At 41.8% G+C, this 144179-nt stretch overlaps 2 protein-coding genes across 10 annotated transcripts; one reads left to right on the top strand and one right to left on the bottom strand.

Annotated features, from left to right (window-relative positions):
- Positions 1 to 75423: 75423 nt before the first annotated feature.
- TRAPPC11 (trafficking protein particle complex subunit 11) lies at positions 75424 to 123213 on the bottom strand. Of its 3 annotated transcripts, none has more exons than XM_047855583.1 (30): positions 123127 to 123213; positions 119807 to 120031; positions 118096 to 118265; positions 117135 to 117205; positions 116183 to 116297; positions 112666 to 112765; positions 112255 to 112328; positions 110402 to 110498; positions 108205 to 108338; positions 107405 to 107552; positions 105553 to 105646; positions 104729 to 104808; positions 104548 to 104626; positions 104410 to 104464; positions 103936 to 104081; positions 103444 to 103505; positions 103201 to 103333; positions 101944 to 102074; positions 98106 to 98261; positions 96559 to 96746; positions 96281 to 96429; positions 95978 to 96099; positions 95328 to 95447; positions 91721 to 91786; positions 91454 to 91610; positions 86776 to 86887; positions 83797 to 83888; positions 82430 to 82563; positions 80177 to 80344; positions 75424 to 76431 (listed from the first exon to the last, which is right to left on the bottom strand). In XM_047855583.1, exons 2-30 carry the CDS (start codon positions 120008 to 120010, stop codon positions 76387 to 76389), a joined length of 3402 nt encoding a protein of 1133 aa, XP_047711539.1. In that variant the 5' UTR covers positions 120011 to 120031; positions 123127 to 123213; the 3' UTR covers positions 75424 to 76386. The 3 variants fall into 3 exon arrangements, with proteins under 3 accessions (XP_047711539.1, XP_047711538.1, XP_047711540.1); XM_047855582.1 differs by lacking the exon at positions 123127 to 123213 and adding an exon at positions 122940 to 123118; XM_047855584.1 differs by lacking the exons at positions 103201 to 103333; positions 103444 to 103505; positions 123127 to 123213 and adding an exon at positions 122940 to 123119.
- Positions 123214 to 123380: 167 nt separating this feature from the next.
- On the top strand, positions 123381 to 140374 carry RWDD4 (RWD domain containing 4). 7 transcript variants are annotated; one of them, XM_047856649.1, is made up of 9 exons: positions 123381 to 123584; positions 126006 to 126086; positions 130747 to 130856; positions 130940 to 131087; positions 133135 to 133252; positions 135738 to 135787; positions 135923 to 135925; positions 138487 to 138559; positions 140041 to 140374. In XM_047856649.1, exons 1-8 carry the CDS (start codon positions 123561 to 123563, stop codon positions 138517 to 138519), a joined length of 567 nt encoding a protein of 188 aa, XP_047712605.1. In that variant the 5' UTR covers positions 123381 to 123560; the 3' UTR covers positions 138520 to 138559; positions 140041 to 140374. The 7 variants fall into 7 exon arrangements, with proteins under 7 accessions (XP_047712605.1, XP_047712607.1, XP_047712606.1 ...); XM_047856655.1 differs by adding an exon at positions 129282 to 130651 and having other exon boundaries at positions 123384 to 123584; positions 130751 to 130856; positions 138487 to 140374; XM_047856652.1 differs by adding an exon at positions 129282 to 130651 and having other exon boundaries at positions 123384 to 123584; positions 138487 to 140374.
- Positions 140375 to 144179: the final 3805 nt, after the last annotated feature.

Below are 144179 nucleotides of genomic sequence, written 5' to 3'. Positions count from 1 at the left end.
TTTCAACCTCATTCTTAAGCAACAGTGGGGTCTGCCATCTCCACAAGGGCACAGGAATCCCCTCCAGGCTCACAGTGTACGGGGGTTGACCCTTCCGGGCCACGGGTGGAAAAGCCATTTCACTGCCAGCACGTGGGTGCCAAAGACACTCTCGTCCAGAGCCTGAAAGCCTGCCGGGGACAGAGACGGAAGGGAGTGTGAGGAGGACAAAGCTGAGAGCTCTGGACCTGGTTCTGGGACACCCTGGCTGCGAGACGCTACACAAATCAGATCTTCCCACACTTCTGTTTCCTGTTGAGTGAAGGGCGGGCTGTCACACGATGAATCCTAAGGTCCTGTCCCGATCTAACATCCTAGGCTCCACCTCTGTGACCTAGACCTCCAGCCTACTCAACAACAGACCCCTGAGACAAGGCTTCAGTCAAGCCTGACAGGGACAGCTGTGGAGGTGGGGGCTGCCTGAGAGAGCAGGGGGCCCCCTTCCCTCTAGTCACGGCCTGGACGGGCTCCACGAGGCGCCCCGGGGGTGGGAGGGGGACTGGTACTTTCCAGCAGCGAAACTGGTACTTCCTGGCAGTGCAGACCTCACCACCGTGACCTACCTGCCTAGCAGCCTCCCTGAGCAGCCCCAAGCCCAGCACCTGGGACATCAGAGCAAGGAACCTAGAAAGGGCTGAAGCTGGGACCTGTGACCTTGAAAGCAAGGAGCCGGGCCACCCTCAACGCTCTTCAGAGTCCTGCGTGAAATGTCCAGAAAGAAGAGAATCACCATTTCTGAACAGATGAAGTCTGCTGTGCTCCGGCATGAATAATACTGTGCAACGCTCTCGTGTGTACTTTGCATAAAAGCCCTTCTACCTGCCGGCACAGGTTTCTGCCTATTACAACACACAGGAAAATGGAGCCATTATCTGCATTCCGTGAAGCACCATATGGTTACACGTGGGCTTCCGGCCAAGGGAGGGTTCTAACCAAGCCTCTGTGTACGATTCAAAACCAAAATAAAGTTGTCACACTATACTGGATTAGTGTCAGAAAGGAGGGCCAGGAAGTCAACAGAGCCGTGAGCAGAAAAAAAAAAAAAAAAAAAAAAAAAAAAAAAAAAAACAACTCTCCTTGGCTTCATTTTTTTTTATATTTCTCATTTCAGGGCTACCTGGATCTTCTCAAAACCACCATTGGAATTAGCCCAATTTTACTCTACCAGCAGCCTGCTATTCAACCAGCCCACTTTGAAACCAGGTATGAAACATTCAACCCTTTGCAAGATACGGAACCCAAAAATACACTGTTGTGCATAAACATGCAAACAGATCAAAAAACAAATAAACCAACAAGAAAGAAAAAAAGAATAAACGGCTACATTTATATTTTTTACTTCCTTCAATCCTCCAGTAGAACAGTGACTCGTCACCCCAGATTACGCAGAGTTCTTGACTTCACATCCAGGTTTATCACCCGACAAAGGCTTACCTGCACCAAACCCAGAGAGCAAGGTGGCGGGCTTTCGGTATCCCAAAGCCTTCCCACACGGGGCAGGAAAGGGTGCTGGGATAAGGGACCGTGACCCTCCTCCTTACTAGATACGACCCTAATAATTGGGACTAATGGTTAAAAAAAAAAAAGTGAGGGACATGATAAACACAGTCAGGTGTCAGTCTCCTGGACAGAGAACATTGTTTTAGTAACAAAATAAAAATAACCTGGAGTTTTCAGATTTTATTCGCTGTGCAACTGGGAAACACCTCAAAAACAGATTAATGAGGGAAGTATGCAAATCATTTTTAACCGCTAATATGGAGTGGGGTATAACTTTAATTCTCATACGTACTAATGCCACAGGCTGCATTCTCTAAGCACTCCTAATCTCAACTACATTGTAAAACTATTTCTATTAAAAACTGAGAACAAACTGAGGGTTGATGGGGGGTGGGAGGGAGGGGAGGGTGGGTGATGGGTATTGAGGAGGGCACCTTTTGGGATGAGCACTGGGTGTTGAATGTAAACCAATTTGACAATAAACTTCATATACTGAAAAATAAAAAAAATAAAAAAAACTATTTCTAGAATATTTGCTCACTCTATTTAAGAGCATGAACTTCACACCTTCTCTTCCAGGGACAGTTCACCTGAGGGGCGGGGCGGGGGGGGGTGGAGGGGAAGAAAAACAAAACACAACGCAAAAACTAGCAAGTGCAACAGGGGTCAGAAGTTTATCTTCCCACTTGTGCTCTACCATGGCCAAGCTTTCTCAACCACGCCTCCTTTTGGTAAATGGAAAAAAAATCTCATGTTCTCTTTGAATTGTACTGGACGTTTCAAAATTAATTTGATCAATGAACAATGTCAAGGCAACGATATTTTTGAAGAAAAATATTTAGAGTAACCTTGAAATATACGTATTTTTCTCCATCCCACAATGTTTTTAAAGACCGAGGAGGATGCTTGCTCACCGAAAGGACAATGGGAGTCGCTGCATCATCAAAGCGTTCTGCTTGCCTTCAGACGCAGAAGTGAAAGAGAAAACCAGCCCAGCTAACGCATGCAAATGAAAGAAATAACATCATACCTGGAAAAGCTTGTTTTAGTACAAATAAGGAGATCACCGCAGCGATATGTAAACTATGTTGACACTTGTGTCAAATCCCTTTTCCAAAACTCCTCTTGGAATGTTCTTTTCAAGAACATCAGCGAGGAAAAGTTCTCCCCTCCAAAGAAAATTGACTTTCCACCAGTGATAAGAGTATGTTGTCTGGATTCACCCAGCAGACAGACTAAATGTGATGTCACTTCTTGAAAATCACTCCTGGGTGGCGGGGGGGGGGGGGGGGGGGGGGGCACCTGGGTGGCTCAGTGGCTCAGTCGGTTAAACGTCCGACTTTGGCTCAGGTCATGACCTCATGGTTTGTGAGTTCGAGCCCCACGTCAGGCTCCGTGCTGACAGCTCAGAGCCTGGAGCCTGCTTCGGATTCTGTGTCTCCCTCTCTCTCTGCCCCTCCTCCACTCATGCTCTCTCTCTCTCTCTCTTTCTCTCTCTCTCTCTCTCTCAAAAATAGATAACCACTTAAAAAAATTTTAATAAAAAAAAAAACTTTCAGTCTTCGTGGATTTCTGATTATCTACCTATTCCAGTTCCATCTAATCTCTTGTGCAGAAGAAAAGTCAATGCTCCGAGGAAGAAAAAACTTTGCCATTTTTCAAATAAGGTTTTCACAACTAAGGCTAAATGACATCATCACTCAGCTTTTAAAAATATAGACACTATGCAACTTATTCTTTACAATATGCACTCATGAATCCATACATGATTTATAGCTCCTGCAATTGTAATTCACCCAGAAATTCTGAAGACTGTTTGGCCAGGCCTTTAAAGGAAGATGTTGAACTTGCACACTGGAGCCTGAGGCTACGCCAGGCATCCAATCAAGTAAGCAAATTTTCTCATTTCATGTATCCTAATAAATACAAAAATATAATTTTGTGAACATTTCCTTTTTAGGATATGTACATATGATTTGTTCAATTCTGACATCTTTCTCTGTCCTCCTAAAAAACAGAAACTTGCCAGCATTGTTTCCATATTTTTTTTTTACAAATGTTTCTTTTTGAGAGAGAGAGACAGAGAGAGAGAGAGACAGAGCGTGAGCATGAGCAGAGGAAGGGGAGAGAGAGAGGGAGACCGAATATCCCACGCAGGCTTGAGCAATCACCACAGAGCCCAACACGGGGCTCGAACTCACGAACCGTGAGATTGGGACCTGAGCTGAAGTCTGACAGTTAATGGACTGAGCCACCAGGTGTCCTGGCATTGCTTTCATCTGATTTAAGGTGCCACATGGTTATTCCTTCCTTAAGGTGACCCAACATGGCAATGTGCAGTGTCACAGACACCCCATGAAAAAGGCCCTGTGTTAACCTCCCCGACACTAGGGTCACATGATTGCATGTTAACAATAAAGTCCATTATTTCCTGTAATTATGATCTCATTTCACACCCCTTCCTCCAAACTATGAGAAAAAGAACTCTTTTCCCTATGCTTGACAACAAAAATATTCCGTGATCATAGTCTCCCTTGCTCGTCAAAGAGCCAAACAGACCAGTTTCTCTGGGGCTTTGTCTAATCATCCAATTTATTTATTTTCTTTTTTTCGTTAAAATATAATTATTATACCACCTAAGTTATTTTTTAAATCTATAGTCTAAGTCATATTTCCTAAGGCACTGTTACAACACAAACAAATTTAACATATGCCGTTAACTGCAATCATCATTAGACTGATCTATTTTGTAATATCTCATGAAAATTATGTCTCTTTTGGACATCACTCCATTTTCATTTATGTACCCTCAGAATGGACTTTTAAAAAGAAGCAGCATATAATATCCTCCCCCAAAAGAAGAGACTCTTTAAATGAAGTATTTTATTCAATTCTCTTAAGTGTTTATATTCAAAGTAACATCATTTGGGGAGCCTGGGTGGCTCAGTCGGTTGAGCGTCCAACTTCAGCTCAGGTCATCATCTCGCGGATTGTGAGTTTGAGCCCCGCGTCAGGCTCTGTGCTGACAGCTCAGAGCCTGGAGCCTGCTTCAGATTCTGTGTCTCCCTCTCTCTCTGCCCCTAACCCACTCTCATTCTGTCTCTGTCCCTCTCAAGAATAAACATTAAAAAAAAAAAATTAAAAAAAAAAAACAAAGTAACATCATTTCTCACAAAAGAAAATCTGAAAAATGGAGGGAAAAAATAAAATCACCCTTAGTCCTGTTACCTAAATTCAACCACTATTAACATTCACAAATCAATAGTGTATTTTTATATACAAACAGTGGAATTTGCAGAGGGTCTTAAATGCTGGCCATCAACTGGCCACAGAACCCACCTTGTGTATTAGAAATACAGGCTCCTATGGGGCAGGGCGCCTGGGTGGCTCAGTTGGTTAAGCGTCCAACTTCAGCTCAGGTCATGATCTCACGGTTTGTGAGTTCCAGCCCCATGTTGGGCTCTGTGTTGACAGCTCAGAGCCTGGAGCCTGCTTCAGATTCTGTGTCTCCCCCTCTCTTTGTCCCTCCCATGTTCATGCTCTTTCTCTCTCTCTCAATAATAAATAAATGTTAAAAAAAAAATTTTTTTTAAAAGAAATATGGGCTTCTGGCAGTCTGACTGGTGGCCCAGGAGAGCTGGAGTAAGCCATTCAGGATTTATTCACTTATTAATTCATGTATTTATTTAAAGTCCCACGATGATCTTGATGCACAGTCAACTTTGTGAATCACCAGTTTCAAGCACACATTTTGATCCCACAGACCTGGGTCCAGACCCGGTCCCATCACTGAATAAGGCTGAGCAAAAGTATCCAACCTCTCAAAGCTCAGTTCCTCATCCACAAAATGGGTACACGAAGAGCCATTTATAAAAATTCAATGAAGGGGAGCCTGGGTGCCTCAGCCAGTTAAGTAACTGCCTCTTGATTTCAGCTCAGGTCATGATCTCACAGTCATGGGATCGAGCCCCTAGTTGGGCTCCACACTGGGCATGGAACCTGCTTGAGATTCTCTGTCTCTCCCTCTGTCCCCCACTCACACTCGCTCACTTTCTCTCTCAAAAAAAAAAAAAAATTCAATGAGAAAATATACTTGGCACAGTGCTCAAAACATAATCATTATTCAGTACATAATATTTATGGTTATTCTTTCCCATTTTTTCCTATGCATCTGGTTTGAGATTTTGTTCTGATTTGTATTGCTATGAAATAATACACATGCTTCAAGTAAACTATGTATCGTAAGAATTTTTCCATGTGGTTTCATAACCATCATAGTCACTTTAATGACTATACAGTATTTACCCAGTAGACAGAACTATAATTTACTCTGTACTCATGATATTTGGGTTACTTACAATCCTTCTTTCTTAAAAATTATATAATGAGGGGCACCTGGGTGGCTCAGTCGGTTAAGCATCCAACTTCAGCTCAGGTCATTATCTCAGTGTGAGTTCGAGCCCCACATCAGGTTTTATGCTGATGGTGCTAAGTTTGGTTGGGATTCTCTGCCTCTCCCGCACTCACACACATGCTCTCTCTCTCTCTCAAAATAAGTAAATAAATAAACTTCAAAAAAATTGTACAATGAATAGCTTCCTACATATAGCTCTCTATATTCTGGATTACTATCTTAGATGTAGTCCTAAATGTAGAATTACTACATCAAACTATATGAGTATTTAGATGGCTTTTCAATACATACTGAGAAGATGCTTTCCAAAAACATTTTTTTCAATTTACAACACCACTGTCAATATATTAAGGTATCAGACTTATCTTGCCTTTACCAGACCTGAGTTGTTTTTTTCCCAATGTTAATATGTATAAAAAGATGAACTGAGACACGTCACATTTTTAAAAATTTATCTGAGAAAACAATTCCAATTGGGCACTACCAAAACCAAAAAGTGATTGGGGGTCTCCCTGATGGGAGGCTAGAGCAGAAGTATTTATAAAGAAGACCTGGAAGCAAAGCCAAGAAATTATTTAATTGGCCACAATTTAAATGTTTGCCTTACTTGGGAAAACTGATTCAGCTGTTATGACAGTTGTTGAGTTCCGTTTTCTCAGATTCAAGAAAATCTAGTTGACGTGTCTCATGGTCCACGAGTTTGAGCCCCGGGTCAGGCTCTGGGCTGACAGCTCAGAGCCTGGAGCCTGCTTCAGATTCTATGTCTCTCTCTCTTTTTGCCTCTCTCTCTCTCTCTCTCTCAAAAATAAATAAACGTTGAAAAATTGTAAAAAAAAAAAGTTTCAAACAACAGCAAACATATAGTTACTACAGTACATTTAATGGTTCAATATATCTAAAATACTCTTCACATTGAGTTAAAATTCAAACTCTAACTACATCTTGCTTTATTATAAAACACACACTAAAACAGAAGGATACAAAAGATTAAAAAGAAAAAGGTGGCAGTGATATGCCAAGCAAAATAGAGACGTGGCAATATTAATTCTGGAAAAAGATTTCAAGGTAAAAAGGATGAGAGAGAAATTTGTGTTAAGTGCATATTTACACGAATTATAAATGTACAGGGGCACCTGGGTGGCTCAGTTGGTTAAGTATCTTACTTCAGCTCAGGTCATGATCTCACAGTTCATGAATCTGATCCCCACATGGGGCTCAGTCTTCTTCAAATTCTCTGTCTCTGTCCACACCCCCTCTCAAAAATAAATATTTAAAATATGTGTATATAAATTTTCATACACTTATATGCATGTGTATAAATATACGATTATATGTACATTTATATGTATATAAAAGAAAAAAATTAACAATAGAGATATGTATTGGATATTGAAATATCAAAATATATCAAGTTAAAACTGTTAGTAATAGAGTGAAAGAAATCACACAATTTTGAAGACTTGATAGTAGCACAGGTATCATAGTCTTTGACAAATAAGAGATACAAAAAAATGAGAATACAGAGGAGTTAAACAATATAATATAAATTTAGTAACAAAGTAAAACACACACACTTCCTATAAAAAATCCCTTATTTCAAGTTTCTATGGAGCATATAATCTTGAGCTATACGAGGTAACAATAAAAATGTCAGCAAACTTGAAAAAAAATACATATTACAGAATAAATATTCAGGCAACTATAAAATAATATGAGAACACAATCACAGCAGTTTAAAAAAAACTCACAATTTCTACAAGGGAAAAAGGAAAAAGAAACTTTTCCAAGATAGTTACTAGGTCAAAAAGAATGAAAATACTAATTACAGACTGCTGAAGTGATCACAATGAGAATATCATATATCAAAGCTTACGAGATGTAGCCAAAGCTGTACTCAAAAGCAATTTCACAGCCTTAAAGACTATATTTTAACAACCACACATGTACTATATAAATCATACTACCCAATATAGTCACTCACAGAATCTATATCTCTGTTGTTAATTTTTTTAAAAAAAGAAAAAGTGTTCTGGCACCATATCCAAAAGTAACTGAAATACACTTTATCATATCAAGTTAATTTCTAAGCTAGGAATATTCAAAAGGAATAATTCTTTCAGACCTAAAACTGTTAGTGTAACTTCTTATGCAGAGAATAAAAATACCTGACTAGGAAAATAGAAATAATTGACTATGAGAAGCGAGGTTTTCTTATTAGATTACGTAAAAGAGTTGATAATTTGCTTATAGAATCTGAAAACACGAATGCCTTTTCATTCTGGAACCTCAAAAAAAAAGAAGAAGAAAAATAAAACACTGTATACTCACCAGGATAAGCACTGAATAATGTACAGAATTGTAGAATCACTATATTGTACACCTGAAACTCATATGACACTGTATGGTAACTCTGCTGGAATTAAAATTTAAAATTCATAAAATGACAAATAAAATGATAAATAAATAAATAAATAAATAAATAAATAAATAAATACAGTGAAGAACGTGTGATAAATTCCGGCACGTATTCCATTTTATAACAATTTTCTCAAGACCTTTTACACACTGAACTTTTATTTTTCTAAAAAGGAATACCTCTCACCTGGTAGCAAAGTTTTATCATTAATTACTTCCTAAGGCTCCTGTTTGGTAACACTATGAATATACATTTAACACCTGCCACTATCCTGCCACCATCTCTTGATGCTGCATTTTATTTTATTTTTTATTTTTTTAACATTTATTTATTTTTGAGAGACAGAGAGAGACACACAGCATGAGTGGGGGAGGGGCAGAGAGAGAGTGGGAGACACAGAATCCGAGGTAGGGCTTGAACCCATGAACTTCGAGATCATGACCAGAGCTGAAGTCGGACGCTCAACTGACTGAGCCACCCAGATGCCCCTCTTGACCCTGCATTTTAAAGATTAAGACCACAGTACTGTTGTTAGGACTCTGCTTCACCTGTTTGGTGAGCTATCGTTGTATGTTTTAAGGACGTTTCGGGATTCATCATACAAATGAGTCTACTTTGTTTAACATTCATAAGAAATTACAGTCCAAGAGAAAACAATTATCAGTGATAGTGAACAAAACCAAAACCTTCGATCAGCAGAAATGACAATCAGTTTCGCTGTACTATTCCACTTCTATGAAGCTCAAAATAGGAGAGAACACGTACGTGGTAAACTTATGAAAGAAAATCAAGGGAGGGAGTAACAAATTTCAGGGCAGTTATTATCTCTTGCAGACAGAAGAGGATCCCATGGAAGGAAAGTACAAAAGATACTGCAGTGGTTCTTGTAATATTTTATTCTTAAATTGGATCATGGTTACATAGATTTTGTTTTAATATGATTATGTATGTGTGTGTACTTACGTACGTACGTATGTTGTATGTGGAAATTTTTTACGTATACCAGTTTGTGTTTGGAAACTTTCACAAATTCGATGTATTGATCAGTTGGGGATCACTGTGCTGATGGCTGTACTGATATGTTCTAAGACCACATCCAGATCTGGAACTATGACATTAGTCACTACTTCATTAAGCTTGCAATTCTCTCTCATTCTGCACCTGTCATGCTTCAGAGTTAAATGGGAATGAGATAGAAATTTCTATCCTGCATCTTTCAAATCTCTGATGTACTCTTAAATTCTGTGAGCCTCTCCAAAGACACAAGACATTTTATGACTCTTCTATTGGAAGTGGGGAAACCCGGGGCTGCCACGTGGCCCTCTCCATCAAAACCATCCCTACCGGATCAGGAAGTCAATCTGGATGGAGATTCTCTCAGTTGCTGAGAACGTCAATTCCAACTCCACTCTCATGAACTAGGAAGTAGTTGCAGAGTAATCTGACTTTCTACTAAGGTGGACTTGGTTAGGTGCTCCATTTATCCGACAAAGCCAAAGTTCAATAAATTAAAATGGTCTGATTAAAAAGAAAGAAAGAAAAATGGAAACGACAATTGGTTTTAAAAGGGTTGACAGCTCTGGGACATCTGGGTGGCTCAGTTGCTTAAGCATCCGACTCTTGGTATCTGCTCGGGTCATGATCCCGCGGTCATGGGATTGAGCCCCAAGTTGGGCTCTGTGCTGACGGCATGGAGCCTGCTTGGGATTCCCTCTCTCTCTTTCTCTCTCTCTCTCTCTCTCTCTCTCTCTCTCTCTCCCCCCCCCACCCCGCTCCTACCCCACTTGTGCACTCGCTCTCTTGCTCTCTCTCTCTCTCAAAATAAATAAATAAACATTTAAAAAAAATAAAAAGGTTAGGGCACCTCGGTGGCTCAGTTGGTTGAGCATCCAACTTGGGCTCGGGTCATGACTTCGAGGTTTGTGATTTAGAGCCCTGCTGGCCTCTCAGAGCCTAGAGTCTGCTTCAGATTCTGTGTCTCCTTGCCTCTCTGCCCCTTCCCTGCTCGTGCTCTGTCTCTCTCTCTCTCTCAAAAATAAATAAGCATTAAAAAAAAATTTTTTTTAAATAAACAGGTTGACAGACTCTGGAATCAGATTACTGGGTTGAAATTTGAGATTGCTTGCTCATGCAGAGTTACTCTCTGAACCTCAGTTTTCTCTTCTATAAAATGGAAATAATGTTACCACTACCTCTGTAAGAATTAAATGAGCCCGTGTATTAAAGTGCCTGGAACAATTCCTGACCCACATTATCAACTCTGGAGTAGAGTCAGTAAACATTTCATAAAATGAAGGAGCATGTGGCATATAGATTGTCTTCTAGAATGCTCCTTCTTCAAGCGTAAGACGAAATGTTGAAGATACACGAAAAAGGAAAAAGATGCCTGAGTAACCCCCAACTATGTGGGAGCATTCAGAGACATGGTTTCTAAAGTACTGATTTCTTTGTTCTATGTTAGTATTTCACAGTCTACTAACTTAAAGCCTCCTTTTTATTTTTTTAAACAAATTAATAACCAGACTCTGATGAAAAGAAAGTGATCAACCCAGACAAACTATGCCAGTCACAAAGTCCCCTGTAACAAAAAATCATTAATCTCTCCTGAGATTCCGTATTAACTCCAAAGTCAGCAGGCTTTCCAAGGCTTCCCGTGCTGGGCAAGACCAAAAGGGAATAGGCAGCAGGGAAGGGATGGGTCATCAGAGCCTAGAGGGCAAGAGGTCATCCTGGAGGAAGAAGGTTTGAGGATCTGGGTAAATACAGGACATATAAGGAGATTACAGCATACATAATCAACGAGATCAACAAAAGCTGGCATTTCTTCCCAGAAGGATGGCAGTGTTCATTGAGCTGTATCAGGCTTTCACTGCCTCAGGAAAAGTCTAGAAGCGCCTGGTTTGTTGACCAGAAGCAGAGGTTGAAGGAAAAAAATGGAGGTGGATTGTTCAGACTGCACAATTCCTTTCACACAGGAAGGGGGAAAGCTGTCCTCTGCAGGCCACACACTTGAGCCCATAGGCCTCCTCCAAGCCTGGGCAAGATGGCAGCCAGGATGCACAGAGCTCAGGGCCCCCCCACCCTGTCAGACAGGGAGAGAAGGCTTCTGAGAGGGGGACCTCGTTCGAAGCAACTCTTTCCAGCCCGAACCGTTCTGCAAGCCCACATAAACCAGACAGTTTCCAATGTTCCCCTGTGATCCCTGTGCCCCGGTTTCTCCTCGTCTTCTGCCTTCTCTCCCCCCTGCATTTTTCACATGTCGATCTTGGACCCCTATCCTCCTCTCAACACCAACTTCTCCCCTCACACACGCCCCATCCCATGTGGCTCTGGTACAGCTTCTCCAGCTCAAGCCACCCACCCAGGGCCATCACCGAACAGGCAGGAAGTGTTAGGAAACTGAGCTGGAAGGTTGGCGGGTGCGTGACTTTATGAAAAACACGCAGTTCGCACCAAGCTGAAGTCGAAGAGGGAAGGAACTGAGAAGGTGCGCAGGAGTGGCTCCAATCGCCCACAGCTCTCTGGGGCGGACTTGCAGGTGCCTGGGGCTGACAGGTCGGCTCAGAACTGCAGGACTGTGCCAGGAGCAGAACACAGGCTACCGGGGCAAGAGTCAAAGATTTGGGAATATCTGTAAACACATAAAATTTTGTCGCAAGAATCATATCGACCCTCTAAGGGGTTAAATGTGTAGACCCTTCTCCCCCTCTTTTCCAGCATGAAGCTGTCAGAAAACTATCTGGGACTTATGAAGGTCACTTTCAAGGGTGGCACAGCAGTGAGGGGAGGGAAGGGGTAGACTGGAATTTCTTAAGATAACATTCCTTAGAGGAGCAGGTGCTGAGCTCTATTGTCCTGTAAATGGATACCTAAGGCGGGGGGCGTGGAATCTTAGTCTCCAGAAAAAATCTGGGGGGGGAGAAACTACTTAGAAAGGCTGAGATGTAATCATCATCTTTTGTTGCAAAGGTGTGAAAGGAAAAACTGCCCAAACCCTGGGGGGGACATGGGAGGAGGGTGTCTGACACACCACTGGAGGAAGGCTGGCCTGGACAGAAGGAAAACGCTCAGGGACAGCAACTCTCCCCAGGGAGCAACAAAGCGGGAGACTGGCAGCCATCCTTGGAGCCAGCACCCCCTCAGCCCCAAGGCTGACTGTGAACGCACCTGCTGCAATGATCTCGGGTGGTACCAAAATGGAACCCCACCAGAGTGCACCGCACCCCTTAAAGGCACTGGTGATGCCAGGGACCTCCAGATTCATGAGAAGAAGGTTATTTTGGATGACCCACTAATCAGCCAGCATTCACGCACACTGAGGGACTTTATATGCTTCCCACATGTTTGGTCCTGGGGAAGGGGAAGGGGACATCCTGGTTTCAGGGACAAGTCCTTTTGCATCAACAACAGATGGGCTCTCGCTTTAGAAAATTGTATTTTAGGGGCGCCTGGGTGGCGCAGTCGGTTAAGCGTCCGACTTCAGCCAGGTCACGATCTCGCGGTCCGTGAGTTCGAGCCCCGCGTCGGGCTCTGGGCTGACGGCTCAGAGCCTGGAGCCTGTTTCCGATTCTGTGTCTCCCTCTCTCTCTGCCCCTCCCCCGTTCATGCTCTGTCTCTCTCTGTCCCAAAAATAAATAAACGTTGAAAAAAAATTTAAAAAAAAAAAAAAAAAAAAAAAAGAAAATTGTATTTTAGGGCCTTCACAAGAGATGGGAAAAAAAAACCCCAGAGGGATTGTATTGTGTTTATTTGTGTCTTAAGAGTCAAAGTGACAGCACAGACGTATGCTTTCATGCTGTTAACATCATAAGAACATCTTACGACCCGGTCTGTTCCACACGGTGCCCACTACCACCTTGTGGACTTTCTCATGAGCTGGGTCTGCCCTCCCAGGAGGGTTGACCTTCAACCCCACCCGCAAAGACTCTGATGGATCCTCTCTACCTAAGTCACCTATCAAATTCTTCAGAGTCCTCTAGTTCTGGTCCCTGACAGTGTCCCAGTTTACTGTTCTCTATCAAGAAACTGATTGATATCAAAATATCCAAAATATCCAAATATCAAACATCCTCTGAGACTAGTGTGATTAAAGTTTATTAAAAAGTTCTTGGCACAGAATCTTCTCAAAGATAAAGTTCCTTCTGTATACGCATATATATAATACTTATATATTAATGATATTCACAGCTTGGACCTTCCTTCACAATACATCTATTTAACCTCCTCATTCAAGTAAACCAGATCGTTAGTTTCCCCAAGCAAAAGAATGAATGTGATTATACTATTCCTACAGCTATAATACAGAATGGAAGGGTTCAAAACTTGTTTTACAAATGCACACACTGAGAAGAATAATGACAGAGGCACATCTCCAAACTTCCAGCAACTATCACAAAGCCCATCTCATACACGTGGTGACCACACATCCCTGTGTGAGATATTTTAAGCGGAATGAAACCTTTAAAATTATTTGTAGCAAGTAGTTTGTATACAACAAACCTCTCTGGGTTTTTTTTACCCCAAAGCATCTGAGTGCTCTCACTCCAGTACAAAAGACACAGACAGACACCTTTCAGTTTTATGCTCCTTTAGAGGCGCCTGGGTGGCTCAGACGGTTAAGCGTCCGACTTCGGCTCAGGTCATAATCTCACCGTTTGTGGGTTCCAGCCCTGCATCGGACTCTGTGCTGACAGCTCAGAACCTGGAGCCTGCTTTAGAGTCTGTGTCTCCCTCTCTCTCTGCCCCTCCCCTACTCACGCTCTCTCTCTCAAAAATAAACATTAAAAATTTTTAAAAAGAAAAGAAAAAGAACTTGGGGACACCTAGGTGGCTTAGTCAGTTAGGCGTTTGACTCTTGATTTCGGCTCAGGTCATGATCTCATGGTTCTTGAGATCAAGCCCCTCCTCTCTTGGGACTCTCCCTCTTTCCCTGTCTCTCTGTCCCTCCCCCTACCGCCCTTCCCCTGTTCACGCACTCTCTCTCTCAAAGTAAATACATAAACTTAAAAAAAAATTTTTTTAAAGAAAAAGAACTTGGTAATAAGGAGGTGGGTGGGGGATGGGCTAGATTGGTGACTGACACTAAGGAGGGTACTTGTGCTGAGCACTGGGTGTTGTATGTAAGTGATGAATCACTGGGTTCTACTCCCGAAACCAACATTACACTACATGTTAACTAACTAGAATTTAAATAAAATTTTGATAAAGAAAGAAAGAGAGAGAGAGGAAGGGAGGAAGGGAGGGAAGGAGGGAGGGAGGGAAGGGGAGGGGAGGAGAAAGAAAGAACTTGGTGATAACAGCAAATTTACCTCTTAATGCAAGAGTAAAAAAAAAACCACATGCTCAAGATCAGAATTAAGCCCTAAGAGGTGAAATCTATAAATCTCTGCCAAGCCTCTCAGTTATCACAGCAAGCCCGAGAGCCTCAGAAGTTCATTCTAAATGCTTTATTACAATGAAACTGACACACCTTCACTGAAAATGTCCTTGAGCCAGAGTGAGGTAATTCATAAAAATATTTTTTATGACTGGCCAGAAATTAATAAAACTTGAAATACATCATCGCTCACTGTTTAGACTTCATCCTGAGATTTTAACATGAGAGGTGAGGTTCTCTAAGAGAGAGGCCCAGGCATGAAACTTTTCTGTACATTCTACAGACCCCAACCCAGCGCTCCCCTCCGTATTTGCAGGATGGGGATGCCTTGTCACCACAGAATAAAATCCCAGGAGGCCCCACATGGCCTGGGACCCCTCTGACCTCATCTCCTGTCACACCTTCCCTTCTTTGGCCGCCTCCACAAGCCCCCCGCCCCACCTCCCTGGCTCTTTCCGTTCCGCCAACACGTCAAGCAGATTTCCATCTGCTCCTCCATTGTCGCTGGCAGACTGATCATCAGTCAAGCGGACGTGAAACAAGGTGTTTGACAGGCAGGCACTCAAGACACCGGTGGGGAGGGGCGCTAGCTTCGGGGCCCAAAGTGAAGAATGTGCCCTGCTTTGCATAAGCCCTGCGGAAAGAGTATTAGGCACACAAAGTAAGGAACCCACCTGTTGGGCCCAAAGGGAGCTCAAACATGATGCTCCGATGCAACATCCTGGACCCTGGCACTGATTTCTCTCTTCCGTTGTGTTTAAGAGAAAAGAACGTAGCCACTGCCAACCAAACCAGTTGCAACTAGGCCACCTGGCCCCTAAATTGTTGGGAGGTGTGTGTATTGGGGGCTGGGAAGGAAATTTTGGCCACGAAAACCTGACCGAAGGGAAGGGAGGGGAGGGGAGGAAAGAGAAGGAAACGAAAGGAAAGGAAAGAAAACCCACTGTCTAAGGGTGCCTGGGTGGCTCAGTCCGTTAAGCGTCCGACTTTGGCTCAGCTCATGATCTCACGGTTCGTGGGTTTGAGCCCCGTGTCGGGCTTTGTGCTGACAGCTCAGGGCCTGGAGCCTGCTTTGGAATCTGTGTCTCCCTCTCTCTCTCTCCCCCTCCCCCATTCACACTCGGTCCTCTCTCTCTCTCTCAAAAGTAAATAAACATTAAAAACAATTTTTTTTAAAGAAAACCCACTGTCTGGACCCAGATCCTAGCTAGCTCTTTTGCTTAGGAACTAGGTGTCCTTGGAGAAGTACTTGCCTTTCTGTCCCTCACTTCTTTCATTTGTAAAATGGGTAAAATAATGATACCTAAAGAGGATAATTATCTTAAAGATTAGTTAATAAAATGCTAAGTGAAATAAGACAGAAAAAGCAAAATACTATAGGATTTCACTTACATGTGGAACCTAAACAACAAAACAAACAAACAAACAAAAGGCAGAAGGGGGTCCATGAATACAGAGAACAAATAATGGTTGCCAGAGGGGAGGGGGTGGGGGATGAGCAAAAGGGATGGAGGGGAGAAAGAGACACAGGCTTGCAGGCGAGGAATGAGTAAGTGGAGGGGATGAAAAGTACGTCACAGGGAATACAGCCAATGGTATGGTGGGTGTTGTGTGGTGAGAGATCATAGCTACGTTTGTGATGCGCATAGCAAAGCGTATAGACTTGTCAAATCACCATGTTGTACACTCGAGACTAACATTGTGTGTTGACTATACTTCAATTAAAAAAAAAGATTAGTTAATAAAAATAAAGTACTGGGGTGCCTGGGTGGCTCAGTCAGTTAAGCGTTCGACTTCAGCTCAGGTCACGATCTCACAGTCCTTGAGTTCGAGCCCCGAATCGGGCTCTGTGCGGACAGCTCAGAGCCTGGAGCCTGCTTCGTAATCTGTGTCTCCCTCTCTCTCTGCCCCTCCCCTGCTCATGCTCTGTCTCTCTCTGTCTCAAAAATAAATAAAAACATTAAAAAATAAATAAAAATAAAGTACTTAGAAAATAATAAATGATCAATAGATGTCGATTATTATCCCATTTCTCCTCATCACCCTTTATCCTATCTCCTGCATAACTTTTACAGCACTTGCAACAATCTGAAATTCTTTTTTCTTTGTTTAATTTTTGAAATACCTGTTGCCTCACGAGAATGGAACCTCCACTTCAGCTCCCAGAACAAATCCTACAACACAGCAGGCTTCCGGTCATTGAATGAATCAGTATCTCTCATTCAGAAAGCTTCCTAACACTCATTAATCAATCCCAACCCTCCTTCTAGGAATGTTATTCGAAGTTGACTTAAATAAATCAACCTTTGGAGGAGCATATACAAATTGTTTTGGAGAGTATATTTTTCTGCTTTGGTTGGGTTTTTCCGTTTCTTTGGTTTTGTTTTTAAATAAACTCTACCCCCAACGTGGGGCTCAAACACGACTGCAAGATCAGAAGTCGCATGCTCTACCAATTGAGCCAGCCAGATACCCAGAAGACACTTTTTTTAAATACAATTTATTGTCAAGTTGGCTAACGTACAGTGGATACAGCGTGCTCTTGGCTTCAGGAGTAAATTCCCATGATTCATCGCTTACATACAACACCTGGTGTTCACCCCAACAAGCACTCTCACTGCCCTTCACCCATTTTCTCCTCCCCGCCCCCATCAACCCTCAGTTTGTTCTCTGTATTTAAGAGTCTCTTACGGGTTTGCCTCCCTCTCTGAAACTGTTTTTTCCCCTTCCCTTCTCCCACGGTCTTCTGTTAAGTTTCTCAAATTCCACACATGAGTGAAAGCATCTGATATCTGTCTTTCTCTGACTGACTTATTTCACTTAGCATAATACCCTCCAGTTCCATCCATGTTGTTGCAAATGGCAGGATTTCATTCTTTCTCATTGCCAAGTAGTATTCCATTGGATATATAAACCATATCTTTATCCATGCATCAGTTCATGGGCATTTGAGCTCTCTCCATAATTGGACTATTGTTGATAGTGCTGCTATAAACATTGGGGTACAAGTGCCCCTATGCATCAGCACTCCTGTATCCTTTGGATAAATTCCTAGTAGTGCTATTGCTGGGTCATAGGGTAATTATATTTTTAATTTTTTGAGGAACCTCCACACAGTTTTCCAGAGCAGCTGCACCAGTTTGTATTCCCACCAACAGTGTAAGAGGGTTCCCATTTTGCCCCAAGAGAAGGCATTAAAAAAAAAAAATTATGTCTTAAAATTTTACTCCTGGGAGAAACCACTTTAAGAAAGTAACTCCTTTTGGGAAAACCAATAAAGATACTGAAATAGAATAAAATCTCAATGCCCATTAACTTCTAAACCATTTTATAATTAAAATATAAGTTCTGGGGCGCCTGGGTGGCTCAGTCAGTTAAGCATCAGACTTCGGCTCAGGTCATCATCTCACGGTTCATGAGTTCAAGCCCCACGTCAGGCTCTGTGCTGACAGCTCAGAGCCTGAAGCCTGCTTCAGATTCTGTGTCTCCCCCTCTCTCTGGCCCTCCCATGCTCATGCTCTGTCTCTCTCTGTCTCTCAATAAATAAACGCTAAAAAAATAAAAAACAAATAAAATATAAGTTCTGATTTAAAGTCTAAAAAGTGTATTTGGTGCTAAGCATTTGAATACGGAAGGATAAACTGGGGAAACAGGAAGAACCACTGGCAGGGACAGAGTACCGCCCATGCCCCCTGAGATATGAAGTCAGGAGACCCTGTGGTGTGGACTGCTGGATCATGGCGGGTGGGAAAACCCCATGAGCCCCAGGAGAAGGAGCGTGTGGGCTCCACACAAGTCCTACAGGGTAAGAGCCGGGCTGGAAGACCCTCCAGACACAGCCCAGCTAAAATGGTATCTTCCTTAAGGAAACGACCCGTTGGCCATGGGATGTGCCTTCCAGACTGAACGCTCTGTTGCAGCTCCCATCACCTCTTGCCCACAACTGTGTCCGTGGACTCAAGCGGGGCTCCTGTGTCTAATCCCCTCCCCCATTCCCACTGGCCCCAGAATTCTCCTTATACCAAAAACCAAATCACGTCCCCCCCTCCCTGCTCAAAAGTCACCAGTGGCTTCTAAGTCTTCAGATCTCGGCCTAGCGTCCTTTTGCATTGCCGGAACACAACCCTCTCCCCACCTACCCAAACCAGCCAGTGTCCAAATGTGTCATGAGCTCCCCAACCCGGTGACTTTGCTCTTGCCTGGGTGGGAAAGCTGTCCTGTTCTGAACAAGCCCCTTGAGGCCCACATCTGCACAAGGTCTAGCTGGGGGGGGGGGGGGGGGGGGGGGGGGGGAGGGGGGTCCCATCTCTGGGAAACCTCTCCACCAGCTCACCAGGCAGAAGGCACTCCTTGCTCCTTTCAAAGAAGCACCTCCCGGTTTTGTGGGAGTCTCCCCCAAAATGACAGCATGCCTCACCAGTCTTTACAATCTCAGGAGAAACGCGGAGACTGGAACTAGTATGCACTCAATGAACGTGTATGGGATTTAACTTACTCAAAATATACAGCACCATTTTGAAACGTTCCTAGTTTCCTGAACACACATATCCCTTTTAAGGGTCCTGGAAATCCAAAGTCTGAACTTTTTTCTACATGCCCAGAGTAGGTAATTTCTAAGGAATGGATTTGAATATTCCCAATCAAAACTCTTCCTTTGAGTTCCTTAGTTCCCTGCTTCTTGTTGACTCCACAGTCATCTCCTCATTGTCCCATCCGCCCCTGAAATTTACATACTTTTGGAATTACAGGCAGAAGAAATCTGGAATCGCTTGCACCTTCAATAAAGCACATGGCAGCCTGCCACAGACACTGAGCTTCCCACAGAGAATTCTCACAGTAGATACACTCTCTCCAACTACTCTGCATTTTACTATCATTACTGAAACACAATTGGAATTCTAGTAGAAAGTATGAACCCCCAAAGTAGTTCAAAAGAAAGCTACCGCTTGGATCCCAGCAGGCATCACTCCCGCTCCCTTACCTGCTGCTTCTGTTCCAGGAGGCAGTCTCTTTACTTCCCATCCTGGTACAGAGTTAAGGGCTGAGCTGAGCAAAGCAACAGCTCCACCCACCAGTTACCAGTCAGCTTGAGACAGCTCCAGCTACCCAGCCAGACCAGGGCAACTGTCGGTCAAACTACAGCAGTTTGGAACCTTTCAAATTGCCAAAATAGCTCTCTTTGGTTAATATGACAGATCGTCAATTCCAATGAGTTTACAAATTCCGCTGAAATGAAAAAAAAAAAATGAACTGAAATATTTACAAATCAAATGATATTGATACCGTATCTGGGATTTCAAAATGGGGGTGGGGAGGGCAAGGGTAGAGATGAAATAAGATTGGCCACGTGCAGATAAATTTCAAAGCTGGATAACAGGTACACGGGGATTCAATATAAGGTTTTTGAAATATGCTACTTCTGCATGTTTGAGATTTTCAAAAATGAAAAGTAAAAAATAAGAATAAAGTCAAGTTCAAAAGAAAATTATTAAAGTGCTATAATCTATACAGGATATGAAAAATAACCACATATATCCCCGCTTCCTGATGTGCTGCAGTCCCACATACAAGAGCAGATCAAGTCTCAGAGGCATTAATCTTGGCCCCTTTACTAAGGCAGCTTAATTACAGGTAGTCCATTGAGGTTTTCGCTAAAGTAAAAAAAAAAAAAAAAAAAAATTAAAGGACCTTTTGAAATTTAGCACAGGTTACAAAACACACAAGATGCAAACCTTCCTGGTTTTTTGTCCACTGGATTCAAAGGAATCTTTGTAAAGATTTCTGCAGTGCGAAAACAGACAAAATACAAGTAAATGAAGAATGCTATAAATTTGCCATACGCATACAGGAAGACACGCTATATAAGCTTATCCTTCAGAGGAAGGCGGCATAGCAACTGGGTAACGAAAAGAGCGGCTTTACAGTCTTTTAGCGTTTGAACTTTTGACCTCCTCCCAAAAATGTCATGAAAGAATTTCGAAACCGTGGTACTAGAAAGAATGCCTTCTTTCTTGAAATCGTTTCATAAAACACTACTATTTACTATATACGTTTTTAACCACTGGGTCCAAGATACAAAACTAAGAAGTATATTCTAAAAAGAGATGCAATCTGGATTAAGAATACAGGAGTGCAATTTAAAAACCAATTTAAAAACAAACAAACAAGCAGCAGGTCAAGCAACACTGGAAGGGCGCAGCGAATGTCACCTATCGGCCTCTCTTCCCTGGCACCACTATCTTCTTTTGTTGAGGATCAGAGTTTCCCGTTTTCCTCGTGTCCCTTCCTCCCTTCAAACACACAAAATGACTTCGGAAAGATGTACGGGAGGCAAGATATTTAAAACGAAATCCACAGCTCTGTCTTGCACACAAACCTCGGCGCTTGGACCCCACCCTGCACCAGAACTGCGGGACGGGTCCCCGAGGCGAAAGCAGCCAGGAGCCGCGCGGAGGCGCAGAGTGGTCGCGGGCGGAAAGGACGTCGGGGGACGGAGGCCGGGGTTGGGGGGGACAACAGCGCACCTGAACCGCCCGCCGCCGCCTCCCGCCGTAGAGCCCGTGGCTACCCGATGCTACCTGACTCCTCTCTCGACTTCTCTCCCTCGATAGCACGCGTCCCCGGCCCGATCCCGGCAGCGCGGAGAAGGTGAGCCAGGCGGATCCGCGAGCGGCCGCCGACCGCCGAGCCTCCCGCGCCGAGCGCCGCCGCCTACCTGGCCGGCCCCAGGCACCGCCCCGCTGGAGCGCGCGGCCCGCGCCGGGGAGGCTCCGGCGGGCCGGCGGGGGGGCGTGTGGGGAAAGGTACGAATCCCCGTTTTAGGTGCCAGGAAGTTCCCCAATCCCGCGCTCGCGGAGGCCCGCCGGCCCCTCCCACGGCCGGGGCGCGGAGGCGGAGGGAGGCGCGGGGCGCCCGGGGGGAACCGGCCGTCCCCGTCGCGGTGCCGGGCGCGGGCTCTGGGCGGGACGGGGCGGGCGGCCGCCAGACTCACCGAGGCAGCGGATGTGGAAGCCCGAGGGCGGCCGCAGAGCCCGGCGCGTCCAGCCCTCGCGCAGCGCCTCCAGATGCTCCTCCTTGCCCTGGATCAGCAGGACCTGCTCGTCGATCCAGCCCAGGAAGAAGGTCTCGGCCACTGCGGCCGTGACCTTCTTGTTCCAGAAGTGCTGCATGTTCTCGGCTTTGAAGTCGGCGAAGATCTCGTAGCCGATGTGGTGCCGGGCGAGCTGGCGGGGCTGGGCCGGGGGCGCAGGCTGGGCGGCCCCGGACCTCTCCCCCGGTGGCCCCTCGGCCGGGCCCAGGACGATGGCCAGAGAGTGAGGCGCGATCTGCAGAAACTTCTCCATCTTCTGAAGTGGCGGGCGCCCGCCGCGCGGCCCCCGCTCACCGCCGCCGCCGCCTCCCGCCGCTCCCGGGAACAGCCGCCGGAACGTCGCTGTGCGACAGGCGGGGAGCGTTAGTGCCGCCCCCCACCCCGCGCCCCGGACGCCCCGGACGCCCCGGGACGCCCCGCGCAGCCCCAGGGTCTCCGCGCCGGGAAGGAGAGGGTGCGCAGAGCCCGCTCCGGCCCGAGCTCTGGCGCGCGTTACCTGCAGCTCCGGGCCACCCTCCGGGCACCGCTCATTTTCCAGCTGCTGCACCCTCGCCTCCCTCGGCGCCCGGCGGCCTCGGCAGGGGGCGGAGACGCGGGAGGAGGAGGGCAGATCTCGCAGAGTCCCGGGAGCGCTCTTGGCTGGACTCGGCCCATAGAAATCTCCAGGAGTCTGGGGTGGAGGTCTTAGAGGTGGCCCGGAAGGCCGGGGGGGGGGGGGGTGCGTTTAGGTGGCCGGGCTCAGAGGGGGGACGGCACGCAAGACTACACTTGGAAGGCAAGGATTCCCGAGCTGTGTCGCTCCTCCCCACGCTCCACCCCTCCCCCCCTCTCTGTAACAAGTGTATTAGCTGACTGGTTGATGGGCCCTTGGAAGTGGCTTTTTTAAAAAGTTAGTCAACCACGAAAACGTGTCATCAGTCCCTCCTCCAAAACTCTTCTGGAACTCTCCTGTCATATCTCCATCAAGTACTGTGGGCCTGCTACAGAAGAAACCCAGTAATTCCCGGTGTTACCTACACAAAAATCCATCTACGAAGAGGATACAGATATTACTAGAAAAGATAACAATTATGCTTAAAAAAAGAAAAAGAAAACTTTCATTAAGGTTGTTTTTGTGTAAAATTGTGTTTTGCTTATTTTCCATTGAGAAAAAATTATATTGTCATTTTTCTAGACAGATGACTATCAGAAGAAGCATTAGGAGTTAATGCTCTGAGTGAATGATTTTCCCAGAATAAAGAATGTTTCCTAGAATATACAAAGGAATAGCATATTCAAATAGCTAACTCTTGAAAGATTGTTTGAAGCTTTGAAATAACAGGCTTTCCATCTTCTGCTACTCTTATCTAGGCTCGAAGGTCTTAGGGCCATGTTTTAGTCAAGAGTAAGACAAAAAAAGTAACACTTTTTGCATCTGCAAGAAGAAAGCCCCTTTTCCCAAATGCAAGGCTTAGGAGTTCAGTGCTGAGATGTCTGGATAAGTTCTATGGACATATTCTTTTAACATGTAGTTCCAGGCAGGGGTAATGGTCTTCTGTGGGCAGCAGTCCCCCTTGGTAATAATAATAGAGTAAAATTAATTCAGTGCTTAGAGTATGCAAAGGTCTTCAATCCTTACAACAGCCCTTTGAGTTAGATATGACCATCCCCATTTTATAGATGAGGAAACTAAGGCAAAAAGAATGTAAGTCATTTGTCTAGGGTTCCCCAGTCATGAAGTGGTAGAACTGGAATCGACACCTAGACAATCTGTGTCCTATGCTTTTACATGTGTTCCATTAAACGGATCAGCCACCGGCAGGTAACATTTTCCAGAAAAGTCCTTCAATGATGCCTCTTGAATAAATGGCATTTGACATCTGTATTAGGTATCTATTGTGGCATAACAAAATACCCCCAAACTGAGTAGCTTAAAACAAGAAACACAGGGCGCCTGAGTGGCTCAGTCAGTTGAGCATCCGACTCTTGATTTCGGCTCAGGTCGTGATCTCACAGTTCGTGAGACTGAGCCCGCATCCAGTTCTGTGCTGCCAGTGCAGAGCCTGCTTGGGACTCTCTCCCTCTCTGTCCCTTCCCCCACATGCATGTTCTCTCTCTGTCTCTCTCTCTCTCTCTGTCTCTCTCTCAAAACAAATAAACATGTTTTTAAAAATCTAAAAGAAACACTTTCTGTGGGTCAGGAATCTAGGCACAGTCCAACTGAATGCCTCTAGCTCAAGGTGTCTGATAAAGTTACAGTCAAGCCAGGGCTATAGTCTCATCTGAAGGCCCAGCTGGGTGTGGATCACTGCCAAGCTCACTCACATAGTTGCTGGCAGGGTTCGGTTCCTTGAGCATGGTTGGACTGGCCTTAGTTCCTCACTCTCTGGAGACCCACTCCAGTATGAACATCTATATAAGGCTGCTTCCTTTAGATCACCCAAGTCTGAAATCCCAATCTGATCTCAGAGGTGACATCCCATCATGTCTGTTGCATTCTATTTGCTAGAAGTGATTCACTAAAGCCAAACTCCAACTCAAAGGCAGAGGATTACAAAAAGGTATGAAGACCAGCAGGTAGGGATCATTTGAGATCATCTTAGAGTCTGTCTACCATATTAAAATGAACCAATGAAAAGTTCCATGTTTACGTTTGTAATAATGTGACAAAAGAGCAACTTCTAATATAAATGCTCTCTCTCACATACAGATAGCAAGCTCTTTACATACATACACACACACACACACACACACACACACACACACACACACACTCACAGATAGTATTGATCCTCTGAACAGGTAAAGCCCATGTGAGAGTATATACCATCAGAACTCAGTGGAATTAATATGAGGAGCTACCTAATCAATTCTTACCACTATCACCTGAATATCAACCTCATTAAGGTCATTATTGCCATTTATGATTATTCACAAAATGCCAGGCAATGTGCTAGTAACTTTTTTATATGTGGTGATATTATTGTGATTTTTTTTCAGAAGATAGTTATAATAGCAATAATAGGTTTTAGATAAGTAATCAAACATATTTTCATTTTCAATAATCCTCAATTCCCAGTTATTCATGAACTCAATTGTTTTTGCTCCAGGACACTCTGCCAAAATCCATCCATGAATACAGCTTTCTTTTCTTCCTCACTCTTCCTCTCTCTTTGCCCCCCTCCCAAGCCCCAGTCTCTCTTCTTGTGGCCCCCAATCCCTAGCTGCTTCAGCAGCAGGGAGCTAAGACAGAGATGAAGTGAACATTCCTGCAAATGCTGTTCTGAAGATGAACTAAAAACCAATCGAGGGGAAAAAGACTGAGATAGGGGAAGCAATACCCAAGTAACAACCACAAGTATAATTACAGCATGAGATTAAGTCTTGAAAGTGTCACACAGGTGTAGTGATAGAAACAGGGAGCACTACACCAGACAGGACAGGTAGGGGAGGCCTCTCAGCAGAGGCAGGGATTACTCTGGCCCAAAAGCTGAGAAGGAGCCCGCCTTGCCAAGAGTGCCATGATCACATCTGTCATGTCTCCAGAAATGTCGTGCTGTGCTTTATATCCCCTGCAAAGGGGCACTTGTGTATGTCATCACAAAGGAAGGTGCAGCTGTTGCTAGGCAAGCAACTGTTTCCTTCCCTAGATTCAGTATTCAGGACCTTTGTATTGACCCAAATAGCATGAAGATTTCCTGGTTATTTTCCAAGGAAAGGTGCTCAACATTGATCAAATGCCTCGTTCTTACAAAATTCAATAAGGAGGAACAATGATTATTTCAGTGTTTCCAATGAGAAAAGTTCACAGATGTGAAGTCATTTGCCCAAAGTCAAACAACTAATAGCTGATGAACCCAAAATTCGAACCAGATCTATATGACTCCAGAACCCATGCTTCTTCAGCATTCACTGAGGCCTCCAAGGGAACTAAGAACCCATGAGAGAGACAGTGTTACTTCATTCAGAAGAAATTCTTGCACCAATTTACTTGAAAACACTCAAGAAAAACAATGAAGAATGCTTTGAGTACTAATCAAATAAAAACCCCAACTCCAATAACATGGGGGGAACACTTGTCTCAGTTGTCTCCATCCTAAAGTTCGAGATCGAGTGGCATTTGGGGCAGGATGAAAGAGCCCTGTGAATGAATTCTCTGTCAGCATTTCTTCTCATTGCCTACCATTCCTATGCGGAAAGTGGGCTTTGCTAAACGTTCTCTTGTCCAGGCTTATCAATTGCTGATTGTCCCCTGGGATTAACAGAAGCTCAGACAATCATCACTCAGGGAGGTGCATTCCAGTCTGAGGGCCTTTGCTTTGGAATTTCTGTTGGTGGCAGATAGTGTTGCCTAAAGATGGCTGCACAATAGTACCCGTGTATGTGCATTTCTGGAATATAACTTGGCCACTCCCTCATCACAAGATAGAGTCTTTCTCTCTCTCTCTCTCTCTACCTCCTGGACTCTGGCCAGGCCATGATTGCTTTGACCAATAGAACAGAGCTGAACTGACGCTGTGCCACTTCTGGTCCTAGGTGTTATTGGCCTCATAGTTCTCACTCCTGCCTCTTGGAAGCCAGGCACCATGTAACAGGTGCAACTCCCCTGAGGTCATCATATTGTGAGGACGTTCAAGCTAGCCACACGAAGAGAGTATGGAGAGAGAGAGAGAGAGAGAGAGAGAGAGAGAGAGAGAGAGAGAGCAGAGCCAACCAACTCCCTGCCATTCTTGCCAGCATAGGCACCAGACATGTGAGTAAAGGAGACATTCTATCCCCAGCAGACACCAAATCTAGAAGAACCGGGACCCCAATAGAGACATCTCTGGGTATTTAAGTTATCCCAACCGAAGCCTCCAACTTAGTGTAGCGGGCGGGGGGGGGGGGGGAGGAAGGGGCGGACATCCCCACTGAGCCCTGCCTGATGCCTGACCCACAGAATTGTGAGCATAATAAAATGGCAGCCACTTTTCATCACCAAGTTTTGAGGTAATTGGTTACAAAGCAATAGATAATTGGACCACTGTTGGCTCCTGCAGCATTTGCATACTTCTTATGGAATTAAAATGTATAAGATCCAGGCAGGAAATAATATTTCAATGACATCCTGAGTGTGGTATCTATGGAAAGTCAACTTGTATAAAGAAAAAGGAAGTCCTGCTATGTTATGTTTATGTCACAAGTGTTGTAGTTGGATTTAGACTAATAATTTAAGGCACCAATTAATGAATGTGTCAGAAACCATGGCATCTGCACAAAACACTTAATAAAATCTTGCTGCACTAGGAGTCCAGAATTTCCACAGAGCTTCTATAACCATGCAGTAATCACCTGTTCTAATAAAGCCTCATAAACAAACAAACAAACAAACAAACTTTTTAAAACGAGGGGCACCTGGATAGCTAGCATGTGACTCTTGATCTCAGAGTCATGCGTTCAAGCCCCACATTGGGTATTGAGATTACTAAAAAATAAATAAATAAATAAACTTAAAAAGAAAAAAAAGCTTCCTAAAAGTTCTTTCAAGGGTAATCAACCTACATCCTTAATTGTATCACACCATTTATGCAGTATTAATGATTTTGTTTGACCCTTATGACTACATGCTTACCTACTAGCTGGAAAGAAGAACATACGTTGATCATTGATGCCCTGAATTACATGTCTGTAACTGCTTATCCTAGATTAATAACAAAAATAACTAACATTTATATGGTGCTTCCTATGTATCACTTACCATGCTAAGCACTTTATGTATATTCATTCATTTAGTCCACACAATGACCCGGTGGGGTAAATACTGTTGTTACTCTATTTTTATAGATAAGAAACTGATCCACAGAGATGTTAAGCAACACAGTCAAGGGCTCAGTTGCCAAGTCATCAAGCCAGGATTCAAATCCAGGCAGTCTGGTTTCAGCATCTGTGCTCTTGACAACTATACTATAAGGTCCCCTCCACTCTTCTGCAAAGAGTTTAGCGATCATCTTGTTACTGTAGCCACACATGTGTGAATCACTTGCTTGAGGATATTGGCTATATTTGTGGTTTAGAATTAATTTGAGATTGAAAAGACTGCAAAAGTATCACAGATGCTTCACTTCTCCCAACAACCTACCAAAGATTCTTACCTGACCTATACCTTACTTCAAGACCTGTAATGATCTTCCTTATAGGGAATACTTTTTCATTGCCTGTGACACCTTTCAAAATGACTCAAAGTGCTCCTAGATGCTCCTCTGATTCCTCACTCAGTTTTCCCCCAAAGAATTAATCTGTTCTAGGACAAAATTTATTATTGCCACCATAACTGAGAGACTCATATGACCTAAAAGTTAAGATGGTCCATCTAGATGGTTCTTGAGATGCTTCCGAATAATGCTTTGTTGACAATCACCCAGCCATGACCCCTCTATACTGTGGCTTTCATATGACATCAGCCATGGCATCTCAATTACAGTGGCAGAAGCCCATCCTAATCAAAACCAATTTTCAAAGAGCAGTGTACAAAATATATTTTTCTCTGTCTTATGTTTCTATTAATTATTAATTCATGTTCAATTCCTATAGCTGTGCAGGGCAGCAATTAAGAGTAGAAACCAGTCTAGGGGCGCCTGGGTGGCTCAGTCAGTTGAGGGTCTGACTTCGGCTCAGGTCATGATCTCACAGTCTATGAGTTCAAGCCCCGCGTCAGGCTCTGTACTGACAGCTCAGAGCCTGGAGCCTGCTCCAGATTCTGTGTCTCCCTCTCTCTCTGACCCTCCCCTGTTCATGCTCTGTCTCTCTCTGTCTCAAAAATAAATAAACATTAAAAACAAAAAAGTAGAAACCAGTCTAGAGTAATATATTTCCCCCATTCAAGTATTTTACGATCTTCCTGCCTATTATTGTAAACCCAATTCAATATTCCCTAAATTTCATGCTAAAATCATTTTTATTTGAACAAAAATTCATCAGCAACACAAAATCAGTGTGTTTCCTTTTTTCATGAAGTGTTTTATAATACTAGATGTCCACATCATTACCATGCATGCCTCAGGCTTTAACTCTGAGTGATTGAGAGTTACTAAATCTTGTTCCCGTTCATTAACAATCATATAGCAAGCAACTATTGTATTCTAGGCAGTGTGCTGAGTACTAGATAAATATGACCTAGTCTTTATTTGGGGGAGGGGGGAGTTCTCATAGTTTATAAGAGGAAACAAATAATCTCCCTAAAATGAAATATGCCTTATTGGTGCAATGGTAGAAACATGTACATATCAATGTGAGCAGAAAAGAGGGAGGAAGATAAAATGAAGGGGAAGTTCATTAAGTGGGTGACATTGAGAATAAGATTTCATACATTAGGTATGAAGCTTGAAAATACTGAGCTAACACCTGGAAGGGAAGTATTTACTGTATGATGTTGATGTATTTACGCACACTCTTTCCAAACTAAGGGATATGATCTCCTAGTGAGTTTCTATCACTGGGAAATGTGTCCTAGAAAATGGTTATTAACAACAGAGTATCAGTTTGGGATTGATTCCTTTCTATTTGTTTTTAAGTTAGGGTAGATTCAAAGTTCCTCCAACAATAAGTTTACTCTCATCCCTTTGCAAATAACTAGGCTTCCTTACATAGGGAAAGAAAAGAGTGGAGTTACAAGTACTTTGCCAGAATTTGTGCATTTCACTAGCTTTCCCATGGGGCTGTCACCCTCATGTAAATGGCATTTCCCACAAAAGCTGTTGTGTGGGAGAAAAAAAAAACTTGGCAAAGTACTACTATAATACATATTATAGTGTCATTAATTTTATAAGTATATAGATGAACATATAGAACACTTTGCTGATATTTCATTAAATGACAAAAGCTAATATTAATAATAAAGCAACATGATAAAGCAAACACAATTTTTGTATATTTTCTCCTACTCCCTAGAATGCAGTAAGTTCCTTATCTGTTGATTTTTTTTTAATGTAATTGCCAAGTTCTACCCTTGACTATGTCTCCTCCAAATAAGGAAGTGCTCAGTGTCTGAGATCTCCAACAGTGGAAATTATAACCTGCCAGGACCCTGCCATGTCACCCAAAGTACGTACTCTCCAGTAAACAGGCCCTCCCTCCCTCCTCTGAGATCACTGCAGATGGCAGATCTCCAAAGGCAAGAGAAGGGCCAACTAAAAATAGACGGTTTTAGGAAAATTCTATAGTTAATCAGATAACTGCTATCTGAAACATGCAGATATCAAAACATTTTAAAAGGCAGAAACACAGGCATTCACAAGAGAAAGCTTAATGATCTAATTCATGTTGTAATTGTCAAAAAGTGGAACTTCAAAACATGTATCTTGGGCATTCAATTATAAATGGAATTAGGTTCTTAGGCTGTTTTTACACATAATTACTTCAGAAATGTGACTAACCAAAGGGTTTAGAAAAGATATTTAATGTAGTTGGTTACTCTTAATGATTCAAGATAAAGTTATTAACTTCTAAATATTTAACCCATGTATTGCAGATGAAAAACTATAAATACCTTCTCTTGCAAAAAATAGTAGTTTTATTTGCAATTTGTTCCCATTTCCTTTATACTCTTAATGGGGGTTGTTTTGATAATTTAGAAGCACAAGGTAAGTGGCAAATCAACGAGAACTGTCTACCACCTGCGACAGTTGGTGCAAACCCTGGTGTCTTTTCAGCTCACCACTTTCAATTCGTCCTATTTATCCTACTTAAATATTTTAAAAGGTATAAATATAATTTGGAAAAGCAACTACATAAACATTTCATGTCTAAATATTGTATTTCATATCATAATTAAATACATACAGGGGCGCCTGGGTGGCTCAGTTAAGTGTCTGACTCTTGATTTCAGCTCAGATCATGATCTCAAGGTTCATGAGATTGAGCCGCACGGCGGGCTCTGTGCTGACAGCGTGGAGCCTGTTTGGGATTCTCTCTCTGCCCCTTCCTCGCTCATGCATGCACACAATCTCTCTTTCAAAATAAATAAACATTTTTTTAAAAAGAATTAAATACATACATGCAACAAGACATATTTTAATAGAAAACATATTGATTAAAAAGGAAAAAGTGCATTTTAGACCTTCCATTTCTGGCAATGGAGCACACTACCTATCCTAAACCTTAGTGCAAGCATTTAAAGTGATGTGTATCAAAAATACCACCTCTAGCACTGACATTATGCTTCTAAGTAGGATGGAGTTGCTTACTTAGACCAGTGATTTTTCCAGGAACCTAGAAAAGCTATATAAAATACAAACACTGGGGGCACCTGGGTGGCTCAGTCAGTTACGCATCTGACTTTAGCTCAGATCATGACCTCATGGTTTGTGAGTTCGAGCGCCACGTTGGGCTCTGTGCTGACAGCTCATGGCCTGGAGCCTGCTTCAGATTCTGTGTCTCCCTCTCTCTCTCTCTGACCCTCCCCTGTTCATGCTCTGTCTCTCTCTCTCTCTCTCTCTCTCTCTCTCTGTCTCTCTCTCTCTCTCCCCTCTCAAAAATAAATAAACATTAAAAAAAAATTTTAGGGGCAACTGGGTGGCTCAGTAGGTTAAGCATCTGACTTTAGCTCAGATCATGACCTCACGGTTTGTGAGTTCGAGTGCCACATTGGGCTCTGTGCTGACAGCTCAGAGCCTGGAGCCTGTTTCAGATTCTGTGTCTCCCTCTCTCTCTCTGACCCTCCCCCATTCATGCTCTGTCTGTCTGTCTCTCTCTCTCTGTCTCTCTCCCCCTCTCTCAAAAATAAATAAACATTAAAAAACATTTTAGGGGCAACTGGGTGACTCAGTAGGTTAAGCATCTGACTTTGGCTCAGGTCATGATCTCACAGTTTGTGAGTTTGAGCCCCACGTCAGGTTCTGTGCTGATAGTGCAGAGAATGGAGCCTGCTCCAGATTCTGTGTCTCCCTCTCTCTCTGCTCCTCTCTCTCTCAAAAATAAACATTAAAAAAATTAAAAAAAAATTTTAATACAAACATTGCTTAAATGCATCACATAGTTGCTGAAGCAAGAAGGAAAGAAAGTAATAACATTTCGGAGGGGAAACCCATAAAGCAGGGAGCTGATCTTTTTGCAGCCACTTTCCCCAAAGGAAACTGGTTAATTCAATCCCTGGGTGCAAGCAATAAGCCGAAAACCCAGTCTTTGCCTGATGAAAGAGCTGCTTCTGGTTGATGGAGAAGCCAACAGACCTATGGCAGTTTTATGCAGCTTCAGTGACATAATTGAAAGACCTCAAATGAGGAAGTTTTCTCTTCAAGATAGCTGCAAAGGATGGGACAAAGAAAAGCTGGGCTGAAACCCTCAGAAAAGTAAAGTAAAGCTTTTGGCAACCTCACTGTAACGATGAGACAAAGACTGGAGTTCCTGATCTGCCAGGGGGAGGAGTCCCAGCACACACAACAAGCTGTCAGCCGAAAGCCTTAGGAGACATCAGGATGTGAAGAGGGTGAACCAAATGTAAACTGAGCTGTGCCCAAACTGCAACCCAGTACGGTCCACTTTATCCCTTATTGAACTAATGTGATCAGCCCCCAGTCTATCTACTTAGCAAGGAAAAAGGTGAACTCTCTCTGGAAGAAGATGATATTTGAAACACACACACACACATACACATGTGCACACACACACACACACACACACACACTCTATTTATTTAAAAATTACATGGCATGCCAAGGAAAACAACTTTACTGAGTCCTTACGGAAGAAATATATGTACTAGAAACAGACCCACAGTAGACAAGAATTTTTAAAATAACTAATATGTTCAAGAAAATAGAGGAAAAGATGGAGAAAAATAAACCATTAGAGGATTTTCCCCAGAACGGAAATCTTTTTTAAAAACATAAATGAAACTCTAAAATGGAAAGTACAATCACCAAAATTAAAACCGAATACATGGCTCTATGAACAATATATAGTACAAGAAAGAATTGGCGAACTGAAAAATAGGCCCACAGGAAATATCTGTTTTAAAGCACAAAGGAAAACAAGAATGAGGAGCACAGAAATATGCAGGATATACTGGAAAAGTTTAATATGTGTATAATTCGAATTCGATTAGAAAGTAAGAATGGGACGGAAGAAATATTTGAAGAGACAACAAAGAATTTTCCAAAACTAATGTGTAACATCATCTCACAGACTTCAGAAGCTAAAGCAAAATAAACACAAAGAAAATCACACACAGGCATATCAAAATAAAACTGCTGGAAACCAAAGACAAAAACAATACCCTAAAAGAAGCCAAAGGAAAAGAAAGCAAATTATCTTCAAAAACGTAATGAGATTAACAGCTGACTTCTCAGTAGAAATGATGGAATCTAGAAGACAATGGAGTGATTCCTCTTTAAATACAGAAGGAAAATAACTGTTGACCTACAATTTTATAGTCAGTGACAACACTCTTACAAAGTGAAGGTGAACTAAAAATATTTTCAGACCATCAAAACCATAGCAATAACTTAATAATTCTAACCCCCATGCGATAGACTGAATAATGGCCTTCCAAAGATGTCCACGTCCTAATTACCAGAAGCCATGAATATGTTACATTACATAGCAAAAGGGGCTTTGAGGATGTAATTAAGATTGCTAATCAGCTGACCTGAAAATAGGAAGATTACCCTAGTTTATCTGAGTGAACCATGCACAATCATATGAGCCCTTACAAGCAGAGTTTCCTTACAGCCAAAAGTGAAGAGAAAGGCAGGAGAAAGATATAGCAGAAAGGAAGGTCAGGGAGACTTCAGTGCATCATGGTGAGCTCTGAGATATAAGCAAGCCCATGTGCAAGAATGAGAGAGAGGCCTCTAGGAGCTGATGGTGTTCCACAACGGACAGGCAGCACAGAAACAGAACCTAGTACCACGTGTGAGGGTTGGGGCATCTGAACATGTGCACAGGAGACTTCTAGCACTATGAGACAGAGATGGGAGTGTAAAGAGAAGGGGGAAGGGAAGGCTGGGAGCAAGGGCCTGTCTCTGAATGTCCTCAGGTATAATGCCAAGGGATCAAAAGGTTCTACAGATCATAACTGTGTATTTATCAAAATAAAGAGATATACTATAGTAATCAAGACAGTATGGTACTAGCATATGGACAGGCATGTAGATCAATGAAAAAGAATTGAGAGCCCAGAAATAAATGCCTTACATTTATAGTTAACTGGCTTTCAGTAAGCATGCAAAAAAAAAAAAAAAAGCAATAAGAAAGAACTATCCTTGGGGCACCTGGGTGGCTCAGCCGGTTGAGTGTTTGACTCTTGATTTTGGCTCAGGTCATGATCCCAGGGCTCTGGGATTGAACCCCATGTCAGACTCCACATTGGGCATGGAGCCTGCTTAAGATAATCTCATTCTTGGGGCACCTGGGTGGCTTGGTCGGTTAAGCGGCCGACTTCGGCTCGGGTCGTGATCTCACAGTCTGTGAGTTCGAGCCCCGCGTTGGGCTCTGTGCGGACAGCTCAGAGCCTGGAGCCTGTTTCAGATTCTGTGTCTCCCTCTCTCTGACCCTCCCCGTTCATGCTCTCTCTCTGTCTCAAAAATAAATATTAAAAAAAAAAAATTAAAAAAAAATTATCACAGACTGAAATGTAAGAGCTAAAACTGTAAACATCCTACAAGGAATGGGAATGAATCTTCATGATCTTGGGTTAGGCCATGACTTCCTACCTACGACACCAGAAACACATGCAATTTTTTTTTTAATGAGAAATTGGACTTAATGAAAATTAAAAGCTTGTGTTCATCAAAAGATACTATCACGAAAATAAAAAGCAACCCATACACTGGGAGAAAATATTTGCAAATCATGCATCTGATAAGGAATGTGTATTCAGAGTACATAAATAACCTTCAAATTTCGATGGCAAAAAGATAAGCAGCTCAATTAGAAAACCAGCAAAAGACATAAAGAGATATTTCACCGGAGAGGACATACAGGTATCAAGGAAGCACATGAAAAGATGTTCAACATCATTAACCATCAGGAAAATGCAAACTAAAACCACAATAAGCTACCATTATACACCCATTGGAACGGCGAAAATTTAAAAGAGGGACAACATCAAGGCTGATGAGGATGCAGAGAAATTGTTATCACTCCTATGTTGCTGGTGGAAACACAAAATGGTACAGGCACCCTGGGAAACAGTGTGGCGGTTTCTTATAAATGTAAACACGGTTACCACACAGCCCGGCAACGGCACTCTTGGGCTTTTATGTCAGAGCAATGAAAACTCAAGTCACACGAACATTTGTACATAAACGCTTGCAGAGGCTTTCTTCACAATAGTGAAAAACACAACAGCTCAATGTCCTTCAACAGGAACCGCTGATCCACGCACCAGCTTGGATGAATTTCCAGAGAATTACGCGAAGTGAAAAACAGGCCAATCTCCAAAGGTCACATACTCTAGGATTCCATGATGTGACATTCTTGAAATAACAAATTGTACAAATGGAGAGCAGGTTAGCAGTTGCCATGGTTATAAAGAACCACACGAGACATCATGTTCTGATTCTGACGGTGGTGGTGGGCACTCAAACCTTTACCGATGACAAAAATGCATAGAACCAAGCACACGTGCACGCGCATGCACACACACGAGTACAAACAAAATGAGAAATCTGAGTAAGATTGGTAGATTATATCGATGTCAATATCCTGGTCGTGATATTCTACGATATGTTACCAGTGGGAGAAACTGGGCAAGTGTACAGAGTCTCTCTGAATTTTTTCTTACATAGGCCCATGAATCTACAGTTACCTCAATAAAAATTTCAGTTAAAAAAGGGTGTATATAGTACATCTGAAACTAATATAATGTTGCATGTCAATTATACCTCAATTTTTTAAAAAGGCAAATGATTTCAATCAATATTTTCCCAAAGAAGATGTAAAAATGACCAACAGACACATGAAAAGATGCTCGGGGACACCTGTGGCTCAGTGAGCTAAGCATCTGACTCTTCATTTTGGTTCAGGTCATGATCTCACAGTTTAGTGAGATAGAGCCCCACATGGGGCTCCACACTGTCAGTGTGGAGATTCTCTCTCTTCTTCTCTCTCTGCACCTCCCCCACTCTCGCTCTCGTTCCCGCTCTCTCTCTCTCTTTCCCTCTCAAAATAAATAAACTTTGTTTTGTTTTGTTTTTTTTTAAAAGAAAAGATGTGGGGCACCTGGCTCACTCAGTTAGTTAAGCGTCCAACTTCGGCTCAGGTCATGATCTCCCAGTCCGTGAGTTCGAGCCCCACGTCAGGCTCTGTGCTGACAGCTCAGAGCCTCGAGTCTGCTTTGGATTCTCCCTCTTTTTCTGCCTACCCCCTCACTGGTACTCTGTCCTGTTCTCCCTCAAAAATAAATAAACATTAAAACAATTTATTAAGAAAGTAAAGATGCTCAACGTGATTCGTCATTAGGAAAATGCACACTGTCAACATGACAAAACCACAGTGAGATACCATTTCTTACCTACTCGGTGGTTATGATGAAAAAGACAGGGAGGAACAAGTGTTGTCCAGGATGTGGATGAATTAGAGCCCTGACATAGTGCTGGGGGGAATGTCGAATGGAATGGTGTAGCCACTTTGGAAAACAGTTAAGCAGTGTTTCAAAAGATGAAATACAGACTTACGTGTGACTAGCAATTCCACTTCTCACTATCTACCCGAAAGAAATGAAATGAAAACATATATCTACACAAACACTTGTACACAACGGTCATACCAGCATTATTCATAATAGCCAAAGAGTGGAAACAACCCAAGTGTCCAAGAACAGCTAAACGGAAAACAAAATGTCATATATCCATACAATTGAATGGATTTGGCAATAAAAAGGAATGACGTACTAATACATGCTAAAAAGTGGGAGAACCTCAAAACCACAATTCTCAGTGAAGCAAGCCAGACACAAAATACCACAGGCTGTATGTTTTTATTTGCATGAAATCTCCAAAAAAGATAACTTTGTAGAGAAAAAAAGTAGATTAGTGGTTCCCTAGGGCTGGGGTAGAAACGGGGAGTGATTGTTAATGGGCAGTAGGTTTCTCTTTAGGGGTGATAGAAATGTTCTCAATTCAGATTGTGGTAGTAAATGTACATCCCTAAGTATGCTAAAACTCTTGATAGAGGTGAATGTCATGCTATGTAAATTATATCTCAATAAAGCAGTTAAAATTAAAAATAAAGTAAAAATAATCAATTAGGCAAATGAAGTACGTTCTCAGAACATAGTTTTTAAATTTTATTTTAGAGAAAGAGAGAGAATGTGCACAGGCAGGGGAGAGGGGCAGAGAGAGACTCTTAAGCAGGCTCTACTCTGTCATCATGGAGCCTGACACAAGGCTCGAGCCCACAACCCACGGATCATGACCTGAGTCGAAATCAAGACTTGGATGCTCAAATGACTGAGCCACCCAGGTACCCCAATTTCTCAGAGCATATTTGAATAGTTTGTTAGCTTGACACAAAACTGTAGACGATGTAAACGTGCAGTAAGTGGGCCTCCATTTATGTGAGGGACAGCCTGTCATGGTCACGAGTGAGACCAGGCACACAGGGCTGTGTTCACACTAGGAACCAAGCCCCACAAAGTGGGTGACTAGCTTGAGGACCATGCTAAAGAGAGTGGGGAAAATGCACAGGGATTTAGAAAGTTCTAGTCACACTAATGGAGGCTACCTTAGACCCTACCGCTTTAAAGTACTTAGGGTTCTCTTTCACGCCACAGTTCTGCTAGTCACCACACGGTCTCAAGAAAGTACACGCTCCAAGCTGAGAACATGTTACACTTGAGTTCTCCATTTCCTCCAGAAGTTTCCTATCACTGAATCCTCTCCTAGCCTAGTCTTCAATTCACAATTCAATGAAACTCACAGATAAATTTTCCTCTAAGCCACAGCTCCTAACTCCTAGCACTCAATTTATGGTCCATTTTATGCATCATTATCCCCTTTAAGTCTGTCCTAATCAACGCCACGGGTAAATTAAAGAAACAACATGTCGAAAATAAAAATAGCGTACTCAGTCATCATTTCGATATAATTCAGCATCTATGCAGAATTGCCCAATATCTAAAAGAACAACAGAGTGCGAGCTGGGGAAGGCATGGCATCTGAACAAAAGCAATGCTATGCTGGTGAATGTGGTCAGACCAGCCCAAGCATTGTATTCGCGGAAAGGGAAAATGCTTCAGTGTTTTGTCATGCCTTAATTAAGAGCAAAGTGCTCTTTCATAGATCCTTGCTTGGTGGCCCAAGGATCTAAGTGATTACCACCTGGATTTGATGAGTCAGACTCTAAATATTAAAACATCACCGCAGGCCATGTCTGTTGCTCAGATCTGCCCTTTCGAGGCTGGAGACCCTAACTGTGTGGGAGGCTCAGGTCCCCAGGCTCTGCCCCTCCCCTGCCAGCCCTCCTCTCTAAGGGGTCATCCTCCACGGAGGCTGCCTCTGCCCTAAGGGGAAGCCCGGGGAAATCTGCACTAGTGTGGGCTGTGGAGAGACTTTTAGAGATGGGGACTCACCGGGCCGTGGGCAAGCTACCCGCTGGTTTTCTCCATTTCCCCTCCAGACTCCATCTCCACCTCCCTCTCTCCTGCTCTCCGCCAAGAGACATGGACCGCCATATACTCCACCGCCAGGCTCTCTTCCCTCTTACTTCCAGGTGTCTGGCCTAGGAACAGAAATTGGTAAAGACATGGGAGGGAGACAATGGGGTATTTTTCGCCCCAGCTCTTCCTGGTCAGACAGCTGGGGTGACAGTAGCATAGTGTGGTCCTCTACCCGAGTGCTTCTCCAGGGCCCTTGTCTACGATGGCCGGTCTGGCTGGGCCAGCATCCGATCCCTTATGTTGCTCCTCAGGCCTCGGAGAGAGTAGCAGAGTCCCTGCGGCAGCTAGCCCCAGGACGCCCCACTCCCCTTGTTAGAGTCCCTTAACCCTCCCAGCTCCTTTGTTAATATTCCCCTCATAAGACTGTCTTCAATGACCGGTTTTGAGAGTGCCATCTGTTTCCTGCCACAATCCAAGCGATAAAAAAGGAGCTACCATTGGTGAGTGCAATTAGGAGGAATTGATAAACGGTTTAACATTTTATTTTACCCTGCTGTGTAATTGTTTATATATTTAAAAATGAGTAGGTGTTGCCTCGGTGACTAAATGCACATGCACACAAGGGTTCCTCTTTTTTGTAACATGCTTCCCATTCGAATATGTATCTTTTCAAGTACCTCGCCTCTCCCAGTGAAGGAAACTCTTAACCAGCCTCTTTTCCCCAGTGACCTTTTAAGATCAAGCCCATGATGTGCGTTCTCATGGTGCTTACATTACCCACGCACCTTTACAACACAAGGCACCTTATTCATCTAAGCCCTTATTTCAAGTCCGGGACATGAATTTTGCACAGCGCCCTTCCAAAACTCCTCACCCGAGAGAATGAACAGCACAGGTTGGCGTGTGTAAACGGCAACATTCTAAAGATATAAAATTGCTTTACTATTGCTTTTGCTGTGTCTAACCATCTATTCGTGCTCTGATCAAAAGCACAGGAATGAGTCAACTTCCAGGCCTCAGATTTCAGCTAACAGCTTAACTTGAAGCTATTATAATTCTGGCCCCGTTTAATTGGATTTGAAAGCCCATTTATGAAATGCATTTAAATCTGAGAACGTTAGACTGCCATCCTGTGCCTAGTTGGAGGCCCCCCTGGACTGCTGTCTGATGGCCCAGTGAACTTGACCCGACCTCTTGCTTTCTTCTGGTTCCCCAACGGGTAGAAATTCTCACAATTTCCTTCATTCTCATTAGTATTTTTCTACCTTCTCCAATTTCTGCTTTTTCTTACTCGTTTGCTCTCTAATGTTCATTTTCTTCCTCAGTGAAAATGCTTACTTCCCAATACTCATGAGAGACTTTGTGATTCCAAAATAAGATAAAAAAAAAACGGCATAAATCAATCAAATTGAATGGTGGAAATATTGCTTGAGTTGTCTGGAATCAGGATGGTTCTTCTTCATACATCACAGCCACCCTAACCATCTCACACACACACACACACACACACACACACACACACGTTCCACAAGCACAAGTGTGCAAACACTTAATGTAAAGCAGATACAACCTCCATTCTCAGAGCATATGTCTAATGAGAGAAGCAAGAATAATATGTTCTATACATTTGTAGCTAGTCTATATCTCAGTATATTTTTTCTCGCACCCCCAGATCTGTAAGAAATACAGCTCTATTTTTCTTCAACTCATAGTATTTTATCTTTCAGGCCACCATTACACCATCACCATTACATCAGAGTGGTAGAAACAAAATCTCATTCTTTACCCGAGGTTGTCTCTACATTTTGGGGTGGGGGGGGGGAGTGGGGGTCATATGTCATGCCAAGGTGTCCAGAAGTGGAGAAGAGTGAACCAGTCCCTTGCTGTCATCTGTCCACACCGGCATCTGCTTAGACATGCGTTGCCTGGCCCTTAGTATTTGGTCTATACACGTGATCACAGAGATAGTTCCCTTTCAATACACTTGCTCCTTTGAGTTTTAGGGTTCTCTCCCTGAATCCTGGGCTCCTTGTGGGGCCCCGAGAATCATCCAGATGTTTCTGTGACATGTGGAGGTGCAGGATGTCTAACTCATCCCATGGTCACCTCTTCTCCAGGATCCGGTGGCTTCCTGGGGCACAAGGAGGGCAGGGAACACACACTCTCTCTGCCCTCTGACACACAACCTGTCTGGTTTTGCTAACCGTGATGGGGAAGCAGATGTGGGGCTCATCCTTCTGGAACTGACCAACGTCTACACTCTCACTGCCTTCTATCACTTTCATCCCATTCTTACTAGGAAAAAAGCTCTTCTTGTATGTTTTTTAATGGGTAAGGGTGGAGATGAAATCTCCATGTCGAAAGGGGCAAACGGTTTGCACACACACGGGATGCTCCAGGATCCGGTCGCACAGCAAGAGCCTTCAGAGGGAATACTGTACCACCGCCGGATACGTTTAAAAGAGAAACACAATAATTGTATTTTAAACTATCAGTTTTATAATACTCTGGAAATTAAATCTCGCTTAAATCTATTTAAACTTACAATGAAAAAACTTGGGAGTATCATCAGCTTTATCTTTTTTTTCAGCTTATTTATTTTGAAAGAGAGTGAGTGCAAGCAGGGGAGGGTCATTGAGAGGGGAAGAGAAAGAATCCCAAGCTGGCTCTGAGCTGTCTGCGCTGATAGCTCAGAGCCCAATGTGGGGCTCCATCGCACGACTATGAGATTATGACCTGAGCCAAAATCAAGAGCTGGGTGCTTAACCAACTGAGCCACCCAGGCACCCCTCAACTTGATCATATTATAAGGGCCAAGCAGTTTTCCAAAATCTTTTTAAGGGGGTGTTTGACCAAAAAGTTTGAAGACCAAGTACCCTAGAAATTAAAAAAGAAATTATTAATTTTAAATGGAAATTGGGAAAACTTGCCTTTGAGATGGATCTTGAAAAGTGAGTTGAACATTGCAGGCTGGATGTGCTGGGAAAAGGAGGTCCAGAGGGTGGGGTGAATCTATGGGGAGCTGGTGTAACCAGAGTGTGCATGGAGGACCTAATTTGTCACTCTGATGAATCTAGACTTGTCAATAGGCAAAAAGGGGAAATGAATAGGTCTGATCAGGAACAACCCGTGGCCAATACTAAGAGGACATTGGTTAAACCTCCTGGAAATTTAATGTCCAGAACACAAAGAACTCCTACAATTAAACAATAACAATTAAAAAAAAACCTGATTTATAAACCAGTAGACTTGAATAGACATTTCTCCAAAGAAGACATCCATATGGCCAACAGGCACATGAAAAGATGCTCAGCATCATTAATCATCAGGTCAATACAAATCGAAACCACAGTGAGATACGACTTCACACCCATTCGGATGGCTATTATCAAAAACAAAACAAACATAAACAACAACAAAACAGAAGGGTTGGTGAGGATGTGAAAAAAAATTGGAACCCTTGTACTCTGCTAGTGGGATGTAAAATGGTGCAACCACTATAAAAGCATGGTGGTTCCTCAATAAATCAAAAATAGAATTACCATATAATCCATCAGTTTCACTCCTGGGTATATATAGAACCGAAAGCAGGTTCTCGAAGAGACATTTGTGCACCCGTGTTCACAGAAGCCTTATTCACCAAAGCCAAAAAGCAACCCAAGTATCCATCGACAGATAAATGGATAAACAGAATGTGGTCCATACATACAATGGAATATTATTCCATTATTTGGCCTTAAAAAGGAAGGAAATTCTGACACATGCTACAACATAGATGCGGCTTGAAGACATTATCGGTTAAGTGAAATAAGGCAATCACAACAGGACAAATACTGTATGATTCTCCTTACACGTGCACCCAGAGGAGCCAAATTCATAGATATGGCAATGATAGTAATTATAGTTATGGTAGATTTAGTAGAGTGGTGGTTGCCAGGGGCTAGGGAGAGGGGTGAGTGGGAAGTTATTGTTGTGGGTATGGAGTTTGGGAAGATGACACAAGTTCTGGAGATAAATGGCACTGTTGGCTGCACGACAATGTGAAAGTACTTAATGCCACTGAATTATATGCTTTCCGATGATTAACATGGTAAATTTATGTTATGTCTTTTGCCACAATTAAAAAAATTTTTTTAATGTTTATTTATTTTGGAAGGAGAGAGAGACAGAGCATGAGCAGGGGAGGGGCAGAGAGAGAGGGAGACGCAGAATCCGAAGCAGGCTCCAGGCTCCGAGCTGTCCGCACAGAGCCCTATGAGGGGCTTGGACCCACAAACCACAAGATCATGACCTGAGCCGAAGTTGGACACTCAACTGACTGAGCCAGCCCAGCGCCCCTATTTTACCACAATTTTTAAAACGTTTTTCAAATAGTTAAAATGACACATTTTATATTATGTATATGTTAAATTTTTTAACGTTGATTTATCTTTGAGAAAGAGACAGAGTGCGAGCGGTGGAGGGGCAGAAGGAGAGGGAGACACAGAATCCAAAGTAGGCTCCAGGCTCTGAGCTGTCAGCACAGAGCCCAACGCAGGGATTGAACTCACGAGCCATGAGATCATGACCTGAGCTGAAGTCAGACGCTTAACCGACTGAGCCACCCAGGCACCCCTATGTTATGCGTATTTTAAATGAAAATATACATTTAAAATTTTTTCTGGAAACTTAAGCCTCTTCCTTTGGAGACTAGAAAAGACCTGCTGAGGGTGCGTTTGAGCTTATTTTGAACTAGTCACCTTTGCCCTTTGTGAAAACCCAGCAATGCAGTGGCTGCTCCGGGGGCAGTGCTGTGGCCACACCCATGTCCCTCTCTTGCCCCTGGTGTTTTCCTCCACCTGCGGTTTGCACCCTCCAACCCTGCTGACTACAGCACAGGACTCACTTTTTTCTGTCCCCAAGAATGAGTCATTAGCGCCTCAAATATTCCTGTGGGGTACCTGCCAACCTGCTTAAGCCTCTGTCCTGACTGCATTGAACTCTGTTTCCTTTCTTCCTCAGATACTTGTCGAACCCTTTCACTGGCCTCTCACTCTTGAAAAACAAAGCATAAAATGAAATGAAAACAAACCCCGCTCCACGTTATTCCACGTGCAGTTAAACCCTCTACACTGAGTTTAAGTTCAAACCTTCACACGTTTATGGTCTCTGGTCATTTGTTCAACAAATGTTATTGTGTGTCTGCCGGTGGCAGGGATGGAGCTCGATAAAAGCGATGAGGACACAATTTCAGCCATTGTGACGTCTGTGGGTCAGCGGGGGAAACAAATAAATAAACAGGAAATCACAGCCCAGAGTGAAAATGCAAGCATAGGACTAAGCACTGGGTGGGGGTGGCGGGCAGAGGCTGGGGGTGGGGGGGAGGGGCACCCAACCCAGCTGAAAAGATGGGAAGAAGGGAATCCCGGAAAGAAGCAGTCTCAGGTGAGAAGGCTAGAGGAGAGACAGGTGCCGACACACAGTGTAAGCAGGTGTGTGTCCCCAAGATCCCAGCGTCACCACCCCATTTGTCTCCCCACGACATGCGCGGCCTCTTCCTTACATATTGACAGCTCCCAGTTAGTTTTTCCAACTTTTCCCGCTTGAAACCTCAAAAGAACCAACAAGAGAAAACACAGCACCTCATCTTTTGAGCTTTAACTCCTTGGAAAGACCTGGGCTTTCAGGACATCCCACACCCTGTGTCATCCCCCTTCCCCTGACATTCTCCTCTTTCCCTAACACTAGGTCGAGTGGCAGTGAACATAATATGCATTATGCGAAAGCAACTTGAAGGCTCTAACACGTGATCAAAGTGCTGGGTATGAATCATCATGATTAATAATAGGATGTTTTGCACAGAGGAAAGAGCAGAGTCTGAGATCCCAGAAATCTTGGGTCTAGTTCCTTCCTCTGACTCCATGACCCTGAGTAAATTCTAAATGTCTATGCGGTGGATCTTGGTATTTTCCTCTATCTTGCACTCCATATTCTTAGACAAATGCTCATCCTGGAGCACACGCACACGCACGCACACACACACACACACACACACACACACACACACACACATACACACACACAGATGTATATGCATGGATAGGTGATACAAATATACAAATATGGGGGGGATATGTTTAAAATTTTTTAATATAAATGATAGGTATCTCGGTGATCACTATACTATTCTTTTAATTTTTATGAATGTTTGAAACTTTCATAACAAAAATTTTAGGAAATAAAATTCCTCCCTTCCAACCGTCTTCCATCTGTGACCTGTGACTTTCCCTCTATTCAGGGCACACTCTGGTTACTTTTTAAAAGAGCATTCATATGTTACTCTAATTGTGACATAAAGATTTTGGGTCTTTAAAAAAATGCTTATTTATTTATTTTTGAGAGAGAGAGAGGCAGAAAGGGAGACAGAGAAACCCAAGCAGGCTCCATGCTGTCAACACAGAGACTGATGTGGGGCTCAAACTCAAGAACCATGAGACCATGACCTGAGCTGAAATCAAGAGTCGGATGCTTAACCGACTGAGCCACCCAGGCGCCCCAAGATTTTGTGTCTTCTTTAAAGGATTTCAGCACAAGCAAGTAAGAGACAATTGGAGGGCCAGGGAGGCTGTCTTCTCAGAGCCCCATAAAGCATATCGTGGAGGCTCTGTCTGCCCGTCTATACCCATGCTTGCACGACAGAGTGTCCCTCTTTAAGCCACATGTCTCAAGTGGGTTCTGTCTTAAACTGGCTGCTGTTCTGAGTCCCATTACCTCTCTAGACCACAGCCTGCTCATTCGTGAAATGAGGCCACCGCACCAGTAGGTGCTGGACTAGCTCCTCTGGGCTGCACACTAAGCATGTGGACTCCTGGGCTCCCCTCCCCGCGCCGGCAGACGTGGTTAACAACATGCAAAACACTGGACTGGATGCCCTCTAGGACCCTCCTGAGCAATAATCCACGGGAGTTTATAACACAGCATGGGTTGTGTCCTCACAAGACAGCCTCTCTCCCAGGCTTCCCCCACTTCCCCACTCACACCCCTCCATCATTCACAGCGCGAGCTGGACCCTATCACCCCAAAGAGAATGGCTCTCCTGACTCTGCCGGCCTGTGAGCCTAAAGCAAGACAATGCAAAATACAGTGGGGTCAAGGCAGATATTCCACAATCCAGAAGCACTTTCTTTCTGCTCGGCCTTTGAAATAAACCAAAATTGCTCATCTTTTCCCTGTTACATTAAACTATATTTTACAGGCCACACTGCCTTAACTATGGTTTCAGAGGTATTTTCTTGTTATTCAGAGCTCTCTTTTTTTAATGTATTTTTTTTTTGAGAAAAGCTTTATAAAAGCATATTTCAGTCTAAAAATATAAATACTTTCCTTTAGGAAGTCACCGCTCCCTTCCCCTCACATATTTGAGGAAATACTGCAGATATAACTGTAATGATGTTAAAAAGGAAACCTGACCACAAAACAAATTCCCTTCCAGTGTTTTCATGGGAGGCCAATAACAGCTGATGCCCAAAGTGATGGGAGCTGGGTGGGGGCCCCTTTCCCCTCAATGTCATACACCACCTTCCGTTTTCTGTGGGCCGAATGTTAAATCAATCTAAGCGAGAGTCAACAAAGGTCCTTTTCATCCGGGGACATACAAAACTGCAGGGCCCGGTCCTGAAGGTTCAAGTCTCTGAGACCTTCCATCGGCTGAGTGAACTACAGGAATTCATTTAATAATCCTGTGGAATGATCCTTCTTCGTGGAAGATGGAAGCACAGAGCACCACCTGACCAGCTTCTGCGCTGACCCCTCATTCTTTCCCGGCTCTTCTCTTGCCCTGACTTGTCTGGATTATGTGATTATCACAAGACCAGCACACCGGGGGACCCTTGATGGAGCCCTGACTGTTTTCTCTTTTCTTCGGCACATTTCAAAGAACTGACAAAAGCAATTGAGGAAAGATTTCTTTCGGATCCAGTGTTGCTCAGGCCGCAGGTACACACACCTTGCTCCATCAACGGCATTAAGCAAGCGCAACAAAGAGCAACAGTGCCCGCTAAATGCACGCTATTAGCAGCTGAGCCGGCATGCAAAAATAAAAGTCATATTATCGCTCAGATTTATGTCCACCTGGAGAGGATTATCAATAAATGCAACAATAAATTATAGGACAAAACAGTATGAACGCAATAAACGGCCACAATCTGTGATATCACCTGAAAGCACTGTGCAGTTTGAGTGCCTGGGGAAGGCTTCATGCAGAATAAACAGAACAGAGGAACAATTACTGCCATGGGTTTTGACTGCGAACTGCCCCGGCACCTATGAGCTATAGGACAAATGCTTGGAGCTGTAGGGCAAAATACTTAAGCTATTTCTGCCTTAGTTTCCTCATCTGTAAAATAGAGATAATACAAGCACTTTTATCAGAAGGTTGTAATAAGGAATACACACGTACAAACACACCCATAGGGATGTGTATATAGATACAGATATAGGTATATAGATATAGGTATATGCGTGTATTTATTTCTTAGTCTATTTTCACACTAGAATGTAAACTGCATAACAATGGGAAATATTGATTGTTTGCTGCTACGGTGACTGTCCTGTATCAACTTAGCTAAACTGAAACTACATTTCCAGCATTCTCTTCCCTGCATATTCTTGGCTTAGGGCTGGTCACAAGAGAAATTTGCACGATCACTTGGAAGTCAGAAGTGAAGCCTCTGCCATATTGTTATGCTCTGAAGGTCAGTGCAGGGCCCCGGCAGTGTGCTGGCTGGCACGCGTGGTCACGGATCTGCTGGCTCGCCCAGGCTGGTGCTCCTCTCCTTCCCACCACATCTCTTTCTTCGGCTTCTCTGAGTCCTGGGCCAGGCATGCGCACAGCTCCATGGTGAAGACCACCAGCTCCTCCTACAGGTTCCCTGTGTTATCAGGGTTACAGGCAGTGACTGATAGACGGGTTCTGGTTTCTTCTCATGGGTCACGATCTGCTCTTGCTGATCCCGCTTCACATCTAGTTTCCTTCCCCACAAGTCGGTCTAGGTAACTTATAAGGACTTCGGGACCATCACCAGACGGAGGGGCGACAGCCTTGCACAGAGTCCCCAAGCAGCTTCCACAACTGTGTAAGCTCTGATTCCTAAAATAATCCCATTATTCTGCATCACTTACAGCGATCTGGCTTTTCTGACTGAGCCTGGACTTGGCAACTGTTGTCAGAGGATGTTCTCTGAACCAGTTCTAGACTATCTGAAATTGGTTCTCTGACCTTATTCAACTGAAAGGCACTAATGACCAGGACCATTAGTAATAATTGGTAATGGTGGTCTGTGAGATGCACAGCAAAAGTTACTTTAATGGTTACTGGCAATCAAATGTCTCTAGCAAACAAAGCTTTGGGTGATGAAGTAGTTTGTTCCATAAAAAACTTCGTATATATAATGGGGTTGTTTAGTTGCATTCTGGAGAACTTGGGGGGGAAATGACACTCTCAGGGCTTTAAATTCCTAACTCAAGTTCTGACTAAGGGACAACAAATCTATGCTTTTTTTCCCCAAAGTCAAACCTTTTTCCTGTAGCTATGGGGCCAAGGTTTCTGAAAACCAAACCTAAAGTCCAATCCAATTGAATTTCCAACTTTACAAGATCTCTTTTGCTAAAGTTAAGGCAATAATTAGAAAGGAGGAGGAGCCTAAAAACTGGGAAGGGGAGATATAGGAAATCAACACAGCTAGGGACCTTGAGTCCCCAAGTTCTGCCGAGTCTTCTTTGCCAGTAGAAGAAATTCTTTCTCCTATGTCTGAGGAAGTTTTCATCCTTGTGCTTGAAGATCCTGACGCAGTCTCTTCTGAGGCCATACACAAGAGACTGGTGACCTTCCTCAGGGTGAACTTATTCATTCTAGACCAGATTCAAATTCCAGCAGGCCCCAACAGGTACAACATAGGACCTATGCCATACACACCAGAAGAACTGCAAGATTTTACCACTTTATATCAATAGGAACTTTGAGGGCATGCTTGTGAACCCAGTAAACATGTTGGAGCATAGTGGAAGGAATACAATGTTGAATTGGGTTTTCGAACTTGTTTATGGAAATATATAATAATGTATGTTAACATAATATAAATTGAAACAGAGATTCAGTGTGTTCTTGATTCAATGTGTTAGCCAAGTGGCAGGTAGTGGCTCTAACACTTTCCTTATTTGGTTGACTGAAACCTGGTAACTTGGTTACCTGGACCCACAGATATGACACTAATACTTTAATGAGATAGCACAGAAAGTGTCTGCTACTGGGTGAAAAGAAAATGGAAAATGGTAGTACCGACTTCAAATATATTCCGTCTTTAGGAATGAATGAAAAGGAAAGGGTTACTTTGTGATTCACGTCTAAGAGATTCAGCCCTTGTGAAGTTCATCTCTGTTTTTTACACTAATCCCAAGTGGGAACATCATGGGTCATTTTCTTCCCCAGCCTTGTGTACCATTGCGATCCGCAAATATTCTTGCCTGCTAAATAAAGTCTGGGCGATGTGGTTAATTTTAATGAGAGATTCTAATTAAACCATTTAGCCATGCAAGCACAAAAACCTTCCTCTCTTTCCAGCTGTTCCTTCTCCTGTGGAATCCGTCCCTTTGGTTGAATCTAGCGAGCTCTCTCTCCAGTTGAGGGGACTATTGAGTCCACCAGTTCTGTGACTTTTCAGTTACAACCCCAAATTTCCTATCTTGGCATGTTAGGGAAGTTGGAACGTCTTCATTTGTATTGTGGCTTTAATTAATATGGCTGGGGCCAGAATCCAACAGCCCACATGAGGCAGCACTAGATAAGGTGGAAAAGGGAGACGCCGGGATACAGTGCCAGCTCCGGGGTGCTCAGCATTCTCCCTGCTCCGGTCCCCAGAAACACCCCAGTCCTGGAAAGTTTCAGCAGAAAGCACCCTCATGAATCTAAGGAACAACATTAGCTGCCTGAATTTTTCTTCTTTTAAACAGATTCAATCCCCAAATGCTCTTTGTTTTTTGTTTTTTTTTATTTTTTTATTTTATTTATTTTTTTTTTAATTTTTTTTTTCAACATTTTATTTTATTTTTGGGACAGAGAGAGACAGAGCATGAACGGGGGAGGGGCAGAGAGAGAGGGAGACACAGAATCGGAAACAGGCTCCAGGCTCTGAGCCATCAGCCCAGAGCCCGACGCGGGGCTCGAACTCACGGACCGCGAGATCGCGACCTGGCTGAAGTCGGATGCTTAACCGACTGCGCCACCCAGGCGCCCCCCCAAATGCTCTTTGTACTCTTTGCTTCTTATTTTGAAAAAAAAAAAAAAAAATAAACACTCTCTCTTTTTGAAAACTCTTTCTTATATAAAGACCTCAGCCCTTGAAAGGAATTTTTGCAAAAGAGAACAATTATGTAATGGCCTCTTAGGGATCTAATTCTCAAGATGTGACCTAAATGAATGATTTTTTAAAACTCCAGGTGTAAGTAGGAAGAGGAAAAGTGTTCTGAAAATCATCGCCCACTGTTGAGATCATGTATAACATCCATCACTTATGCTCTTTGAAATTATTCAAGGGGCAAGACTGGTCTCTTCCACTGAACTTATGTGGAACTTGCCAATTTAATTTAATTGTAGTATCTTTTAATGTGTAATTTTAATTTTTATTTAGAAAATGGTATTCTTTATCTCACCAATATCACTGGGAGAGTTGGGCTTTCACAGTATAAGGAATTAACTCAACACCTATTACTTATTCAAAATATGTAATCAAAAATCTAAGGTTTGGTTATATGCCATGCCATGTAACCCCAACATATTGGAATTTCAATTTATAAAATTATTAAATTCAGAAAAATGTATTGCAGTTTTATGTTTTCTCAGTTGTAAGATAAGAAAAATAATACTGGCTGCTGTTACCACTGGCCTAAGAGCCTGAATACGAGTATTGCAAGCACAACTTGCTAATAATTGCTACATAATCCAGCACCGATTTTTTAAGTTTATTTATTTTTGAGAGACAGAGAGGTAGAGCATGAGCCGGGGAGGGGCAGAGAGAGAGGCAGACACAGTGTCCGAAGCAGGCTCCGGTCTCCAAGCTGTCAGCACAGAGCCCGTCATGGGGCATGAACCCACGGACCATGAGATCACGACCTGAGCTGAAGTCGGATGCTTAACTGGCTCGGCCACCCAGGTGCCCCAATCCAGCACTGATTTATACCGCTGTAGCAATTTTATGCTAGATTTTCCAGGACCAAAGCAGGGATGTAGTCATTCTGTAGAGATGACCATTATGCGAGTGCCAACTTAAACAATTCTGCTTATCAGAATTTGCAACTCGAGACATCCCATTAAAACAAATACAAAACATCCAAAGAATGTGTATGTACTAGCGTGAGTGGGTGTGTGTATGATATAGATACATGTATCACATGTATACATATATATGTACATACACATATGTGTGTGCACGTGCGTATGATATACACATATATAACATGTATATACATATACATGTGTGTATGATATGTATACATGTAACAACTTCAGAGGTGCTGCCTTCATTTTCTTCCATAAGCATATTTACTTTATAGCAAATCTTACCGTGTAAGATAATAATTTTTCATCTACTTGAACAAGTCAAAAATTTTTAAGATCCACACTGATGAACTTCCCCCAAAATGTTTCTAATTTGATGGCAAGATTCATTAAATGTAAAGATCAGAAGGCTCTTATAAAATATCCAGCTCTTCTCACTTCTAAACATTTTCTATAATTTTTAGAAAATTTTTAATGTAGAATTTCAAGGCTATTTCTTTTCTTCCTGGATTTCTCCACAATGGCAGCTACATTTAGACTTTTTAAAAATAACTATTATTAAATCAAGAAATTCCTGGCCTTGGTTAATTGTTAAGCATTCTGATGCCCCAAAGTATGTAAGGGTCCCCATAAATCTCATTTAAATGACATCTCATGAACTATTTCTTCTTACTTTTGCTGTTGATTGGTGCTTTCTGAGACATCTAATCAAATCCTAAGTAGGGTTGCCAGCTAAGATACAGGATATCCAGTTAAATGTGAATTTCAAATAAATAATGAAAATGTTTTTAGTATAAATATGTCCCAAATACTGCATAGCATATACTTATGCTAAATTTATTTTCATAGTTTATCTGAAATTCAAATTTAACTTACTTTATACTTTTTAAAACAGCTTTATTAAGATATTCATGTACCATGAAATGTCACCATTTTAATTATACAAGGCAATAGATTTTAGTATACCACAGAGTTGTGCAGCCATTATTACAACCTAATTTTAAAACATTTTATCACCCTAAAAAGAAACCCTGTAGCCATTATCAGTCACTCCCCATCCCCAGGGTCCCCTTATTCTGCAGCCCTAGATGACCACTAATTTACTTTCTGTCTTTGCAGATTTGACCATTCTGGACATTTGACCTATATGGACTCATGCAATATGTAGTCTTCTGTGACTGGCTTCTTCACTTAGCCTGATTTCAAGGTCCATTCACATTGTAGCATATGTCAGTGCATCTGTGTTTTTATTTCTACATCTGGCAATGCTAATCAAAAGGCAATATGAAATAGAACCATTTTGCCTAATATAAGGTTAAAAAAAAAAAAACTGTTCTTTACTACCAGACTCTGATCCAAACTGATCCCTGGAGCTATTCTATCAAATTCTCACATCTCCTTCGGATTCCTAGAATTTGCCACTCTGGATTTGGAGACCAGGGATCAGAACTATGCTTAAGGTGACAGGATTGGGGGTGGTGAAGCTGGCAGGGGTCAGAGGCACAGGATGGAGAAGGAGCTGGTGCTCCAGTTGGTGGTAAAAGGGTCTGAGCCAGTCATGTCCCAAGTACGAGGGCGGTCAGAGCTGAGTGTCTGCCTTCCACACCTTGGGGCCTTTGATGATGCTTTCTGTCCTTCTTTCCTTTTAGCTCTCCCCTCGATGTAGGCCATCACCAGATTTTCCCTCTGTGAGACGTCAAGAGGAAGGATAAATAACACAGGGGGTTAACCCTCACGCTGAAATTTGGGTTAGCCCCACCGCCAGTGACAGCGGTCTTGGGGTGGAAGGAGGGAAATGATTTGAAAACAGTCCTACTGCACAAGTCTGAAGGGTCTGATTTCCTATCTGCCGACATTGCTCTCTCCCCACGTCCCAGATCCCAGCCCCAGCCCTGACTCCTACCACCGCTCCCTCTCCAGTTGTGATAGCTCCCCAAAAGGATGTGGCGGTTTAGCATACAAGGCCCTGCCTTTGACCCTGACAGTCCATTGTGCTCATGGCCTCGAGAACTCTGGTCTATGCACAGTAAACCACGGCTCCGGGAGTTTCCCATTTAGGACTATGGAGGAGGAAGCATTAAAACTTCACCAAGCAATTTAGCCAAATGATTACTTTGTTCTTTGTGTAACATTGCTTTTTGCCTTCCTCAGAATTAGATAATTTCATTTTCCTAGTTTAGACAGATCTCAGAAGAAGTTGTGTGACTTTGCTCCTGAGGGTGAGTGAGGGGACCTTGTCTCCTCAGGGACTTGAGCAGTAAGCCCAACCCGCCCTCTGCCTTGCGTGACAGGATGCTCTGTGCATGCCTGACGGAATCCAGGACGGTGCCCCACGCCCTCCACTTGTAAAATATGTATTTCAAACTTGATGTATCTTTCAGCTTAAGCCTTCATCAAAGCTGTAGCCAGCATCAAGAACTCCCCCAGAGGGCCTCACTCGAACGCTTCTGTCTCCCACAGAGAAAGGAACCTGCTCTCATCCCAAAGTACATGCTCAGCTGGCAGAGTGAATTCTTATCACATTAAAAGAAAAAAAAAAAAACCCACTAACCATCACTTTCCAGAAACTCTTGCAAAAAGGTCAACTTTAAGGCAATGTTTATCAAATGCATTTCAAGGAATCCAGGGTTTAGCTAACTTGTTCCCAAACTTTAGTTTCCTAAGGTGTTCTTTCTTTCTTTCTTTTTCTTTCTTTCTTTCTTTCTTTCTTTCTTTCTTTCTTTCTTTCTTTTCTTTCTTTCTTTCTTTCTTTCTTTTTTCTTTTCTTCTTTTCTTTTCTTTTCTTTTCTTTTCTTTTCTTTTCTTTTCTTTTCTTTTCTTTTCAAGTTTGTAATGCACTTCAAATTCCAAATATTTATGGTTCCCTGAGAGCAGGCTGTTGTACTTTGCAGCCTGGCGGCCCTGAGGCAGCATTCTTGCCTGGCAGGATTCTAGAGGCAGAGAAAAGAATGATAAATAGAATCCACTGTGGGTGAGTTGGGTCGAAAGGGAGTGATGTTCCTTTTGCGCTGTGGGAGACAGATCTGTGAGCCAGGCTGTTCCTCGGAGCTGCACAACCAGAGATGCCCGTGGCCTTCAGAAAGGTGCTGCTATCCAGCTCTTGGCTCTACCCAGCCACTGCACCCCTCAGTTCCTTCTCCCCCCTGACCAACTCAGTGAAGAGAATACTAGCATTTCACAGATTAGATTTCCTCATGCCCACTGACAATAGCTAAACACAGTGAGACTAAGTGCATACTGCATGTGCGGAAATGAAATCAAACTACCCTAAGAGTGAGAAACGTGTAAGAAACAAAACACAAAGCCACTGAATGATCCAGGAGACTTACTTTCTATCCCTGGGCCCAGTAACTTCCGAACATATTTCCCTCAAGAGACCTCTTGCAAGGCACAAATTATAGTTGTTTCATCAATGTATCCATCAGTCATTACACATTGAGCACGCCTACAGTATGTAAGGCATTGTGAAATCGTTACCTAAATTAAAAGTACTGAATACATTTCTCGCACTGCACGTGATCAGCTCATTAGCTCAAAATAAAAATTCTAATTTAAAAAAATTACTGAATTCTAAGATTTCAAGGACACTTGTGCCCTCATAAGTAAAGAATGAACTCTCATGGCAAAAATTCTCCAGGAAGATAATGGCTCACTAATATCTCCTATTTGGTATAATGCTATGTCTTGGGTGGCTCAATGAACCAAAGAGATAAGATCATTTCAGCTCTGTATCATTTGCTGGGCAGGTCTTTTGAGAGAGTAAATCTTTGATGTGGAATCATTGGGAGGACTTCCCTCATAGCATCCTAGTACTACACTATACTTCTATACTATCTCTGTGTGTATATATGTATATATATATGCATATGCACCTACCCACCCCCATATAAATATGTATATACACATATACATATATCCTTTGTCCAGCTCTTAACTAAAATTAATCCATCTAATTTACCTCTAGAGTTCCTCTAGCTTGAATATTCCAGGATTCCGCATTGCATTAGTTATGTACCTCAACCCTGAGGAAACAGAACATAGGACAGGCCTATGCTTTTAGAAATGAGAAGGTCTGGAGCACTGGGTGTTGCCTATAGGAGCGAGTTCCAGTGGGGGACCTGGGGCAGAGAAAGGGCTATCAGACAGGCAGAGGAATCAGACAGGAGCTGCAAAGGCAGCAAAGTCAAACGTGGCCATGTTTTACCCAGAGCCAGGCCTATACCTGCAAAATTGGATTTAATGCAGAGTGTCTAAAAATACGCTCAATGAAAACAGTCTGCTGATTCTCTTCTCAGAAGAGACTACTGCAAGACACAATGGGGTCAGTATTTGAGCCTTCATTTTAATGCTTAGAAGAATCTGCATTTACGCAGTCAATTTTCTCCTACCCGGGAGTTAAACTTCTGACTTCTTTGTTGAATCCTCGCAGAAAGGGGCCAGAGGTTAATGGACTTGGGAATCCAAGGCCCAGTGATACAAGAACTGTGCATTCCATCATCACTTGAACCTCTACACATTATCAGACTGAATAAATACAGTAACACCTCACTCATCTACAACCCAACTATACAGCAAATGCATAAGGGGGAACCAGGAAAGCAGACAAGGGCTTGTGATGGAGTAGAGATTACAGGCATTGGAAAACAATGCTTGGGGTAGAGACAGAGGGACAATCAGTCAGACAAACAGACAGAGAACTGTGCAGCCATTCCTACTAAACCACAAAGCAGGCAGCCCACATTTTGTAGAGTATTTTGGAGGGAAGCAAAGTTTTCTAAAGAAATCCATTAATGAAACTTGTATGCTTCAAGACTGCTTTGAACAAGTGCACTGAGCCATGGTTAGTGATACAAGCATTAAAAAAAAGGGGAGGGGCAACTCAACACAGAAGAGAAGAGCCAGACACAAGGACAATGCAAAGAGGGCAGGTGCCCTAGATGGCTGGGACAGGGTCTCTGCCCTTAGCTGTGAGGACAAAATGTTAGCAGCTGACCCTAATTACAAGGAATAGGCAAGCAATATCAATACCTACAACTGTTTATATTCCTGTCTAAATGGGCTATAATATTGTCTCATTGATTTCAAGCTTTCTCAACAAGTTCCAAGTTAGTAAACCTTTAGATTCCTGGCTTATTTTTGGGAATGCTGCAAACAACACTTGCATTCAGTATAATCTATTCTGTTCAAGGGAAGCCCCTCAGCCTGTTATTGAGACTGCTTAAGGCTAAATTCTACAGTTACAGCAAACTTGGGAGTTCTGGCTTTCTAACTCACAGAAATTAGAAATGACAGAGGCTTTATTTACCCACACACAAACGCTAACATCAGCAAGAAGTGACAGGTAATAACAAATAAAGGGAAAGGAAAGAGATAAACTCTCTAGTGCCAACCCAACTACCAGAGAGCATAGCAGACTTCAAACCTCATCACAGACCTTGTGACACACATTTGATGGTCTAAATCTACCAAATAAAAAAAAAAGGCACAATTGCAATCAGTACATCTGATTTTAAAATGTGGAAAAGTAAGCAAGGGAGTTTGAAAATATTTTGTCCAAAGGGGATGAAGAAAAATAGAAACTTGCCTATCTACATAAAGTTGTCAAGAGATGTGGACAGTTGAGGTCTATCCTGGGTTGAATAGTGTCTCCCCAAAATTCTTGTCCACCCAGAATCTGTAAATATGACTTTATTTTGAAAGAGTGTATTTGCAGATGTAATCAAGCTAACATGAGGTCCCATTGGATTTGGGTGGGCCCTAATCCAACGACTGCTATCCTCAGAAAAAGAAAGAACTTGGAATAGACACACGAGGGAAGAGGGCCATGTGACAACAAAGGCTGAGATTGCAATAATGCCACGAGCCAAGGAGCACCAAGAAGTGCCAACAGACACCAGGAGCTGGAAGGGGCAAGGAAGGATCCTCCCCTAGAGCTTTCAGAAAGAGAATGGTTCTGCCAGCACCTGAATTGCTGAGTTCTAGTCTCCAGAGCTGTGAGACTAGACATCTAATCTTTACAATGACCCTCGGAGGTGGTTTGAATGTTGTGAAGAAAGCTAGTGAATGTTGCAATAAGAAGTTGGACGGGGTACCCGGGTGGCTCAGTTGGTAAAGCGTCCGACTTTGGCTCAGGTCATGATCTCACAGGCCCTGAGTTCAAGCCCTGCGTCGGGCTCTGTGCTGACAGCTCAGAGCCTGGAGCCTGCTTTGGATTCTGTGTCTCCCTCTCTCTCTGCTCCTCCCCTGCTTGCACTCTATACCTCTCTCTCTCTCTACAGTAAATAAACATTTTTTAAAAATTAAAAAAAAGTTGGACTCAGGTGTATTGGTTCCAGAATCATGCTCTACTGCACATATGATGCACTTTGGAGCTTAAATCAACCAAATCTGTTGTTTTCACAGAGTAAATTATCCAGATAATTCACTCAGCTTCATTTTGGATGATTAGGATATTTTTACTGGACATGAAATTCTAAGTTGGCAATCTTTTTCTCCCTTAAACACTATAAAGATGTTTTTCCATTGTCTTCTCCCTCCACTGTTTCTGATCATTGTTCTTCTAGATGTGAAGTGCCTTTTTTCTTTGGCTGCTTATCTTTTGGTTTTTAGCAGTTTGTTGATGATTTACCCAATGATAGTTTTCTTTGAATTTATCCTGCTTGGGATATGCTGAGCTTCTCGGGTCTATAGGTTGAAATACTTTTTAATCAAATTTGGAAGTTTGGGGCCATTATTGTTTTTCACATGACTGTTCTGCCATATTTTCTCTCTCTCCTCTTCTTCTAGGACCCCATGTTAGATATTGTCCCACAATCATTGAGGCTCTGTTTATGTTTTTTAAGTCTTTTTATTCTATTTGCTTCAGCTTGAATGATGTCTATCCATCTGTCTTTAAATTCACTGATTCTTTCTTCTGCTGTTAAGTGTATCAAATCAATGTTTTATATCAGGAGATCTGTTTGGCTCCTGGAGATCTATTTGGCTCTTTTTCAAAATATCCTTGCAGGCACTAGAATATAACCACCAGAAGGGTAGGGCATTTTAGTGCACTTAGTGCCCTGCTTTATCCCTGTTCCCTAGAACTGGAATGATATTTGTTCATAGACAAATACAAGCCTTCATCTCCCTGGCTGGAGCTAATGAGATAACGAATAAACAGCTGACTTAGTAAAGACTATTTGGGGAACAAACGAGAGCTGACAGGTTCTTCTTTTCCTTCTAATGTTTGATGATCTTAAAGTCTGCTGATTCTTCTTCTCATGAAAAGCTATATGTAGGACAGTTGTGGGGTGCCCTGGGTGACTCAGTTATGTGTCCAACTCTTGATTTTGCCTCAGGTCATCATCTCATGATTTGAAAGTTCAAGCCGCATGTTGGGCTCTGTGCTCACAGTGCAGAGCCTGCTTGAGATTCTCCATCTCCCTCTTTCTCTGCCCCATGTGCATGCCCTCTCTCTCTCTCTCTCTCAAAAATAAATAAATAAACTCAAAAAAAAAAAAAAAAAAAAAGGACAGTTACTGATTGCCTTAGTTTGGATTCCAAAGAAGCAGACCCTGAGAATCCCGAGAAAAGTATTCAAGTGTGAGTTGTTTATTTTGGAAAGGATCCCAGGAACATCTGTGGGTAACTTGGAAACTGAGAAACAAAAAGAATGGCAGCCAATAAAAGGTGTATTACGAAGCACATCTCTTTGTGGACAACTGGAGGTTAAGGCCAGTGGAGAGTTCTGGGACTCAGTGGAGGGTTAGCCCACCTTAGGGGCAAGGGAACTTTGATCTTAGTACACCATTTCCATCAGTCACTGACTGAGGATTGGTGGGGTTGGGGTGAGGGGTTGATTATGTACTTTTAGTCTGCTATACTAACATTTCTGACGAGACAGGCTCTGTAGCCAAAGAAAGACATCAGGCATCAGAAATCCCACAGGGTGATTACCATCATAAACTGTAAGGAGGCATGGGTGGGACACCTTCATCAGGAACTACACTGATAAAATTGTTTACTTTCAGAATATATATATCTAATAAGACAAATATTTAATACAGTGCTAGGCTCACAGAAATATTACCCTGGAGTAGTAGATAAATCAGATTCTAGAGTCAACCCAACTTGGGCTCAATTATAATCTCTTCTATTTACCTGCTTTGTGACCCTGAAAAAAAATCACTTAACTTCCCTCATTTATAAAAGGGTCTAAAGCATAAGATTGATATGGAGAATAAATAAGATTGTATCTGACACACAGTCAGCATTAGAAAAGAAGAAATTTACATCTTTTTCCTCCTCCTGGATTTAAGCCAAAACAGTAAATTGTGAAATTTCAGGCATCAGTGAACCAGGAAGAATCTGAATGGAGAGGACGAGGAAAAGAGAAAACAACGTTCTGGTATTCCTGAGTTACAATATGGAGGAGACACCTCTTCCCTTCTTCCCAGTTTGGAGCTTGGGAGCCCACAAGAGTGCAATACAACTGATAGAAATGGAGAAGCTGGAGAGAGAAGTTGTTTCACTGTGAGGACGACTAAGGAAGCAATTCACTCAAGTGTTTGAACATTTAGTCCAGGAGAGGTCAGAGATTTGAATGTTATCCTGGATTTTGACAACCTACTAACTCAACCCTAGCATTTTTAGCAAATGTATGCACACTTCAATGTGGATCACTTGATTTTTTTTTACTTAAAACATTTTTTTTAATGTTTATTTATTCTTGAGATAGAGACAGAGCGTGAACAAGGGAGGGGCAGAGAGAGAGGGAGACACAGAATCCGAAACAGGCTCCAGGCTCTGAGCTGTCAGCACAGAGCCCAATGCAGGGCTCGAACCTACAAACTGTTAGATCATGACCTGAGCCAAAATTGGACCCCCAACCTACTGAGCCACCCAGGCGTCCCCGGATCACTTGATTTTAAAAATTACTTCTTGGGGCACCTGGGTGGTTCAGTCAGTTGAGCGGCTGACTTCGGCTCAGGTCATGATCTCGTGGTCTGTGAGTTCGAGCCCCGCATAGGGCTCTGGGCTGACAGCTCAGAGCCTGGAGCCTGCTTCGGATTCTGTGTCTCCCTCTCTCTCTGCCCCTCTCTGGATTCTGTGTCTCCCTCTCTCTCTCTGCCCCTCTCCGGATTCTGTGTCTCCCTCTCTCTCTCTGCCCCTCTCCCTCACTCATGCTCTATCTCTGTCAAAAATAAACATTTAAAAAAAATTACTTCTTTATTTTGAGAGAGACAGAACTTGAGTGGGGGAGGGGTAGAGAAAGAGGGAGAGACAGAATCCCAAGCACTTGTGCAAGGTCAGCACGCAGAGCGCGATGTGGGGCTTGAACTCACGAAACCGTGAGATCATGACCTGAATCGAAATCAAGAGTTGGTCACCTAGGCAACTGAGCCACCCCGGCATCCCTTGATCACTCAACTTGAGTTAGAAAACACTGTCTGGAGTTTTCACTCCACGGGACACGGGACATAGAAACACAACTTGGTGAGAGGCAAAAGGATTGCTGCAAAGGGAAACAGGGTCAGTCGGCCTGTGTTGGCTGAATTACACAAATTTCACAGGCCCATCTGTCTATGGTGTCTGATAAGACTTTTCATTCTCATGTGTTGACAAAAACCATTGGCATCACTAATGCACATTACCCTATGTTCCAGTCAGTACCAAATTTCTATGGAGCTGGAAATGAAAATGAAGGGCACAGCTGGAATCATTTGGGTTCTGGTTTCTCCTCTTAAATGCTTCAAGACGTTGTTGTGTTGGGACTGGGAAGCTTCCAGGAATCACATGGTTGTGGCTTGTGATTTCAGTTGTCATTCAGACGGGCCAATTTTTGAGTGAATGACTAGAATGATAGCAGGCAAATGATAAAAGGGCAGGGGTCAGGGGGAGGGAGGCGTTCTCAAGTATAGGTATAAAAGTCAGAAAGAAGGAGAAGGAGGAGGAAGAGGAGAAGGGGAGGAAGAAAGGTCAAGAAAATAAAAAAGAACAGGAAAAAGAAATCTGAAGTACTGGGAGATAAACATTTCCGAAGAGTAAGTCTATAGCTTACCTATATATATGCAATAAATATTCACCAGTCCCTTCTAATGTGTCGAGGATGGTTCTAGGAGCTGGAGACAGAGCAGTGAATCAAACATGCCTTTCTGGCACTTACACGCTAGTGGTCCTGCTGGAAGGCCCATTTAGGAAGGTGTGGCAAGGCTGAAGCTACTCCGTCCTGTTTAGTTAAAACTTTGAATGTCTTCAGGTCCCTTGGCATCATCCCTTAGGTCAGAAATCTGAATCCAGATCTGCCTTTGACAATCTAAAAGTCAAGATACAGCAGAGTGCCTGCTATGAGAATTCTCCCCGGCCACATAGGATTGGAAGTTGGGAAAGAGAACCGACTCAGTGAGTAGGTTGCCAAGCAACCGATCAGAGTCACCAAGTCCTCAGACGTCTTCTGGGTAAGAGAAAAGCATCATGGTTTTAATTACAGTGGTGGCTCATCTCCTTCTTCCTTGAGTAGCCATGGGACAGGAGCAGATGTTTATCATACACAGGGCAGAATCTCTCCACATGGAATCCACATGGGGCTTCCACTTGGCATACTGGTATCGCATTCCAAGGCATTCCTTTGAAAGGCAGAATTTGCCCCAGAAATTTTGTAACAATTATCTAGAAACCTGACACAATGTCAGTAGCTGGCAACGAGCAGACATCTGATATACTACCTTCTTGACCCAAAACATTTCTGAGGGAATAGGGCTGCGAATAGGCAGCTAGGTACACACGAATATGCATCGATAGTTCCAAGACAACTAACAATCACATGCAGAAACCTGCATCCCTACACGGCAATAAGACCAAGAGGATCTAGGGGAGGGGTAGTGAGTAAGCATGAGATTGTAATTTGGGGAAAATGGGTTCTCACCCGGCTCTGCCAACTAGCCATGTGATCTTGGGCAAGTCACTTCAATTCTAGCCAGAATCTGATCCCCTCTCGCCAGTTCCATTGCTACTACTCTCTCCAGCCACTGGGACCATTGCAACGTCTGCTTCTTAGTCTTATCTTCAGATCCCAATGGTCTAGAATCAACACAGCAGCCAGAACAATCCTGCAGAAGCTCTCAGATCTTGTCACTCTTTTGCTCCATCTCCCCAGTGGTTCCTGTCTCGTTCAGAGGAAAAGCCAAGTCCGTGCAATGACCTGGAAGGTTCTACGAGATCAGACATCTCCTACTCCTAATCTCATCTCCTACTACTCAAGCCCTTGTTTGCCCTGCTCCCCACGCTATTTTGACTTTGTTTTTGAACCTTTAGTGTGCTCCTGCTGCAGAATATTGGAATTAGCTCTTCCCTCCCCTCCCCTCCCTTCCTCTCCTCTCCTCTCCTCTCCTCTCCTCTCCTCTGTTCTCTTCTCTTCTCTGTGCCTGGAACACTGTCTCTCCAACTAGCTCATTTCCAACCTCCTCTTCTACCTCAAGTCTGCTTAAATGTTCCTTTCTCAGTGAGGCCCTCTATAACTTCCTATTTAAAACTGAAGCCCCACCCTAGCTCCTCAATCACTTACTCTGCTTTTTTCTTTTTCTAGAGCATTTATCATCTTCTAAAACACTTTATAATTTAGTTATCGATGACATTTATAGTTTATTATCTGCACTCCTATTAAGACCCATGAGGGCAGAAATCTTGGTATATTTCATTCACTGATGTACCTGAACTGGCCTAAAGGAGCCCCTGACACATAGTTAGTGTTCAGTAAATATCTGTTGAATGGATGAATGAGCAACTCAGAGTGCAATAAAAATATTCACAATCTCTAGTCACAGGCAGTTAGGACTCTAGGCTGAGATGATCAGAAATATCCAGCAGATCTCTTCTTTGTTGTCTTCCAAGGGGTGGTAAGGAATACCTGAGTAGATACAGTACAATGTCAACTTCCAGGGAAGTTGCCCTTTAGGCAAAGAGCACTTGTTTCTTGTGATTCTCCTACCAGCTTGCTCCACCAAGTTCCTGCCTGTCCCCATGGGATTTGCACCGGACTGAGAGACAAATGAATGACAAGACTGCTGTTAATCTCAGAGAACCGAAACAGAAAGGGAGATCCTCCCTCTTACACACAGTTCAGAGACATTCATCTCTGCCATGCCCCTTGGATTGAACGGAATCCAGCAACTGGTTGTGCAAAAGACAGGATCTGCTAGTAATTGGCCAAACAGCTTTTCTTAGCATTGGCTGAATCAAGAATGTGCCCTTAAACATTAAATTCTCTTAAGGTCCAGGATCTCTGCCAAATCTTGTTACAATAGAAAAAGGCAAGTCAAATCCTGACCAATTCATGGCATTAGGTTAAATTCCTTCTAGGTAGCACACTCCACAGTGTTTTGTTTTGGTTTGGTTTGGTTTTTGAGGTGGGGGAGAGGCAGAGGGAGAGGGAGAGAGAGAATCCCAAGCAGGCTCCATGCCCCATCAGAGCCTGATGCAGAGCTCTATCTCATGACAGTGAGGTCATGACCTGAGCTGAAATCAAGAGTGAGACACTTAACCGACTGAGCCACCCAGGTGCTCCTACAGTGTTGTGACCAGTGTTAGCCCACCATATTCACGCAGGGTAGAGCATAATGAGGGGGAATAAAACAATCTCTTCCAATGAGGCACTTTTTCCCCCAGAGACAACAGGTAGCAAAATGAAAAAATGGGGGAGCCTGGGTGGCTCCGTCAGTTAAGCATCTGACTTCGGCTTGGGTCATGATCTCATGGTTCATGGGTTTGAGCCCCGTGTTGGACTCTGTGCCGACAGCTCATAGCCTGGAGCCTGCTTCTCTCTGTGCCTCCCTCTCTCTCTGCCCCTCCCCTGCTCGTGCTCCGTCTCTCATTCACTCTCTCTCTGTCAAAAATGAATAAACGTTAAAAAATTAAAAAAAAAAAGAAATCACTAAGAATCTAGCTGCCTTTTTATATTAAAAATATTTTAATAAAAAAATCAAAATACACACTGAAGTGCCTAGGCACCCAAGGTCCAACTTCAGTGATTAGTTCAAAGCCAATCTCATTTCACTTACCACTAACCAAGAACCTCAGATTATTTTGAAGCAAATGATTTTATTTTATCTAAATATCATTTTATTTCATCCACAGTGTCATTGTCGTGTCTAAAATAGCTGACATCTCCTTTTACATTATCTAATTAGCCTTCAGTGTTCATATTTTGCTAATTGCTTCAAAAATGCATTTTTATAGGTTCATACACTGCAGTTGAGGTTTCTCAAGTATCTTTCAGTGTATAAGTTCCTTCTTTCCCTACCACTTGCTCTGTTCTTTAAATTCTATTTGTTGGAGGAGCTGTTGTCCCCCCAAACCACCTATAGTGTGGATTTTGCTGCTTCGTTATAGTGTCACTTAATACTTCACCATATTTTCTGAAAATTGGTAGTTACATCTAGAAGCACTATCAGAATCAGAATCAAGTTTTGAGCAAAATTACTTCAGCGAACTGTGTATTTCTATCAGGAGGCATATAGTGTCAAGTTGTTTCTCTTTTTTGAGATGTCACAAGCTATTGATAATCATTACCAAGAGTCATTACTAGCTGGAATGCTCCCATAGGAAAAATTATTCTATCAACTATGTGGTTACCCTAAAGCACAATTCATTTAGGCATGGCAAAACAAACACTTACATTTTTTTTGGTCAGTTTTCAAAATAAGATGGTTCTCAGGGCACCTGGTGGCTCAGTCAGTTAAGCGTCTGCTCTTGGGTTTCAGCTCAGGTCATGATCTCACATTTTGCGGGATTGAGCCCCACGTTAGTGTTAACGTGGAGCCTGCTTGGGATTTTCTCTCTCTCTCTCTCTCTCTCTGCCCCTCCCCACCCTCTGTCTCAACAAATAAACTTTAAAGAACGAAAAACAAAATAAGGTGGTTCTTTAACATCTTCCAACATGGCCTATAAGTTTGTTTGTTTCTTTTATTTGAGTGCCATTGTGAATTTATAGATCCATTGGGAGCCTCTTCTGGTTGGCCCCAAGGTCATTTTGGCATGACTCTAGCAATATTTGGTTATTCCCTGATTTCTGGCATGACAAAATGTTCTGAACTCATCTTTACATACCTTGATTTCAGAAAAGGAATCAGCAATTTCTACAAAGATTAGCTCCCTTAATTGCATTCTTAGCAGGAAATATACATTAAAAAAATTCTTTCTGATCAGTAAATAAATCGTTGTTCAACTTCAAAAAGTAATAGGTATGGACCTATCACTTTGTGGGATGAAGTTCCTGAAGGCAGCGAGCTAGACTTCCAGGGTGTGCTGGTGGAGAGAACTTTCTCCCTCCTGACCAAATCAATAAGGCAGCTGGCCTCAGTTTTGGATTCTCTCTCTTCTCTGTATCCAGTTCAGTAACTTGAGTAACAAGCAATTGGTTGTTAACTTTGGTACTTCATCTGCATATTTGTTCTTAGTAATGTACAAAGACAGCGCAGCTGACACACTTCTGGGCATCTAAGTCACCTCCTGGCCATTTATGGCTGCATCCAACTCCCTCTGGAGCCCCATACTAGGCACTGGAGAAGAAAGAGGTGAAAAACAAAGAGCTTCTGTCCAGTCGGGAGGCAGAATGCATCCTTTAAAAAGTCACAAGATGCACAATATGTATAGGAAATGCTAGAGGGCTCTGGAGGGCGATGGAAGGACCGTGAAGGCTGTGGAGGAGGGCGAGGTGCAGCTGAGCCTTGAAGGGTCCCTGTGGCAGAGACGATGCTCTATCACACCATTTCTACTTCCTGGGCACCCAGGGAGATGGCATTTCCTTACTTCCTCTGGCCACTGGAAGGTGTGAGTGAACATTCCAGGCTTAGCCTTGAAGAAGGAAATAACGACCCCTCAAAAATGTATCTTTTTGTCTTTACCTTGCTAGTCTCCCTCCCTTCATGCTCTTCCCCACGGGGCCCCTCTAGCCAGGCCTGTGCCTCTGGGCAGGATGCTTCTCAGGGGGGTGTCTGCAGTCACAGCTCACAAGCAGACATGTCTGTGCCTCCGAGTTGAGTAGAATGTTCCTCATCTCGGACACCTAACAATTCTTTCACCCAAAGGGAATTGCAGCGTTACATTTAGACGTGTAGAACCTTTCACCTTCTCCCAAAATCAAATGGCCAAAGATCCACCTACTACTCCTGGGAGACTTTCTCAAATAGGAAGAGAGAGCTGTGAGTGGGGATATAAACGGCTTAATCACATCCTCATCCTAGAATATTACTCAGCCTTCACACACCTTACCTCCAGGGTGACTGTCATGGGTCACATAGGAGCAAGGTCACGCCAGGATCCGGCCACTGACTCTCTTCCCTCTGGTGGCTGTGATACTTTCCTTTTAAAAATAACATTTATCATTTATTCTCGTTAGAAAAAAACACATCTGCTGAAAACACAACAGAATGATAAAACAAAGACAATTAAAATCACCTATAATCCAGTAACTCCAAACTGTAGTTTGATGTGTATACTTCCGGTCGTTTGGAACCCCCTGGGTATGTGTGGGCCGTGTCGGTTTTGTCCTCTCAGACAGGATCCTATCGCACGTGGTTTTGTAGCTTGCTTTCTTCCTCAACGATATCGAGTGACGGCTTTCCCGTGCTCTCGAGTATTTCTCTACGACCAGATCGATATATCCGGAAGACAGGTGGTTTCACCAGGGAGGAGGGCCCTTGTCACAAAGAAGGACTGTCCAGGCTCGGGCCGCGCTGGGGTGGGCGCCCAGATCTGCCAAACCCGACAGACAGGACAGGAAGGAGAAAGGAGGTCCGGGGGGGGGGGGGGGGGTGAGTAACACCGCCAGGCACCAGCCTCGCAGACGCTCTCCCTTCTGGAAGCGCAAATCCCAGAAGCACCTCCTTGCGTCTGCCAGGAGGCCTTGCAACCGGCTTGCGGCTCTCCCGCCCTTGCCTCCCTTTCAGATACTGGACGCTGTGCTCTCGCTTTTCTTCAGTTGGGCTTCTGAGACAGGTGGGGTGAGGGGGCGTGCGGTGAGGGGCGGGATTAACACCCGGGGTGGATTGTAGGGGTGGGGGGTGGTATAAATCAGACGTGTCCTCTCTCTTTCCGGACCGTGCTGCTCCCGGAGAGGAAAGGTCGACTTAACACGGCTTCACCTCCTAGGTGGCCTTTGCAAAGTCTCCAGAAGGCATTTTGTGTTATGCTTCAGAAACGCAGCGGGGGCCTCTCCGGGAACTGCGGGCCGTGCAGCTTGTTGGCAGTGGCTGCGCCGTCTCTCAGACAGAGGCAGGCGTGCACCGGCGGCGGGAACGCGAGTGTCTCGGCAGCCTGGGGCTGCGATGGCCACACCTGGTCCGCGCGTGCGCGGCGGGCATGGGCGCGTGCGCGGCGGGCATGGGCGCGTGCGCGGCGGGCATGGGCGCGTGCGCGGCGGGCATGGGCGCGTGCGCGGCGGGCATGGGCGCGTGCGCGGCGGGGACACGTGCACGTGCGCGTGCGCGGCGGGGCGGGGCGGGGTTGGGGGGGGGGTCGCTGAACCCCGAGACCAGAGCGACTGCATGCGCCGCGCTGAGACGCCCTCCACCTGCAGCGAGTCGGCTGCTCACGTCCGCTAAGCGCGTGGAAACCTCTATTGGCCACAGCCTGTCTGTTAGAACAGAAAAGGTTCATTGTCCTGAAGTCACCCAGCCTGTCTGACCACTTTGGAAGTTTCTTTATGCTCCGCGGGAACTTGGAGGCAGTTGTCCCACCGGCCACTGGATTATTGACGCATGAGCTTTACCCAGCAAACCTCTCTCGGAAGGGCGACCCTGGTTTAATTTTCCACGAGGCAGGGAAAGCAACGCTTGAGAAGAAAAGTTCTGCTCTCCCAGTGCGCTCGAACTTTAAGAACAGTAAACACTCCACTACTTGACCGGGTGGGGGGAGGGGTGGTGGTTATTGACCTGAAATTACAATTTTGTGGGAAGTGGTTGTAAGCAAGTGTGCATGGACAGGAGTGTCCTCGGACCACACTTTCTTCAGACTTCTGTATGCACCGACTTGGCCTGCCCTTGGGCTTCTCTCTGACTTTGGAGAATCCTGTTTGAGCAAGAATCCTGCTAAATCAGTTTAGGGGGATCCCCGATCCCCAGCCTTAGTATCTGATCCCCCTGGGCTGCCTTCAGCAAAAATTCTGTGGACGGGGCGTCTGGGTGGCTCAGTCGGTTAAGGGTCCCACTCGGTTTCAACTCAAGTCATGATCTCACAGTAGGTGAGTTCGTGCCCCATGTGTGACAGTGCAGTCTGCTTAGGATTCTCTCTCCCTCTGTCTCTGTCTGCTCCTCCCCTGCTCATGCTCTCTCTCAAAATAAATAAACTTAAAAAAAAAAATTCTGTGGAGTTGGTCTAGCAAGAATCCCCCAACCCCTTCTTGGTGATTTTCCATCCACTGACCCCCCACCCTATGCCTTGCCTGTACATCCCCATTTGTCCGTTTTACAATTGAGTCCCACCTCTCTTCCCTACAAAACCCCATTGTAGGAGCCCCTCTTGAATAAAGAAAGGCTGCCTGTCTCTAACATGTCCTGAATAATTTTTTTAGCAGGTTTCTAATGGTGTATGCATGCATGTGTGGGTGTGTGTGGTAAAAGATCCATCATGTAATGATTACATCTTTAAACAATTAGTATAAAATACATTCATTAAACAATTTCATTTTGCTTCCGTGTCAAGCTCATGTGCTTTTCCAAGGTAATAATTTAGAACATCATATAATACTGATTTTAAGTGCATAGTTGAAAAAAGTTCACAGGAGTGAAAGTCTGGTATCAGTATCAGTTTGAAGAAGTGATCTCATTGCTTTTATCCGTACAGCTGAAGATTCCTTGCAAGCTTTATTTTTTAAAGCAGAAGCATTGCACGGGTGAACATAGGCACAAATATCCCTCTTGAGTTGATGAAGCCAGATGGAGGGTGCTGGGTCTCTTTTAAAGAAGGTGAAAGCTGCTACCAAAAATGTCATAAAGCCATCACACCAGCCTGACATTCTGGTCCTCCAGGTCCTCCAGCTTTTCATTTACATGATTACTTCATAAGAATAGGGCCAAAAGGAGGAGGGCAAACCAAAACAAAAACCAAAGCTCTTGCATAACATTAGAGATTTCGTGAAGGCACCAACTTAGCACTCTGAATATTATAAAGAGAGAACTAAGTTATTAAAAATTCTCTCTTACGTTTTAGGGTAATTAAAAAGACTTAGTCGATGTGGGGAAAAAATACAGAATAATCTCAGCCAGCAGGAATAAAATGTAGGATAGCATTTAAAATTTTCCTTCTGCAACTTCTGGTTCAGATAATTGCCATTAATGGATGTTTTGCTGACAGCGTGTACTAAAAGTTTGAGGCTGTCATCCTCTAAGCCCACTGATCAATCTCAGCGTCACCAAAAGTGAGGCAACCAGACATGGTGGCAATAGGATGTGCAGCATATCATCTGAGATATTCTTACAAAAAAAAGGGAGGGGGGTGGGAAACAAGGCAGGAAGGGACTCAGGCAAGCTTTGGACTCTAACCCTCAGACCACAGGAAATACAGGAGATAGAGCAACAGGTTAAATGACACCCTGGGGAAGCAATCAGCCAACACCAAAAGGTGAAATATTTTCTAAGCCAACCGACCCCATTTCTTCAACACTTCCCTTTGACGTAAGGGATAAAAAGGGGGTGCTGTTCTATGTTATATGTGAACAAAAACAAAACAAAACAAAACAAAAAAACAAGACTTAAGAAACATAATATAATGGAAGACCTTGTTAGGATACTGGTGAAACTATAGAAAGACTACTCGGTCAATCCTTGTTAGGATCCAAATCAGCTATAAAAAGACTACTTGGTCAATCAGGGAAAACTGAATACACATTGTGTATTAGACAATCTCAGGGAATTACTGGTAATTTTTTAGAGTAATGATGCATTGTGGTTTTATTTTTAAAAGGCCTTTTATGGGTGAAATTAAGAGGCTGAGACTAAATAGTACATGGCAAAGTACTGATAGCTGCTGAAGATGAGCACAAGCATGGAAGGGTGTTACAGCGTCTACTTTCGTGTATGTTTGGAAATTCTTACGATTAAAAAAAAAAAGGAAATACAGGGATAGCCATCAGAAGTGGAGAAAATAGTGTCCACGCGATCTGAGTACCTGCTGGTCATCAACACCTCTGAGAAATGAGCTATCACAGAGCTCCTCCTGTCTTGTCTTTAAATAATTCCATATTTCATCTTGAATATAGAGCTGTTTATTTCTTCCAGTTAAACCTGCCATTTCAGATTCAGTCCTTTGAGGAGAAAACGGTTGTTGATGATCATCCAAGAGCAAACATTTCTCAAACTACAGGTCTTCAATCTGATGAGCGTGACAAAGCCAAAAAGACCAGCGTCATCCCCAAATCCTTGAATTTCAACAGAAAAAGCCCCGCTCTCCAGTAGCAGTGGTGGTGACGGTGACAAAGCTTCATTCTTTCAGTTTTAAGTGAGTTTCATGGCCCTTCTTTCTCTTATCACTGAGTATGAACCCCCTGGATAGGAAAACAGCACTAGCTTACCTGATGGCCAACAAGTCTATGCTAAAAGCACCTGGCACGCCATCATGCTGGCAGGAATGGGTGCCAGCCAGCACATCCTTCATCCCCTGGAAGGCTCTCTATGGATTTGTCGATTTTACAAACTTTTATATGTCCTCCCAAACCCACTCGCACGTTATCTGTACAAGGGTAATGGAAATGCATTCCCATACAAGAAAGACATAATGATTTTCTTGCAAATATGAAAACAAAGCTGATGTTGCTCCTGGAGGAAGCCCTTGCCTCACCGAAGCTCCCTCATTCCTGCCCTGTGCTCACCTCCACTGTGGCTCCCTTCTACCTTGTATTTTTATTCTTTCCTTAATCGTGGATATTTTCAGACACATCCCAAAATAGAGTGAGATGAACCCCCAGGCACCCTTTGGCCCACCGTTAACAATTATCAGAACTTTTCAAAATCTTATCTTATCCATTCCTTTCAGACCAGTTTCTTTTAATTTTCTTACACCCCCCCCCCCCCCCCCGCGCCCCCCGGAGCATTTTAAAACAAATCACAGCCATCCCAGTAGTTTCCCAGTCTCCTCCCCACTGCTGCATTTTTTACCTTGTAGTGGAATTTGTGTGCATGACATTTTCCCCTGTTGCTCTTCAGGAGGAGGGGGTCCTTTATGGCTTTGGCAGCGGCATGGAAACTGGCCCACGGTAGGTGCTCAGGAAACACTTGGAATTGAACGTGCGATTAAGGGCAGCAGCTTTATTGCCGGAGACTTAAGAATTCAGAACACAGGTCTTCGCTCACAGAATGCACGACGCCTCGGTCATCAAAAACATACTCATCCAAACACTCAGTATTTAGGACTCGGCACCGGCAGCCTCAGGACGGTGGGCGCGTGGGGCGCCTGGACTTGAATCCCTGCCCTTGGCTGCTTGCGGTGGATGTCACTGGGAACGACAGAAGGTGGGTTCCAAAGATGGCTGCAGAATCTCCTGTCCCCCACGTTTCCCCCTCCAGAGGTGGAGTTTATGTTCCCTCCTCTTGAACCCGGGTGGGCCGGTGGCCACAGTGGAAGTGATGTCGTGTGGTATCCAAGGTGAGGTCACAAAAGGTGATGCGGTTTCCTCTAGGGCACACGCGCTGGAGCTCCGCGCGGTCCTGCAAACCGTCCGTGGCTGGCAGACGGCTGGGAAGGCGGAGACTCAATGAGCACAGATTCCCGGCCGGCCCGGGCCGGGCCACTTCAGAATCCAGATCCATTCGCTGCCGTTCTAACTCCAGTTACTGTGGGACCACGACGGCCTTACAGTGGGAACTGCACAGCCCGCCCCTCCTGAATTCCTCATCCCCTGTAACCATGAAAGATAATCACTGTTGTTTAAAACCACTAGAAGCGCCCGGGTGGCTCGACTGGTTGAGTGTCCCACTTCGGCTCAGGTAATGATCTCACAGTTGATGAGTTCGAGCCCCGAGTCGGGCTCTGTACTGACAGCTCGGAGCCTGAAGCCTGCTTCAGATTCTGTGTTTCCCTCTCTCTCTGCCCCTCCCCTGCTCGTGGGTTCACTCTCCTCTCTCTCTCAAAACTAAACAAAAAAAATAACAAAAATTAGGCTTTAAAAACACAAAAACAAAAAAAACCCCTTAACTATTGCAGTGGCCTGTTTTGAAGAGAAAACCAGACCACCGGTCTCTATGCCTCAGTTTCCACTTCTCCAAAATGTTTCCTACACAGTAAGCTATTAGGAGTATTAACTGTAAGAACATCACTGGCACATTATAGCACTCAAGAAATGTTGGCGATCATCATTTGGGAAACATACATCATTTAGAAATCTTGACCAACCTAATAAAGATAGTATTCGCAAGTTTCTATTTGCCACGCCTGCTGATACCTTTGCTATAAGACTTTGAATAAGACTTGTTACTACATAAATGAAAAATCAACTTCAAGGTTGCTAGGAGTTCTTTCGGCAATTGAAAACAGAATTTTTTAAAAAGATGCTTTGACTGTGCTTCTACTTCCCTGTGTGGGAAAACATGCTTGAGAAAGCAGAAACAGTAAGCTGAGTGGAAGAAAGTTTCTCACAAATACGATCTTTCAAGAAAACCTAAAAACACGGGATTTTGTACTCATGTAGCGAATTTTATGGAGCTCTTTAGTACGTGTGTCTGAGAATGGCAGTGTCTGCTGAAGTAAAAGGAAGATATTTTTTGGAGCTCACCAAAGGACAGCACGAGTATCACTTGTTAAAAATATTTCCAGGGGCGCCTGGGTGGTGCAGTCGGTTAAGCGTCCGACTTCAGCCAGGTCGCGATCTCGCGGTCCGTGAGTTCGAGCCCCGCGTCGGGCTCTGGGCTGATGGCTCAGAGCCTGGAGCCTGTTTCCGATTCTGTGTCTCCCTCTCTCTCTGCCCCTCCCCCGTTCATGCTCTGTCTCTCTCTGTCCCAAAAATAAATAAACGTTGAAAAAAAAAATTAAAAAAAAAAAATTTCCAAACAAATCCGTATGTGTAAAAAAAAAAAAAAAAGAGGTATTTGAAATGCTAGGATAATAAAATAAAATGTAAGCTTGTTTTCTTATATATCTTCATGCACAGGATCGATGATTTTTTTTACTTAGCATCCATTCATAACACTTTAGTTGGAGAGGACTTACGGCAAGAAAAAAAGAGAGGGGAACAGGAGAGAGTACACATCTCCATCTGGTGTCACGAAGTCATTTAACAACCTCTAATCACTAATGTTGCACATACCTGCTTCTTGAAGATTATAGTCACTACTATTTATTCACTGTACCATTAAGTAATACAACTCCTAAGTAGTTTCTACTCTAGGAGTTGGGACACTTTAGGTGCCTTTTCTGGGGTTTTAGCTCAAGAGGGGGAGCTTCAGAAAGGTATTACCTGGGACCGCATAGCCCACACCATTGAAAGGGTGAGCCTGACTTTTCCACTTACAAGGGGCCCTTCTCTCATTACAGTGCCAATGTAGAAATCACAACTCAGAATTCTTAACAGCTATTATTAGGGGCAGTATCTCGACTGGAAGACAAGATATTTTTGGGATGGAGATATAACCTGGGCCATGAAAGACATGACTGAATTAAAACTAAAGAATCCCTCCTTCGAGTAACATGAAAAACATTTTTAAAAATCTACTCTAAGAGTCAAGCTCCATAAAATCATTTAAAGAATTTGAGGATAAGGAACCTAAGATTTTCTGAGGAAAACTGAGTTTAAATTGCAAACTGAACTTTTAGGATCATAAAATACGGGTTTAGGCAACCTGAGAATTGAAAGGGGCGCCTGGGTGACTCAGTTGGTTAAGCATCCAACTTAGGCTCAGGTCATGATCTCATGGTTTGTGAGTTCAGGCCCCACATCTGGTTCTGTGCTGACAGCTCAGAGCCTGGAGCCTGCTACGGATTCTGTGTCTCCCTCTTTCTCTGCCCCTCCCCTGCTTGTGCTCTGTCTCTCTCTCAAAAATAAATAAAAACATTAGAACAAATTTTTTTAATTAAAAAAATTTGAATTTTTCCTCCCCAAGACATTATCATCTCATCTTCCTCGTGACATTTGACACTGATCATCTCATCTCTAGTAGTGCTCGCCATCATGACATAGGAGTCAATGGGGCACCCGGGTGGCTGAGTCGGTTGAGCGTCCAACTTCAGCTCAGGTCATGATCTCGCGGTCCGTAAGTTCGAGCCCCGCGTCAGGCTCTGTGCTGACAGCTCAGAGTCTGGAGCCTGCTCCGGATTCTGTGTCTCCCTCTTTCTCTCTCCCCTCCCCCGTTCATGCTCTGTCTCTCTCTGTCTCAAAAATAAACATTAAAAAAATTAAAAAAAAAAAAAAAAGAGTCAAAGTTCCATGGATACCTCCCCCAAAATATAATTCTTTAATTAAAAATGTATACCCCTGAATTGGTGGAGAGCAATACTGAGAACCAAACAGTACCCAGTAAAAAACAGAAAGTAAGAGATTTCCACGCACACAGATGATTGTGGCTGATGGCACGGAAGCAGGAAGGGAAAGACCGTGAGGTCCCCTTTGACCCTTGTAACCTAAGTTAATCAGCAGCTCTGGAAATACTGCGGCAGTTTTGATTCTGGGGCCCGGGGAAGCTGCTGATCTCATGTATTTTTGAGTAGAAAATAAGAAAACAGGAGCACTCCTGGTCTGGGAGAACTCCTGGCTGGGGAAGGATTACTCTATTGCCAGCTCCAAGGAAGATGAGGGGAGGCACGGGGCTGTGCGTCTGGTGCATTTGCAGGAGCACAGAGTTGCACACATCACGCTCACAATAACGTTAACCGTTTTTACGGGAGTGCCGGTGATTCATTTGTTCTAACACCTACTTCGTGTTTGACGACAGCAGTGTTAACACGTGAGATCTTTATTACATAAGTTCTGCATCAGACCATCTTCAAATTCAAAGGAAACTGTGAATGGTTCAAGCTGAATGGTTCAAGCTGCAGGTTATGTCCCATTAGTGGGTCATGAAGTACAGGATATATAGTACAAGAGTATATAGAATATATTGTTCCATGGCGTTTTTGCTCACGGTTTTAGACACTTACATATGTTATATATATGTACACACATATATGCTCATGTATGTAGAACTGAACTACATAAACATCAACAAATTCTGATAACATGAGCCCTCCAGGAGGTGCATGAATATCATCTACAGTCTTCTAATAATAATAATAATAATAACAACAATGATAATAATATGATAGATGCCACTGGTTGAGCACTCCTGTGCGTCAGCTACTGTTTCCAAGCTCTTCTCATGCAGTAATTGTTACTCTCCTCCTAAGCTTAGGAGATCGGTAGTACCACCGCCTACATCTTACAGATAAGAACACCAAAACACACAGAGGGTAAGTAACTTGGAACAGACCTCACAAGCAAGCAGCAGAACCAGGATCTGACCCCGGACAACCTGACTGTCGAGACGAGCTCCCTGTGGCCTCTATCTGAAAAGCCAAGACCGCAGGGAACTCATGTCCTCCTAAGACCACCAATCCCAATGTCCGGTCTCCTGGAAGGTTAGCAGAGTCAGTTCGGGAATGCAGAGCTCCTAATTTCCAATCCTACGCTCTCCCTAGACCTCAGGCAGCAGTATTCTTAGTAAAAGATGCTTTGTGAAGTTGAAATCAAACAGGCTCAAAATAAATAAAAGATACAGACGAGCATACTTGAAAGAGAAGAGAACATATTTATTTACATCACTACTTCCTTTTTACAACTCCTACACTTTTAAATAATAAAATTTTCCAGGAAATCTGGTATGTTTTAAATTAAGATATTTTAACAGAAGAAAATTTCCACAATATGATTTTTATTTACATGAATTTCCAAGAGTTTTAAATTGTTCCTTTTGAAACGGCCCAATATAACTAAAGCTCTCATTTAGACCTTGTATCTTTTTCAAAAACAGTTTGCTTAAGAAATTCAGCTTATAGTCACATCCTTATAGTTTAGATCCTGACAGACAAAAATCTTGTTAACACACTTAGAAACACAAACCTGTTTCATAACTGATCCACATTTGGGCTACAAGCTCAACCTATTTCACATGTTTTGGTGCCAAGCAAAGATTTTTTTTTTTTTTTAGACAGCTTTTAAATTGCTTTGATTAAAACTTTCTGGAAGTTTTCTGGATCAGTCATACAGCTGCTTATGAGTTTAAATGTATGTATTCTCAGCACATAGCCAGTCGGTGAGGATGGGCTTATCTCCAGTTCAGTCAACTCTCAAAGTGACTCACGGGGATTCAGAACTTCGCTGGGACAGATACTAGGGCATTTTCCTCTCCTTGGCCACTCGTATTTGGGATGCTTACGTTTCCTCCAATATTGCACATGCAAATCACGTACTTTTAAGAGAACTTACTATTCATAAAATGGCTTCTTACAATAACAACGGTCTGACATCCTTCCATGTCGCACTGAGAGATTTCAAATATTTATTAGTGAAACTAGAAGAGAGGATAGATTTTCCTAATATTTTAAGCATGAGTTCCTCCGAACAGTTGGTATAACATCCATCAAAAAATAGAAAAGATTAGCTTTACCATGATCAAAGATATAGTTCACAACGAAAAACATACAGTTCTGGACACCTTCTCTGTAAGAACGGCCGACGGCCAGTCTTGAGCATCATGCCGCGGCAATAGAGGCATCATCCATGAGTCGACCCTGTGGCTTGAAAGTGGGAAAACAAAACAGGTTTACAACACAGTAACAACAAAAGCTCTATGAATTGAAAAGATTCTGAAATTCTTGGAACTGTGTCCCAAAAACAGAATAAAGTGTACAAGTATCAGAATCACATTGTTTTTCTCCTTCTCCCACCCCAGTCTCTCTGCACTTGAACCTGGGGATGGCCGACTGCAAGCCTAGGTGCTCCCCCCTCGTTCCCTCCGACACCACAGACGTCACCCGCTGGCCACACACGTCCACCTGCCAAATCCGCCGCAGGCACTGTTTCTCTTCACCTTGTTTTCTAGCAGCTACTCTATCACCGGGAGTGGGTGAGAGGGAACCTAGTTACCATTCCCGCTTAAGTGATAGCTTTATTCTCTCTCGCTCAGGGCCCTCCTGCACCTCAAGCTTTACGCAGGCGACAAACCTGAGCTGATAGACAAGTTCTTGGGGATTCAAGGTCTCCCAGTCTCCTGTCTGAGAAAGAGCAATCCGCGATGAACTACGGTGTCTAACAATGAATAGTGCAAGGATAGAAGCAGTAGATGAAAACAAAAATTTCCCCTTCCCCAAGGTCACTGGAAAAACTTAAACCATCACATGAGCAGAGTAAAGGCTAAGCAGGAAGAAAAGATACTGTAACTGTACTTAGGGTATCAAACTTCTGACAGGTAAGCAACACCTCAGGGTGTCATCAAGTAACTGACAAAATGAAACTTTTTTTAAAAAAATGCTTATTTGTTTTGAGAGAGAGAGAGAGAGAATGAGCAGACTCCACACTGTCAGCACAGAGCTTAATTTGGGGCTTGAACTCACAAACTGTGAGATCGTGACCTGAGCCGAAATCAAGAGTCAGACGCTTAACCGACTGAGCCACCCAGGTGCCCCCAAAATGAAATTCTTGCAAATAATTTGATCAAGCAGATGTATGTCAGCAGACCTTTGTGGTAACGCACGAGAGATGGCATTCAAGACGTGAAACAGAACAGTGTGGTAATGTCATCAACAAAAGCCATTTACTATGCTTTATGCAGAATGATCCCCAGGGGACTCCCTGAGGTAAGGAAGGGAGCACTCCTGCCTTCAGTTTTGTTGCTGTGCGTCTTATGCACGTATGTGTGTGTGTACGTGTGCATGTGCGTGTGTATATGTACGTGTGTGCTTGTATAAGTTAGGCCTCTGACATCTGAGGCAGGAACGGAAGGAATGAAAGCATAGGTGCTGGTCTTTTATACGTCATGTCATCTTTAGTACTGACAGAGGATGTTCAGTTTTAGAAAAAGAATAATGGCTCAACGTGGCTAAATCCTTATGAAACACAGCTTTACAAACAGAAACAGAAGACAAGAACATCATGCAGTGAGAAGACTGGAATGTACTTTTCAAAGGAAGAAAAATATTCATCCAGCTTCGAAGGAGGGAAGCGCCGTCCAACAGAACTTTCTGTGATGATGGAAATGCTCTGTGTCAGTGCTGTCCAACGTGGTAGCCACCAGAACGCTGACTTCCTGAGCACTTCAAGGGGGGCTGGTGCAACTACTTTTTAAAGTAAATTAAATTATAATTAATTTTAATTTAAATCTTGACAGGGCACACGTGGCCAGTGGCTGTCATACTGGAACAGCACGGCGCTCAAGTTTAGCAAAGATGTGAAGGGATGTACAGCGCGAGTAAGACTGTTCGCTAAGTGGGAAAAGGGAAACCCTTAGTCACTGTCCTTAGTGTGACAAGTAAAACAACTGTAGTTCTGACTCTCCCCGATAAAGGAGCTGGCTCTGAGGATCCCAGCCAACTTTTTTGGCAGTAGTCAAGCTACTAGAAGGTAGTACGTGGATTTAGAAAAAAGAGCATGGCAGTTCAAAAGGGCACGTTAGTTACGTTCAACCTTGCAAATGTTTATTGTTCTGGAACCTTTCCTTAGACTAAAGCACTACCCAGAGGAGGTTTACTGTGGAAGAAAATGAGAAGACTGAACCAGCAGGAGCTGGGACTGGGTGGGGTGTAGGGAGCCCCACAGGGAAAGGAATGGAGGAGATTAACTGATGGACCTGAAATCCTGATTCCTCAAATCAATCCACTCTCACACCTCAAACAGGCTGTGTTTGTGCACCTCTGTCTCACACTAATTAAGCTGCACTTCTGAGTTTGGGAACAGCAGACCTCAGAAGGTCAACGGCGAAAAGGACATCAGAGGCCATCACTTCCCCAGTGCTCCCCACCCGTCATGAGATTTTTTCCCCGCGAGGTGACCTCAGACATGACAGGGAGGAAGAGCAACAGACATAGCTTCAGAATGTGAATGGGCAGAGATGTTAAAAAAGCCACTGCTATTGGGGGGTGGGGAGCACAGGGGGTGAACAGGAAACCTCTGTACTTTCCACTCAATTTTACTCTGAACTTAAAACTGCTCAAAAAAAAAAAAAATAAATAAAGTCTCTTAAAAAGCTACTTTTTTTAAACACAGATCTAGAATTATGAGATTTTTCTTTTATAGTTTAAAAGTATGGTGCTTAGGGCACGCCTGGATGGCTCAGTCAGTTAAGCGTCCAATTTCAGCTCAGGTCATGATCTCGCGGTTCGTGGGTTTGAGCCCCACGTCGGGCTCTGTGCTGACAACTCAGAGCCTGGAGCCTGCTTTAGATTCTCTGTATGTCTCTCTCTCTCCAGAATAAATAAGCATTAAAAAAAAGGTTTTTTTTTTTTAATCAAAGTATGGTGCTTGGAAACATTAATAAGTTCTTTTTTTGCAAATGTAAATAAGAAGTAGTGTAAGTCTGGAAAGATAAAAGCTAGGAAGATTATGAAGGCTACATTAATACAGAGTAATGTAAAATGTACCCAATCCCAGATTATATAAAGAAGGAACAGTTCCTCCAAACTTTTATATCTGAGTGACTGAGGAAACCACAACCACCTGGAGGGAAGCCTTAATTTTAGGCATCGAGAACGGCTTCACTGGAGGTGAGCACTGTGCTAAACAAACCACCTGTGTGGCCCGATTCACTCCTTCCCACACTGACCACGACCATCCTACACGTTCCTTTACTGCAGGAACCTGGAAATGGTACCAGTGTAAAAAAAATCAAAACATTAAACCAGACTACAGTTTCCAACACAGGACCATTTTCAGAAAAGACCCCAATCCAGTATTACATAGAGAGTCAGGAAAGCTCAAGGGTCATATTTAGAAAGTTAATCCATTTTGATTAAAAATTAGTTATAAACTAACCACAACTTAAAAATATGCTTTACTTATAAGCCAAAGGAAAAAACCTGTCTAAGGATACTGTAAAGGTAAATCATTTTTACCTGAGGGAATAAAAACCTTGGAAATTAGATTCTGTAAAATAATAGCAACTTTACAGAAATGAAAAGCAATACTGCCAAATTCATATGATACACGTCAAAACTATCAGTTAGTCATGGGGCGCCTGGGTGGCTCAGTCGGTTAAGCGCCCGACTTCGGCTCAGGTCATGATCTCGTGGTCTGTGAGTTCGAGCCCCGCGTCAGGCTCTGTGCTGACAGCTCAGAGCCTGGAGCCTGTTTCAGATTCTGTGTCTCCCTCTCTCTCTGACCCTCCCCCGTTCATGCTCTGTCTCTCTCTGTCTCAAAAATAAATACACGTTAAAAAACAAAACAAAACAAAACAAAACTATCAGTCTCAAAATATCGTTGAGAAGCTTACATGAAAAGCCACCTTTGGTTTGTGTTCCAGACAGGAGATTTAAAAGTCCTAAGACCTACCTTTACAAAAATACTGGTAGGTATAAAACGCCTGAGCAGCTGATTTGTGAAGTGAGGAAATCTAAGCAGGTTGACGTGGAGAGATGGCAGTTGTTGGTATCCGGCCATTAGAGGATAGAAATTATATAACATTTCCTGTTCGGTGCCGGGGAGGATACGCAGTCGAATCTACATCATAACAAATGGTAGAGAAAGATAATCAGCATATACACTTACAGCATCTTCATGGTATCACCCCTTAGTTATTTAGAAATCACTGGACACCCACATCTTTCTGGTGAAATGTGCTGTCTCTCCTATTCCACTTTCCAGACAGATGCTACTAATAGGGCTGAATTAGGATGAGACTAGGACCACACACACAATAAATATGCAAAAAATACGTGCGTGATCATCTCAGCTTCTACAGTTTCTACCAAGATCTAAATGGCAATTTGGGGGCGCCTGGGTGGCGCAGTCGGTTAAGCGTCCGACTTCAGCCAGGTCACGATCTCGCGGTCCGTGAGTTCGAGCCCCGCGTCGGGCTCTGGGCCGATGGCTCAGAGCCTGGAGCCTGTTTCCGACTCTGTGTCTCCCTCTCTCTCTGCCCCTCCCCCGTTCATGCTCTGTCTCTCTCTGTCCCAAAAATAAATAAACGTTGAAAAAAAAAAAATTTAAAAAAAAAAAAAAATAAATAAATGGCAATTTGTACCAGCTTAAAAAGGGGAACGCTAGATGGACTGACATTTTCTATGTCTCGGCCATGTAGATTTTATAGTCACTTATGCCATGAGATAATTTGTAGGAAAGTATCTTTGTAAATACTATGTCAACAGAAGGCAAGCTAGTTGTTTCTGGTGTTTTCGGGATTTTATCTTTGTAGTGAGGTAAATACTATCGGGAAAAAAAGATGTTTGGAAAATTTTAGTGATACTTTAGAAAAGATCACAAAGGTAAGATTTTGGTATCATGCATTATTTATTTGTAAGTCAGTATGTGAAAAGGATCAGGACACTCAAGAAAAGCTTACGCATTTGCAAATGAGTACATACGTTATATACGTGTCAAAGATAACGTGTGTGTACCCAACACAGAACAGCTAATACGACATGTACTGTATGTTATAAACTTAAATTAGTGTATGGACTTACAGTCTACTTCGTATAGAATTCTATTTTTTTTTTAATGTTTTTATTTCTTTTTGAGAGACAGAGCACGAGCGGGGTAGGGGCAGAGAGAGGGAGACACAGAATCTGAAGCAGGCTCCAGGCTCTGAGCCTTCAGCACAGAGCCCAAGGCCGGGCTCGAACTCAAGGATCTGAGCCAAAGTCAGACGCTTAACCGACTGAGCCACCCAGGCACCCCAAGAATTCTATTTTACATTTCACAACAAACCTAGCACCCAGAATATGCACAGCAAAAATGACTAGTCAAGGTAGACACTTCTAAGTATTATGACATGTTTGTTCCTCTAATTATGCCCTTGTTAACAAAAAGTATTTACTGACTCTTGAGGGGCGTCTATTATCAACTTTGACAGAAAACAGTATTCTCATGGAAACTGGTTTTGCCTGAAAGTGTATGTTCCACTCAAAAAATGTGGAATCCACCTCTGGTTTGAATGGGTGAATCAAAACACCTGAATAATTTATTTTTATGTGTAAATATAAAATTATGTCTAAATGCACCAAAGATAAGTAAATTCTATGCAAGGTTAAAAATCTCTAAAAAATTTCACTGATAGTTCAGAAGAGAATCGGGCTTTTTTTTTAAATTTTTTTTTAAATTTTAATTTTAATAGGACCCATGCCCAGTGTGGGCTTGAACTCATGACCCCAAGATTAAGTATCACATGCTTTACAAACTGAGCCTGCCAGGCGCCCCAGAGAATCAGGTTTTTAATATGGGTAGTCAGGTTTCTAGGCCTCAAGTTAAAAGACAAACACAGACACACAGACACACACACAGTGGTAATAAAAGGGAAATCTAAAATTTTCAGAAAGTCTATTATACTCTGAGGATTTGTGCATTCTCGTTTTACAGAAAGAAAGAACTTATATGTATGATCTCTGTGTGAAAAGGGTTGTCCACTTAATCCGCTGCTACACAAATTGTACTTAATATTTAAAGGTGATGAAAAATTTCCTATTATCAAAATAACAGGGACCATAATCAGCCTTATCAGTTCATTTGTAAAAACTAAGTACATAGCTCTCCATTTCCTGGCCACACCTCTGTGTCTACACAAGCAGCCCAATGCGATAGGCCCTATACCTGTTTAAGTCCAGAGAACATGAAGGCATCACTGGGCTCCACAGAAATCTCCACGTCTTGAACTAAGTTAGTCTTGTTCTGTAGGTGATACTTGACAGGTAAGGATTCTCTGACACGCCCAAACGATGGCAGATCTGCAGAGAAAGACAACACATTTCTCTTGGTTAAAGAAAACAGTGTACCATTTATGAGTTCTTCTTGTAAATGAATCTCATTCTGTAGACATGAGGTTATTTAAATTAGTGCTAATACTGCACTCTTGCTAAAGAAGCACATTCTTGGACTGGACAACAGCCATGGGACTATGATAAAACAGGCTAAACAGAATCAAGTCTCCTTCTAAAGCTGAATGACTTAGAAAGGGTCTTGGCTGTCAGGAACTGAATTATACTTTAGGAATAATTTTTTGAATCTATAAAACATGTCCCTAACTATCCATCATGGTTCAAGAAGAATAACAGGCATCATGTGCCTCTTGATGAGAGCACATACCATTAACTATGAAGTATTCTTGCCAAAAACTTGAACCTGAATCTGATCAAGACAACAGATGTAACCACCAACTTACAGGGACACTTAAAAATGATACAATGCAATCAGCAAAACCCAGACTGTGGGACGCTCTACAGGACAACTAACTCCATTTCTTCAATAAATAGCAAGGAAGAGGTGGGGGGGGGGGGTGAAGGAGGTGAGGGAGTGGGGAGGGAGTCTGCCCGCCCAGAGATTTCAAAAGTATGAGACATCCACCAGCTGCAGTGATGAGACCTTAAAACAATAAAGAACATTCAAAGTCAACTAGGGAAACTGCGACACTGGAATTTGGCAATTAATATTAAGGAATTATTGCTAATTTTTAAGGTGATGACAATAGAATTGTGATGATGTTTAGAAAAATAGCCACTAATACAGAAATACTGATAGATGAAATAATATCTGGGATTTGCTTTAAAATAAGGCAGGAGGAAGAGCTTGAGGTAGATGAAACAAGGCTGATCATAATCTACTTCTGTAAACGTTGGGCATTTTTTGTAATAAAAGTAGTTTTAAATCTTAGAAGCTAAAATAAGTATTCTCGGGGCGCCTGGGTGGCGCAGTCGGTTAAGCGTCCGACTTCAGCCAGGTCACGATCTCGCGGTCCGTGAGTTCGAGCCCCGCGTCGGGCTCTGGGCTGATGGCTCAGAGCCTGGAGCCTGTTTCCGATTCTGTGTCTCCCTCTCTCTCTGCCCCTCCCCCATTCATGCTCTGTCTCTCTCTGTCCCAAAAATAAATAAAAACGTTGAAAAAAAAAATTTAAAAAAAATAAAAATAAAAAAATAAGTATTCTCACTGGATTCTTTTTACCAAGTACAAGTTAGTGCCGTTACCTGCATTCACATGGAGGGGAATGTTTTCTACGATCACGTGTGGCAGAGTGATGGCAGTACTGATGACAGGGACGTTTCCCATGGCGGAGGTCCTGTGACAGAAAAGGGAATCTTTCAAATCCACATTTTACGTGAAACGTGGAATCAAAAACAGGCCACGTGTATACTCACCAACTTGTTTCAAAGGAAACAGAAAGGGCTTAAACATCTCCTAAAACTTTATTCCTGGAAGTGGTTTAGTGAAGAAAAGGCTTTTAGAATCCCGTTTGGGTTCTGAATGTTTCCAATGAATCGATGGTATAACCCAGGGCTGCTGTTTGGTCCAGGGGCCAGAATGTGAATCAGCCATACCATGAAACCCACCATTTAACACAGGGCGTGGTAGCAGAGCGCTCAGCGTGGGTGGGAGCGCGCGGACTGACCTTATGACACAGACCTTCTCCCCCTGTGGCCAGTTCGAGGCCAAGCACCAGACCACTTCCAAGTGCACCGTCCTAGCTACACCCAAAGTACAGAATAGAAACCAAAGAACAAAAAGTATTTTACTACCAATAAAAAAGCAGCATTCTGACATCATGGAGATAAAGTGAGTAGCATTATGAAACTGTCAAATATCTTCCCCTGTGTCACAGTTAGGACGGGAACCACAGGGCGGCTGGCTGACTCCCGAGAACTGGCCTTAGGGAGAGTCTGGATCAAGATGTGGAACAGCTGACACTGGGTGCAAATTATTACACCACAAAAGCCCCAGGCGAACACATCTAACCCCTCTTCATTAGTAGGTCTTTATGGTATTACAGTAACGTGATGGGATGAGTAAGCAGTGCCTTCAAATTCCTATTTTAATTCCTGTAAACATAAATTAAACTAAACTTCGATGTGGTAAATTCAGAAGTGGGAGAAAGAAAGATCTTAGCTTTTTAAAAAAAATAAGTCCATGATTTTTCCTTTCTCGTTTTTCATGTCTCATTCGCAGTTTTTAAATTTATGAAAAAATTGAGCCAAGAAATTCACACATGAAATATCACATATCTACCTCCCAGCCTAAGAAAACATCACAATATAGTTGAACCTCCCCACGTGCCCCTTCCTGCTTGCACCTGTGCCCTAGAAGTACTAACTTGGGAGTCATCATTGCTACGTATTTCTTTATACTTTTCGAAATTATGAAGGTAGCCCTAAGAAATGTGCAGTGTTTTACATGTTTCCCAATATTACATACATGCAATTTGTTCATATTTTCAACATTTGCAGTTGCTTTGTTCCCTTAATACTAATGGTTAACAGGAGCAGCTCTGGTTCATCGATTTTCACTGATACATAGCATTCCGTTCTATGACCATGCCATAGTTTGTCCATTTTCCTGTTGATGGATATTTAGTTCGTAACTTTTTACTACTATAATCAGAGGTGCTATGAACATTCTTACATATATCTTTGTGTACTTGTTTGAGACCTTTTCTATGAGGGATATAGATATCTTCAGTTTCACCTAGCCCTGCTGAATGGATTTCCAAAGTAACTGTTCTATTTTATACTCTACCTTTTTTGACAAACTTTGCATTGTTAACCCCTTTTATTTTTCCAAATTAGTGGCAGCACATTTTCTCCCTATGTTTCCTGGCCATCTGGCCTCTTCTGTTTCTCTTAACACCGCATACTCAAGATTTTGCTCAACTTTCTGTTAGGAGACTTGGTTTTCTTATGATTCGTGTAAGTTCTGATATGAATTCTAATGCTTTCTCAGTTTTCCATGTTGTAAATAGCTTTTCCCAATTTGTATTTTTATAGGTATTTTTTAATGAACTAAGAAGCTTAATTTTAACAAATCAAATTCATCAAGTTTAGAGGCTTACACTTTTTATGTCTTATTTAAAGAAACTCTTCCCTATTCCAAAGTCATAAAACAATTCTCTTATTTTCTGCTAAAAGTAGTAACGTTTTGCTTTTCACAATTAGAATTTTAATATGCCTGGAATTAATTTTTATACACAGTGTAGAGATATAAGGATACCCAATTGTTTACCACCAATTACCAGATCTCCACTGATTTGCAATGCTACCTCCCTAAAACATAATTTTCATATGTGTGGATCTATTTCTAGACTCTCTCTTCTGTTCCACTGGCCTATTTACATATTCCCATTCCAATACCACAGCAATGACTGGTGTAGCTTTACCTTAAGTCTGGGAATTTAGAAGAGCCAAGTATCCTTGCTTATTAGTTTTTCTTCTGAAGTATCTTGACTATTTCTGAGTTTTTGCCTTTCCATATAAGCTTTAAAATCAACAGTATCAAGCTCCACAAAAACAAACTAAAACAAGCTATTGAGATCCTGAAGCAAACTGCAGTGACTTACAGAACAAACAATATCAGATCTTATCCAAATCCTACCCAAGACAATTTTGTGTATGTCCCATGTAGGGACTTCCTTTAATGTTTTAAAGTTTTATAATTTTCTCCGTAATGGCAATACCCATTTTCTATTTGATATATTCTTACTTACCTTATAATTGTTGTTATCATCTAAATGATACCTGTTTTACAAGTATATTGCCTGGAGGTTTATTACTGATATATAGAAAGCCAACTGATTTTTGTATATTGATGTTATATCCAGCAACCTTGCTGGAACTCCTATAATGGAAATAATTTGTTGATTCCCTTGGATTTTCTATGTAGACAATCCTATTGAATGCAAATAAGAACAGTTTCTCTTAATGTTTTTAATGGTCCTGTCATGAGAATTCGCTTGGTTAAAATTTCATCAGTATACAGGTCACAAATTGTGACAAATACAAATAAAAGTTTAATTATCCTTTTTAATCTTTGTGTTCTTGACAAACATTTAGTGATAGCATGTGACTTCTAGTCTTCTCTCCAGGACTGACAGAAGCTTTCAAGTATTAAATGACAATGACAAATAATAAAGGCAGTAGACTAGGACAGAGAAGGAATAAGAGATAGGGCTGATTCACCTCTTCCAGGAGATAATATAATGACCAGTTGCTACTCCACCTTCAACATTTCCAACAGATGGGCACCGAAGACAAAAGCATTCACTAGCACTCTCCCCAGTCTGTAAGACAACTATAAGGAATAATCTTTATAATCCTATGCAACGATTTCCTCTATGAAAGGAGAGTTTTACCTTTAAGTAATATAACAAAAAAAGAATATCAGTTATACATTACTTGTAGAGACTTAAAAACTAAGGCTCAGAGATGTTAAATGACTTTTTCAAGGTCACAAAGTCCCTATCCAGTGTTTTTTCTAATACATCAATATTCCATTATAATAAAACTCAGCAAAGCAGCTGTAGGTCTGTGACAAGATCCTATAGGAACTAATGACAGGGCAAAGTCTGGAGTTGGAATAATACCATTTGGTGATTATTTTTCTTTCTACAAATTATTTCATGTCTCTAAAGGAAACATTTCACAGTAGGGAAAAAGAAATTTTTACTTAACCTTTTAGGTACTCAAAATGTCATTCCAGGCAACTCTGGCTTTCTCTGACAAACACATATTAGCGATACCATCAAATGGAAATACATTACATGTTGCCTCATTATTGCCTAATGTGGTGACTTACCTCTCATACAAGGCTGCTTTCCTCTTGCCAACTGTAGCCTAAACTCCTGACGCCAAGATAAAGGTTCGACTGAACCAAGCCCTCCCTGCCATCAGCACCTCCCAGCCTGCAGTGCCTTCGATGCAAGCTGGCAACAGTGCCCATCTGAGGCTGACCTGGGCAAATCTGTGGGTGAAACTTTCAAACAGTAATAACAAGGTCTCTAAACATTAACTAATTGTTTTCATGGTTCTCTAATGAAGAAGGTTGTGATAAATTACTAGTTACGATTGTGAGCAGATACCAGAAGTCAAAGGGGAAAATGCTGGGCCAATCTCTAACCACTTTTAAGTAATTTTTAAGGACTAGGAAATGATACTGTAGCCCAGTTAGTAAAACATACATCAATTTAAACCTCTTAAGATACCTTTTTTTTTTTTTTTTTTAATTCAGGATCCTTGCCCCGTTTTCTTTTCATTTTTTTAAAGTTTATTTGAGAGAGAGAGAGATACAGAGAGAACGGGGGAAAGGCAGAGAAAGAGAGAAGAGAGAATCCTAAGCAGTCTCCACGCTGTCAACGCAGAGCCCAACATGGGGCTTGATCCTGCGAACCGAGAGATCAAGACCTGAGCCAAAGCCAAGAGTCAGATGCTTAACTGACTGAGCCACTCAAGCGCCCCAAGATACCTTTTTTAAAAACCCAGGACATTCATATTGCTTCTCCCCAGCTCAAGCCTTCCTTCCTTTCTAAGAAGTTAACAAAAATGATCACAACGTTTATTAACAATTAACATTGGGGTCAACTTTATGACCTAGGAAAGTTGTTATCTTTAATGTGTCAAATACAAAGTTTGTAATGCATTAGTGCTGGTGTCCTTGGAGGTGGCAGAAAGAATAAAGCCATGCCACCCCCTCCCCAAAGATATCCACATCATAATTCCCAGAACTGTGAATGTGGTACCTTACACGGCAGAAAGGATTTTACAGATGTGATTAAGATAAGGATCTTAAAATAGGAAGATTATACTGGATTCTCCAATTGGGCCCAAGTAACCACAAGGGTTCTGAGGGAAAGTGGTAGGTAGGAGGAAATCTGAGGAAAAACATGTGACAATGGAAGCAGAGGTCAGAAGAAGAAACATCTGAAGATGCTACACTGCTGGTTTGGAAGGCGGAGGAAGGAACCATGAGCCAAGGAATCCAGATGGCCTCTGAACGCTGAAAAGGGCAGGAAAAGGGTGTTCCCCAGAGCTAGAAGGGATACATCACCAACACTTTGATTTTAGGACTTCTGACCTCTAGAAAGTTAGGGTAATAAATCTGTGTTGTTTTAAGCACTAACTTTGTGACACTGTGTTACAGCAGCGATAGGAAACAAGTAATGGGAAATTCAAGGTAGGTATTTGTTCATTCATTTAACAAACATTTATTAAGCAACTACTATGCAGCTGAGGCTGCCAATACAAAAAGGGGTAAGTCATGGCTCCTGCTCTAAAGGAGCACGTAGTGTAGTAGGGGAGCCATGAGAGTAAGTAAACTATTACAACATAAGTGGATAAGTGTCATAACAGATGTAAAGAAACTCTGGGAGCAAAGAAAGAAGATTATCTAGTCCCGCTTAGGAAGATCAAAAAGTCAAAGCTTACATGAGACCGAAAGAGCAAACAAGAGTTGATCAGGTGGAAAGAAAAAGGAAAGGGTTTTGGACAGACGTACTAACATGTTCAAAACCAGATGGAGGTAGTGTTTGCTGAATGTACAAATCCGGGCTTGGTCAAAGTCTGGGAAAGAGGAAGGGGAAGTAGGGAGCCTGGTACAGAAGAAGCTAGAAAGGGAAGCTTCCCAGGGAAAGGTCTGGTAGGTCGTGAGGTTTTCTAAGAAGGAAAAACAAGTTCAAAATTGCTTTTTGAGAAATCAATCTCTGGCAGCAATATGAAAGGCAGACTAGGGGAGAGAATGGCAAAGAGGAAAGCGGTTAAGAAGGTGTTTCTGAAGGCCAGATGAGAGACGGTGAGGATGGAGAGAAGCTGGATTCGAGAGACGTGCAGAAGGGAGAACGTGGCGCCAGGATGGATGCGCACGTAAGAGGGAGTCTGGTCTGTTTCTGTGGTTTCTACCTGGGGCCAAGTATACACCGACTCCTCTCTCTGGACTGGGGACTGCGGGGAGCCTGGGGCTGCACGGCAGGTGAAGACTTGTAGAAAAAGTAAAACGAGCCAAAGTCAGGATCTTGGAAGCGACCCACATTTAAGGAGAAAGAAAAGGAATCAGCAAAGAATGGGCAGATAGCCAGCTTGTGTTGAGCTGTGAGGAGACAAACACCGGGCTGAGATACTTCATACAGACTACCTCATACACGCTACTTCACGTATGTTATCTTCTTTAACTCTGACAAGTGATGAAACGAAGTGAATCGTCCAACGTAACCTAAGAGCAGGCAGAAGGTCAGAGAATGGAATCTAGTTCAGCGTGACTCCACAGCTCGTGATCATTCCACGTTAGCCAGGGAGGAGAAAAGGAAGAAGTGTGGACAGAGAAACAAAGCAGAACCACAGACAGTGATTTCCAAAACCATGAGAGAAAAAACCAAGTTTCAAAAGATAAAAACAAAACTTATAAAGGCATTCTGAAAGCAAAATTGTTTTCTAGTATTATTACTTTACAGGACGTAGGACCTATTTGTAGCATTTAAATAAAGAGGTTTTTTAATCTATTTTATCTTTCCTCCTTTATGATGACTTTCCTAAAATGCACAGAAGTGACTATGAAGACTATGTCTCTTGTAGAGACAAACTCTTCTTGGCGTTTTCTTGAGAACCTAGCATGGGGCCAGATAGTGGACTTGATAAATACCTGTTGATTATTTATTGATAGATACTGAAACTTATTCACAGGCCGGATACAAAAAATATACTGGAATTCTGAAAATACTCATCTAATTTTAATCTGTATTGCAAATCAACTATATGACTTACGACACTGAACTCAAGTAGTAGATAGATAAACAGATACAGTCAAATAAATGACTCATTTATATTTGATTTTAATCGTGGAGGTGGGGGGCGCCTGGGTGGCTCAGTCAGTCAAGCGTCCAACTCTTGGTTTCAGCTCAGGTCTTAATCTCACAGTTTGTAAGATTGAGCCCCACACTGGCTCTATGCTGACAGCACAGAGTCTGCTTGGGATTCTCTCTCTCTCCCTCTCCCTCTGCCCCTCCTGCGAGCATGTGCTCTCTCTCTCAAAATAAATAAATAAACTTAAAAAAAAATACATCGTGATTTTTTTCATACAATCTTTATCCTTATCATAGAGCTGAGCACAATTTTGCTTGGGTTAACATTCAAACTAATTTTTTTTATTTTTCTCTAACAGCTCAAGAAGCACATAAGCCCAAGGTATAATGCACCAGAAAAGTAATATCCTGGGTTTAAATCTCTTCTCTAAACTATTTTAGTTGATTTAGAAAACTTACTATGTTTCTATATTTTCCCCACTTTCTTTAATAACCATCTTTCACCATTTCAAATTATAAGATATGGTAAACATTAATTAAAAATCAATAAGAAAAAACAATCTATAAAAAATCCAAATATGGGGCGCCTGGGTGGCGCAGTCGGTTAAGCGTCCGACTTCAGCCAGGTCACGATCTCGTGGTCCGTGAGTTCGAGCCCCGCGTCAGGCTCTGGGCTGATGGCTCAGAGCCTGGAGCCTGTTTCCGATTCTGTGTCTCCCTCTCTCTCTGCCCCTCCCCTGTTCATGCTCTGTCTCTCTCTGTCCCAAAAATAAATAAATGTTGAAAAAAAATTAAAAAAAAAAAAATCCAAATATGAAAAAATACGATTTTATTTTCAAGTACATTTTTCTGAGTAACTTCCTTATAGTAGCAAAAATCTTATCTTTTAAAATAAGGTATACTCAAGTGGTAACTGATACTAATTCTACTTTAATTCTAAATGTATTTACTTTTCTATCAGTCTCAAGTGCCCTCCATTAGCAAAAAGCTAACTCTTACCCTGCTAGCCTACACACACACACACACACAACCCCGGTCTTCTAATTAAGTGGGATGGTCCACATTCTCACCTTTGTCCACTTGGGACTCTAGCTGATCCACTGGGGTCATAGAAGGAGCAAGTTGTAGCTCACTGGATACAATAGTGAGGGCCCAAGGTGAGGCACTTAAGAGGTCTGTCATCAATAGAAAGGGGATGTCCGCATAGACCCTTTCCAGGTGCTCAAACTGTCACAAATTAAGACAAAAGATCTGTCTGGAACTACAATAATTCATTTTGCTTTTTCTGTTAATTTCTATAATTGGAATGATTTCCAAAATGCTTCATAGGAACATACCTTTGTAGAGACAAATTTAACCGCGACATCAAATGGAAAGACAGTTTCTATAGTTACAGTTTCATCCTGTAAGAATTTAAAGGGCACATTCAATGGCTTTTCTAAACTTAAAAATAGTTTTAAAAATAGCAGACATGCAAAACACAATCTGTAACTGATCAAGAAATAATCCCAATTTATATATTAAGAAGCTAGAAGCTTTCCCTCAGATAATATTTATAAAAACCTATAGAGAGAAACCAGACTAAAATTTCTAATAAATTATCTTATGGCTTTAAAACAGCTCACACTGCAAAGTGCTTTCTAACACGTTATTTATCTCAGGATCTAGTAAAAGTGGGCAGGACAGGCAATGTCACTATTTTAGAGAGGACGAAGCAGAAGTTAAGGAAGTTTCAATGCTTGGCCTTGGGCCACAAAGCTAGTGGTGCCAAGCCTAGAATCTGGGTTTTCTTTTTGTCTAAGTTCTTTACTTCACCTCAAGTCAAGATGACGAATAATAATGATAATGACAATAATAATATAACAGCGCTATAATCGCTATATATGTGATGCATTATATAATGTTTGTAATAACTCAAGGAAACAGATGCCATTATACTCGCTATTTTAAGATGAAGTAGTCCCGCATAGCTAGTAAGTGACAAAGGCAGAAACAGACCCGGATCTGACCATAGGGGTCTGTACTCTTAACCTACACGCTACATCCCTCCCTCAGTCTATTCAAGAAGCAATGGGCTTACTATGTCTTTGGAAACAAACCACCCACCCTGTTAGTGAGAACCCTTTTTTAAAAATCACGTTGATTTAAAAACTCAGGCTGTGATAATGCCAGGTGGATGTGGGTTTTAATCCTGGAGGACACATTCCTATTAGCTATGCAGACCTTGGGGTTAGTGAGGTAACCTTGAGGAAGAACCATGGTTTCTGAGTCTCAGTTTCATAATCCTCGTGGGGCTGTTGACAATGAAGTGAGATAACATATATAAAGCACTAGTGAAATGCCTAAACCATGTTCATTATTATCACATACTTCAAATGACTTCCTCTCAATACCATCAAGCTAACTTTTTAAGAAAGTGTAATAAGCAGGATATTAGTGGTAGAAAACGCCTGCATTGGGTCTGTGAATCTAAAGCAGGGCCTCAGTATTTCCCCACAGAAAAGATCTAAGGAAATGAAGAAACAACTCAATGACTAGATCAGATGTGGCCTACTTTAAATTTCCACACATGCAGGTAAAAATGAGATTCAATCCAGTGAAGGGAAAATAATTTACATTTAAATTTCCAAAAATGTCTTACAAGTAACACTGGGACGTGTAAGATAGATATTCCATGAGAAAAGTGCTTCTGTGTACAATAATCTTGAAAGATAATCACCACAGCCTTTTGTGAAATTCTCAACACACATTAGCAAATTCAATGCTGTGCTAAGTCTTAAAGTCAAAATATCCATTTAATACCTCTTAACCCATATTTTCCAAACATATTTGACCAACTCATTCTTTTTTGTGTAACATCTATTTCTATCCCTCAGAATTAGTATCCCTCCCTAAAATAACTAAAAGACAACCTACTAAACAGGAGAAAATGTTTGCAAATGACCTAGCCAATAAAGGGTTAGTATCCAAGATATATAAAGAGCTTATACAACCCAACACCAAAAAAACCAAATAACCCAATTTAAAAATGGGCAAAAGACATGGACAGAAATTCTCCAAAGAAGACAGACATACAGATGGTCAAAAGACACAGAAATGATGCCCAACATCACTCATCATCAGGGAAATGCAAATCAAAACCACAATGAGATATCTTCTCACATCTGTCAGAATGGCTAAAATAAAAACTCAAGAAACAAGTACTGGCAAGGATGTAGAGAAAACGAAACCCTTGTAGACTGTGGGTGGGAAAACAAACTGGCATTGCCCCTGTGGAAAACAGTCTGCAGGTTCCTCAAGAAATTAAAAATGGAATTACCATATGACATAGTAATTCCATTACTGAATATTCATTTACCCAAAGAATATGAAAACACTAATTCAAAAGGATATATGCATCCCTGTGTTCACTGCAGCATTATTTACAATAGCCAAATTGCAGCAGCCCAAATGTCCATCAACAGATAAATGGATAAAAAAGACGGGGTATATATATACCGTGAAATATTATTCAGCTATAAAAAAGAATGAAAACTTGCCATTTGCAATCACATGGATGGAGCTAGGCATCACAATGCTAAGCGAAATAAGTCAGAGAAAGACAAATACCATATGACTTCACTCACATGTGGGATTTAAGCAACAAAACAAAGGAACAAAGGGAAAAAAGACAAACAAAAAAATAGGCTCTTAACTGCAGAGAACAAACTGGTGGCTACCGGAGGGGAGGTGCGTGGGGGGGATGGGTGAAGTAGATGGAAGGGATCAAAAAAAAAGTGGCATGCACCTCAAAAATATCGTGTCTTGAGGCAAAGAGAGCATTACACACTGTTGTAGCTTGATTCCAGGATAGTTACTACATAGCAAACAATCATTTTAAAAAGATATGTTCCAAGTCTACTAGAAGCTTCATTATCAGAAGTCCTTTCCAAGGCATAGGACTCCAAAGCTGTATAGAACTTGAATGTTCTTATTTTGTAGATAAGGAAACTCAGGTCAAACGGTTACATGGCTAGGCTGAGTGGACACGTTAGGAGGCCATGCTGAGACTGGCACCCTCCCCTCCTAGTTCACCAGCCATGATCCACTGTAGTGCGTCAGGCTACGTGAAATCTCTGATATATTGTATGCCTTCCTCCCTTCCACTTGGGAAATATTCCTCTCTTGTAGGATGAGTGTTGCCTCCTACTGACTCATACGATGGCGGACAGCCCAGACTCTGGGCAATGACCAAACTACAAATCCCCAGACTGATTGGCCTTCTCCTCTGCTGGCTGAGGAATCAATCAATTCCTGAGAACGGGCTGAAACAATACAGATAAGACTACGAGGACAGTAAGTATCATAATGTTCCATTACTAAAAGTGGGTACAAGCAATTATATATAATATGGTTAAATCTAAATAAAAACACAGTGCCCCCAAATCACTATAAATAGAAAACCAACAGAAAACACTCCAAAAAGCTGACAGCAGTTGCCTCCAAGGCACTGACTATGACCATACTATTCTCATCCTCTTCTATCTGCATTTAACTAGACACAATTTTCATGAGAATCTTTTTTAATAGAAAAAATATCTCATAAAGGGAGACCTTCCATCCTCTCAAATCTTCAGCATATAATCAACTTACAGATTTTACCTAATGTGCAATTTTATAAAGAAACACATAGGTTTGGAATCTCAAAACTTTTTTGCATGAGATCCTAAACCTGCTGATTATACAAAAAGCCACGGAGGCCAGTTTTCTAAGGTTTGAGCAGTGAATGCCATAGTACATCATTTATGATAAATATAAGTGATTAAAAAAAAAACCCAAGATGTTTAATTAAAATCTGTAATAGACTACAAGCACCTAAGCTGCTTATTTTACAGGTAAAAAAAAACATAAAATAGGGAACGCCCCACGTATGATGCTTCCCGAAGTAGCCATGAGAAGTAATACCTTGTGACACTTGCAAACAATTTCTTTGTCTTCAATAGTTGTATTGATCAGGTAAGAAACATACACGAGAAACATTCTTGAACCTACTGTTCCACAGCGAACATATAACATTTTTTCCAGCTGTAACAAAATAAAAGTACTTTAATTTAATAATTTAGAGATTTCTTCCTGGTATATACTCTAGGATAATGTTCCCACCTTTTGGAGTTTACTGTACCAGGTGACTAAATTCTTGAACCCTGTTTACAGGCTGTTCTTGCCACAGTATATGTGGGACCAACCAATACTATCCCACCTTTTTTATTATCATTCCCAACTGCCCAAGAACTGTGTTTTGTTTGGAAATAAAAGTTGCTTGAAAGGCTATTTCACAAAGTTACAAACTTAATGTTATTCAGTTATTTTATCAGGCAACTAATTCTCCACATCAGGGCCATTTGTTCTAAAACCCCTTGTATAAAACTGCTTACAACATCTTATGCATCTAAATATGTGTAAACATCTTACGCATTTAAGTGTTAAAAACATGCATTAGTTAAATCCCATTTGTAGTCTCAGAATATGCTGTTACAATGTTCTCTAAAACTCACTACATATTTAAAACCTCAATCTAGTTGATTTCCTCCCCAGTCATAGGTGACCAAGTTCACCTGTTCCCCTGGATGTAAGTCTCCGATAGGAATGTCAGTGAGTAAAGCCGGATAGGACTCGTCACATAGTTCTGTTCCATGAAGAGACACATGAGTTTTCTGAGTTAAATTGGCATCCTGTCCTGAAAGTGTTAATATCAGCGTTTTAAAATACGGAGCATTCGGACATTATCCTAACAATTACTAGGGCACAGACAGCACTCTTTCATGACCGTATTTTAAACAAACTTCCTGTGGTTGACACCACTGATACTTATTTTCTGTTGAACGAACACTGATCAAATGTGGAAAAGGCACGTTTACCAGGTTTTAAACCAGCGGTGAGCTTCACGTCTCTGATTTGGGTCTTTTCATGGGACTGAACAGTCACAACCAAACAATACATTTCATTCGTCAGGGCAGGAGGGTCATGCCGCAGATGCACGGAAATGTTTGGAACTCTGGAAATAATCCTTCGGTGGGGGAGAAAAACCCAAAAGCTTAGCTAAGCAACCGATTAAAAAAAAAAAAAAACAAGTTCTTCAAAGTATTTAAAAGAAGTAAGATGACCTTCCTCAATCTGCCTAGCAAGGTCGACTTACATCGTGCTGGCCTGAATGACTATGCTGTCCCAGTGAAGCTCATTGTCAGGGAGCTTGGGTCGTCTTTTGAAAGAACGCGAGGCCTGCAAGGCTTCTTGGGAGGAGGCAGCGTCCCCTCCTCCTCCCTGCCAATTTAAAACCACACATCTTCCCGACTCGTGGCCCAGAACTAGATCGACCGAAGTAATCTGAAAGACGGAGGGTTGTCAGACATGCCACCTCATACTTGTCACCATCCCCTCTCGACGAGTTACACAGCAATTGTTGGTGTGTGGAGTTCATCTAGAGACCCCCCCCAGGGTGAAGTCAGAACACCTGCTGTACAGCTGTCCCCGACATCTGTTAGCTGTGACACTGACTAGGTTCCACCCGCTTCACCTTTAAACAGAGATAATAACCTGACATAACAAATGCTCAATTAGTGGTTGCTGAGTGAGATACATGAATATTTTCATGACCATTAGCACACTCATAACCGAATTCTTAATTCCACACATATTTTTTCCCCAAAGACACGTATAATACTATTAACTGAATAAATATTCCTTTCAACAAAATCCATTAACAAATGTACTCGAAACAGTATTACTAATTATGATTTCCATCTGGTAGGCTTCCTTAGTATCTTATAAAAAATATGTAATTAGGAATTTAGTCAAAATCATAAAAAAAACTTTAAGTGAATAAGCAAAATCTCTGGATATTGGTTAATAATAAAATCAACAGATTCACAGATACTGTTATGGGAATATTGGTAGTACAGTCTTATGTTTCTATCTTAGAAATGGCCCAAAGTTTAGATGAACCAACTATCGCCACTTAAGCCATGGAAAACAAGCTTACCATATACTAATCACTATTCCAAGCAATTTACGTTAACTAACTGATTTAATCCTCACAAAACACTAAGAGGTAGGGACCATCATTATCCCCACTTTACAAGATGAGTAAACTGAGACACAAAGAGGTTAAGTAATTGCCCAGAGCCCCACACTAGTAGGCTGGAGAGTTGGAATTTAAACCCATGAAGTTTGGCTCCAGAATTTACGCTCAATAAAATTATTACTTCTATCATATATTTCTAAAGTCATTTTAATTATGTACATTAAAGGAATCCTTTAAATATATACATTTTTTTTAAAAAAAGGCATTCAGAAATGTTTAGACATCAAAATGATATATATCTCTAGTGTGAATTATGTCATTATATAAAATATAATTGGTATAGTGTATAATATAGTATTTTGTTTGAAATTCCTTAACTGATTACATAGCCATTAAAACTGAGGTTGGTCTTATGTACTAACCGGAAAGGATGCCTCATATATACTAGTAAGTAAAAAGAGCTACCTATAGAATATTATGTACAGTATAGTCTCAAAAAAAGAAAACCTACCAAACCATGATGAACGATTTCCCTTAGGAAGTCCAGGTGTAATATTTTCATTTTTTACTTAATAAACTTGTGTATTACTGACATTTTTTTCTGACGTACACATATTACTTTTGTCATTTAAAGCATGTTTTAAACAAATTTCATCACTAACCTCAATTTTCTTCCCCACATCTTCAGTTTTTGCAACAAATTTAAATAAAAACTTCCTCGTTTTACCAGGAACTAAGCACATCTTTCCCTGGGTCAAATTTTCTAAAACTTCACTTGCTTTAGTTGCTTCTTCGATTACGCAGAACTGGTTATATTCCTGTAAAAGAGGTCAGCAAGGGTCACTGTTTATACATAGCAAGTGTCATATGTTTCGCTCACACTAAACAAAAATGATTCGGAGGTTGGTAAATTTACCTGCAGTATAACTAAAGCATTATGAAGGGTGATTAATGGGAGGTATTTTACGCCAAACGGAAACACTTATCCACTCACTGCTGCCACAAGGTAGAGACAATTCACCACATACAAGCTGATTTCTGAAAACATTTACAAATCCCAGAGAAGCAAAGATTTATTCTTTGTTTCACTGGACACTACTATCTACTATCTTTTTTAAAAAGAGCTTTCTTTTTACGTGGCTTCTGTGACGTCCTTCTTGACTACTTCCTGTTTTTCCCTCAAAGGTCTTTCCTTCTTCTTGTCCCCTTAATTCAGAGGCTCCACAGGCTCAGTCTTCGGCTTTCAGTTCTACTCTCTTTATGTTCATTTCATTGCAGAGTTTATCCATTTTTACATGTTCCGTACCTCTATGCTAATATCTCCCACATTAAAAACTAACTCTGTCCTATTTCTTTAACCAAAAGTTCATATCCACAAATGTCAAGAGGTTAATTCCACTACCACTCAAATTTAGCATGTCCCAAACTCAATGTACATCTACCTTCCTAGAAGAGCACACTCCTTCTGTGATAAATAGAGGTGAGAATAAAGGAAGAGGACTGAAGGGAGACCTCTTTCTTGTGCACGTCTATGGAATCAACATTCTCATCCATTCAGTAAACAGTAAGAACTTCCCAAGAGCTGTCTTCTATCCCAGCAGATGAGTTATCTTACAGAAAATTCTTATTAGTTAAGTTTAATACTTGCCTTCGAGTTTTCATTTCTATTCCATGCTTCTGAAACCTAAGGACTACTTTTTTTTTCTTCTGATTCAGATCTTGAATTTCAAATAACACATATTCAGAATATAATCTAACTTTAAAAATGAACTGCTTTACATTTTAACATTTTAAATTAGTTTTTAATTAGTCTGTTTGTTGTTTAAGAAAAGGGGGGAAAGAAATGGAATAGTAGGATATTAACAGCAGAAGTACAGTAAGAATCTCTCTATTCATCCTCTAATTCCAGATTTAGAATATCTCCCCCAAACTGTCACCATCGAGCAAAAAAAAAAAAGTATCTGACCTGGGAGAGCTTACATGCTAACAAGGAAAACAAATGACTTACCAACGAATCACACAGACAAAAATGAAACCACAGGTGTGGTAAGTACTAAAGAGGGCTATGGCCAGGAAAATCAGCTAGGCACGGGGGGGTGTCCCTGAGAAGTAAGGCTTTTAAGGGGATAAAACATGAAGAGGAATTAAGAAGTAACATCACATACTCCTGTCCTACCGGTGTGATCTCAATCACATGTGGAATCTGTAACTCATAGAAACAGGGTAAAATGGTGGATACGAAGGGTTGGGGTATAAACTTCCAGTTACAAGACAATAGGTTCTGGGATCTAAGGGGCAGCATGGCGACTATAATTAATAATGCTGTATTACATACTTGAAAGTTGCTGAGACGGTAGAGCCTAAATGTTCCCACCACAAAACAAAGGTAATTATGTAAGGTGATGGATGTTAAGTAACTGTGGTCATATTCTGCAGTATATGCGTTTCAAATCATCTTGTAGGTACACTTTAGCTATAAAATACACACACAAATGAATCGCTTTTTGGTGGGGGTGGGGGCAGGGGCTGTCCTTTATTCTTTACCCTGTACACACACCCAGCAATCCAGACTTCTCTATTCATAGACGCCTCCCGTAGCCCTTTCTTCCTTCCCATCCCCACCAACAGTGTCTTCATCCAAGTCCTCACACGTTAGTACTGGGAAGCACACTAAAGAGGCTCCGGTTGGTGTCCAGAAGATCCTTTCTTTCTATTTTGTCACTGGAATAAAGTGTCTTAAATTCTAAGTTTCATGCTCTTGCTTTAAAATCCTCAAACTAGGGGCACCTGGTTGCTCAGTCGGTTAAACATCTCACGGTCTGTGGGTTCGAGCCCCGTGTCGGGCTCTGTGCTGACAGCTCAGGGCCTGGAGCCTGCTTCGGACTCTGTGTCTCCCTCTCTCTCTGTTCCTCCCCTGCTCATGCTCTCTCACAAACACAAACATTAAACAAATGTTTTTCATATACAAATAAATGAAATTCTCCAACTACTCAGAAGGAATCTTTGGGTAATCGTTCAAAACTGAATGAAGCACACCGGTCTGCGGGTGACCCAGGTTCAGCCAACCGGTTCTCTTACGGGGTTACTGCTCAGTTGTGAAGACAGAAAAATCTAGTAAAGCAGGTGAAGCTCTTTCTTTACCACTGTCCAATAAATAGAACATGAATAAGTGAATGAATAAAGAAACCTTTAAATGAGCTGAGCTCGAGTTCCTGTAAGCCACGGAGCCCTGCCTCCCACGGGCCCTTCGCTGCCCACACGCCCGGAACGGGAACGCCTGCCTCCACAACGGGAACGCCTGCCTCCACCCGGCGTTTGCAAGTGCCAAGCCTGCTCCCCCTCTCATCTCTTTATAGCTCCCTTCATCTCATCTTCATTCTTGCAACTTCCTCCTTCTTCTCTGGCACGCCTACTCTAACTGTATTTCTGGCTTACGCCACATAATTTAGTCCTCGTTACCTACCTACTAGGGCAATCTGTGAGTCAGTCCTGGCCCCTGCCCCCAGAACGCTTCCATTTTAACAGAGCTGACATATGCTAAACGTTCGCAGGCTCACCTCGATGCTAAGAACACTGTAACTCTTCATTAAACACTTGCTGGTTAAAGGCTCCATGTGCTTTCTGGGGGACCAGAAGATAATTATCTATTATGTGAGCTTCTAATCGGAATATTTGGAATGTAATCAAGTAGCTGACCACACTGTAACACACTACAAAAATGTGCAAGTGTATATGTGTATATAATCCCGGCCCTGCAGAAAGAAAAAGCTGCTTATATGTGCACACACAGAAAACGTCTAGACTGTTCAAGAAGTTACTAGCAATGACTTCTGGGCAATGGAGTTGGACAGAGCATGCTTACTTTTCATTTTATATCTATCCAGTCCACTTTAACACCAACCGTTTAGTAGTTTTATAATTAAAAAACCAATACCGTTGTTAGAATACAAAACAAATGATTTAAAAATTAAATTACATTCATCCTGAATAGATCTTATTTGAAATTCAAGTTACGTATCACAAAAGATAAAGTTCTTACAGTTCGTAAGGATGGAATAATAACAAAACTTAAAGAAAAGTGTAAGAGTAAGTAAAACTTGAATGGCTGATACAGAAGTGAGAACTATAAATATATTTATTTTCAGATAGAGTTTACCAAAGCCCATTTGTTACTATGAAACCATTATGACCTAAAATTCACTAAGCTCATTTCATCTAATTTAAAATAAGCTACATTAAGATAATACACATGCTAGGGGTGCCTGGGCGGCTCAGTAGGCTAACCGTCCGACTTCAGCTCATCTCACAGCCATGGGTTCGAGCCCCACGTCGGGCTCTGTGCTGACAGCTCAGAGTCTGGAGCCTGCTTCAGATTCTGTGTCTCCCTCTCTCTCTGCCCCTCCCCCGCTCATGCTCTCTTTCTCTCTCGAAAATAAACAAACATTAAAAAAAATTTTTTTTAAAGATACAGGGTAAAAATACATTAAAAGCGACCATTACCTGATTATTGAAGCTGACACAGAGCTTGGAAAACCTAATGGGATGTGGACAATCAGCCTTCAGATAGACATCAAACCGCACAGGAACATCAACATGAAAACTTGGGGCGTGAAACTTGGCTTTGCATTGAACTAGAAATAAAACAGAGAGAGCAGAGTCACACAGTACAAGACCGTCTAGACACACAAATTATTCTGATCCGCACTTACTCTTCAGAAAGGAAACACCTACATGGGATATCCTTCTCTTTTTTTTTTTAAGTGGTTTTTTTTTTTTTTTTTTTGAGAGAGAGAGAAAGCATAAGTGAGGAAGGGGCAGAGAGAGACAGAGTCACAAGTGGGTTTTGTACTGACAGTGCAGACACAGGGCTCAAACTCACAAACCGTGAGATCATAACCTGAGCCAAAGTCGGATGCTTAACTGACTGAGCCACCCAGGTGCCTCTTTAATTTTTAAATTTTTTTTCCCTCTTTTTATTTATTTGAGAGAGAAGGAGAATGAGTGGGGAAGAGGGGGAGAGGGAGAGGGAGAGGGAGAGGGAGAGGGAGAGGGACAGGGAGAGGGAGAGGGAGAGAGAGAAAGAAAGAGAGACAGAGAGAGAGAGGGAGAGAGAGAGAGAGAGAGAGGGAGAATCCCAAGCAGGCTCCATACTCAGTGCAGAGCCTGATGCAGGGCTTGATCCTACTATCCTGGGATCATGACCTGAGCTGAAATCAAGGGTCGGACACTCAAGTAACTGGGCCACCCAGGCACCCCTACACTGGACATTCTTACTGAATTCTGCACTTGAAGCATTTCAACACATAAATGTAGTTCACTTAAAACAAAACAAAACAAATTTAAATAAAATACAACTCCAAAACTACCTTTAATTCTAAAAACATAGTTGCTCCTGAAATGTAACGAACATAGAATTTTAAAGGGAAAAAACCATTTTGTTCTTTTTAACTTATTTCAAAATACCTGCCCAGGCATTACAGAATAAACTCTTTAAATAACTGTCTTTTCAAATGCATTTCAAATCACACCTAAAGTACAAACAGGCAAGGTAGATTTTAATACGTAAACTAACTATTTAAAATTCTGAACATCTTTTTAAGTCAATGGTGAGGGAAAAAAAAATCACAATTTTTATCTATAGAACGACGTATGTTGAGCATTCGTTCTTTGACTTTCTTATTTATTATTCTCCATCTATTCATTTTGTAGCAAAAAGTGTACCTCTCTGAGGTAACACTGTAGATGTCAGCTACCCACCAAATGGCACAAAGTCCTGCACTCCTATTGTGAAAACATTGCTGCCGGCCAGAGAAACTCGGTCCGCCCACAGCTTCTGAGCCGTTTTCACTGCTAAGATATCACAGTCAGGTTCAGGATCAGGACTTTCATTCTGCACCAACACAGAGCACAATTCATTCAGCCAGTTACTGAAAATACACAGATACAGATCTAGGTATACATATCCCCAGGACATATTTTATACAAAGAACTCCAACCTACCATCAAAACATTTATGAGGTTCTTTTCTATCCGAGATTTCTGGTCCTCTTTCAGAGTGGAAGCTAACATGAAAGAAGGAAAAAAAGCTACAACTGTAAGATGAGCAAGCCCCACTGAAGGGATCAAAATACCGTAGAAAAAATATGTCTTCTAAGACGGCTAAGCACCATTCCAGACAACGTACAACAGCACGGCTTTCTATGTTAGCCCCAATGCTCTATATACTTGCACTTGAACTCCATATGAAGAATCGTTGCATGCCATGTTTAAAAAAAAAAAAAATAGGAAGAAGAATTTTGTTCTTCTCAACTATCATGAGACCTCGACTACAGTAAGTTCCATGAAAGTAAGAGTCCTTTCGCTTGGCAAACTGATCTGCACGTGGTAAAAGTACTATCAAAGATTTGAGAATTATTCTTTCAGTTTGAAGAAGCTTAAAGATGCCGCATAATTTTAAAGCATCAGAATTTTACTGTGAGAGCACCAAGTTACCTCTTCCAAGGAGTTCTAGGGAATAAGTAATGTAATCTTTTAACTGGGCCATGAGGTAGGAACACTTCAGAGCTGTAGTCAATATGGACGTGAGCAGGGTCCACCACCCTTCACTCCGATAATCACACATCACGTAATCCAGCAACCTGTCAGAAGGCAAAATGTCAGACATGCTGAAATGGAGTCACAAGAAAGGGCCTAAAGACTCCGTGGAGAAAATAACGTGCCTTACCCATGTCAGAAAACTTACTGAAATAGTTTAACAGGTATTTTCACATTTAGCTAAACGTGAGGTTTCCTAAGACTTTGAGAATGATTGTACCAACAGATAGTACTTGAAAAAAATACCGCAGAAATGGAGTTTAATAGAAATAGAAACATGGAAATAATCAATCCTTCAAAACAAATTTCTCTTCTAATTTTGCTGTAAGGTAATCGAATTACTTAGAAAAATAAATAGGGAACAGGACTCACTTCAAAGCTTTGGTATAATCCTTTGCATAATAATATTCCTCTCCCATTTGAACCACTGTAAAGGAAATAAGATTTGTATGTGCATAATTTTAAGTTATTCAAAGCTGCATGAAACTGTGGCATATTGTGGATACATACTTAGATGACTTTTCATTCTTGGACATTTATATTTCTTAAATTGTGCAACAGCATTGCTCAGGAGAGTTATTATTATTTCCTGTCAGAAGAGAGAAAAGTGTGAAACATTCCAATAAAAAGAATCTCATGTTTTCCTCGACTATTCCAAAACATAGTTTAGATTGGGAAACAAAAAACTTACAGAGTGAACAACACTTCTCTCCTTCAGCTGAATGGCAAGAATTCCCACCTTCTCTTTTTCAGGATCAGAAAGATCAAAACCTGTGTAAGATAAGACGCAACCCATTCTGGATAGCTCATTTAACGTAAATCCTTCATAGGCACATTGGATGTGTACACTCCTTGAATCCTTTACTTTAAAATAACGTATTTAAGATTCTTAGACATTCTAGCATTTTAAAGATCCTAAGAGACAGCTTTATGAGCATGGGAACTTCTCTGTGATCTCTGTTCTGAAAAGAACATTACTGAATTCAGCATTCTCTTGCCTAGCGATATCAACCACCTGATGAATAATATCAATTATCATTCTCAATACAGAATATACTTTCTGGAGGTTAAGGTATATAATTGCTTAACAGTTAAAGTGTGACTGCCACAAAAATTGCTAAATTAAGTATCTATCAAACGCAAAAAAGATACAGAGAAATTTTTCAGGAGATACAAGTTAATACTGTTTTAAAATATCAAATCTAATAAATCATTAAAGTTAACTGGAATTAAAATATTTAAATAGCCTAAAGTGGCTTATTAATTGTGACTTTAAGAGATGTCCGAATGTTTTAATCATATTCACATCTTTAATTAGAAGTTATTCTAAGATGTAGTGATATAAATAAAACATTCTAAAAACTAAAGAAGTGAAAATCTTTAAGAAGATGCTTTAAAAAACACATTTTTACCTCAACATAATGTGTTATGGCCTATATAGCCAATGGAAAAACTGTGATAGCAATCTGTGCCTTTTGAGGTTGAAAGAAAAGAAAGGAGGGAAAAATTATTTACTTAGTACTCCTTGTCGCCATGATCTTTGTCCATAAAAGTCAAGAACACCTGTTTGTGTTTCTAACGGATCAGGATTGGGATACATCACAGAAGCCTGTAAAGTAAAACACAACCCTAATTAAGAGTTTACGAAAAAAAAAAAAAAAAAAAAGTTTACATAGCCTCTCGCAAACCAACTCTCTTCAGTCTTTGACAGAATAAAAACATTTCCAAAAATACAAATACCAAATACATGTTCAGATATCATAGTTGTGAATACTTCAACATACACTGAATTTTCACAAAAATTGAAATAAATGTTTCACTTAATATTTAGGCAGTATCATAAAAATTAAATTGAATAAATCAGTCTGATTGTGACAAATGATTTCATAGTAGCTAACTCTTCTACATTTCCTTTTCATCTTTGCTAAAATAAACCAATAAAAATGTGTTACAAATTATGCCTGATGTTTATTCCACACGTATAAGTGCTTTTTGTGCAAATGAAAATACAGTAATGTGACAAGGAGTTTTAAAAAGAAGACACTATTTTCCTTCCTTATCACTTGTGTATTCAATGCTGGTATTGTCTGGGGAGGGATATTTTTGGCACCAGAATTTACAAATTTATACTTTTTTCTTTTTTATAATTTTTTCCTCTGAAACGGCACATATAATGCAAGTACATTGTTGAAAAATACAGAAAACATCCGAAAGGAAATGAATAAAAATTTAAATTACTTATAAACCTATTACCACTGTTGACAACGTATACATTAGTCTTCCAGATTTTGTACACAAACATTTATTTGTTATTAACTGGAATAATTTTTCAACCTGCTTTTTTCCTTTAAATACATTCTGTAAATTTCACATCATTAACTATTCTTCTAAAACATTATTTTTCATGGCTGCCTGCTGTTACATTTTAACAAATTCCCTATCGTTCATTTTGTTATTTATATTTTACATTATAATTAATAAGTCCGTCCGAAGAACTTTATAATTAAATCTTAGTATTTATCTCTTAGGATCCCTTATCTGCCTTAGACTTCCTGAAAATGAAAATCATATGCAAATAACATGGTAGAAAATAGTCTGGTTATATCATGGTTTAAGGGAAAAAAAAAATCCAACCTTTTAAGTGCTAATATGCAAACTGTTTTTGGACTAGTTTTTTAAGTAGTACTGTTGATAATATTCATCTGTCTTCAGAGAAGAAAACTGCAGATTTTAAAGGACAAAAACTGATACAACTATACAAATGTAGATGTATTTATACATGTACGCGCCACGTTATTTTAAAAGTGCTTCTGGGGAAACTGGTATCTAACTCTAATCACTCACGAGAAAGGCAAAATGAAATGTTAAGAAACTGCAATTAAAATTCTGCCACAGATTCTTAAGAGTTTTCCACAGAGAAAAACCCCAGGAAGAGAAAGAAGTCCAACGTTATCCTCTCTGGTGGGTCAAAATAAAGCACATTCCTCCAAAGTCCTTCAAACTCCTACAGCCGTGATCAGTGGAAACAACAAGATGGAGTTATGTTACGGCACAGACTAAACTGTGACTTTTTTTTTTTTTAAACTGTGACTTTTATTTGAAAGTAATCTGCTCTTGTCTAAATCACTAACTTACTGTCAATCATAAACTGGTTCTTCACCAGAAAAACTTCTGCTTAATCCACAGGTGAAAATTATTTTCAGGCTAAAACTGAAAATAATCATAATCCCTAAAACTATTAAAGATAAAAACTGATGATATTCAAAGGCTTGGAAAAAAATGATCAACATTAATCAGTCTTCTCTTCCTTCAAGAGAAGGTTAATCCACTTCCTAAATGCCACGTAAGCCAGGAGTTGGTAACTTACCTCATGGTTACAGAGGGTTTTTGCAAGTTGCTTCCGCTCCTGGGCATAGTATGCTGCCTGCTGGTAATAGAAACCAGGATTCTGTGTTTGAATAGCTGTCAACCCTAACTTAATAGCTTCATCAAATAAATCTCCAAAGGCCTGGAATCTTAAAGAAAAAAAAAAAAATCAAGGAAAAATAAGATGAAAAAGGAAAGAAAAAGAAGCTTACTTCTAATAATTATTCATTCTCAAACCACAACCTCAGCAGACTGTGTTAAAATAATGCTAATGAGGAACTGCAAATTTTGGGGGTTTCTTTGTAAATACGAACACACACTAATTATAGGCTATAGATAAATTCTGCGTTTAAGTCAACTCTTCTGTACTGGCAAACCTTGATAAATATACCATCAAAGTGTTATGTCAACATAGTTCCCACCAGTCAGAAACATCCATGTTTCTGGGAACAATTTCATTTGGGGATTGTTAAACATCATTCTCAAATAGCAAGGTCCAGGCCAGGAGGGCTTTTGTTTTATTCCCTGCTATAGGCTCAGTACCTAGACATGTGGCAGAAACTCCGTAAATACACGTTGAATGAGAGAGATGGTACCATGAATTAAGTGATTTCCACTAAGGAATTCTATGAATCAATATCTACCATTACTGGAAACATACTTATGCTAGATCTCTAAAAGCCCACTTACTGACAAAAAGCTTAGCTCCATGTAGAACTTCGAGTCCATGCTAATTCCATTCCTTCAAATCCCAAGTATTGAAAGAAAAAAAAAATTCCAAAAGTACAATTTAAAACATACTGTTTAGACATCCATGCGGCGTGCTCAAAAGACAACTCTGCGCTTCCGATTTTTTTCTTACACAAGTCTATGTGCTTTCGGAACTGAGCGATTGCGTCCAGTGGGGTGTTGTGCTGAAAACACAGCCTGCAGATCTGCAAAATGTGGAATCAGCCCCAAAATAAAGAAGAAAATAAGGTCAAAAGGTGTATTCATTTAAAAATATGTAAAACGTGAGACACACTTTAAGAAGACTATGAAATTTCCTCTCAGGTTCTTGGCAACGGAATTGATTTTCTCTATTAGAATCGTTATGCTAAAACCAGAGGTTATATCTCCTTGATAAATGAAATAAAATTATTCCATATTTGCACCGTATACCTTAGAAAACCTTCTTAAAAGTATAGAATAGGGGCGCCTGGGTGGCTCAGTCAGTTAAGCATCCGACTTGACTCAGGTCATGATCTCACAGTTTGTGGGTTCGAGACCCGTGTCGGGCTCTGTGCTGACAGCTCAGAGCCTGGAGCCTGCTTCCGATTCTGTGTCTCCCTCTCTCTCTGCTCTTCCCTGCTCATGCCCTATCTCTCTCTCTCTCAAAATAAATAAACATTAAAAACAAAAGAAGTGTAGAATACACAAAAATTATACTCAATGAAGAACACAAAGATTGGTGAAAATTAAATACTACCTCCCCAAGCACAGACTATAACTGTCAGAAAGCTATAAAGATTTTTCTGTACCACAATTACAGCACAATGGCCTCCATATCAAATAAGGATTACAGAAATTCTTGAAAGCTTTTTATTTGGAATGCTATTTCAAAACAGTAATAGTCTACATCGACATAAGGTAAAAGGAAAAACAGAAAAAACACGGCATAAATTTATTTCCATATGCTTATCATCAGTTTTATTTGTAAAGTACAAGGAACACATGTAAAGTTAAGTCTCTCATCCATCCCTGCCCCTCAGCCATCCAATTTCCTGTTCCAGAGGCAGCCAGCTCCCAGTATGTTTCAGAATATAGTCTCTGCACAGATAAGTGTATGGTCATTTATATATAACTTATCATTTTTAATAAATAGTTTCACAATAAATATGTTTAGTGACTCACTTTTTTTTTTTTTTTTTACCTAATATTCCGTATCAGTAAGTGGAGCTGTCTCATTCTTAATAGTTGTAGAATATTCCCTTGTCTGGACTTATAAGTTATATTAACCAGTCACTTATTGCTGGGTTGCTCCCAATCTCCTTCTATCACAAGGTGCAATAAATATCCTCACATGCGTGACTTACAAGTCTTATTATTAGCACATACATCAGATAAATTTCCTGACATGGAATTGCTGGGTTAAAGGAAACACCCCCTTTCAATGTATGTAGTTATTGCAAAAACGTTCTCTATAGATGTTGTACCAGTTTACATTTACACAAGGAATCAAAGTGTCTATCCACCCTCACATCACCATCCCAGTGTTAGCTGTCTTTAAAACATGAATGTGAAAGATTAAAAGCAAAACAAAAACCCCTCGCTTGCCTTCTGCAGGCATCTATTTCTACCACATATGATCTGAAAATGTTCAAATCACAGGTATAAAAGTTTCCTCCGAGGTGAACAGATACGCCTTTTCTATGGCTGTGCCATTAAACCAAGGGAGGCTTACAAAGTTTGAATGTGTTGCATCTTTAAAAATTCACGAATATAGGCAGCTTTCTTCTCTCTCTCTCTCCCTCCTATTCCCACTGAAAAACAGAAGCCCCTCGGGGCCCCTGGGTGGCTCAGTCAGTTAAGCATCTGACTTCCGTTTCAGCTCAGGTCATGATCTCATGGTTTGTGAGTTTGAGCCCCAAATCGGGCTCTGTGCTGACAGCGTGGAGCCTGCTTAGGATTCTTTCTCTCTCCCCTCTCTCTCTGTCCCTCCCCCATTTGCGCTCTGTCTCTCTCAGAACAAATAAATAAACTTAAAAACAAAAACAAAAACAAAAGCCCTCCTAAAGGAGTCTTACAAAAAGAAAACTGCCCTAAGGGAGAACTCTGGGACCCATAAACTCGAAAGCAAGCATTACAGCCGGTTCTGCTACCGAACAATCGCAAGAGGAGAGCCTAATTAATCAAATACTCACTTTCAGAGCAAGTAACTAATACGGATTTTCAAATTTCAAAAAGATAATCTAATATTTAAAGACATGTTTTCTTCATTTGGAAATAGAACCATTACCTTGTAGTTTATAAATCCTGCCATTGTCTTAATTTCCAGAATATTAGTTTCATGGGCTCTCAATTCATGCACAAGATTATAGGCGGTCCTATAATTCCTAATGCAAACATGGGGAACATGGTTAATTATGATATAAGTAAATCTCAAGAAAAGATTCCCAAGAACAAATTATTAGAAAAAGGAAACAATAGTTACTCAACATTTCTTAGCACTGAACAGTTTAGGAATAACTTATACATATCCATCTTTAAAATGATGTTGATTAATAGTATGTGGGAGGAATCAATGACTTTTCACTAAGAACAGAACCATTGCAAGTGCATTGTTCTGTCATTAACGTCTGTCAATAACTGATAGAAAGTAAGTTGAAAACGAAACTGGACAACTGTCCAGAATTACGTTAAAAAGTCAGCATTCTGTTAAAAAGAAATAAGCTTTTTTTTAAAAGCACCATTATGAGCTTCTCCAATGAACAGAAATTGTAATAGCACAGAAGGTGCTAATCGAGACAGGGCACAGGTCAACAGCTTTTAAACCCAAGTATGTCTACAAGTTCAGTGGCCACTGCCGATCTTGGGCACCGGCTGGAGAAGGGGGAGTGGGCTGAGACAGGAGAGCCTGCTAGAAGAATGCCTCCCCTGAGGATGGAAGGGGATGAGAAAATCTCCAGGCTTCTCCAAAGACAACTCTTTGCTCCTAACTTCCCCTGGTAAAATTTGTCTTTCCAGAATTACCTTTGAGAAGACCTAGAAGTGGTACCATGGGTACAAAGTGAACTACGTTAAAGCCAGTTACCATCCCATGGAGTTGCTGACATTTACACAACACAATCTGGTGTTCCCCACCTCAACAATAACAAAAAAAAATGTTTCTGCAATATTCCTCTGAATAGTAGATTGACTTTTGCTTCTCTTATTCTTCTGCCCTGCACACTTAGCCTCTCTTCAGTTTTTATTCCTATGTTACACTGCCACACTCAACCTTTAAAAACTGAGTTAAAGTTAGAAAAAAATGTTTTCCTAAATTGTGCTTAGTAAAAGCAAAGGAATAAAATGTGTAACCACTAACAACACATACACAACTACTCTTCAAAGCTCTAAGCAGAGCCTTCGAATGAAAAATGATGCTGAGATGTATAAACTTTAACAAAAATTTAATTAAAAACAAAATCATAGGGGCCCCTGGGTGGCTCAGTCGGTTAAGCGTCTGACTCTTGGTTTCAGCTCAAGTCACGATCTCATAGTTTGGGCAGCTCAGGTCACGGTCTCAGTTTGTGGGTTCAAGTCCCAGATCAGGCTCATTGCTGACAGCATGGAACCTGCTTGGGATTCTCTCTCTCCCTTTCTCTTTGCCCCTCCCCTGCTTTCTTTCTCTCTCAAAATAAATACATAAACCAAAAAAAAATTTTTTTAAATAAGTAAAATCATAGATTAACTAACTAAATGCACTATCCATCTTCAGGAATTCATCGTATTAGATAAGGAATGTTTAACATATATTTAACAGTGGAAGTCAGTCAACACAAAGATTTTACCGATTATACAAATAAGTAGTCAACAGGATGGGAAGAATTTTAATGTTTCTTTAGATCACAAAACTTAATCAAATTAGATCAGAAAGCTTTATGAGAGTATGAAATTTACTTCTGATAATAAAACGGAAATTCTTTTAAAATCTCAAAATATTATATTCCATTCATCTCTAAACGAATCAAATACTACATACACGAATCTAACCAACATAAACATTTTAAAATTAATTAAACTTTTGTTGAGATTCAGACACTGCCATTAATATGTTACTGTTAACATAAAGATAAGAAAAATTTAGTTTGACAACCATTAAAAACTTACTTCAGGGCATTTTGTGTATCTTGTTTCAATTCACTGAAGAAAGCTATTTTGAACTGATGTCTAACAAATAAAAGCTGAAAAAAAAGAATAGAAAAAATATCATTACACATACTCTCTTCTAATGTAAAAATTACGACAATGTTTATTAAGAGGAAACACAAAAGTATTCAAAATTAAAGATCAAGAATTACTCCAACAAACAAGTGTAGTTAAGGAAGCTATAAAAATCTCTAAGAACTTTAAGGGCAAAAAGTATAGAAAGAGAAATTAGTTTTTAAAAGCTTTTAAAAAAATTTAAAAGCATAGAAGCTATTTAAAAACATCAAAGTATTACAGACATTTAAAAAACTCCTCTAAAATAATCAATGATGAATGCTTCTATTATTTCCTTCTTTAGGAAAAATAATGTACCTGGTGTGTTGTCTTATTCAAAAATTCTTTATGAGATTTCACTCTTCTGATCTCAGTGTAGTAATAAGTCTGTGCATGTTCATAAAAGGCATTTTCTAATCTGTTTAAAAAAAATCAACATTCAAACACTAAAGTTATTTTAAACCAAACTATTCTCAAGAGTCATATTTGTAAGACCTAAAAGTAAAATCATGACAGAGATAATGTCTATAGCTTACTTCATGATAAAGATAAAAAGCAAAATATCCTTAATTTCTAAATAAAAAATGTAAAGACCCCCAAAACCATTTAGTTATTTATAATTCACTCTTTTATTTTATAATTTTATAAGAAGTGTGAAAGAAACAGATATACAATATTCATTCGACTATTTTTTCTGATTTTAATATTTAAGGTTAAAGGATAAGAAAACTGATGGAAAAAAGGACCAAAAATGAGAACTGGCAATTGACAGAAGAGTAGCATTTACAGGATTCAAATCCCACTTTGTTCCCTAACTTTGGGATAACATAAGAACAAAGGAAATTTGACCACAGACAGATAAACAACTCAAAGCTCCTTTTGTGAAAATAAGTATGTATCAGAAGTATCTGCCTACGGCATGAAAGAAAGCTAAGTTCACAGTCAGATAAAGGCTGGACTTCAAGGCTTTTCCTCCTCGGAATAAAACACAATTTTGAAGCTGTATTCAAAGAGTTTAGGTACATGTGAGGAAAATATGCTAAGAAAAAAAATGGCGAAGCCTAAACTTTAAAAATTTGCTATTTTAAGGCAAGATTTTCTATTTTTAAAACTACACTTTTTAAAATGTTAAAATATGAAAATAACTAAAATTAGGTTCTAACTTTGAAAGAACATATGAACCTAAGCTGAACTATAAAGTCTTATAAATGGGTAACCTTTGTTTTGAAAGACAAAATATGATTTAAAAAAAAAATCTGCTGGTTAGCATGACACGGATAGTCTATTGTCCTAAGACGAAGGCCTTTGGACTTAGAACACATTTTTATAAAAGAAAAATGCTTAACTCATGAGAAGCTTGACAATTCTTTTAAGTATTTTCACTTGAAATGATCAGTGAACCTCTGAAGCACAAGAGTCTCCTGATCACTCAACACATCACAGGAGTTTTATACACATTCTGTTTCTTTGACATTAAAAAAACACATTAACCAGGGGGGCCTGGGTGGCTCAGTCGGTTGAGCATCCGACATCAGGTCAGGTCACGATCTCAGAGTTCAACGGTTCAAGCCCCACGTCGGGCTCTGTGCTGACAGCTCGGAGCCTGGATCCTGCTTCAGATTCTGTGTCTCCCTCTCTCTCTGCCCTTCCCCTGCTCATACTATCTGTCTGTCTGTCTGTCTGTCTGTCTCTCTCTCTCTCTCTCTAAAAAATAAACATTTTTAAAAAATAAGTAAATAAATGAATATTAAAAAAACTTAACTGAATCACTTAATCTTGTAGTCTATATACTTAATATGTACATCAAAATGTTCTGAAAGCACACAAATGAGTGAGGATGCCACCAGGAACTCTGCTAACTCCCTCCCGGATCAGACACTGAATATGAAGATTTACCAATATTCAGCATTACCCTCTCTCTTAAGATGAACTATCAATATGAGGAAAGGTGTAATAATGTCTTCCCTCACGTCCAGTGGACGGTCTTACGCCTGGTGCTCGCATCTCTATTTTGGAGGTCCTGGATCCAGAGCACTTGCTTTTTATATCAGTAATTTCGATACAGCCCTCCTTACTCAAATGTGGCATTATCCCCAGTAAGACCACAGCGGTTAAGGGCAGAAGCCACAGTTTCTGTTTCTCTTGCACCCACGATAGCACTCAATTTGAAAGCTGATGAGGGCGTTAAGGCGGGGTTTCTCAACCTCAACACCACTGGTGTTCTGGACCAGGTAATTCTTTGTTGTGGGCTTTCCGGTGCACGGAAGGGTGGAGAGCAGCACCCCTGAACTCTACCCACTAGAGGCCAGTATTAGGAAGCCTCAGTAGGGGCCCTGATACATGTCTCCAGGCATTCCCAAATGTTCCCTGGAGGCCAAAATCCCCACAGTGAGGAATCAGTGGATGAAGGTGCAGGATGGATGGAGGACAATGGCTTTCTAAAGGAGGCTGCATGCGAACTCAGCCACAGAAGTGGAGTGAGAGAGCCCAGAAAGGGGAGCTGGAAGGCAGGAGTGCCACGAAAGCACGGCGACAGGAAACAGCGCTGTGAACGGCGAAATACTGCACTGTACGGGCAGGAACTGTCAAAAGCCTGGAGAGGAAGTCCGAGGCCAGCTGGGGGGCTGGGATGGGCCTTGGTGGAGGAAAAGCAGTACGGGTGTGCCACCAGTTTCCTAGGTATCCGCCCCCCTCTGCTCCCCAGAGGTCAATGTTCACAGTTGAAAACACAAAACGCACCGCCCTCTCCTTCCGCGTTCTGGGCAATCATGGCAATTTCAGCCTCAGCACCGCTGATCTGAGTATCCACGCTACCTACTGTTTATCACTTTCTGTGCGGAGATTCTACCTGCTGACTGCATCTAAGTTTTCTCGCAGTTCATCCCTTCGTTTGTTGCCTTTTCAAGCTCTCTACTGTGGAATTTATACTTCTCTTTCCTAAAGTCGTGTCATTTACATACCAACGGGAATGACCTATTACTTCCTATAGGACATCACTTCCAGAAGTTTGCTTCTGAGACACAGGAACAAACGGAAGGGAAGTAATAATTAAAGATCAACTACACTGTTCCTGAGTTTAAGAGGGACACTTACACAGAATGAAAAGGAAAACCATCTTATGGTCAAAATCAGTGAAAAGGTTCAAGTCTAAAATACAACCTGGCCAAAAATGTAATATTATAAAACTTCTCTGCAACACTGAAAGCTAGAAAACAACAGATAACGGTCACATATTTTGTGAGATATTGCTGTGTCCCCAAGTCATATGCGTTTTAGATACAAGGGATTTATAAAGAATATTTAAGAGCGGCGCCTGGGTGGCTCAGTCGGCTAAGCGTCTGACTTTGGCTCAGGTCACGATCTCGCGGTCTGTGAGTTCAAGCCCCACGTCGGGCTCTGTGCTGACAGCTCAGAGTCTGGATCCTGCTTCAGATTCAGTGCCTCCCCCTCTCTCTCTGCCCCTCCCCTGCTCACACACTCTCTCTCTCTCAAGAATAAATAAAACATTTAAAAAAATTAAAAAACTGCAGTTGACCCAGATGTATATATGGTGTCAATGAGGTAACGTTAAGTGGCAGTTCAGCATGTGTTGTACAATTACATCTATTTTCATGTTAAAAGCCATGTTTGGACACAAACTTAAGAAGCTGTTGTAGTGGTTATATTAAGGAACTGGAAAACGTTAATAATGGGGACTTTTCACCTTATAGCTTGTGCACCGTTTATATTTTTTCCCATGAACACGTGTTTTTGTTAATTAAATGAATCTACACAACCAATTTTTCAATGCTTCATGAACAATCTAAAGAAGAAACATTTTAAGATCTTGATTTACCTTATAATATAACCCACCAGGTGGTCAGTGTGGGGCAGCACAAACAGAGATTTTCCTGAGAGTTCACACGCATTACATAAAGCCGCAGCCCTTTCTGACGCCGTGACATCTTCTCCTGTTAACAAATCCCGTAAAGATAGAGAAATAAAATGATTGGTGCGTTTTTTCTAAATGAATGGCTCCCCAAATCTAAACAACAGAATAAGGAAGAAAAACTCAAACCCCCTTTCACCATGCCATGTGGTCTCCTGGGATCCTTGAGGGCTCTCTGGGGTCCTCAGAAGTTACACAGTACATATCTGTTAGGAAAACCCTGTGGAATTTTCTACGGAGCCAAGACAGACAGGCCAAGTTATGCCAACAGAGATGCCACATAACTATTTCAAAAACCGTAACTAAAAATGGAAGCAATAATCCAGGAAAGTGGTTTCCAAAATGCCACAAGTTTCAAAAGAGAAACAAAAAACATTCTGGCCTCTCAAAGTCTTAGAAGGTAGAAGAAATAAGCATTTGAAACTAAGACATTTTCTTGTAAGAAATTAGAAATCCTATGGCATTTTTCTTTGTCCCATTGCATGTTAAGAAAAAAAATTACATAAAGAATATAACTTCAAACAGACCTCAGATAACATTCTTTTTTAAAAGATCAAGTGAATAACTGTTTCATCAGTTGATAGATATATGCCTACATAGTGAGGTAAGTGAACTGGGGCTGGGGGAGAATATTTTAATATTTAACATTTTAACATCAATTTTTAAAAACATTTTAATATATTTTAATTCTTTTTACAATAAGCATTTATTCATGCATTATTTGTACCTTTTAAAGTGAACACACCATCTTTCCCGTAACTGAACGCATAAAAGATTTTAACATCAAAAACTACACCTCCTGATAACATGGATGGGAAACATAAAGCAATTAATTCGTTATTAATTACTCTTTTGTTACCTGGGGGCAATGGAGTTTTCTTCTGAATCAGAACCACTGCAACTTTTGTGTTTCTCCCTTGTAAACTTTGCCTGCAATAGAAAAATAATAAAGTTAACTAAACATAACTTTTAACTTTTAAACAACGTATTCAAGACTTTACATAAAGTACAAGCTTGATGATTCAGGTGAAGGAAGATAAATTTCAACTAAAAACACCCAAGATTAGAGGAAATCTTTTCCTGCACACAAAGAAACCTCTATGCTACAATGATTGAGGTTTTAAAAGTATACTCTTGTATCGAGCTTCTAATCCTAACAAAAAGCTGCTTCAAAAGCAAAGTTGAGGGGCGCCTGGGTGGCGCAGTCAGTTGAGCGTCCGACTTCGGCCAGGTCACGATCTCGCGGTCCGTGAGTTCCAGCCCCGCGTCAGGCTCTGGGCTGATGGCTTGGAGCCTGGAGCCTGTTTCCGATTCTGTGTCTCCCTCTCTCTCTGCCCCTCCCCCGTTCATGCTCTGTCTCTCTCTGTCCCAAAAATAAAATAAAAACGTTGGAAAAAAAAAAATTAAAAAAAAAAAAAAGCAAAGTTGAATAAACACTTTCGTGTAAAAGTCATAACACAACTTCTCTCTTTATAGCGATACATCACAGACTGGTCATCCAAAAGAAGTATTTTAAAACAGCAGTGGTGATAAAACAAGTGTCTTGTGAGACTAAATAGCAAATTAGGTTTTCTCTCCCCAAAATATTATACGTGCAAGAGGAAAGCATTTGGAAATTTGGACTAATGTGTCTTCTAAATTTCTTCACACAGCTTAGCCTTGTACAAGTTAATGTGAAGCTGCCCGTTAGGAACCGGACAAGTTTCACTGGAGGGCAGCGCAGCCTGAACAGCTCTCGCTCGGCTGCCTTCGGTAAGTGCTGGTAAATAACAGACGTGTGCAGCTAACGTGGTCAGTCTGGAAAACGGGGAAACCCATACCTGACAATTTCCACTCTGGTGGCGCACTCGGACTGCTTTTCTTTCCACTGAGGCTCGTCCCAGTCCAGTTCATAGAACACGACCACCAGGGCCGGCACCAGATTCAGATGTTTGTTCATCCAGCCCGTCTTTAAGATCCCCTTAGGAATGTACCATTCGTAGGAAGTCCTCTGCGAACAGGGGCAAAAGCTGAAGAGACTTCTTTGATAAAGTAGCAGCAGAAGCCCCTATTATTGAGTGACGGGCACTTTACGTGCCTTCATCTCATTCAACATACACACGACACATTTTTAAGATGAGGAAGCTCAGGTTTACAGAGATAAAATAAGAGCTAACAAGCAGCGGAGGTAGAATCTCAACCCTGGATCTGCTTGTTTCAAAGACATATTACCAGGATGGCATTTCGCCTTACTGTGCACGACGAAAGAAATGCAGGACAACTCTTAAATACAGAAATGTCATAGCAGTCACTCGGGGGTCAGCGCTAAGTGCCACATCACGGGAAAGAGGTGGTAGATGTGAACATTAGCCCTGAAGAAACTCGTGGAAACCTCTAATGACTTCCAAAGCACCCACGCCGACTCAGACTGCTCTACTCGGGCTGATCCAACATCCACTTCAAGTGAGGAAAGATGAGGACAGTAAGGAAACCCAACACAAAAAGCTTAGGGACTCAGGAAGGAACAAGGAATGGGCAAATGAAAAGCTCCCTGCCCTGGAGAATGGATCCAGGACAAACGGGGGACAGCTGTGCTGGGCACTGGCCCTCCTGGACACAAACACCAACTAAGAACAAACATGTGAGCGCCGGGGTGCTGTGACTGGCACAAGTCCAGAGAGAGCTCACGGCTTCTACAGCCCGGAACGTAAAACAGTCTCTCCACTCTTCTCCTACACATAAGCAAAAGAATCGACTGGCGACCAGATCCACAGTTTCACCAAGGAGGTCTTACATTCGTGTTTTAGTCAACACCCCCAAGTGATGATGATATATTTGGTCCACAGACCAGTCTGTCAGAAACACTGCTCCAGGGCAAACACACACACACACACATACACACACACACACACACACACACACACACGCACGCAGAACAGGTGGTTTATTCTGATGTCTTGTTAACTGACTTTCAGACCAGACCAACTCATAAGATTATAATAACAGGTGAATATATATGATTTTCTTTAAAAAGTAAATTGACACTGTAAGCACTTTTATTAGCTGCTATTATTAACATCATCCCATTATTTTTCTAGGTCAATCAGAGTCTCCACTACGATGTTCAACCTAAAAGTCAGTTTTGAACTTAATGCCTTTTCTCACTCCATACTATATAAATTGTTTTATTTTATGTAGAAGTCTCCAGGGACAGAAAGTATGTCTTTATGTCTTATTTAAATTTCTGTCACCAGAAATGGAGACTAGGGGTGATTTTAAGCAAGTAAAAACAAAAACAAAACAAAACAAAATGAGGATAGAAAGCTTAATAATGATAACGTAATTATTCCCCTGGGGTTAAAAAAAAATCATTAAATATACCTATAATGTAATACATACAAAAAGCCTTGGGTTTTCTAAACGCATCACTATAACCATCACTTTTCCAGCACAGACATCAGGAACAAAAAAAAGATACACACACACACACACACACACACAGAGGAAGAGAGGGAGAGAAGGAAAGCCCTCACTCAATCATAACGTCATTACCTTAGGTCTACATTTGGGATACTCATGGTCACCAGGGAGCACCTTGAAAGAAATCGGTACCCGATCAGCCCTCCGGTTGGCACAGAAAGCGTCCCAGACAGCTCGATGCACAGCATTATAAACCACATCCAGGCCCGTAAGAGTAACGAAAGCCATAGGCCGACAACATAATTCCACAGGGAAGTCCCACTGCGTGGGGCTCATGTTCAGGGTGTCACAAAAAATCTGAAATACAAATGTAAATACACTCAAAATGTTTTAAAAGTCCACACCCATATCTAATATAGGAGGTTCCACCATTTAAAAAATGTTACGAAAAGGCCAAAGACTTTGAGTCTTTTCAAGTGTCTGCAAACTGTCAAGCAAATACCAAATAGGAGAACAAAAGGGAACACTTCAATTCCTGAATAACGAGTGGTACCATATTTTTTAGAAAATCTTTCCTATTACAAAGGTTGTAGTCAACTTCATGACAAATCGCTGTTTTCAGTAACATCTCAAAATGCACACAGAACTTTGGGATGAGCAGACAAAGAAAGCAGGAAGGTGATCAAATTAAAATCAGTTTCATGAGCGATTTTTGACATGAAGAAAAATAACTGCTGACTTACATATACGATAAATACAACTCTAATTTCTCTGTAACTGCTAACATCTAATTTCTGAATTCCTGGGAAATTATTAAAATAATATGCCAGTTATATAAATAGCTATGCTTTCACACTTTTCCACAATTAACATAAAATGTATTATTTAAAGGAATATCTAGAAGGGAAAAACAATGAGTGAAAACCTCTAGGAGGGCACGTTTCTACTGCATCTTTCAGCTGAGAATCAGTCTATGAATCCTACCATGCACTAACTTTAGAAAAGCAATTATATAGGGGCGCCTGGGTGGCTCAGTCGGTTAAACACCTGACTCTTGATTTCAGCTCAGGTCATGATCCCAGAGTTGTGGGATTGAGCCGCACATCGGGCCCTGCACTGAGCACGGATCCTGCTTAAGATTCCCTGTCTCTCTCTGTCTCTTTCCCTCTGTCCCTCTTCCCTGCTCGTGCATGCTCTCTGTAAAATGAAAAATTTAGGGGCACCTGGGTGGATCAGTAGGTTAAGCAACCGACTTCAGCTCAGGTCATGGTTCATGAGTTCAAGCCTGGTATCGAGCTCCAAGCTGACAGCTCAGCTTCAGATTCTGTGTCTCCCTCTCTCTCTGTCCCTTCCCCCACTCACACTCTGCCTCTCTCTCTCTCTCTCAAAAATAAATAAAACATTTAAAAATTTTTTTAAAAATAAAAGAAAAAATTTTAAATCTAGAGAAAAAAAAAGAAAACCAATTATATAAAAACACATTTACTCCAAACAAAATTGCCATTATATTTTAAAGATAATTTCTCATTTCCAAAATCACATATCAAAAGTTTCTTTTAAGGGGTAATCTTCACCTGTATATCATACAGAACTCAAACACAATTTCTGTGGAAAGTGAGAAGCCGTCACCACCTGATAACCAAATAATTTTAACTGAAAAGTTAATAAAAAAAAAATCATGAAGCTTCTCACATTTAGGTACTGAAGAAGGGGTATTGAATAGATGATTTGGAAAGGTTACCAAAAATGATAAATGTCTACAAGAGATAGAAGTTTTAGAATTATTTAAACAGACATTTTCCAGATAGGGTTTAAGTGATGAGGGCCAAGTTCAGAGAAAGAAAAACTAGTTCTAGGGAATTTGGAGGTGAAAAATAAAAGAGATGGCCAAAACACACTATCTGGAGACATGGAGGCCTTTGCTTTGCACCAAACAATCTAGATTAGAACCCTAAAAGGGCCATTTCCTTTAACATCGCCGGAGGCTCCAGAGAATTGGCTGTGGTCTTTGAATATGGAGAATTAAGGGGAACTAGAAATGAGTTAGAAAGCTCTAAATCACAGTGTGGGTCCAAGAGAAATAGAACATGAACCACATAAAGAATTTTAAGTTTTCTACTCATATTAAAAAACGAAAAGAAACAGGTGGAATTAATTTTAATAATATTCTATTTAACCAATATGTCCAAAATATTATCACCTCGACATTAATGTAAATTGTTAATGAGGTATTTCACATTTTTGAACTAAGTCTTCATTATCTGAAATGTATTGTACACTCACAGCACATCTCCGTTCAGGCTAGCCTATTTCAAATGCTCAGAAGCCACATATGGCTACTGGCTATCATAATGGACAGCCCAACTTATGTTGTTGTAATTCTGTCCCCAAAAAACTACCGTATGGAAACCGTGCCAGAAATTCTTGCCACCTGCTACCTTAAAAGCCTTTGGCACTTGAGACGGTACTGCTTATTCTACAGCAAAGGGATGGGACTGTTAACAACACTGGCAAAGGACAGGTGCAGAGGTTGTCTGGATCTCAGTGACAGCTTGTAGAAATGTCCAGATCTCCTGGAAGAAGCCAATGAAGCAACTAATAAACTGTGACATGGAAGGAGGTGCAAAAGTCATAATGTGAACACTCTGGATGGGAGACCATGTAATGCAAGGGGAAATAATCTGGAAGCTGGCGTGGAAAATAATAAGGAAGAGCCTTGAAAAGGATGATATACTGCAAAGAAAGGCGACCTCAGCAAAGTGGCAGGTAAAACAAAACAAAACAAAAATATCCCAAGGTGGTCACTATTTTTTAATTTACGGAGGTTCGGGGTGTAGTGCATAAGGTTAGTAAGGATGAGATTCGGAGAAGTCCAATTACGAAACGATCCTAAAAGGAATAACAATTGGGGGCCAGGATGGGGCGGGGGCAGATGTTGAAAACGTGAAGCAACAACCCGACTTAAGAAGCTCCCATCCCCAAGGCTCTCAGTATTCTGCCCCAGCAGATCCAGAGGATAGGCGGAGAAATAACGCTGCAGCCCTCGCGGCAGAGGCTGTCTTCCCCGTCTCCTCCCCCTCCCCTTTAAACCTGGAGGCCCCAGGAACAGGTGCGTCTGGTCTTCAGGGGCTAGAAGGGACATGCCAGGATTGCACCCGCAGACGCCGAAGAAAAACGCAGGCCCCCCACAACTAGCACTGTGAAGAGCTAGCTCTCTCCCTCGACGGTCTCGCCTGGCCCCGCAGGTCTCCGGGGCCGGACTCACCCAGGCCGCACGCCCCGGGCCCGCCGCAGCTGTGGCCGGTCGCCGCCGGCCGGGGGTGGACGAGGGGAAGCAGGCCGGGTGTCACGGAACGCCGGGGCCCGTCCCTACCGCCACCGCCCCAGAGCCTGTCCCCGCGAGCGAGACTTCCCGGTACTGCCTTCGCAGGCACAGGAAGCACTTTCCGGACCTGAGCGACAGCGCCGTACACCAACGGCGGTCCGGAAACTTCACGCTGCTCCACGGAACGTAGGAAGACGCTCCCTTTCCTACGGGAGCAGGAAATAGGGGCGGGGAGAGAAGGAGCCAATAGGAGAAGCGAGGAGGGGGGAGGAGGCGGGGCTTCTGACGCTACCGCCCTGCAGCGGCTCCCCAGTCTCCCCGGCGCCCCACCCTCGGCGGCTTCGGGCTCCCCGCCCACAGACCCCCCCCCCCCCCCCCGCCACAGGCTGCTTCACGCTGCCCGAAGGCCGGGGGCGCGCGTGACTCTCGTCCGCAGTGCGAGGGGTGTGCCTCCCGCAGCCCAGGGCGCGGAAGCGGGAGGACGCCCGGGGCTGGGAGCCGCTGCTCTCGCTTTCTGGCCGTCGCGCACGTCCTCCCGGGAGGCGTCCCGTGACCGGCGCGATGAGCGCCAACGAGGACCAGGAGGTGAGTCCCCCTGGCCGGGTTCCCCTTTCCCCCGCGCTGGCGCGGTGCCTTGGCTCCGAGGGAGGGCGACTGACCTCGCGAGGCCCGGCTGCGACCCGGTTCCGGGACGAGCGCCCCCGCACGTGCCTTCGCCCCTCTGCAGCGCACAGAGCCTGGCTGGGGTGCCCCGAGTTGACCGGTGTCCTGGTGGGGGGGTTAGGGGGGTGCAGGCGCGCGGGAAGGGGAAGGGTTAGCTTCTGCCTCCGCTCCCCCCACCCCATCTCAGTTTTGCAAGCTCGGGGGGGTGGCCCCACGCCTCCTTAATAACAAGGATGAGTGTCCTTGGTTGGCGAGCCAGCGCTCTCGGCTCACCTTCAGTCCTCGAGGTTCTTGTTGTAGCGCTTGTGTACTGAGTTACATTGTTTGGAATCTGATCACTTTTAAACTTTCAAATCTATTGGCCGGTAGGGAGAGGCTTCCCTGAGTTAGTTAAATTTCTGGTGGAGGAAGATAATGACACTGGTTTCTGGCCTTATTGTTTGGTGGCATCATTTATCCACCTGGTGGTTGTCCAGTGGAAACGAAGTCTATTTTGAGCACACACGTGCCACCTGAATCGTAGGGTTTGTGCTCAGATATTCTCTCGTGAAATGCCACGTTGACGTTGAATCATATGATCAGGGAGTAACACAGGTCATCTCTAGGGGAACCTTCTCTAGCGGTGTCGTGTGTACAGATGGAAAAGAGTTGGCGGGGGGCAAAGTGAACGCCCCAGGGCTGCGCAGTGAGCTTGTGGGTAGACTCAGGACTGGAATCCGAGTCTCCCAGGTACGCAATTCACTCTTCATTTAGAATATATTTCTTGAAAGGTGGCACTTTCCATGATAGATGCGGTAGTCTCTCTGGACTGGAAGTTACCTGTAAAGGACCCCAATGTCCAACAAGCTAATTGATCTGTGAATCCCTTCGAAACCGTTCTTGCCTGGTGAGTTTCTAAGCGGAGGCATGAACAAGTTGGTACTGTGAACCATGGAGCATAAAATGTAACGTTTCTCCAAGTCTGGCCCAGGGAGCAAGGCTTAGAACCTTTGGGGTGGTTGTTAGACAATCGGAAGCCTGTACTTTGCCTGGAATTTACCGACCTGGAATTCCTGGGGGGCCCAGAGATCTCTATTTTAATAATAGAATTCCATGCTGCTTCTGCGTGACTGACTTTCACATCTTCGAAGACAGTTTTCTGCCCAGTTTTTCCGATGTCCTGTTCTCATACGCAGTGGTTCCTTTTAGCTTTTCTCCATATGTCCATTCTTTTTGTTCTTTCACTCTCCTGGAATCGTGTCTGTGCACAGATTACATTTATTTGTGTCCTGTTTTCTACGGGTAGTTCCTGTCAACTACAGCCCTTTAAGTGCCATGTACAAGACAATTAGTCTTTCATCCGCTGTTCGTTTGTTTAGGTATCTGAGACAAATTGTTCCTCCCACCCTGTAAAATTTCATGTGGTTAGATGGTTTTGCAAGGGTGTTCTGAATTCTTCTGCTACCAGCGCGATTCACTATCCCATCAAATTGTCATCCATACACTTGCTAAGCCTGCCTTCAATTTTTGTTCCCGTCCTACTCCTTAGTTAAAATATGTGAAAGGATTAAGGGCAGGAAGAGGAGTACTAGATCTGAAATAAGGTTGTTGTTTCTGATCTAATCTCAGTTGCTCTTGAATCCAGTTTGAACTCCTGTATTTGTTTTCCTGTGAAGGTAGCAAGAGGTGCCTTGCCGAAACTCATGTGGGCCTTTCCCTGATGTGCCAGCCAAGTCACCCTCTCTAGGAAAGGGTGCTTCCATTTATCTTGCTGTTCGTCCGCTTGCCAATGCTCAGGGACTTCTACTCTTTATTCCCCTGGGACCCCACGAACCGTTTCTTTAATAATCTGTTCTCAAATTTTGTCTATCTTAGTCTGTAGAATTCATGACACGCATCTTTTTGAAAAGTAAAATACATACCCAAGTGATGTCTTTCCTTGCTTCTCTTCTCGGGCGGTCATCAGTCATCACAAGTGTGATGGAGTCCTCATCCGTCAGCCCACAGTGCTCTCAGAAATATTTCCAGGCAAGGATTATTAGTGACATTTTCTCTTGCAGTCCCTTTTGCGTCTTGGGTAGATCCTTGTCAACCTGTTTCTAACCATCTTTTTTTTTTTTTTAAGTTCTTTCTGTTGTCCATTAATGTTTTTTCAAGTTTGGTATTCTGGGGGAAGGATTAAAGTAACTATTAGTATTAATATTGTGTTACTATGTTGCACATGGACTATATACCTTGTATACAAGTGTTATAAACATGGAAGGCGGCAAAAGGTAGCTAAGTTGTACACAGTGGAGTGGTCTTGAATGGAAACTAATCCATTTATACCACTAAGCAAAACTCACTTCATTCATTTTTTTTCAGATGGAACTGGAAGCATTACGTTCTATTTATGAAGGAGACGAAAGCTTCCGGGAATTGAGTCCAGTTTCATTCCAGTACAGGGTAAGACGCGGCACAGACTGGAGCCCTTGCGACTGTTCCAGAAAAGGATGAAGAAGCTAAGGGCACCTGGGTGTCTCAGTCAGTTAAGCTTCCCACTTCAGCTCAGGTCATGATCTTGCAGTTCGTGAGTTCCAGCCCCATGTCGGGCTCTCTGCTGGCAGCTCGGAGCCCGGAGCCTGTTTCGGATTCTGTGTCTCCCTCTGTCTCTTTGTCTCTCAAAAATAAATAAACATTAAAAAAACAAAATTTTTTTATAAAAGATTGAAGCTTGCTAAAAATGCTGTGTTTTTTTTTTTAATGATTTTGTATTTTGAATTTAGTGGTTTAAATTTATTACATCTTTGGGTTTTCCAAAGCATTTGAATGAAAGCTTCACACCATGACATCAGTTATTTCTAACTTTTGAAAACAATTCAGAAACTTTTTCTGAATTTTTAAAATTTTTTTATTTTTTCAAGTTTATTTATTTTGAGAGAGAGAGAGAGAGAATGAGTGGGAGAGGGCAGAGAGAGAGAGAGAGAGGGAATCCCAAGCAAGCTCCATGCTGTCAGCGCAGAGCCCCACAAGGGGCTCGAACCCACGAATCTGAGGTCATGACCTGAGCCTAGAGTTGGAGGCTTAACCAACTGTGCGAACCAGGTGCCCCCAATTCAGAAACTTTTAAAAATCAAGATAAATTTGTTTTTATTGTGACAGAATCATCAAATGTTAGAAATGGAAGAAACCTTGGAAATTATATAATTTTGCCTTCTAATCTTAAAGATAATTTTTCTCAGTCATAGCTTCCTAAGCTTTCCAAGCTGATCCTGATAAATACTAGATTTAAAATCCAGGTCTCTAATCCAAATCTAGAATTATTTTTACTACCTTATGATATAGTCAAGAAAAGTTGATGTTTTCCTAATTCCATATAATCAATATGTGTGAATATTTTTTACATTATGTGTTATGTCACTTTTTCTCTAAAAGGGAGTTTGCTTATAACTATTTTCAACATGAAACAGTAACATTATTTTTTGTAAATAAATAATGTAAAAACCACTTATCCAGATGATTATAAGTGGTAGTAATATGAGAAAGTTTTTTTGTAAAAGATTTACAGTTATTTATGTCATCATCTAAAGTAAGTTAGACGATACATACATAATTATAGACATCACAGGAAATAGATTATCTATAATTACTTTCTTTAGATATTCTCCCCTCTGCTCCACTCCTCTTGATTCCCTTTCAAGCTCAGTAATTCTTAGGCCACTCCATGGATAGGAAGACGAAAGACTTTGAATAGCCAAGGTTAACATTGGAGTTAAGTCCTAGACCTTCAATTTGAATCCGCCTGCCTGCCCAGACTTCCCCAATAACTGCCACTCTCCCCTTAGCAAACGGGAGACTGAGAATTGCCCCATCCTTTCCTAAATATCCGTATTAACAACAGCAGCTACTCGTTGAGCACAGTGTACGGAATGTAGTAGAACATGCGTGTGTCCTACAGGATGGATTTAAAGGGAATAAAAAGTGAGGTTTAGAAACCTTGTCTGTTGTGACAGTCGGAGGACGAGGGCACAGTCCTGGCCGGGTTATAGTCAGACCCCTCACTCAGTTCCTGTGCCGACTGGTTTAGTAGCCTGCTGAGCAGTTCCTCCCTTCTGGTTCTGTCCTCAGCTTCCCTCAGCACCTCCCCACTAGTCCCTTCTCAGACTACGAGTCACCTCTCTGAGACATGTAATTAGTTGCCCCAGCCCTTCTTTTAAAAAGGTTTCTCCTGCCTATAGAATAAGGATTAAATGCCTTAGCTTGACACTCAAGTCCCTTCTGTTTGCCCCACACTGCCTCTCCAGATTTTCCCAGCCACCACTGTCCATTAGCCATAGTAGCCTGTGGAACATTTCTCTGCGTTAAAAAAAATTTTTTTTAATGTTTATCTATTCTTGAGAAAGAGAGAGAGAAACAGAGTGCGAGCGAGGGAGGGGCAGAGAGAGAGACACACACAGAATCCGAAGCAAGCTCCAGGCTCTGAGCTGTCAGCACACAGGCCAACGCGGGACTCGAACTCATGACCCATGAGATCGTGACCTGAGCTGAAGTCAGACGCTTAACCGACTGAGCCACCCAGGTGCTCCTCCTGCATTTTTAATACCGTGCCCATGGACACATCATTTGCTCTTCGCCTCACCTCACATCCCTCATCCAGCCTTCTTCTCCCTTAATCCCTATCTCGGGCTCCTCTGTGATGTATTTGGGCCATGTCTCCTAGCCGTTGACTTTAAAGCCGAACTGGCCATCCCCCGTGTCTTCATACTTTGTTCCATCCCCTTAAACGTTTAATCATGATGCAGTTTGGTGAATTACCTAAACATCTGCCCCCCCTTGAAGACAGACGTGGTCTTGTCTCTATCTTTGCATCTTCCATACCTAGCGCTGCAGGAGGCATGTGGCACATTGTTTACATGCACCTTGAAAAAGGACTCAGTGCATAAAGCAAGTAATTTTCGTCACTTTTTTTTATCATCTCTGCATTTGAAACACAAGCATAAACCAAGTATGTAATCAACTTACATAGGTGAATATCAACAGAGCCCTAAGTTTGGCATAATTTCTAAGCCTCACCTTATATTGCTGTGTCTTGTGATTGAGGATGAGGGGAATAAAAATGTAGTGGTCAGAGAGAGTAAAGGTAAATCAAATAACAATTTGGGATGAAATTTTTTTAATCTGTTGCTATTGTCTAAAAATAAATATTAAAAAACCCCCAACGTATATACTAAAAGTATTACAGTGGAAATTAGCATAGCTTTGCGCAAAGGAGATGCTGATTTGTGAGTTATTCCATAGTTGTATTAGAAAATCACCATTTTGGGGCACCTAGGTGGCTTAGTTGGTTGAGTGTCCAACTCTTGATTTCAGCTCAAGTCATGATCCCAGGGTCCTGGGATCGAGCCGTGTGTGGGGCTCTGTGCTGAACATGGAGCCTGCTTGGGATTCTCTCTGTCTCTCCCTCTGCCCCTCTCCCCCACTTGTGCACATGTGCGCTCTCTCTCTCTCTTTCTTTCGCAAATAAATAAGTTAATTAATTTTTAAAAATCACCATTTTGCTGCTGCCAGCACAATGATGGTTTCAGGCAAGGATCATTAATGGATGCTAAAACCTTTGGGTGAGAAGATGTTGCGAGACAATATATTCACATGGTTTTGTAGTGTCACCCCACAGATTACTTCTTAATTACAAAACGGAAAAGATACCTTTACATTGAAGAGATTTGGAGACTATCACCTTAACCAAGTGATCAAGCTTAGTATCACCAGTGACGATTCCAGAAGATCTTATGTGCCTCCTTATGTGATGCTATGGGAATATACCACAGCACCTGCACAGTATCCTTACCAAAATATTTAATCGGACTTGGAATAGAAGAAACAATCAGTCCTGATCTGGGAACATTATACAAGAAAACTGCCCTCGGTTATTTTTGTCATGAAACATATTTAAAAGGCAGACAGGGTGGCTGGGTACTGTTCTAAATTAAAGCAGGATTTGAAATTTGGCAGCCAAATGTAATCCATGATCCTTAATGGATTACAGATTTACGGGTTGAGGAGGTGGTTCATTAAAGACACTTTAGATATGATTGGGGAACTTTTTAGATGGATTACGAATTAGATGATATTTCTGTATCAATGTTGAATTTCTTGGGTGTGATAATGGTAGTGTGGTTATAAAGGAAAACGTCCTTGTTTTTAGGATACTCTACCCAATAAATATTTCAGGACGTTTTACCATGTCTTACTTTCAAAGAGTTCAACAAAAAACAAAGGAAAACAAGCCACCCGCCTGGGGCCAGGGGTTGGTTCTGTAGTGGAAAGGAAGAAAGGGAAATGGATGGAAGCAGAGGTATTTGGTGAATAAGGTACATGTCAAGGAGCGCTCGTCATCTTATTCTAGTTTCTCTGCGAGATTAACATTTTTCCAAGTGAAAAGTAGGGGCGAGCAAAAGAAATAGAAAAGACATCTTTATTCAGGTGAAGGGGGTCAAAAGTTACAGACTTCCAGTTAGAAAAAAGTAAGTAAGGGAAATGTAACGTTCAGCATGGTGACTCTAGTTCATAGTATCGTATTATATATTTGAAGGTTGGTAAGAGAGTAGATCTTGAAAGTTCTCATCCAGCCTAAGGCATTCCTAAACCTTATCTCTTTGCCTTTTTTCTCTGAATTTTACATTTCATTTTCTGGTCTCTTGGAATTGGGCTAATGTGTATCAATTCACTTGTTCTTGATGCCTCTTATGATGTGGCAATTAGAAAACTTCAGGCGAAGATGAAGGGTTTCAGCTTGGTTTATTATTTTTGTCCATTCCCTTCCTGTCCCCCACAGTTGATGTCTGCCTTCAAAAAATTTTGATGAGACAAAAATAATGTGAGACAGTCTCGGTACTTGGGAAAAGCTGAAGGGCTGTCTGGAGAGACAGGCCGTGAACATCAAAAGTCAGACTATTCATACGGCCCTCAACTCCTCCGAGTCTTAGCCCGTACTCCTGAACTTTTCAAAATACTACATTTCTGACCTGATCGTGAGCACTGGCAATAATTCATCATTTAAAAAGTCATAGTAAATATTCTGTCTTTGTATCACTTTTTACAAGCCTAAGATTTCCCTTTTCTTCAGATAGGTGAAAATGGCGATCCCAAAGCCTTCTTAATAGAGATTTCCTGGACAGAAACATATCCCCAAACACCTCCAATTATATCTATGAACGCTTTTTTTAACAACACCATGTGAGTAGTGTTTTGTTCTCATTGTTTTTTTGTAACACTCCCCCTTACTTTTTTCTCAGCAATGTATTTCTTGTGCGTTGTAGATCATCAGCTGTAAAGCAGAGCATATTAGCCAAGTTACAGGAAGCAGTGGAAATTCATCTCGGGACCGCCATGACCTACACATTGTTTGAATATGCCAAGGACAATAAAGAGCAGTTCATGGAGAATCACCACCCCATTAATTCGACGGTGAGCTTGTGATTAGTTTGGGTCAGGTTATGTTGTTGTTGTTTTGGTTTCACTCTGCTACTAATTAATTAATCTTTACTGGTTACTGTTTTTTTTAATTGGAAGGAAATTTTGTGTTAGATTTTTTTTAACGTTTTATCTATTTTTGAGACAGAGACACAGTGCGAGAGCTGGGGAGGGGCAGAGAGAGAGAGGGAGACACAGAACCCAAAGCAGGCTCCAGGCTCTGAGCTATCGGCACGGGGCCCGACGCGGGACTCGAACTCACAAACGGCAAGATCATGACCTGTGCCAAAGTCAGCCGCTTAACCGACTGAGCTACCCAGGCACCCCGATTTTGTGTTAGATTTAAAATGAGTTACATCTGAGTTAAATAAGAATAATGAATTTTAGATTTCTTGGTATTTATTTAACTTCAAAAATGAAATTGTATCCCCTAGATCTTACCCTACATATAAGACTAGAATACCTCATGTGCCTGCCCAGATACTGTTGGGGCACCCGGGTGGCTCAGTCGGTTAAGCGTCTGACTCTTGACTTTGGCGCAGGTCATGGTCTTGCGGTTTGTGAGTTCGAGCCCCACATTAGTCTCTGCCCTGAGAGTGTAGAGTCTGCTTGAGATTATGTCTCCTTCTCCCCCTGCCCCTCCTGCATTCTCTCTCTCTTTCTCTGTCTCTCGCAAAACTGAATAAACTTAAAAAAAAAAAAAAAGAGAGAGACATTGTTGAACCATGTATTTTTTTTAATTTATTTAATGTTTTCATAAAGCTTATAGAGGATTCTTATGTAGCACTAAGATACATGTGAAATTACTTTCTTCATGAGGCAAATTTAGTTGTAGATAGTCTTGCCACAGTTCACTTTGAAGTTGGTGCAAGCTTAAAGAGACTTCATTAAGAGTATTTTAGGGGCGCCTGGGTGGCGCAGTCGGTTAAGCCTCCGACTTCAGCCAGGTCACGATCTCGCGGTCCGTGAGTTCGAGCCCCGCGTCGGGCTCTGGGCTGATGGCTCAGAGCCTGGAGCCTGTTTCCGATTCTGTGTCTCCCTCTCTCTGCCCCTCCCCCGTTCATGCTCTGTCTCTCTCTGTCCCAAAAATAAATAAACAATGAAAAAAAAAAAAAAAATTTAAGAGTATTTTAGGAAATAATCATCTTTCATGATCTTAGGCATCTACATATTAGACCCCTTTGCACCAAGTCACGTGCTTAAAGAATTTCAGCGGTCGGGGTCCGTCGAGTTTGGTGAACCAAACCGTAAGCTGTTTGACAGCAAAGGCTGCGGGTCTTCTACTTGAGCAATCCTGGCTTCCACATTCCTAACAGAACACGGAAGAACACGGAGGGCAGCTAGAGAGGCCATCGGGCAGGGCAGCAAAGCTCATGGCCTGCGGGCCAGACCATGTGGCCCAGAAAACCCTCCCTGCACCGCTTGCTACGTGATGTGACTTCTCTCGGTGGGAGGAAGGAGGCAGATGTGTTAACCTCACTAGGCTCGATTTATTCATTTGTAAAAGTGGGGATTATAACGGCATCTACCTCGTAAGATTGCAGTAAGGATCAGATGAGTACTATACGTACATCATTTACAGCAATGCTTGGCAACTAGGAAGCATTTTAAATTGTGTGGATCACACTGACTGCATGAATCCAAAATGAAATCTTTTTCTTCATTTCTTCAGAGAATCAGGATTTTCTAGGTAGGCACATGCGATTTTCCTAAAGATCTATTTAAATTTCCAAATAAAGCAAATCAATTGAATTGTGAAATTACCTTAGTATTTTAGAGCTTCAATGTGATACTGGTGTCAGATCTTCTTTCTCGGGACCTGGTTATAAAAATTGAGCTAATATTATGTAAGCCCTTCTATGTGAACTTTTGGAAGAGTGACATCAATGTGCTAATGACACCTGCCCTAATAAATGAATATTATAATACAGGGTTCTTTTACTTCATAAATCTAAAAATTGTCAACTCGTGGATGTGGCCATATTTAGTGTAATTCAGTAAGTTTTAAGGCATTGGTATAGGAATTATTTTCTTTTTCTAGATACCCATAAGCAGTATCATCTCCGTTGAAACTCCTAATACAGCCCCATCAAGTAAGAAAAAAGACAAAAAAGAACAACTTTCAAAAGCTCAGAAACGTAAGCTGGCAGATAAAACAGGTTTGTGTTTGTTTTTGTTTTTTTAATAGCACAGATAAATAGGTTGCTTTTTAATATGATATGAGTGTTTAATCAGTATATTTAGGTTTAGAAGAGAAGGTCTCGTCTCTTCATTCTTGGAGCATTTGGATCAGACACTGTCTTGGGTCACGGATATATATTGAAAATATTTACCACTAATTCACCTCCAGACATCACCACGTGAGGAGAAGGTAACTGAGCGGCAAAATAACCACAAATGAGTCTTGAGACTGAGAAACAGCAGAATAGCATAGCAAAGTGGGTCCAACTCGTACCCTTCTCCACATGTTGGGATTTTCCTATTTGCTTATCTCTATGGGAGACACGTGTAGTACTCAAATTATTTTGAACTCTAGCTTTCGTTTGAAATGAAGTTTGGTATACCATTCAGTCTTTGCACAAATAAATGGTTTAATGCTTTTGTCTGTACTCAATTCATTTTTTACAGCTACAGTAAGATTTAAGAACAGAATTCCTGTGTCTACTAAAGCAGAGTCATTTTGTATGCACCTTTAGAAGAGAGTTCTAAATTCTAGCTCATACCATCAATAATGTTTGATCTCTTTATTTAACCTGAAAGTTTGCAAATTGGTATCAGTCCGTAAACTTTTTTCTGGTCAAGAACAATGAGGACATTACCGTGGATGCATATAAACATTTGAATACAGGGGGCGCCTGGGTGGCGCAGTCGGTTAAGCGTCCGACTTCAGCCGGGTCACGATCTCGCGGCCCGTGAGTTCGAGCCCCGCGTCGGGCTCTGGGCTGATGGCTCAGAGCCTGGAGCCTGTTTCCGATTCTGTGTCTCCCTCTCTCTCTGCCCCTCCCCCGTTCATGCTCTGTCTCTCTCTGTCCCAAAAATAAATAAATGTTGAAAAAAAAAAAATTTTGAATACATATATATAAGTGTGTCCATGTGTACATATGTCTGTACGTGTGTGTGTGTGTGTGTGTGTTATTGATATAAGGTTACAAGTCGCCCTTCACTGAGAGGAACTGACCCTTGTACTTTGGTGAGGAAGTTTAAAATAATGCCCTTTCTTTTACAAAGTGATGGCAGTTTTTTGGTTGTTGATGCTCTGTTTAACATCCTGCGTGACAGAATGAAAAGATCACGACCCTGTGCTGGCCCTCAAGATACATTTTTGAAGTTGGAATGGTTTGTGAAATAAAAAATCAGGGAATCCATTATACCTAATGTCAGAACAGACTTAAAGCATGAACAACCGAAGCAGTGGATTGTTAGCTGTTGTAATCTGTTCTCTAGACTTTTAGTTAATCTCTTTTTTATTTAAGCTGTAGCGTTTCTGTTGGTTCATCACCTGTTGTTTTCATACATAATGACCTATGATCATTCCCTTTCATTAATAGTTCCCTATCTCCATCTTTTTGGTGACGTCCACCTAAAAGGGAGTATCTTTCTATAGTTATGGTATAGGAGTTTGGGACCTGGATTCTAAATAAAACTTGAATAGGACAGTCATGGCGCTACGGGTAAGTTTTAGTTACCCACATTGGTGCCCTGCCCCCATGCCCCGTATAACCAGTAAACAGTGGGATAAGATTCTTACTGACATGAAGGAGGAAAGAAGTATTAGCATCTAAAGTTGAGCTCCACTAATATTGCCTCTGTCCTATAAGAATCATGAGGCTAGTGTCTACTTCCCTGTGTAAAATTAATGTACTGGTTTTGAATGCAGATTTTGAAGATTCCATAAAATGAGATGTATATAGATATATCGAGCATACAGGAAATCAAGCCATGTTAAATTAAAACACTTTTATATTGTATTTATTAAACGATTCTTCAAGTTTAAATATTCTGTCACCAGAACGAAATCACTTTGTAAACTATAAATTCTTACATAAAGTTTGAGCTTGTTTTCAAGTGCTCCCAATAGATTAAAGGCCTGTCAGATTAAACAATGTTAGATGAAATAAGTCATATTTTCTCAGACCACAAAAGTTAATAAAGAAGTTGCCCGGGCCTCCTGTTAGTCTTGGGGCTGGACGTTTGTTTACAAGGTCTCTTGTCTTGAGCCTAGCTCCCTAGTGTGAAACACGCCCGAAGCAGCAGAGTAACACAACTCCTTACTTTAAATAAGCAGTGACCTTATAGAAAGCAAATAAAATTGTACAAGTGCATGAAACTAATAAATTGATTCGCTCCTCTTTCTGGCTTTTCCAACTCACCTCCATATTTTTTCCCCCTTAGTATCAGGTTTTGTCTTGAATGAAATGGCGTAAATGTGAAAAGGGAGTACATCGAATTGCTTTGCCAGTATCCCCGGCAGAGCCGTGCTTCCAATTCCCGGTGATGATACACTAGCTTTCTCACTTCGTAATATGTGATTTAAATTTTAATTTGTTGCATGGGATAGTATGCAAAAGCTGATTTATTCAAATGGTAATTAATTTAAAAATTACTGCTTGGTCTTGGAAGTAAAGTCCCTATTTTCTCTTCTAGATCACAAAGGACAGCTTCCCCGAGGATGGAACTGGGTTGACGTGGTGAAGGTACGTAACGCGTATAATCTAAGCCTCAGACAGTTGTTACGATTATGCCGTCAAATAATGAAACTCATATCTTCCATTCTTTCCCCCCTCCACCTTTGAATTTTACTGGGATGGCTGTTTCCTTTTTTACTTCAGCATGTAAGTATTTTCGAAATATCCTTCGCATTCTTTTCTTTCCTACACCTTCAGTTTTAGATTTTCTTTTTTTAAATAACGGAAAATGTGAAGAACTAAGTTATGAGTACGCTAAAGTATGACTTTACGTAACTACCTCTGAATAATGAATGTGCCTCACTGTGACTCTGAACTAGCAGGAGCGTGTATGGAAGCTGAAGAAACAAGTCATAGAAAGGAATGCTTTGATTTCTTAATAGAAATGAGTTTTTTGGGTTTTGGAGGGTTTGTCTGTTGTTTGTTTGTTTGTTTGTTTAGAGCAAACCCTAGATGGGGCTTCTCATCATTGTCAACAAGAATTTTCTGTTTTTCTTGTTTAAAATCATTCACTTTTCACCTTGAAGTTTTTTGCCAACTTCTCTCCATTGTTTTTCTTGAGTTATTCGTAGTTTCAAATAAAGTGATACTTAGCACAGTAAGTTAATTCTCTCTGTAGGACTTCGTGAAATGAGTTTCGCGTGACAATTAGTGCCACTGCTGCTGTGAGAAGTAATTGATATGATTCAAGAGTGGTTAAAGGTTAGGATTTTAGTGACCACCTACAAATACACGTAATGTATAAGCAGTATATTCTTAAAGTTTATGTGAAAGTCAGTCCTCTGGGCCGTGGGATACCTTTTCTATAGAAACTGTTGAAAAGAAGCTTTGTGCTTCTAGAATCTAGTACAAAAATAGTCCCTGGGAGTAGGGAACCATGAGCTGCCATTGTAACAAAGAAGCGGTATGTCTTGTCCCCTTCCGGGGCAAGAGACTGACCGTACACAAGACACCTGTATGGGAGCAGCTTCTCCAGCATCCTCTCACTTGCCCAGGCCCCTCCACCGATGCCTGCTGGGTACTGCGTGTTGTCCCAGGTGTGCTTGTAGGTACCTCACCAGCTCGGTCGTTTCCCTCTGCAGAAGGCTTCATGCCTGAGAACGAGCTGTCTCCTAACTCAGAACAGAAGTGCCTCTTTTCAGGCAGCAGATCTCCCTGGAAACTGGGAAGACAAAATTGTCCGATTAATCCAAAATTGTCCCAGAGTGGGGGATAGTACCCCTCCTTGCCTAGCTCCGGAAATTTCGTTTTTTGTTTGTTTTTCAGAGAGTCCTCATTAATATAAATTAGAATTTCAAGAAACATAAAAGAAATGAAGATTTAAATAATCCAGTCATCTTAAGAGGGAGGTTCCCGCCGAGGCATGGTTTGGACTCAGAAGCCATTAGCCCAAGTGTTGGAGAATAGTTGTTTCTCAGTGTGGTCTTTGGACCCCTGGAGGTCATAGAGGCTCTCTGGGGGTCTGCAAGGTCAAAACTATTTATATCATAACATTAAAGTGTTGTTCGTCCTTTTTCCACATTCTCTCACAAGTGGACGGTGGTATTTACCGGAGGCTGTGGGGAGTGTGATGGCGCCATCACTAATACTCTTCTGTTAGAGCACTAATAGAATGTGCGATTTTAGAGTCTTGTGTTTTCCAGAATTTTCTAAGGTAGTGAGTAGGTGTAGAATCTAAGTGTGTGTGTGCGCATTTTTACATGAAGTCAGTTTGTCCTTAATACTTGTACTGTGTTCTTGTTAGCCGTTTTCCATGATACCTGCCATACAGTAGAAGCAGATTTGCAAAAACCCAGCTGTCTTCTGTTGAGCTCAATGATAAAGAAGTTTACAAAAATGTAATACAACACTATTCTTCACATTAAGTTTTATTAGTTTTTTTAGAAAATGCAGTTTTTCGTTTAAGAAATGTTATTCAGTTATCATGCAGTGTGTTGATTGTTATTTTTTATATGAATTAAATTTATCAGTTTTAATTTCAAATGCAGTAGGTATAACCTACATTAAAAACAAGCTTTTTAAGATCCTCAAAGTGGAAAGAGGAGCTGGGGCCAGAATGTTTGAGAACTGCTACTCTTAGCAGTTTCTGCCTTTCACAGCCTCTCACATTCTCTGGGGGCCTTGGGCTTTGAGTTCAGTGGGGATTTCTTGGTGGCTGGGTCTTTATTCTGGTCAGAGTTGTGTGTGTGTCAGTCTTTGGGGACATCCCCCCTCCCCCCACACCTCGCGGCTTGCTAACTTCCTTGGATTGTTACAGAAAAGACTTGCAATTTAAGATTTGTATCACTTTTTTAAAACTGTACTTAATTTATGTGGGTTGTTTTTTTTTGCCACAGTTTTAAAAATTTTTAAAGTTTATTATTTGTGATAGAAAACAAAAATAGGAGAATATCATTCATTTTATAAATGGCACCTGTTTTGGTTCCAATTTATTTCTTGGAAAACTTTGAGGGATTCCCTCCCCCCCCCCCCCGCCCTTGATCTATTGAGGTTGTATTTTTAATGAATCCTGTTTAAAGTAGCTGAGCCTTAAGATGAAAACTAGTTAAATATGGTGAAAGCTGTAGATGGTGTCAGTTACGTGAATCTTGTTGCGTGTTGTTCTATCAACTATAAATATTTATTTCTGATGTTGAGTGGAAGTAATGAACTATCAGATAACATGATAGCTTCACCTTGTTGACTATGTCCTTTCTCTTTTTTTATAGTTAAGCAAAACTGGCTCTAAAGATGATGAATAGTGCTTGGAATTGGAGACCAAGGAAGAGCGTCCTTTAAAAAGTAAACTGGGTTCGGGTTCAAAATCCTTCGTTACTCTTTTCTGGTATTGAGGTGGCTTTTTATAAAAACAGAATTTTTTTTTTTTTGTATGTTTCTTACGTGAAGAAATGTTTTAACCTGAAAGTTCGTGAAGAGATCTGGTTGTATGAAATTATTTTCACAAACTTGCCTTAATAAAAGGTGAAATGTTACCGTTTCGTATACCTTATAAAGATGGTTGAGCTTCGTAAATGGACAAAATGGGAAATAAGTAATCAAGGTGAATTTATATGATCTTATTCTAGTGGCTATGATGTTTTTTAGAGGAGGCAGCAGCCCCTTGGAAACTCTCAGCCCGGTGGGGCAGAATGCCGAGTCCACGGTGTTTCTGCAGCATGGTCCTTACCAGTAGACTTCTCGTCTTCACAGTGTCTTTATCTCTTCTTTCTCTTAGTTACTGAAGCACAAATGGCTTTAGGGAAATTGAAATACTAGCATTTGAACGTTACACATAATATTCTTGGTAGTTTCTTCTTATTTCTCAAGGGTGCACTGCTTCCTTTTAGTAAATGAGCCTCTGTTTTACGCTTTTCTCTTGGTTTGGGTCCTGATGTTTGACCGTGAGAGTTCTCAGTGGTGTGTGGAATAGGAGAATATACAAATAAATCTGCCAAATACACTCGAAAGCATTTGACTAGAAGTGCTGGTTCCCATTTGAAACGTCTCTCTTTGCTGCATATGCCAGGACGGAAGTAAAAATGCCTTACTAGTTAATTTTTGTATTGTCGGAGACGATGGTTTTAATAAATTCCTATTTATCTGCGACTGTGTGTTTCTAGTTGTCTGGTAACTGAGGTCTTCGAAGTGGTCTTAAAGCCACATTTCAAGTCTTGTTTCCCTTCAAGTATCTACATGGAATTCTCGGCCTGAGCATCTTTATCATAAGAGACATAGAAGTCTTTCAAATGCTGTATCATAGTTCATGCTTGATTGTTTTCAAAACCCCGAATAGGGAAACTATTAGTATAGCATAAGCAGGAAGTTACTGATGTGTGTGTGTGTGTGTGTGTGTGTGTGTGATTTCCAGTGACTGCATTTGCTCCCCGGCTTTAAAACCCTGAGAACTGCTGCTGTATTGTCTGGAATGGTAGACTGTCGGTTCCTTAAGTTATACCCGTGCAGCTTGGGTCTGAGTTTTTAACGAATAATTAACTTTTAAAGATGTGTCTTCAGCATAAGAGCAGTTTGAGTTGTATCCCCGGCTTTCCCCGGGTTAATATTAGGCTCTGTTCAATCGTTTGAATTACAAAGTAAATACTGTGCAATCATGGTGAAGGAGTGTAATCTGATTTTCAAAAGCTGAATCACATTTCATATCTTGAAGTCATGTAATGGAAACAGTAAAATTCGAGACCACTGGCAAGACCACTGGAACATGCCATCTTTTGGGGGGCTTGCGTGCGTGGTTTTGGTTGTGTTGATTTGTTGGCTTCTTTTTAAAGAAACTGAAACAGCTATATCCGCCAGTGGGACGAACTGTGTTTTGCTCTGAAGACCGTGACATCGTTCAGGCTCACATTGTGGCTCCTAGATGACAAAGAATAATGCTAGTTAAATGCCAATGAACTATTTTTACTCTTTTTATATGAACTGTACAAATTTGGGGGGTGATGGTGGCAGTGGTGCCTCTAACTACCTTCTGTGAAACACTTGAACTTTCTCATCTGTATTGCCATCATCTGTTTGACACCCCAGTATATTTTCTCAAAGTCTGTTCACCTGAAACTGTATGGAATGACATAATTGATAAGCAATAAAACCTGAACTACACGCTCATTTTCCTGTGTGTTTTATTTCAAATCAATGGCGAGAGAATTGTTGATTTTACAGATTTGCACAGACTTAGGGTGTAAGATGTGCCTTCCTACCAGATACTGTTTAAAATGCTGGGTTAAGAAGACATCTTGTAATGAGCTGACAAGAAGGTAGGGAGTACCCAGAGTCCAATAAATGAAGATTGGAAGCTTGAGGTTAAGAACAGCTTTGGTTTTTACAGAGTCGGGGGGCCCAGAAGACACATGAAGTCTGGGGTCAACTCCGGGTAAAAGGGGTCACACGCACACGCACGTATGCACAGCATGCCTGAGGTGGGGACCCTGAGGGAAAGTTCCTGTCTTGAAATTTGGTTCTTTCTAGGTGGAAGGGTGAAATGTAAACATGTGCCCTCCTAATGACTTACACACGTCACCTCACACCTGGATTTCAGCCCAACTTCTTCCCTGTGTGAGCAATCTAAAAAAAAATCCCTCAACCCAGGATTTTGAAGTGGTACCAACTGGGGTGCCTAGCTGGCTTAGTCAGTAGACCATGTGACTCTTGATCTCGAGGTTGTGAGTTTGAGCCCCATGCTGGGTGAAGCGATTGCTTAAAAAAATAAAATCTTAAAGCAGAATTAGTGGTGCCTGGGTGCCTCAGTTGGTTAGGCGTCCGACTTCGGTTCAGGTCATGATCTTGGGGTTTGTGGGTTCAAGCCCCACGTTGGGCTCTGTGCTGGCAGCTGGGAGCCTGGGGCCTGCTTCGGATTCTGTGTTTCCCTGTCTCTCTGCCCCTCCCCCGCTCTCTCTCTCTCTCTCTTTCAAAAATAAATAAACATTAGAAATAAAAGGAAAAAGTGTTACCAATGGGGTAGAGCCTCTGGGCAACTGGTAGAAATGACCACAGATCGGCCCTGAAAGAACCCACCGTCCAGAGACCTCTAAAGAAGCTGCACACCTAGAGCGCTTAAAATGTACAGGCATAGTCAAAAGCCACAGTACCCGGAAACAGGATGTTGTGACAGCAGGGAATTTGAGGGAATGAGGACTTCGAGGATGTATTGATCAGACAGAGACTCTTACATGTTAAGAGGAATTAAATCAGGATTGAGAAACTATTAAGGCTCGTCAAACAGATTTGAAAAAGAGCCAAATAGAGCTTCTCGAAAAGTGAAAACAGAATTAAAGTTACAGATGAAGACTAGTACTGCTTGAAAAGTGCGCTTCGGCAAATGTGAAGTATAAATATCCTTTGGAATGAAAGTGGTACTGAGTTGCATTGTTGGGTTTTGTCTCGTTTTGATCGTAACATTAGAATCTGTCTCCACATCATTTCTTCACAGCCCCTCCCCTGCCCCATTTTAGGTTAGCTGGGTGATTTGAGCTTTCCAGAAGCTTGACACCGCGCATGTGCCTCCCTGGATCTTGTTTCAGAAGACCTTATCCTTATGACAAGGAATTGGTCAGTGGGTATCCAGAGGGCTATTAGCGATAGCTTTAAAAATAATAAATTTAGGGGTGCCTGGGTGGCTCAGTCGGTTAAGCATCTGACTCGATGTCCACTCAGGTCTTGAGCTTGGGTCATGAGTTCGAGCCCCACATTAAGCTCTGGGCTGGGCACGAAGCCTGCTTAAAAATTAACAACAACAACAACAATAATAAATTTAAAAATCAAGCTGCGTAAAAACAGATTTGTTTTGTCATCAGATATTCCACAGAGTAAAAACGGAAAAGAGGCATTATCTGGTAGGGATTACTTGGTAATCCATAACTCTAAATTTCAGTGTTTCCAATTAGGTGACAAAATAGTAAGGAATTTTGTGACCTAAGGTGTTTTTTCAAACTGCAGTTTGCAATCCATTTACTGAAGAAACTGATTGAGGGTCTTTACCCGCCATTTTCCTAATGGAATAGAAGAGAAGAGAATGCAACAGAAAATACCAGTGTGTTTGTGTGTGTGTGTGTGTGTGTGTGTGTGTGTGTGTGTGTACATATATGTATATATACACACACACAAGGGTATTTGAGTGCGTGTGACAGTTGTTTGGGCTTGGGGTATATATGTGTGAGTACCAGGTAAAATGTATTTCTTAAAGTGAGTCATGGCAAAAAAAACTATGAAAGTCACTGATCAGCGCATACAAGATATGGGACAGATGTTATATGAAGATTTATAATTAAGTAAGCAGGTAATAAAGTAAGATGCTAACCATACGGCAACCTGGGGGAGAAGTATGCAGGACTTGCCTATAATGTCAGCAAATTTTTTAAAAACCTAAAATCAGTTTCAGATTCAAAAATACATTTACTATAGTGCACACCAGTCCCTCCAGCCCTGAGACCATTCCAGGAGCTGCCCTGTCGCGAGTTCTAGGGCCCGGTCTTTTATAGGCTTAATGCTTCCATCTTTTTCTTTCTTTCTTTCTTTCTTTGTTTCTTTGTTTCTTTCTTTCTTTCTTTCTTTCTTTTCTTTCTTTCTTTCTTTTCTTTCTTTCCTTTCTTTCTTTCTCTTTCTCTTTCTTTCTCTTTCTTTCTCTTTCTCTCCTTTCTTTCTTTCTCTTTCTTTCTTTCTTTCTTTCTTTCTCATTCAGAAATCTTGTTGAAAACTTTTCAATACTTGTTTTTTAAACTCGAGTCTAGCTGACACGCAATGTGGTGTTATTTCCAGATGTACCGCCTAGTGATTCCACACTGTCCGCGAAGCTGGCTCAGTGCGATGGTGACATGACAACTTTTGAGCTGAAGAACTTGCATGAGGAGCTGAAGAGCACCTATAAGAGCGAGTGCCTGAATCGGGGGTAAATAACGGCTTTCATTTCTCACTGATAAGAACCAAACATAAGGAAATTAGTTCTAAGTGTCCCACCATTTCTAGAGGAATAATCATTTTCTTCCTGGGTTTCCCGTCTAAATCTAGTCTCTAAAACAAACTGTTGTTGGGGCGCCTGGGTGGCTCAGCCGGTTGAGTGTCCAACTCTTAGTTTTGGCTCAGGTCATGATCTCATGGTTTGTGAGTTCGAGCCCCACATCCGGTTCCGTGCTGACAGTGCAGAGCCTGCTTGGGATTCTCTGTCTCCCTCTCTCTCTCTGCCTCTCTCTCTCTCTTTCTTTTTTTTTTTCTTTTTTAAAATTTTTTTGTTTTAACGTTTAGTCATTTTTTGAGAGACAGAGACAGAGCGTGAGTAGGGGAGGGGCAGAGAGAGAGGGAGACACAGAATCCGATGCAGGCTTCAGGCTCCGAGCTGTCTGCACAGAGCCCGACGTGGGGCTCAAACTCACGGACCATGAGATCTTGACCTGAGCCGAAGTCGGATACTTAACTGACTGAGCCACCCAGGCGCCCCATCTCTCTCTTTCTGTCTCAAAAATAAATAAACATTTAAAAAATTTTTAAAAATAAAATAAATTCTTGTAATAGGCTGATGGTGGTGGTAACACAGACAGGAAGCATCCCCTTCCCCGCCACCCCCAGCGCCCATTTTCCCCTGTTGTTGCTGCTGGCACTTGAGAAGTTCTAAGTAACTTTGTGTACCTCTCTGCGGCCTTCTGGAGCTATCATTTTCTGTGGCTTCCACAAAGATTTGGCCTGTTGGGACACTATTCTTGGTATTTTAAGCAACAAGCAATCTCTGTATCTAGTTTTGTCCTTTTGCTAATTAAGGAGAATGCAATTTATAAAAAGAAACTTCTGGGGTGCCTGGGGGCCTCAGTCAGTTAAGCGTCTGACTCTTGGTTTCCGCTCAGGTCATGAAGTCACAGTTGGTGAGTTCAAGTCCCGCGTCCGGCTCTGTTCTGACAGCACAGAGCCTGCCTGGGATTCTCTCTCT

The sequence above is a fragment of the Prionailurus viverrinus genome, chromosome B1 (assembly GCF_022837055.1).
Source record: "Prionailurus viverrinus isolate Anna chromosome B1, UM_Priviv_1.0, whole genome shotgun sequence".
Taxonomy (NCBI): domain Eukaryota; kingdom Metazoa; phylum Chordata; class Mammalia; order Carnivora; family Felidae; genus Prionailurus; species Prionailurus viverrinus.
This window is presented reverse-complemented; position numbering and strand designations above follow the sequence as displayed.

Excerpts from the sequence above, each read along its gene's own strand:
- TRAPPC11 (XM_047855583.1), bottom strand. The coding sequence starts at position 120,010 with ATGAGCCCCACGCAGTGGGACTTCCCTGTGGAATTATGTTGTCGGCCT. Across the intron at positions 91,611-91,720 it reads TTAAATTTGTCTCTACAAAG|TTTGAGCACCTGGAAAGGGT; the intron begins GTATGTTCCTAT and ends AATTTGTGACAG. Across the intron at positions 80,345-82,429 it reads TGTTCTCTGGACTTAAACAG|ATTCGACTGCGTATCCTCCC; the intron begins GTATAGGGCCTA and ends GTTATGATGTAG.
- RWDD4 (XM_047856649.1), top strand. The coding sequence starts at position 123,561 with ATGAGCGCCAACGAGGACCAGGAG. Across the intron at positions 126,087-130,746 it reads CAGTTTCATTCCAGTACAGG|ATAGGTGAAAATGGCGATCC; the intron begins GTAAGACGCGGC and ends CCTTTTCTTCAG. Across the intron at positions 131,088-133,134 it reads ACCACCCCATTAATTCGACG|ATACCCATAAGCAGTATCAT; the intron begins GTGAGCTTGTGA and ends TTCTTTTTCTAG.